The sequence below is a fragment of the Crotalus tigris genome, unplaced genomic scaffold, assembly GCF_016545835.1.
Source record: "Crotalus tigris isolate CLP2741 ecotype Arizona unplaced genomic scaffold, ASM1654583v1 scf7180000018556.678853, whole genome shotgun sequence".
Classification (NCBI taxonomy): Eukaryota; Metazoa; Chordata; class Lepidosauria; order Squamata; family Viperidae; genus Crotalus; species Crotalus tigris.
The window spans coordinates 194017-335106 of NW_024097075.1; the positions used below are offsets into that span (position 1 = coordinate 194017).

The 141090-nt window shown below is 36.4% G+C and overlaps 2 protein-coding genes and 1 long non-coding RNA gene across 12 annotated transcripts; 2 read left to right on the top strand and 1 right to left on the bottom strand.

Annotated features, from left to right (window-relative positions):
* Positions 1 to 12619: 12619 nt before the first annotated feature.
* RBM20 (RNA binding motif protein 20) lies at positions 12620 to 95827 on the top strand. Of its 5 annotated transcripts, none has more exons than XM_039354519.1 (13): positions 12620 to 13706; positions 65480 to 66599; positions 67325 to 67386; positions 72809 to 72906; positions 74554 to 74642; positions 77620 to 77763; positions 78477 to 78608; positions 80794 to 80873; positions 81892 to 82621; positions 84114 to 84747; positions 86250 to 86369; positions 88229 to 88350; positions 95075 to 95827. In XM_039354519.1, the coding sequence occupies exons 1-13, from the start codon at positions 13339 to 13341 to the stop codon at positions 95183 to 95185; spliced, it is 3810 nt and encodes a 1269-aa protein (XP_039210453.1). In that variant the 5' UTR covers positions 12620 to 13338; the 3' UTR covers positions 95186 to 95827. The 5 variants fall into 5 exon arrangements, with proteins under 5 accessions (XP_039210453.1, XP_039210457.1, XP_039210455.1 ...); XM_039354523.1 differs by having other exon boundaries at positions 12622 to 13706; positions 65480 to 65837; XM_039354521.1 differs by lacking the exon at positions 12620 to 13706 and adding an exon at positions 34958 to 35175.
* LOC120313035 lies at positions 78615 to 102513 on the bottom strand. The gene is made up of 3 exons (XR_005558012.1): positions 102368 to 102513; positions 90402 to 90432; positions 78615 to 79136 (listed from the first exon to the last, which is right to left on the bottom strand). It is a non-coding gene; the product is annotated as an uncharacterized LOC120313035 (long non-coding RNA).
* A 9537-nt stretch (positions 102514 to 112050) lies between these two features.
* On the top strand, positions 112051 to 140819 carry PDCD4 (programmed cell death 4). 6 transcript variants are annotated; one of them, XM_039354531.1, is made up of 14 exons: positions 112051 to 112180; positions 124918 to 125084; positions 125180 to 125272; positions 126186 to 126290; positions 127476 to 127775; positions 128180 to 128274; positions 130843 to 130956; positions 132145 to 132366; positions 133751 to 133848; positions 134783 to 134897; positions 137673 to 137780; positions 138408 to 138518; positions 138917 to 139056; positions 140036 to 140819. In XM_039354531.1, exons 4-14 carry the CDS (start codon positions 126248 to 126250, stop codon positions 140094 to 140096), a joined length of 1407 nt encoding a protein of 468 aa, XP_039210465.1. In that variant the 5' UTR covers positions 112051 to 112180; positions 124918 to 125084; positions 125180 to 125272; positions 126186 to 126247; the 3' UTR covers positions 140097 to 140819. The 6 variants fall into 6 exon arrangements, with proteins under 6 accessions (XP_039210465.1, XP_039210464.1, XP_039210463.1 ...); XM_039354530.1 differs by lacking the exon at positions 125180 to 125272 and having other exon boundaries at positions 124918 to 125112; XM_039354529.1 differs by lacking the exon at positions 125180 to 125272.
* The last annotated feature ends 271 nt before the right edge of the window (positions 140820 to 141090 follow it).

The window sequence follows — 141090 nt, forward strand, 5'->3', positions numbered from 1 at the left end:
TTCTTCAGCCTTATTCTATCAGCGGAATATCACCTAGCAGCTGTTATCGGCCTGATCAGTCAGTTTCTTAATTGGAGGAGTAGCTTGACAGATTCTGAAGTTGCTGTTCAGGAACTAGCAGACTGTCAGACATTTGCAGATGAGGCTCAGAAAGAGGAAGACTGGTTGGAAGATGAACCTGAAGATCTAGAGAAGTCAGCTAATTAGCCACTTGTTGCAGAAGTGTAGCAGCAGGTTGAGTCACTGACCTACACCTCTGAACAGAAAAAGATCTTCAGCTCTTGGACATACAAAAAGATCAAGTAAGTGGAAAAGAGTTAGTCAGTGGGGATTCACAAAAGAAAGAGGCCTTGCTCAGGAAAATAGGCATGGGATAAAAGAAGAGTTTAAGAGTCAAGACAATAGTTGGCAAACAACTTTCTAACCTTAGTCCTGATTTCCTGAACTCTTGCTACTTATGATTCTGAGACTGTTGGATGGATACAATAATAGGCTTAGTTTTGATTCCTGGACTTGTCTGCATGGAACTTTGGCTTCTACACTAAAATTGTTTGTTTTTCCTGAGATTGGTATCAAGCACTGAGAACAAGATAGCAGATGGTCAGTCCAGAAATCAGAATATCAGGAAGATATTCTGAAGATGCCTTTCTGAGCTCTCTCTCATTCCTGCACAGTAGTGAAATTTATAGCTACAATGTCATAAAGACTGACTTCCTTCATTTGTCATTGCTGTACAGGACAGCAATCTTGCTTAAAGTTGATTGACATGCCATTGGGCAATCACAGATTGATAAATCTTCCTTTGGATGCTTATGACAAGTTTACAAGATATTTCGCTGAGAAAATTGTTTGCATCAGAGTTTCATACACATCAGCAAAATCAAAGAAGATAACGAAGAACATATGCCAATATTGGGATTTTTTTTCAGGATATGGACAGGATTCTTGGCTGTTTGAGTTGTCCCAGTTACAGTATTTGTGGGAACCTTATCCTTCCTGTAGTAGTCAAGGTAGGGTGGACAAGAAGGTTTGGAAGTACCTGCTGCTTTGTACAGCTCATCTGTCACTCACAGTGTTGGATAATTCCTAAGTAGGCTCCAGTCTTAGGGAAAGATTTTGGAGTTGATGAAGCTATGGATCATGGATGAAACTAACTATCTGGATCTCCTTCACTCAGGATTCAGATCTCTACGTGATGGAAATGGTATTGCTTAGTTTTGTGGATGACTCGTCCCTGATGAATTGTGTGGATGGTAACAATGCAGTTTTTGTCCATTAGATTTGGCAGTTTCTACTACCATGATGCATAGTATATTTTTGAACTATACACAGAGGTTTCCCCTTATGCAGGAAGATAAGAGGAACAGCATTTGAAATTGAGGGAACAAGAGAGAAGCACTACCTACATTTCCCCATAATGCACCTCTTCTAATTCTGTGATGCTGTGGAGATCCTTTGACACTCTTAATTTTGGGACAGTTACATATTGGGAGATGCATTCACTCAAGAATTTAGGTTCTACACTCTTATAAGGTTTAAAAGTCATTACTATGCAAATAGAGGCCAGACTAAAGAGGAATTACTATAGCAAAATAAAACTACATTTTTTAAAAATTCACTCATTTTGTACAACAATCATTATTATTTGCAGAAACTAGCAATACCTTTTAAGACCCCAATATTTGATTTTATTCTTTTGTTAAATTACTGTTTAATCTGGAATCCTTTGCATATACTGTACAATTAGAATTGGACATGGCATTTTATCAGTATGAGATTCTTAATGCATAAATAAGAAAACAATATTTATTGGGATAATTAATATTTCTTCTTTCATCTCTTCATCGCTGAATTCTTGTTGATCAATCATAATGCTACTTAAACCAAATAGTAAAACAAATAAATGAAGAAATAGGATTATTTTTTCCTTTTGGTTATAATTTCTGAGAAAAGCTTTCTTTTCTCTCTATTTTTCTGCCTACATAGAAGTTTTAGAGCTTATCAATTGTCATTTAGGTTTTTATATATCTAAATAAAATTCATTTCTTATATCAACTTTAAAAAATTGTGTAAAATCTTTCTGAAAACTTACAAGCTTAGCAGGATAAAAATAATTTTTGCTGATGTTTTTATTATGGAGTTGTTTGTTGCTATACATTTCCATCTTTGATCATTTCTAAGGAAGGGCTTTAATTAATTTCTTTAGAGTTATTTTGGGAGCCCTGCCCTATGTAAAAATATTCACCAGGCTATGTTGTGTATATTAGTTAAGATCTTTGAGAATTTTAGGATGCAATATGATAGTTGATCTCATCACATGCTAGGTTCCCTAGATGTAATAGTTTATAAGGTAATAGTTACATTTGAAAAAACGCCTCCAAAATACATTGTTGTTGTTGTTAATTGCGAAGTCGTGTCCGACCCATCGCGACCCCATGGACAACGTTCCTCCAGGTCTTCCTGTCCTCTACCATCTTCTGGAGTCCATTTAAGTTCACACCTACTGCTTCAGTGACTCCATCCAGCCATCTCATTCTCTGTCGTCCCCTTCTTCTATTGCCCTCAATCTTTCCCAGCATTAGGCCCTTTTCCAGTGAGTCCTTCCTTCTCATTAGGTGGCCAAAGTACTTGAGTTTCAACTTCAGGATCTGGCCTTCTAAAGAGCAGTCAGGGTTGATCTCTTCTAGGACTGACCGGTTTGAACGCCTTGCAGTCCAAGGGACTCGCAGGAGTCTTCTCCAGCACCATAATTCAAAGGCCTCAATTCTTTTGCGCTCAGCCTTTCTTATTTCTTAATTCTAATTTTTTAATCAATTCATCTGCCCTGATCATACAGTGTCCATTACTGGAATTCATTTCTTACAATTCAAAAGGAATCAAAATTATTTTAAGCTTAATTCCTACTAAAAAAAGAATGATAATTATAAATGCTGATGTTTATTTGTATGTAAACCTAAGTATGATATCAATTGCACTAGGGATATAGACCTGTGTTCAAAATAAATATAACCACTAGATGACAGCAAAAAATATGGTCAAACCTTTTTGCCATTTAGTAATGATCTAGATTTCTTCAATCTTGCTGTGGTCGCCCCAAATTTCACTGTACATTTTTTACCTCTTTAGTAATTTGTAAAAATAATACAGGTGGGATAAAATAAATAATCGAGCATTTAAAATAGTGAATCATGTGCCAGTCGAAAAGCATTGTTCTATCTTTAGTTATTCTGGATCTCCAGAAAAAAATGTTGAAGCTTTGATATTGCATCTTTTTCAATCCTTCTCTGTTACTGTATTTGATTTATTTGTTATTTATTGATTTATGGAACTGTTGGCAACCTAAAGCATGGGAAAGTTTGTGCTAGCTATGCTAGTTTGTGCTACTTGTAAGCATTGGGAAGTTATGACTCACATTCTTTTTTGTAAACATTAGGTGTGAGGATTATCAGACTTAGGTTTTATTAATTTTTCACAGTTCTAGGCTTCTGTTGGCATACTAACAGTCTGAGTTTCTTATTCATTTTTTTAAGCATCAGCACTTAGTACTGGGAATGAACATAAGGAACGTTCCTACAGACTGTCTATGCTGAATGACTGTGATGTTTACAGCAATGCTTCCCATATTTTTCTTTTATATAGATTATTATATCATACTGAGACTCATCATGTAAGATAGGTATCAATATAAAGACTTTTGGGCACCTTGACAAATATGATCAACCCCTTTCATCATTCAAATCAAAATTATTTTCAATGGGCCAAATATTACGAGATCACAATAGGAAGTGTTGCAATATTTTAGCATCATTGCCAAAATTGCAAGATAATATCAATATCTTATGAAATTTGACAGTTTGAATGTGTGCAATTATATATATGTATACAATTATCTATTCCAGGGGCCATCTTCAATCCCCTCACATTATGGCTGTTTTCCTAGACTGTAGTTTAGGAACTACTTATTACAGAAACATTTCATGTATGTCTCACACTTGAATCTGATCCTTGGTGCATAATTCCAAGGGATCTTCAGCTATAAATGGAGCCAAGACACAGGAGCAGATAGGCCTGAATTTCAAAGCTTAGATTCATAGCAGAATTTTGCACTTATAATTTGAAAACACCAGATTTACCTGCAGCAGAATATGTAGGAAATTAGAATTGGTCGTCAGTGTACATTTGTTATTTTGAAATGCTGGAAAATGAAAAGGTTATGCTGATGCATATTCTCTAAGGCCCCCTTTCCTAGAATAGGTTTCAAGGAGTATCAAGAATGAAAGAGCAGAAACATCTCTCATCTCAAACTACAGAATTGCAGTCAGTGAAAAAATGGTATGAAAACATTTGCTAAAGAAAAATACCACCATGATGATGCTAACTGAGTTTATATATGATGCTAACTGGGTTTATATATGAGTACACTTTTTTTCTCAATTTGAGAGTTGGTTTCCCTAAAAAAATAGAACATTATTCCTTCCATTTTAGGCTAACATTTCAAGAATCTAATGAAACAATTAAATCCACTGAGACTGGTAACAGGAAGACTAAGACTAACACTTGTTTACACATTTTTACACTATTAAGCCACAATATAGCTTGCCCTACAAGCCTGACAGCTTGGATTCTTATTGAGAATATTGCTTCATCATGGTCAAAAATTGGAACTTCTTGGATTTTCATTAACTTCTGCACACTTGGATCTGAGCATACAATAGCAGTTTTCAGGTGGCTTAAGGACATTGACATTCAGTTAGATCTGGCATCTTTTTCCAAGGTATATATTCATAACTAGCTCTTTCACCCTCCTACATTTCTAATACTGCCTGCAGTATTAGAAATTCTGTTCTAATTATCAAAAGAAAGTTATGGCAAAGATAATGCATGCCATGTATATCATGTTTTCCTTCTGCTCAGCAAAACAAAAATAAAAAAGGATTGTCATTTGGTCTCAATTTGTTGTTTAATTATACAGAAAGAGGGGAAGATTCGTATTCTGAGCCTGACCCATCACAAGACCCTCACTTGACACACCCACACCGGAAGCCCTTATAAACAGAAGAACGCTGACAATGACCTCTCCTAAACTCTGCTGAAGATGTTACCTAGCCTGGTAACAAAACATTCAGAAACCAACCCACAAGCTCAGAGAACGAACCTTCACCCTCATCCTACACCAGAGCCACAGATATTTGCCATTATTGCAAATATATACAAAGACTATAAAATCCATAGCAGGAATGTTGTATGTGTATTAAAGTAACAATAATATTTAATGCCACTTCTGTAAGGAATGTTGCAGTAGTTTATGCTAGTTTTTAGTTGTCCTTCCTTTTTGGTTTTTTTCTCTGTAATCTTTCTGAAATTTAAACATCAAATTTAAATGTAATTATTATGTAAAACTGAATTTACATAAGGATGCTGTTATAAATATGGTATACAGTATTAATTTATGAAAAATGTTTTAAAAATTATTAACCAAACTATATGAATTAGCATATAAAATAGATGCTGACAAAATTAGGGGGAACTGAAATTCTGTTTTCCAAATCCTTTCCCAATACAAAATTATTTTTGCTTATTATTAATAAGTTTATTTGCTTCTTGCAATGAGCTGGTGAAACTGTATTATGAATAAAAGTTTATTTTGGATATCACCAAGCAGATATAAATTAGCTATGTTTATGCTAAATGTGGTTTGCTCTAAACATGATTTGTTATATTATTTGCAATTGGCTGGATTCACACATATTAAACCATAAGTGACTTTACAGATGGTTTAGTGAAATGTTAATCTAAGCATGTTCTTTCAGCTGATCTAAAATGTAAAGAGCAAAAACAGTCATCTGATTTTTGGTATAAAAATTATGCACATTTTAAGCAATGTGGAAAGTTGTTTACCAATTTTGACTGTTTAATATTGTGAATAATAGTCTCTTATATTTTATTCAGTTTCTTTTTTCTTGGTTTTATATTTAGCCATGATACTGAACATTTGGTGTTTCTGAATTAAGAAAGGAATAGGAAACTAACCATTCATGACATATGACTGTATTTTGGGATCCAGGAGCATGTGTAAACACTTAGAGTATGACCACTTGCACTCTCCACTAAACTATCAGAATGTAGACCATGGATTATCCTATCATCAGCTTTAGGTAGGAGGAAAGAGAGTAAATTCCTGTTAATGATAAATATAAAAGAGAGTATGACTTTAGTGAATGCTGTCCTGAATGAGGAGACTATTACAGAATGTTCCTTTCATCAGTTGACTAAGTTCTTGGGAAATTTCAGCTCTCACTTGATAACCTATGCAAATATCAAATGCTTGATAACTCTGTGTTCATGAAATATCCCTATCCTGTGCATGCTTGCACATCCTGAGCAGACTGAATTCTTACTGCCTTTTCTTTGATTAGGTTTCTGTAATTTTTACCAGATGCTGTATCTGATTTATTGTATCTGAATTTTTTTTTACATGCTGTGCTGACTATATGACAGCAGACAAGGGTTAAATAAATAATATATTAATTCCCATCATTGTCAGTACTTTTGTGACTTCAGCAAATAAATATTGTCAATCTTATTGCGTATCCAATGGCATATATATATGAACTGAATTTTTCTAAACAGATTGTGTTCATTCAGGTTACCATGAAGAAATGAATAGAGTTGGCAAAATGCAAATAATTTTTATTATTTTTTCTACCTATAACTGTGTATATTTTGGATATCATGTTTTTAATTTAAAATATTTGATTTTCAAGCTTTGCAAGGAATCTTACACATCTTCTGGAAGAATCAAATCTACCTTGGTAAAATATTTTGCTTTGCCTTCACATATAACATTTCCAGTTTTGCTTTCTGGATTAACTGACTGACTGAATAAAATCAACCCAATTCTGTTTATTCAGAGGTAAGGCTAATTATATTTGTAGTATTTATTGTTGGGTTTAGAACTGACTTTGTATACAATATTTACAATAGCAACTCTATATATAGTCACGAAAAGGGTGTGTAAAAGACTTCACTGCAAACTGCCACAATGATATTGGTAGGATAGCAATAAATGCACAGTACAAGAAAATTATTTTGATTCAGACCATTTCCATTGACTGCATTTTTCCAGTTAATAACAATGGTCTTTTTAATGTGCTCCTGAATAAATTAAAGTGCAGGGGACAACGATATTTAAGTGATTAGGTTCTTAAATAAAATATTTTTAAAAAGACAGGCATGGCAGTATATTAATTGGAATAGCGAACAATATGAGCTCTATTACAAAAGAATATGCAAAATAGTATAAATAAAACAGCCAAATGTGGGTGTATTGGGGATGAATGACTTCTTATTTTGGTAATTTGGTTCCTTAGTCAGTCCTGATTCTGGGAATGTGTATGGATGGAAAGGGGGAAAGAGGAATGATTGTAGTTTGTAAGAATTCATTCCCTGTCCCATTTATTTTTTTTCACCTTTTCAGTTCTACCCACATTTTAAACATAAATGGACTGGGCTGCTATCCTGTGAAATATGGAGCTGAGTATTAAGATGTACTAGAGATAAGAAAATTTTTAAAAAACCACTATGATAATATAATAGATTTGTCAGTTTTTAAATTTAATTTTAAAATTGAGACAATTACTTTCTGTTCTAATCAGAAGTTTTGTACTTAGGTTTTGTAGGTGCTAATTTAAAAGTCGATTGTTTTGCAAAAATCAATGAAGTATGCATTTTTACAAATTATTTTGAAACTGCAAGATAGTTTTTTTGTATTTTTCAGAATAAAATACACTATTGCAAATTACTATTTGTTTAGAACAGTTAGTTCTAAGCATTTGTCTTATTGCAGAATATGTGAATAAAAATTTGCTATGGTTTTGCATATAGCAAAATAATCTTTCCCTCCATTATATTTTTCATTATTCTGAATGATTATCTATCTGTTTCTGGTACGCATGCAAACATGTAACAGATGCATGACAATTGGAATACCACACTTCAGAAAAGAATAGGTATTTTAAATATGAGAACGAATAAAATTCAATCCTCAAATATATAATTACAATGACACTAAAATTAGAGGTCTCTAAAACTTTCGTTAGAGGTTTGAGTCGTTGATATTCCTTTCCCAATTTCTTTGTGTAGGACCCTTGCATCTATTATTCCTTCCCCTCCTTATGATACCAAGCTAAGATTTACAGACTTCAGAATCTGAGGATTTGGATAACACAGCTTTTCCTCTGCTCATATCAATGATACATTTCAAAAACAGAACAGGGAGTAAGCTGATATATTGATTGCTTCTACAGTACCTTTAAATACTGTAGTTGTTAGACATATCCAAACTTCACATTTAACAATAATTTAATTCTAACTACATTATTAAAAGTGATGCTTTTCTTTTTTAAAAATAGAGAAATAATTTATATCATAATATATGGGCTGCATTATATTTATTACTTTTATTGATACAATCCTTGGCACTAGGTTTTTAATTGGTTGTTTTGTTACATAAATACATTTTATAAGGACATTATTTATAGAGTTCTAATATGTATGCTTTTATATCCATGGATATACCTTAGATAAATTAACTATAAGCAGCATTTGAGTTTGTTAAATAGCAATGGAAGCAAAATAAAACATGATACTGATTTGTAAATAGGAGGAACTCACTGCCTTGTAATTTGTTATTCATTAGCTCCAATCTATATAGATTTTTACTTCCTCTAAATATTATTTTTCTATTGTATTTGGTTTTACCTATTATAGGTTGCTGAAATTTACCTGTGCTTTCCTATATTATTTTAAAAATATATCTCCCAAAATTGTATTTCGTAAGTATTGTAAGTAGCAAAATATTATTAGTCTGTTAACATCTTATGAATTTTTTTTAATATTTTTAAAGGTGATATACATTTTTAAAAATGTTTTATTGTGTTCTGCTCATGATTGAGAGTAATATTAAATAGGAATAGCAACAATATAATGTATACAGCTTTAATATGTGAATGGAAAAATTTCACCCTCACATCCAGTATATGATTGGAAAAATTTCCTCCTGAAGAAATTTTAATGTTTAAAGATCTATGCTACCCAAATAGAGAAAAAGTGAGATGATCTTAGCAGTTTTTTTTATTCTTTGGTACTGTATCCATTTTCTATTCTTTCAATTTCCTTTCTGGTTATCAAACATGTCTACATATTGTAGAAACCCAAAGCAATATACAATAACTTCACATTAAAAAGAGTAAGAAAATAAAAACATAACACACTTAGAATAAAATCAAAATGGTAATTAACCTGGAATCAAAGCAATCACCAAATTAATAATTCCAGAAAATTACTGTAGATTCTTTTCCCCAGTATTTACAGATAAAAATTCACTAAGCCCTCTGGTAATTTCTTTGGAAGCAAAAATCTGCAAAAAGGAAAATAATAAGTTTTTTCAGCGAGCTGATTAAAATATTATGTCAGAGAGCCAGGATTGGTACATAGAAGGACACAATAAAATATAAGAATCTCATCTAATTTTTCTGAAGTATTCATATAAACCGCTATTATTATACCTCCCTTTAAGTACCAAGAGGGCAATACATTAAATGTAGTCAATGAAAATGTCTCCAATGAGGAATATACATTATTAATAAAATAGTTGGCTAGCATCAAAGATTCACATTATATTGATCACTATTGGGGTAGATTAAATTTTCTATAATATTTAATTAAAAAAAATATTTTTCTAATTTAAAAAAATTATGTTTTCTACCTAAAAAAGTTGTATTCCAAAAATGCTGGTTTAATCTCTGAAGTTGCTTCATTGTATCCTTTGAGCAAGAACTGAGCTTAAGGACCACAATAACTTCAACTTCCTTCTTATAGGAATAACCAAATCTATCAACAATTAAAAAGGACAACAATCTTTTGAATAATTTAGTTTCAGCCAGTACTTCAGCTGGCATATTCTCATGCAGACCAGATTCCAGACATAAATGTGTGTTAGGCACAAAAGAGCAACTATAAAGCACTGTTCTTATATTTCTAGTTTGTGTTATTTTTAAAGCTTTTAAATCCTTCGATACACAATGCTGTGTGTAACAGAGTAAAAGGCTCAGTGCCTTGGCCTTAAGTAATTCAACTCCAGCAGGACAAAATTACTGCCTCTTCAGCTAACAAATTAGATTACAGAAGTCTTTGTGTGCTCCATGCAGTGGGTGACTGAAAGACTCTGTTTTATTTGAAGTCTGGGTGAACAAGTTGGATTTCAATTACATGCCGGCTAATGACAGAGCTGAGGGCTCCTCAGTTGACCATTTGAGTTGGGACTTATGTACATATACTTCAGCTGAAGTCTGAAGACACCTTGCTATTTTCTCTTTAAGGACATGTCCTTAAAACTCAGCTTTGCCTTACCTCAGGTTGCCTAACTTCAAATGTATTGATCTAATGTTAAAATGATCTGTGTTGATCAAATCTTTACTGCGCTTCTAATTAGGAGCTGTAGGCTTTTCTGTTTGTGATATAGGCAGAGGCTTTATTTTGCTGGGTGAAACTTCAACTATTACTTAGCTAGAAAAAAGGGGAGGAGTAACTATTACTTGCAGATGCTTGTAATGTTCGGCTATCCAAAAGGATAATTTCACGTGGGATGTTTGCATCAGTTCAGAATTAGCTCTGGATCTGGCCGTTTCAGTGTTTGGAAGCAGTGTTCACTTATTTCTCGTCTGCAGCTCTGCAGTTCTGCAAATGCTGAAGGGCATTTATCCTTTGACAGGAATTCTTGACTAATCTTTCCTTCCACCTCGTGAAAGCAAGCCACATATTACAGTGCTCTGTCTCCCTCAATCTACAGACTGAGTATTCTGTGTAATCAGTCTGAGTTAGTTGAATCAGGGTGTTTTCAGTGACTGAGATTTGTAGCAGTGACAATAATTTCAGGTAAAACCTTAAACTGATTTTTGAAGGATTAGACACAATGTGCAGTAGACATGCTCTTAGCTGAGCAAGTACTCAGAAGCTGCAAGCAAATGCTGCGTGCTTTTTTAAAAAAAGTTTATTATACGGTAAATACAAATGGAAACAAAAAATAAAAAAATAAAGAGAGAAAAGTACAGAAAGAAATACAAAAGGAAGAAAAAAAGTAGTGACTTCCTTTGATCTTTTCTAGTTGTTTTAAAATCATTACTACACTTTGTAATAAATGTTCTATAATTGAGTTATTCAGCATGTGAATAACCTTTCCTTTTGTATGTCCAAAACCATCTAGCAGTCAATTTTAGTGGATAATTATGTTCTATGAAATACTTCTTTACTGCATGCCTAATTTTATATACCAACCAATCCCATTTATTTTATTTTTTTTCCTTTAAAGTGTATCTAATTTTATCTATAGGCAGTCTTTGTTTAATAATCGCCCTGTTTATCACTGTTATGACAGTGCTGAAAAAGTAATTTTACAACTGGTGGAGTTTCAGATAGAAGTTAACAGTGATAGAATTTGGAGAAATAGAGATGCATTGGAATTTTGTTATTTGCTAAATCTAGCTTTCCCTAAACTGAGAATCACAATCTTTAAATCTAGATATAACATTATTCCATCTGTAGTTCTTCAAGGCGGTATGGTAAAATCCCTGAGGCTTAGTGTATTTGCCGACGTGGTGATGAGCAAACAGAAACCATCTCACATATATTATTATGTTGTAAATTTTAGAGTCAATCCACACTGTGCCTCTAATATATAAATTCCCCATAGGGTCAGATAAATTTTACATGAACCTCCTTCAGGATATGGAACCATACATTACGTGTGTAGTCACTACATATACAAGTGCTACAATGAAAGTAAGATATAATTGGCTAAATACATAATTACTTCAGTTTTAAATATTATTCTTGCCTTGATAGATCTCAACTAATAAATTGTTGGAGGATATATACCGTTATTTTTATTTTATATCTATTAATGTTTTAGATTTATTTTCTGGATAACAGCTACAGTAACTTAGTAATAGAGGAGTGAATGTTATAGTGTATGAATTATTTTTCTAGTTTTTGGTATATTATTGTAGTTATTTGCTTCATTTTAGTTTTGTTCTTTTAAATTTTGCTGGCATTGACCGAATAAAAATTATTAATTCATTGACATTCCTCACATTTACAAGACTCTGCAGTCATATGATTGACATTTGGGAGATTCATAAGCAGCTGTTATTTATGACCATAACAGTGTCTTGTAGTCATGTGATTGACATTTGTGGCTTCATAGCTGACTTCTGACAAGCAGTGGGAAGAAGAGAAACTGGCAATAAAATTGCAAGTTGCGGTTATGTGATGTCTCACTTAATGACATGTGTAATTTGTTTAATGACCACAGCAGAAGTAGTGTAAATCTAGCATGGTCACATGATGTTTTGCTTAATAACCACACGGCTTAGCAATGGAGTTGCTGGTCCAACTGTGGTCATTAACACATAACCATTTGTACTGTGTAACATTTGAATATTGTGCACTATGAAACCATATGCATCTGCAACTGTTGTTTGAGGCAACCAATGCATAAGTTTCAAGATCACTTATAGCTTTCTTTATTTATTTAGATTTTCCATTTCAGAAACATCTAGTACAGGTATCATCTAGTACAAGTAGTACAAAAGCATCTCCTGAAACCATTAAAGCAGCCATCTTCTTTATGTTTGTGAGACTGCTTCAAAAGCTGTTTCAGGTGTCTCTACAAGTATGTGCAAACACATATCATTTCACTGCATAGCACTATACAATAAAATGGGAATAGTTCCCAAAATAGTTGCACCTATGGCTATTTTCATGCGTCTTTTGGAGATGGTGGGGTGGAGGCAGTGCTTTTACAATTTTGCATGTCGCATGATATCTTTTTTAGTGTTTCACAGCCTTAATCTGCGAGCCTCTTCAATCCACGATGCCAGAAGGGCAATGATTCTCATTTATAGAGCAGGCATTCACAGTGTGCAATCTGACAGGTCACAGGTAGAGACAAGCTCAGTCTTGGCGTGACAGAGACAGAAAGGAAAACATGAAGAAAGCAGGACACCAGAAAGGGAGCAGGGAGAGGCTGGGGAAGATTCCCGGTGACCCTAGTTCCTCATTCTCTCATTCCTTGAGCAGAAACTTGGAGAGATACTTATCCCCAGCCTCAGTGAAACAGTATCTAAGCACCATATAGTACGGATTCCCATCGTCTCCTCGCAACTTCGCTTGCCCAATCAAAAAAACGGCCCGAAATGACCGAGTCTCCAAAAATTTCTTAGTACGGGGAGGTGGCACCTCCTCCTTCCATTGGCTCCGCTGTCCCTGGCGTCGCCATAAATGCCTTTCCCTAGAGTTCCCCGGCCTCCTCAGCAGAGATACCTTTCAGGCGGGCGGGAGCGCGCTAGTGGCATTTGCCGTCGCCTGTTCCGGGCTCCCGGGCGACGCGCACTTCAGCCAGGCTCGTGTGTGGCGCTGCTGTCTGCCTCCCCCCGCTTTGGCTGTTTCCGAGGGAGATTCGGGTATCTCCGGCTGAACCTGCATCTATTGAATGGTCCCAGGGTAGTCATGAACCAGGCCCCGGACCCCAGTGGCCCCGAGCAGCCTGAGAGAGATGCCCGAGGCTCGGCTCATTTCCCGCCGACTGCCGACAGCGGTCTCGTCAGGGGGATGCCTCAGACGCCCAACCTGCCCCAACTCGTGCAAAAGTAAGAGCCGAAAGTGCATGGAGCTGGGGGAGGGGAGGGGAGGGGAGGGGAAGGCAGCAAAGGAGCGAGCGAGGCTAATGCTCGCCTGACCTTTCCCGCCGCTGTGCCGCCTCGCTTTCCGGACAGAGGCAATGGAGCGACGGGGAACCCTCTGGCCTTGGTGTCGAATAGCTTCGGAACTTGGGCGGGTGGCCCTTTTTTCTCCACGGTGTGCCTTCCCGCGGCCACGTGTAAACGGGTTCCCAAAGCCAGAAATTTGGTCGCTTGTCACTGTCCAAAAAGTAATTTGGCGGAATGGAACTGTACCTTCCGTAAGATCATGTTGCATATTGTTTCTTTTTCCACTTGCTGACTTGTCACATAAGCAAAAATAAATAAATAAATAAATAAATAAATAAAGAACAAGGAAATCATACAAATGCAAATTTTAAGACCTTCTAGTATCTGTACTAAGCCCATTAGTTTACTCATTTAGCGTTTATTTTTATTGGTCCCGGTTTTGGGCTCAAGTGTAGAGGTTCATATTGTGCAACGTAACGGAAGTATAAACGTGTCAATGATCAAAACATCATATAAGAAAATGAACTTGAACAAAGACTTTGTAACGGTTATAGCGCTAATAAGGATATCGATCTACGGAAGACGAATAGTATAGATTTCCCTGTCGATTTTTCTGATTGTAGTATTGGAATATACTAATCTGTGTATATACTATGCAACATTTATAAAAGATATCATTGAATTTCTGATGTAAAATAATTACGTGACAATATTTTGTCATCTGGTTATAGCGTGTTAGAATAAAATAAATCAGATTACTGTTTGGTCAATAATTCTAATATTAAATTGTTTTACAAGTTACCTGCCATCTCTACACTCTTCAGTTTGCTTTTATCTAGAAGAAAAATCACATTCTTTTAGTTATACTATAGGGAAAAGCTTAATTTTCATATTGTTAAGGAGAAATGGTACTAAGGAAATATATGTATGAATGTATTGAAAAAAGAAAATCATTATGCTTTAGCAAAGCAAAAGATTCTTATTTTGCTACATTTTTATTAAATGTCATTGCAAATTGAACTTGAAGTGAACCTGAATTGTTTAAGTTGTTTGTTTCTATGATGAGAATGAAAAAGAGTAATTTCATATTCCTTAATAGTCAGAGGAGCTTAGAGCAGTAGATGCTAATTTCTACTTTGTAATGTAGGCAATAATTTGATTTGGGTTTTTTACTTAAATATAAAGGAGTGAAAATTAATTAGAATTATGAAGTGGATATTTTTTTTATTGATATGTGGCTAATATTGAGATCTAACTGTTTCCATGGTAATATATTCCATTGGAAGGTACTGTTAGATTTGTGGAGAAGGCTGAATTTGGCCCTCAAGATAAAGAATAGATTTTTTAAATCATTTATCAGTTTTTGTTTTGGACATACAGTGAAAAATACTGATGAAATTATATATTATTATTTTGTGATAATTCTCCATGTACTAAGTTGTTGTTTTTTTTCAAAACCACTCTATTACATTTAGAATAATTTTCTCCTTAGTAAATATAGCCTGCATTGTCTAAATCAAACATAAATTATAAAGTTTAAAGTACTGTATTTATGAGAAATTTCTGCCAGCCTTCAGTGCCCGCCTTCAAAAATTGAAGAAATGAGTGTAATATATGCAGCCATTCACTATCGTAGTGGCTTGGTGTAAAATAGCAAATGTCAAAACTTCTGTCTGGGTGTGGAATATGATCACTGTATTTGTAACTATACTGCATAATTTAATCCCTACATGCTGACATACTATAATTAATGCATTGGATAACTACACTAAACAGAAAACCACTAGTTGTATGTTGCCTTTTTGATCATGATTTGAATGTTTTAGTAAAACAAAATAGAAAGGTGGTTGACATATAGATTTTTAAATTTTATGTGAAAATTTAATTATGAAGAATGTATTTTAAATTATTATGAGTATCATGATGTTTTCCTACTTTTGTGACTACATTGACAGAAATTATATAACTATATATATAGTAGATGGCAATTAATCTGCAAAGTTCTTGTGGGAAAAAAGACAACAAAAAAGGATACTTTTCTAAAAGAAATAAAAGATTTAAGACCTTGTTTAGATTTCTTAGGATTATATATTTTTCATGTTTTACTTTTATCTATTGATTTTTTTTAAAGGAAATACTCAAGCTGAGTTTATCACATGGGTAGTAGGAACCAATTAAATTCTGTTCCCTAACAGGAAATAAAATGACTTTTCCAATTTTATTAACAGAATATAAAGTTATATAGTATTTGAATAGATATTTGCTGTAGATCGTTTATCCTAAGATATAATTTGGAAGACTTGCCAGAAATTAGCATGGCCACACTAATATAATACTCAGCTACTCAGTCCCCTTGAACATGGGATGGTGGCTTATAAATGAAACAAACAAACAGTTAAATAAAATGGTGTCTTGAACTAGAACTACCTTCCTTTTAAAACTTGTAGAATCTCAGACTATGGAGATATGGCAACTAATCTATATTTTATTCTTCATTTCAACTGGTATTCAATTTGAATTAGCTTTGCATAATGTAAAGTTAATGCAAATGCATTAATCTTCTCTATAATATTAACGGTACATATGAGTTGTGAAGACTGGAAATTTAATACTTCTGTTCCCATGGGCAGATATACGTGAAAATCATCGTGAATGTATGTATTGATATTCTAAGAATATGAGATTAATACATTGATATGAGTTCACTAATACTATCAATGAACCTTTACTTTAAAGAGGAACAAGTTAGAGAAGCATCCTGCGCTGCTGCTTTGATTGAAAAATTGATTGAATTTTAACTGATAACATTAATAAATGGTAAGGGTTTAAGAGTCAAATGTACAGAAAACAATCTATTTCTTTGATTAATTTTTAAGGAGTTTGTAAGTAAACAGTTCGATATGAATATGGTTTATTTTTTATGGCTTTTGTCACAAGTTGCTATAAAGATGTAATGCATCTGTTGCTTTATATAAATTATGTATCACTTGCAATTTGTTGATTTATATCTTGATTAAGACACATTACATTTGTGTTCTTGCATGTTGAAATACTTTAATTGTTTTGGAACTTGTTCATAGCATCTCATAACTGGTAAGAACACATAAAATGTGTTAAGTATTACTAGTCATTATATCAATTGCCCATTAAAGTTTTAGTTTACAGTTAATTAAGAGTCTTCTGAGTACTTGATTGTGTTATTTGAATATCATTCTAATTCACATAATTGGAAATTCTTGAAAAAAACTCTGAAAATCAATAGGACTTAATCAGGACTAACTTGTCACATTGATTTCAGCAAGCATATTCTAAACTTGTATGAGTGACAACGTATCTTAAAATATTTGATTAAATAAATATAGACTATTTTCTGTCATGGACATATTAATTGTATTTATTTCATTGAATCTATATTTTACTGATAATTAAATGTGCCACACTAAATGTAATGGAATTACTTTCGAATAAGTGCATAATAGTATAATTGTGAAGCTGCAGTAATGAAAAAAGTTATGAAACATGCATCATGACTTGATACAACCATGGCATTTTATACTTGTGTCCTGGTGTCTGACACAACTACATAACGTATGTGGCTTCTATCACAACCTCGTAACATGTATCATCATTTGCTCTGCGCTGTCCGGTGGATTCCATTTTTGTCCTGGACTAAAGCAAGTAAAAGAGTTAGGTTTGTGGGCTATATTTAAATTATCTGAGGGCTGCATAACAGTTTGTATGACAAACTAGGACTTTAGGTTGTTATACCCTTGTTTAAATGCTCACTAAAAACACATGATTATTTTGATCTGAACACATTTAGAGTAAAACCATATATTTTTCCTGTCACCATTGGATCTGTTCAGTAGTTTGAAGTGGTGAAAAATTCATTAAATCCTAATTTGACATATAAGGGGCAGTGTGTCAGTATTTTTCTATGGTTGTTCTGCTTAATGTTTCTTGAGAGAGAGAAGGTAAATTGCTTACATCTAGTCTGACTGGAATATATTGTTCTAATAGAAATGTTGGTCTTGTTACATTGATCAAGCAAAGTTCTTTGCTTTCTGAGGATGCCCCCAAGTTTTTGCAAGAATATTTTTGCAAAAAATATTTTTATGTGACTGTAATTATTTTGACTTGGCAAGAAAAGTCATAAGAAAACTAATTTTATTTTAGTGAGGACTACTATCAGTACATCTTTGACTGACATGATGTCCCTGATGTTGAAAGTATCAATCACCCTTTCTTGCTAAAATAAACAATTGTTATATAAAAGTTTCTGATAAAGTTTCAGACAAGCTAATTTAGTACTGTAATTTAAAGAATTGCTATGTTCTTTAGAGTATTCATTTGGCTGCCCTGGTCTCCAACAACTATCTACTGATGAATGAAAGAACTTTTTAGTAATAAGTATTTAGTGGAATGTTCTTAAAGAGAAGCTTGTCTGGTATCTAATAATGACATTTCAATTGACAATGTAGAGTTTCCCCTCTCTTCAAGCTTTCTAGTCTGTTCAAAATTTTAATTTAAATATCTAGCTTTGTAACGTATAATATGATTTTATTTTGATAGGTAAATAGTGTGAATTATTTTTGGTGGATAGGATATAAAAATAGCAGCTTTCCTCCTTCTCCTCTATACTTCATTTCATTATTATCTAGTCTTAAATTATCAAAATTAATATCTAACTAGAGGTGTCTTGTCAGAAAAACATGGAACCCCTGTGCCTCTAGAACTATATGAAATGATATTGGTTGGTGGTCTTTTTTGCGGGGATGGGGATAGGAATGGGGAACAGACTGAAGCAATGTGTCCATGTTAGTTTTACTAGACCTCCCAGCAGTCTTTAACACAATAATTTATCAGGATTTTTTTCACATAGCTTATAGCTGTCTTGTCCAAACTAATCACTTACAGATGTATAAAAATTCAATTTTCATTACCATCCAGCATTGTGGAGAAGCCAGTAATTCAGAAGAATATCCATTTGGGGAAAGTTGGTTCAAAGATTTGGCAATTGTTGCCTGATTGCTTATCTATCTGAAATATTATTTTGTTCATTAAATCCTGTCCAAAATATATGATGTTATTCTTGATATTTTTCTAGAATTCTAAATACTCTGCATAGGATATGTATGTTTTAGGGAAAAGAACTATGCAATAGGCCAGAAGGGAATCTTTAGATTATCTGTGCATAACCTTCCTGCAAAATCCCACAAATTTTAGGAGCAGTATATTTGGTAAATGTTGGTTCTATCCATTTAATTCAGGAGAAAAGACCTTTCTGCACTGGTTTTCTTAGGAAGAGGAAATCATTAATTGTTTTTCGTCAACAGTTCATCTGGTGATTGGAATTTGTGACAAAAGCATGTCCCAAAAGCATATATAGAATGAACACATTGTTTCAGTAAAAAATGCAAGTATTTATTATTATACATCAAGTTAAAGAAATTAAAAAAGAGTCTTAATCTCAATCTAATCCTGCTGCCAGGTATAACACACATAAATATACTGGGAAAAATACAGGCAGAACAAAATCAAACCACAGTTCAGATCATTTTCCATAACCATAAATTTCTAATTTGCATCTACAGTAGCTTCTAGCATACAATAAAACCACCAATTGAAACATTCTATATTCTTTAGAAAAATTCTTGTCTTGGAATCTCTTACAATGAGATATTAATCCCCAAATCCTACAAACCATTACTAAATTGGATATATTTCATTTAATTCATTTTTTTCACTTTGGCAAAATATTCAGAATGTCTAATTCATAAAGCTACATTGCTAAAGATATTTTTAATAATGGGGAACTGGGAACAGAAGTGAACAACTGGGCATCATTGATATATTAGTGATACTTTAATGGGGTTACATGCAGACATTAAAACAGAAAGGGGAGAGAAAAGCCCTGTGTAACCATGCAAAGCAAGGGCTTTTAGAACCTGACTGCTATCTTCTTTCAATATTAACTGGACCCAGATTTGGAGGAAGGAGAATCACCACAAAATGATGCCCCTCTCCAGTCCAAAAGGATAGCATACTAACGATATCAAAGACCACCAAAAGATCAAGGTGATCCAGGCTGAATGTACCACTCTCAAAATGAATTTGTCATCAGTAATCAAGAGGATTGACCCAAATCATCTCAGTACTATACAGTGGTCTAATCCTGTCCTGATGCCTGCCCTCTGCCTTCAGCTATATCTCCTATTGTCCATTACCACTGTAATATTCTCTCTTGTGTGTCTAAACACTTCCAGACACCTTTTCATCCCATGTCCCACCCTTTCCTTTAGCCATCAAGGGTCCCACTCATAATCCAGCCACAGTTCATCTCTATTCAGCCAGGATGCTGCTGACCTTGCACTCAGCAGCTCTGAGCTAACTCGGTGCCTCCTCAGCCTCAAAATCCAAGCATTACCTCCCTTTCTGCTTTCAGCAGGAAAAGAAGACTCGCCAAGCTAAGGCAAACTACTATTCTTCATTTGGTCTTTTACCGGGGAGGGTGGAATAGAGAGCTGAAGCCTGAACCCTTCAGAACCGTATTCTACCCTGCAAACTGCCTTTACCCTCATTGTCACCCCTCTCTCCCTCCTCAGTGTCAGTTCCAGGTTTTTTTCTAAAGGCAGAGTGGTATGCATCCAGAGTACTTCTTACATTTTTTCTTAGGAATAGAAATTTAATTTCTACATTAGTGAATTCTTCTTTTACGGTTTTAAGCAACAGAACAGAAGCAAACATTTTCTGAAAACAAAATACCAGTCATATCCTTTCTGTTGTAAGGCCTAGAGGAGATTCTACGAGAAAAGCACTAGCTGTAGGAAGAATGCCAAGACTTTCTGTTCTATTTAAAATTAAAATAGAAATGTATTTGCCTTTTTATTTTTTTATTAAACTATCTACGAATTTGGAAAATGTACTTTTAATTTATGGATTTCTAAAATCTTACAGTAAGCTGTTATGGTAAGTTCCTTCCCTTAGGTATTTCCCTTCCCAGCATAATACTTTTGATTAATATCTAAACAGTGAATTTTATATCCACCCATAACCATGAAATCCTGTCATTCTAGGCAAAGAGAATTAACTTTTATTGGCTGTATCTGAACTCAAAATCCCCGCACAAAGTAAAAATAAAGCTGTTTCATAAATCCTTAAGCCAATTTCTGTATTCCATAAGAGATGAAGTCATGAAAGATGATACCTTAAACCATATATTAAGTGAAAGAAAGAAGAAAGGAAAATTGGTTATCACTGAGATTTAAAATTCAATCTTTAAAATATTGTTTAACTCACTAGAAGGGGATTCCAGAAATAGAAGATCATTATATAGATGAATACACATGTTCTCCTCGTGTTCCATGGAAAAGTTTAATTTGTTTAGAATTTATTTGCAACATTTTTATATTTTTCATTTTATATTCATTCATTCATTCATTCTCCTTTTGCACACATTTGTTCATTCTATCATGCCAGTCTACGATCATAATATACTTTAAGTATATTTACAAGACTATTTTTTAAAATAACATTTCTATAATTTATTTCATACTAAACCGATGGAGATATTAAAAGAGAATGAAATACAAAATGTAAAGGAGAAACAAGTTTTCCCTTAGTGAAATTTTAAAGATAAACTTAATTTATAGAAAATGTAGTGTAAAATCAGAAGAATCTATTACTGTTACAAGTTTCATATACAAATGGTTTTGCTTGGCTTTATTGCTTGGAAGGATAATTTAAGCAAAGGTCACCACACCCATAGCAGAAGGCATGTCTAAACCATAGAAGGTAATTTATTTGAAACTGAGGCTGAAAAAAGAGGATTTAAAAAAAAATATGATCACTGATACAGTATCGGCTTTGGGTAAAAAATAACTAGAATATAACCACAAACAAATTAAAACTAGAATCAGTTAAATAGAATTTAGTAACATTTAAAGACAGTAGTGAAACAGCAAATACATAGGGCAGATGTAATGTATATGTCTGGTCACTCTTCAACTCTATATTTTGCTGACATCTTCTTTTCATAGGCATCTGTTACAAGCCATAATAATAGCAAAATGACAACAGTATGAATCATGATGTCATAAAACAATTGATATGATTTATATATTCACAGTACATCATAATATCTGGTGCAATTATATTAGTCAAGTCATTCCTATAATTTCCTGATACATCTTCATTATTTATTTATTTATTTTATTTTATTTATTTTATTTTTAAAATTTATAAGCTGCCCCACTCCCAGAGGACTCTGGGCGGCTAACAATAAAAAACACCATAAAACATAACAAAACAAACAGTACAATAACAGTCATCCAGGGGTCAGATTTTATAAACCCCAGGCCTGCCGGAAAAGCCAGGTCTTAAGCAGCTTACGGAAAACCAACAGGGTGGGAGCAGTCCTAATCTCCGGGGGGAGCTGGTTCCAAGACGGAGCCATCACAGAGAAAGCCCTCCTCCGCGGCCCCGCCAAATGGCACTGCTTGGCCGACGGGAGCTGAAGGAGGCCCAGCCTGTGGGATCTAACCGGACGAAGGGAACTATGAGGTAGTAGGCGGTCTCGCAAATAGCCTGGCCCTGAACCATATAGGGCTTTAAAGGTAATCACCAACACCTTGAATTAGACCTGGAGACCAATAGGCAACCAGTGCAGCTCACGGAGGATAGGTGTAACGTGGGTGTATTGAGGAGCACCCACTATCACTTGCGCGGCTGCATTCTGGACCAACTGTAGTCTCCGAATACTTTTCAAGGGTAGCCCCATGTAGAGCGCGTTGCAGTAGTCCAGACGTGAGGTGACAAGGGCATGAGTGACTGTAAGGAGAGCCTCCCGGTCCAGGTAGGGTCGCAACTGGTGCAACAGATGAACTTGTGCAAAGGTCTTCCCAGCCACAGCCGTCAAATGATGTTCCAAATTCAGCTGTGGATCAAGGAGGACACCCAAGTTGTGAACCCGCTCCGAAGGGGATATATTTTCCCCCGCAAGAGTCAACACTGGACAGTCGACATGATCCTTGGGAGGCAACATCCAAAGCCACTTGGTCTTGTCAGGATTGAGCCTGAGTCTGTTAACCCCCATCCAGACCCTCACGGCTTCAAGGCAACGGCCCATCACATTGGCCGCTTCACTGAGAGAGCTTGGGGACGAGATATATAGCTAGGTATCATCAGCATACTGATGAAACCTCACCCCGTGCTGTCTGATGATCTCACCCAGCGGCTTCATATAAATGTTAAATAGGAGGGGGAGAGGACTGACCCCTGTGGCACACCGCATTCAAAGGGCCTCTGGGTTGACCTCTGCCCTCCCACCAATACCGATTGCGACCGGCCAGAGAGGTAGGAGGAGAACCACCATAAAACGGTGCCTCCCACTCCCACCCCTTCAAGTCGTCGCAAAAGGATACCATGATCGATGGTATCAAAAGCTGCTGAGAGGTCAAGTAGCACCAAGACAGAGGAATAACCCCTGTCTCGGACCCGCCAAAGATCATCCATCAGCACAACCAAAGCGGTTTCTGTGCTGAAGCCGGGCCTAAAGCCAGATTGAAAAGGGTCTAGATAATCCGCTTCATCCAGAGACCGTCGGAGCTGGAGCGCCACCACTTTCTCTACAACCTTCCCCAAAAAGGGAAGATTGGAGACTGGACGGAAGTTATTTAAGTCAGCCAGGTCCAGGGTAGGCTTCTTGAGAAGGGGCCTCATAACTGCCTCCTTCAAGGATTGCGGGAAAGACCCCTCCCTCAACGAAGCATTGATCAACGCCTGGAGCCAGCCTCGTGTCACCTCCTTGGCAGCCGAGACCAACCAGGAAGGACACAGGTCCAATAAACAAGTGGAGGCGCTCATTGCTCCCACCACTCTGTCAACATCCTCAGCAGTCACAGACACAAATTCATCCCATAAAACTGGGCTAAGACCTGCCCCAGTCATCTCAGAAGGCCCTGCCCAATCAGAGTCTAGGTCTGTCTGAATCCGAGCGATTTTGTCTGATAGGAACTGCACAAATTCCTCCGCTCTACCCTGTAAGGGCTCCCCAGTTTCCCGAACGTTAAGTAGGGAACAGGTCACCCTAAACAGGGTGGCGGGGCAAGATTCTGCAGACGCAATAAGTGCGGAAAAATGCGAACATTTTGCCGCTTGTATCGCCACTAAATAAGTCCTAATATAGGCTCTTAAAAGTGTCCAGTCGGATTCGGAGTTACTAGCCCTCCAGCGTCGCTCTAGATGTCTCTTCTGATGTTTCATCTCCCGTAGCTTCTCGGTAAACCAAGGTGCCCTCCGGGATCCACAATCACAGAGAGGTCGCAAAGGCGTGATCCGGTCTAACGCCCCTGATGCCGCCTTATTCCAAGCAGCGACCAAGGACTCAGCCAGTTCGTGGAGGAGGGAATCAGGAAAACCCCCAAGCGCTATTTGGAACCCCTCTGGGTCCATTAAACGCCTGGGGCGGAACCACCTAATCGGTTCCGCCTCCCTGCGGTGGCGGAGTAGGACCGAGAAATCTAACCTCAACAGGAAGTGATCCGACCATGACAAGGGAGAAGTAACTATACCCCTTAAATCAAAATCACCACTGCCCCGAGAGGAATACCAAGTCGAGCGTGTGTCCTCCCCTATGGGTCGGACCCTGAATTATCTGGGTCAGGTCCATGGTTGTCATGGAAGCCATGAACTCCTGAGCCACACCAGAGGATTCGCTGAGTGACGGCAGATTGAAATCCCCCAGCACCATAAGCCTGGGGAATTCCACCGCCAACCCAGCTACCCCCTCCAGCAGCTCGGGCAAATTTCCAAACCCCCCCATCCCACTGCAAACACATAGTTAATTGGTTGGATTAGTAATTAAGTTAGCATCTCTATTCAATGGGCACTTAAGTCAACTTAAGTGTGGCCTTACCAAGGCATTGTAAAGTGGTATTAACACTTAATGTGATCTTCATGTGATTGATGGAGGAAAATTAGGAGTTACCTATATTTTATTAAATTCCTATTTTAGATTAGACATGTTTTGTTTTACTGTTTATTGTCTCTAAATAGCTGAAAAATGCCATCAATTTTCTGTAAGTAGGATTGAAAGGAGGGGCTTATATCAAAGGGGCTCGGGGTGTGATGAAGTTCTTGAGCCTCATGCTGCCCATCCAGCTGTAAGATAGTGAGATGTTATGAGATCCAACTTCTATCCAAAAACATATTTCCCTTCAGTTCCTCCTACTCTATAAATCTGAACACTAGAAGTTAAAGCGTAGATTCAAATTAGTGAAAGATTTAATACTAATTCAAATTATTATGTTGTTTGCTTAAGATCTTGTAAGGGCTAGAAGACAATAAAAATACATTCTGGTTTAATAATAGAATATATAATAATATACTTATATGTGGGAAAATGACAGAATTAAAAACATTCCTGTCTTCAGTTGGTATTCTAGGAATTATTTATGCTCCTGTTTGTGCTTATTCAATGATTCTTCCTTTTAAAAACAACAACCCCTATTTCTTCCATGATAAGCTGGTCTTGAAGTATCCTTCCTGTCTTAAGAATTTTGCTATGCAGCTGTTGCTGAAAAAAAAACAATTCTAAATTTATAAACCCTTCTATGAGGTCAGAAGCCAGTGATCTGCTTTTAATACAATAGTACATTGCCAAAACTGTCTCTCAATTTTTAGCAGCATCGTTCTCTGTCTATGAAAGGGGAAGTGGATATTTTTTTAAATGAAATGGTATATAAATTTGAGTGGTGATGGACTTTTAAGCTAGCAGGAACAGCTTTTAAGCATTCTTTTCATTTTCCTTTGTTTTTTGCTTCCTTTCTATTGTTGTTGTTGCAGCTGTTGTTGTGAAAAATGATAGAAGAATCACTCTGCCAGACCTTGTTATTATTACAGAGAAAATACTCAGGATTACCACCTACAGATTGATGCCTTGTTTAATTCTTCAAAGAGATTCTGTTCATTATGTCTAATTTTTAAGTCTGGTTTTGGTGCTGACCATGTAGCTATTTTTTACAACTTAGCAAATGTAAATATCTTAGACAATATTAGTCTGTGGTTGCAATATTTAATTTCTATATAGAATGCCTAAATAACTAAACAAATTGAAAATAAACCTAAAAATGTTTCAGACGCTCCCAATAATAAGAAAGATTTGTATGTCTCCAACTCAAGGCCAGTTTAGCCTCTGTTTGCAATATCTGGCATTTTGATTGTCAAGCTGGGAATATACAGATGTCTCTGTCTTGTTTAGCAAAACAACCCAATGATTCAGTGATTACTGGAAGAATTAATTAAGAACCCTTAATTCAAGAATTAAAGATTCTTGAAGGGATTTGCCCATAGTCTTTAGTAGAGACTGAAAGACCTATTCTCTGTACTCTTGAGAGTTTCTATCAGGGTTGTATATTATTGTGTTGTTCACCCACATAATATGCTGGTATTTCCCTAAATATTCCATTTTTCTCATGAAGTAGTCTGATATTGTTCTAGGGACAGTTTGTCATCAGTTCAGAAATAATCCAGTCCCTAAAGAAGGTTTCTTTTCTTTCAAGAGATTAGAATTACTACCTCCCTTCATATCATGACATGGATTTTCAATTACATTATTCTTTTCCTCATAATTATTGGCCCCAGAGCCATTCCTAGTCTAGGAAATTTGTTGTAAAAAATTATCTGCTGACACAATCTTTTTTATCCCAACTCTTTCATCAATATCATTCCTTAGTCGCATCCATTCAGGGTAAGCTGTGACAGACATTTTGGGAGCAACAGTACTTTTAATAGAATCGGTGTCAATGTCAAATGCTTTTTCTATTGATGATATGGTGAAATAACATCTAATGGGTCTGTTTACTTATTAACAGTGTTACCCTCTTCAATGGATAACTTCTACAGTGGGTTAAGAACCCAGGTTCCATGTTCCTGATTCTATTTCTGCAATAGCTATTCTTCTCTGTCAGTATTACTGTCAGATGCATGGTTGAAATATTTTTTATGCTTCTGATTATACTCTGTTTAAGTAAACTCTATGTGGAACAGAAAAAGAAATGTTGGTTTATGTTTTTTCCATCCATTTTTTTTATCCCCCTGGTAATTGAGGCAGCTTAAACCAAATTCAGATTTGAATGCAATCAACTCATGTGGAATATGAAATTAAAAATGTGGATGTTATAAACAGATGTACCTGTTTCATCATATGCTATCTTTTAAGATTGATGACCATCAGTCTTATATCATCCAATGTCATCTCTTTGCTATTACATATTAAAAGTAAGTAATAAAAATATTTTTAAAATATAGGATGTATACTTTTAGATTTTTTTACTTTACTTTCTGATACATATTTAAAAACTGAAAAAAGCATTTTCCTGATGATAATAATAAAATGTTTAAATAGTTTGTGATTTTGAAAAATTCTGCAACTACATTTGCTCTAAAGTACAGAATAAAACCGTACTTCTATTATACAGAGAATAACATTTAGCCATGGCTATAGGACTTATTAACAGAATATGCTGCATTTCTTTAATAAACATAAGATAAGCACTTTGCTAAGAGGAAAAAAAACTTGCTGTGTCTTTCAATATTTAAAGTCAGTTCATCATCCAGCTAAAATTAAAGAGTGAAGTCAGACAGTTCTTGCATTCTATTTTTAATTCATTTAGCATGTGAACATGACATCTTTCTTTAGGATTCTATAATTCAATTATCTGGTTATTCAAGACATTCTCATCTCATATTGCTGAATTTAAAGTGTAAATTTAAAAGATGGACATACTAACAAGTTTTCATTTGACTAGACAATCTAATATCTTTGCAGTAATATGACAATTTGCAGCTGGTGAGTTTGAAGAATGTGAAAGAGGCAACTGATCAGAGATGGGGCTTAGTTAATTTGATATTTGCACCAATAATTAACTGCACATGCATTAATGTTAAGTCAAGGCATGCTTTCTGCATAACCCATTCTTTAAATAAAAGAGCTCAGCTTGGCTTGTATATAGAATGAACCAATAGAGGGGAATAGATGGAAGATGATTTTCTTTTCATTATCTCTTTTGCAAAAGCATTTCAATTGGTAATATTTTGTGACAGAAAGTTAAAGCACAGGGACTATTACAAGAAAGCATGCAGTTACACTTTCTGTCTGCAGATTTCACTTATGGAAGCCTTTTTACTCAGTATCCACTTTCTAGGATTTTCTAATATATTGTAGAATTTTTGGTCTCTGTCTAACAACATGTTAGTAATTTAGAACAGAGAATATCCATTCTCAGTTAATAGAACAAAATGCTTTAAGAATAGAACACTTCTAGAGAAAAGGTTCACAGGGATTTATAGCCAATTACGAAAACATCCATATGAGAAATAATTAACCATTTTGCTATATGTTAAAAAAATCTTGGTGGATTCAGTCTTTCTAGGATAAAATATGTAATGTTATTAAATTTTTGAAAATATTTTTTCCTTGAGCCTTAAACTATGTGTATGCCGTACTTTTACTGTATATGAACTAGTAAGATCAAATTTACAGTATATAATTTCATACATATGAAGAAGAGCTAAGTGCGCATGTGGGTGTATATACACTTACACACACACACACACACACACACACACACACACACACACACAGTATATTATTATTAGAAGCTTCTTGGTGTTGACTAACTAGCCTTATTAAGAACAGTTAAATTGTGTTTCATGGTGCTGATTAAGAACTAAGAAGCCATTTGCTTCTAATTCTTGACCTGCAGACACTAATAGTAAAATATTAGAAACATATGACTTAGCTTCAGAATAATAAGCAGGGTAGTTAAATCAGTATTACAGCTATCAAATTGCTAGTTCTTCTGGTATGCAATTTATTATAATTAAATGGTTATTACAAAACATTATGTTGAATATTATCACTGGTTTTAGAGAGTTTTATTGGTAGATAGAGATTGATTGTTAGGCACAAATTTTAACTTGGTTGCTATCAAGTTTAACTGACTTCAATTAAAACAAAGATCTCCCAGAAATTTCTCACAAGATTTATAAACCGGAATAGCATAAAAGTTACAGAAGTCTCAGTAATTGGATTACTTATATGTAAATACCAGTTAGTCTTTCAGTTGCTTAAGGCAGAGACCTTTTGGCTTTTTAAAAAAAATAATAGCCACTTTGTGAATAATAAGGTGATGTGCTAGTGTTTTTCTATTGAATCTGGATGTCTCTCAAGAGCTGAATATTCTTTTGCAATTCCTAGAATATAAATTACAATTTGATTTCATGACAGTTCAAGATAAGAATGTTGTTAGACACTTAAAAAATCTGGAGCACACATCATAGCCACAAATTAATATATATTTTTCACATACTAATTTGTAGGTGAAATTAGGCAGGGATAGAAGAACAAAGCCTGGTTTTTGCTGTTAAAGATATAAAAAATACCTTTAAGGCAATGTATGTGGATGGATAGGGAAGAGAAAATATATACATAAAAGGTCTTAGTTGGGTAACAACAAGAAGTTTGTCGCTAGGAATCCTTTGCAGTTCTGCATATACCTTACTCTTGAAAAAATAACTATGAGAAGCTACTTAATATGTATCTACAAAATACCTGCATTCTACCAATCATTCTAAATCAAGGCCTGGGGAAAGAGCCAGTTTTATATATATATATTTTTAAATAAGGCCAGAATGGGCCAAACAAATTTCAGGGTTCCCCTACCCTGACTATGTTTAAATGAGACTTGAAAACTTGTATTCTAGAGGGTAAATATTGTGAGAGAAAAGGTACCCTTCATCTGCTAGCATTGTTTAGTGGATGGAATTTGGAGCACGTTTCCTTTGTCCAATTGTACAGGCCACACAGAAGCCATGGAAAATAAATGGTCCTGTAGATAATCAGACCCTGTCTCATTATACATTAAAATCAACGCTGTTACTTGTATCTGGAAGCTTACTGGCAACCATTGCAGCTTATGGAGTAATGGGTTACATGGGCCTGACAAGGCACACCCATCATTGCCTGTGCCTTTTGGATCAGTTACAGCTTCTGAGTGGTTTTTAAGGGCAGCTCCATGAAGAGGGCGTTGCCATATTCAGAATGATAAGGAATGCTTTAAATCTCCTAGTCATCTTGTTAAAATATATTAGGGCAAGTATTCAGTTGGCAGTCTTTGCCCATGAACTCAGCGATTGCCAACATGCTTCCAAAATATAAGGCTTCTTCTTGAGTTCTTGTTCTGTCTCTGTCATAATCTAGTGCTCCTGAGTTGACCCCCTCCTCCGCAATAGACCCTTGAGGTTTTTAAAAATGTTTTAGAGGGTTTTGGTGGAGATAAAGGCCTAGTATGCATATTTAGTGTTATTATCTCTCTTGTGCTCTTTCCTATGCAACTTTTTGGCAATCTGTTCATCAGTCATGCAGCTGTTTAGTACCTTAGTATTTCTCTTCCTAGAACAAGCTCTTGTGCTGCCTGTGATAAAGTGAGTAGGTTAGGGAAAGGATTCCTTGTGTCTTTTCCTGCTACAAAAATATGTAGTGATATTATTCTGTACAGTATATTTTCACCTATCTCCCAGTTTTATCAAATATTCTTTTATGGCACTTTGAAAATCTACCATAAGACATTGGGTGAGTTATTGTTGGGTGAGCACTATGATATTACTGGTGATATCATTTCCATATCAATCAGAAAATTATTTTCTGACTACTAAATGACTATTTGAGTCATATTTTATAGCAGATTATTTTAATTATGTCAATTTTTGTATATCTACTTTTAGTTAATAGAAGCATAGAATTGAATAAAAGTGTGATTTGCAAACACTTTAAGTGCAATGAAATTACGGTATAACAACAGTTTACTGTTAAGAATATTTGCAACATTTGATATATTTTGAATACAACACTGATTCTTTTTATCATTAGTTTCACAGTAGCATACCAGGCATTGGTTATACATACTTTTCTTGTATGTGGGAGTGCAGTGGATCATTTGCTGACACTGTGCTTATTTCTTTTCTGCATGAATAATGAATTAATGAAACATGTTTGGAAACATTTCCAGGCAGAACCGGAACACTAAAGATTGTAGAAGAATGAAGCATAAAATACATGCATTACATTGCATTCCAGCAATAATAATTCATATTTTGTTGCAGAAGTTACCACATTCGCTACTTAAATATCTTTTGTTCAGTATGATTACTGCATTGCTTTCACATCAGTTTTACTATATTTTGAAATTATGGTAGCTTCTATCAGCCACCTGTTCTTCATTTTTCTTTTTCATCTCACAGTGATTATTCAATTATTTTGATATTAAAATAATAGCATATGGTAACCTTATGACTAAAACCACTACATTGTGTTTTGCTTTGCTCTATACAGAAGAACAGACTATTTGGAATCAATTGCAGTTCAGACAGTGTGAAATTAACACACTGTAACTTTACTTTCTTTGTATGTGTGTTTGCCTTCAAGTTAGTTTTTTTTTTTTTTTTTTAAATATTCCTGGCAACTGAACTAGTCCTTGCAGTTTTCTTGGCAAGCTCTTTCGGAAGTTGTTTGCTATTGTCTTCTTCCTATGGCTGAGAAAGTGACTGGACCAAGGTCACCCAGCTGGCTTTGGAATTAGATTTCATGGTCTGTTGATTTCTAACCTGTTGTTCAACCTCTGCACCAAATTGGCTCTCAACTTTACTATATTTCTAGAAATATAACTTTCTTAATCTCATTCTGACCCAGCTGTGTGTGCCTATGGCATGTCTAAGCTTATTTCCTAATATAATAACACCAGGGTATAGGGATTTATTGCTTTTTATTTTTATATATATTGTGTTTCCTGGATTCACTGAGAGTGAGTTGGGCAGCAATATAATTTTTTTTATAAATAAATAAATATTTCATATATGCTGCATTTTCTTTTTGTTAAAACAAAGTTTAGTTCTTCAGAATTGTAAAGCTTGAGTTTGTTAGTACTATGTTAACTATGCATGTTATTTGTATATTTTTTGAGGAAGGAGAATAGTGAGGTTATGAAATTTTCCATGATGAAAGGAAGAAAAAGAGTTATACAAGACATAGCTAGACATGTTGCTTTACTTCACATAAAAAAACAGGCATATTTATGCAACAGATCCACTTCAGAACACAGAAATCAAAACTTATTTGTATGTGCATGTATACATGTATATAGCTACGGTCCATGTATGTCCATGTGCTTTTAGGGCTTTTCCTTCTACATCAGACGTGTCAAACTGGCGGCCCATGGGCTGGATTTGTCACGTGCAGGCCACGCCCACCCAGGCTCCACAAAAGTAAAAAACATCACGATACATCACGTGATGCGATCGAGTTTCAAACCCGTGTTCTACATTAATGACAGACTTCTTGCTATTTTTTTTCTTGCCTTAATTTTTGTTCCATGTTTACATAACTTTTCTTTCTGCCATGCAAATCATTGGTTCCATCTCACCAGCTTCTGCCTTTAGACTTTTGCATTACCACTTATATGTTTCCAACTTGGTTTATAAGGGTATGGTGAATTATTTTATGGCAATATGCTGATATTATAAACTGCCCAGAAAGTGCTGTATGTAAGTTTGACTGCTATTGCTATTGACAGCAATCACTGACTTCATTAATTCTTTTTTGCAAATATTATTCTCTGCCACTTGAGAGTAAATTTGTGCTAAAAAAATTCATCACTTGCACATGACTGATTTGAACAACTATAGGCAGGTATTCCCAAATCCACATTTCACTAAAGTAGTGGAGAAAGTGATGGCACTACCGTTTAAGGACCTCTTAGATGAAATGAATTATCTTAATCCTTTCCAGGCTATATTTAGATCCAAATATAGTATAGATTTAGTTTCTGATGGATGATTTGTACTGGCTGAGCCAGAACCTCTTGGGGACATTTAAAATTGCTGACCTTTATCTTTTGACACCTTTTGATCCCATTGGTATCTTAGATAAGCCAAGGATGAAAGCATTATGGTGTTTTCTATCTTTCTAAAGCTATAAGAAAGTTATATTAGGAGTTTTCTGATTATTTTACGTCTAAATGGAGCCAAGATGGACTTTGTTGTTGACAGTATGTGGGAGATGGAGATAGACTGGGATTGGACACTTTCAGTTAGAAGATCATACTCAAATTATTACTCAGGACATGAAAAACAGAGAAGGAACAGTGTTGCTTTTATAGTTAGGAAAGTTATAGAAAAAACAGTTCTTGGCTACAATGCAATCACTGAATCATATTAATTAGACTTTGTTGACAACCCTTTAATATGACGATTATTCAAGTTTATGGTTCAGCTAGAAGAAGAGGTTTATAATCAAATTCAATGTGAAATTGACAAAATAAGCAAACAAGATTTGCTGCTTGTGACTGGAGATTGGATGCTTAGGAGACTGAAATAAAGCAAGATATAAAGTTAGCAATTTCTGTCCCAATAATTATTTCTTCATACCTAACCATGTCTTTAAGCAACCAAAACAACACCTCTATACATGGATGTCACTAGATAGACTGCACAAAAATCAAATTAATTATATATCATTGGTAAATGGGAGTGGAAGAGCTCAGTTATAGACATGGCCAGATGCTGACTGTAGAAGACTGAATATTAATGAGAAGAAGAGGACTAGGAGGAACTTCATGATATGATCTTGTGCATCTACCCACCATTTTCAAGAACATCAAGAAACTTTTTGAAATCCTGAATCTTATTGATAAAGAACCAAAGGAACTGTGGAAAGAACCTAAATAAACCATTAAATGTGAATTTAATGGCAAAGAGGAAGAAACAGAAGAGAGCAAACAGGATGCTGGAGAAAAAAATAACGTGGAAATAGAGAAGAGGGGCTAAAATTAAGAAAAATAAAAATTTCAGGAAGGAACTTAACAAAGAATTTCAGAGAATTATTAGAAGAGACAAGAAGCAGTATTATGATATCTGTAAAAACATTGAAGATGGAAATAGACATGAGAAAATTATTTCAAAAGATTTCTTAACTCAAAAGGAAGTACCAACTTAGTTTTGTATGCTAAAGAACTCCAGTGGATAGATAGTAATCAAGTCAAAGGAGATCAAACGAAGTTAGAAGGAATATACTGAAATACTTTACAGAAGAGATGTCAACATTCTAGATACCTTTGAAGATATTTGCTACTTAAAAGAACTTTTAGTACTAGAATATGAAATTAGATCAATACAGAAGGTGGTGCTAACACTTCACATGAACTTGATTCTGTCCCTCTGTTGATGCAACCTATGATTACATTGGCTTTTTTGGCTGCTGCTGCAAACTACTGGCTCATATTTAAGTGATTGTCCACTAGGACTCCAAGATCCTTCTCACAGTTATTGCTGTTGAGCCAGATTTCACCTAATCTGTACCTGTGCATTTGATTTTTCATGCATAGGTGTATTTAGTTTTCTCATCACTGAATTTCATTTTGTTAGATAGGGCCAAATGTTCAAGTCTGTCGAGATCTTTCTGATCTTGAGCCTATCTTCTGGGGTGTTGGCTAATCCCATCAGCTTGGTATCATCTGCAAATTGATGAGGTCCCCTTCTAATCTAAATCATTTATGTACACGTTGAAAAATACTGGCTCTAAGACAGAACCTTGAGGTACCCCACTGCATGCTTCCTTCCCTCCATATAGATATAGTTCATTACAAGTTGAGTGCAATTTGCAAACAGTTACACTTCCATCTGGTTTTTCCATCTCAGAAAAAAAATGTTTTGAAATATAACATATTATTAAAATAATTATAATAATAATAATAAAATAAAAATAAAGTTAAATGCAGTAAAGTTTTGCATTCTGCAATTTGTTTTAATTTAGGATAAGACTTTGAAAAATGTTAAAATCTGTTAAGTCCAATCATGCTGATAAAAGTATTTATTATAATTATTACTTATCATTAAAAGCAGCCATTTTAAAGTTGAAGCTTCAAGGTAGAATGCCCTTACTGGTGTGGAATCCTTAATTTTGAATCTACAGATTCATACTGCAGAATAATATTAGCTTGGCTTTGCTCAGTTTTTAATGTTTTTGTTATCCTAGCAATTCATGTAGATAAACTATTTGAGTATCTATATTACTGGTTTTCTTCCAGTACTTTCCAGAGAAATGCTAATCTTTTAGAGAGGTAATAGCATTACCAGATTCCTTTATGTCAAGTCCTTAAAGGATTCCAGAGCACTGACTATGGCTAAGATAAATAACTATGAAAACGTATGCAGCTGCTTTGCCAGTGGCGTATCTATTTTTGACACTGTAACCATTAACAAGCTCTGGCTTTTCTCAGGTCAAGTAGCGACAACGGAGAACATTAGCACTTTTTCTTTGTTGACAACTTATCGTTATCATGGCAGGTCACAGGGGGTGAGTAGATAGTTATGGTATTTAGACACCCAGATAGTGTTGTAAGTTTTGGATTTCTATTTTAAATTTTGCTTAGCTATAGCTGCTATCAGGTCCAAAGTCTTATTAGAGAAGTGGCTGGGAAAGTATGAAAATATGATTAAAGGTTACATGAAGGTATATTTTAGTTTATTCTTAAATAGCATTTTCAAAGGAAAACCTGCTAAATATATATCTCTGGTATGAGAAAGCATTGTTGGTAGAAACTGACAGCTTATTATCTTAAAATATCCTCCCTTTTTTATCTTGGTAGTTCCTTTGGGAGAGAAATGTTTGCTATAGAAATGCACTAGAATCAGTATAATCTTTCTGATCTGCAAACTTAAATGTTTTACTGGGATAAACTTCATTAAATTCCATGGGTGAGTTTTGAATAGACACTTGTAAAATTAACAACGGTTGATAGACAAAAATGTCATTATAGATGATATGTTTTGTATTCATCAAAAAGTGCCAGCAGTAAGCTTATAATTTAAACAATAAATTGTTTACTTTATATACTGAAGAAGTCAGATGAAGTGAATTATATCTCTCAGAAGGAACATATCTCATTAAATAATGTGCATATATAAAAATTAATTCCAGAAACCAGATATTTGTGATGCTCAGTATTTGAATCAGAGTAAAATATTTCTGCTATATTTGAAATTTGAAATGGAAAGTTAGCTTTTGTAGAGTTAGGTATTAATAAATTATTACATTGGAGAGCTGTATAAATCTGCTTAGTGTGTGTGCGTATGTGGTGTGTACACACACATACATTTCACAAAATTGTTTTCAAATGCTACCTGTAATGCTTAAGCATTAATGAGAAATAATTGCACTCTAAAATGAATTGAAATAGTAATTGCCCTAAAGAAATATACTGCTAGTGGAATTAGAAAGCTATAGCAGAATAATTAAATTCCTTGAACTGTAAATAGGGGATTTTTAATGTTGCATGTTGCTCAGACTTACTGTGCACGAACTAGATAGCCATATAAATACATAAATAATGAAAGATAAACAGTGCAATATATATAGATTATTTGTCCTCTTTATTCATAGAGATGATTACTTGAAAAAGTATTTGAATCATTCTGGGGAAAAAAGAAAAAAGGTCTTATTATTTTTTTGCCATCAGGAGATGCTGCTTATCTGAGAAAATATATATTGTAAATTTCAAACACATATTAAATGTATAATAGAATCTAACCAACTTAAATTTAATTGTAAAGGCTTCAGGAATAACAGGAATCTTGTTTCTAGTTTGATTTGATTCCTTGTACTGAAGACTTGTTGAGCTCAATGGTTTTTGTCTCTATAGTTATGTCCTTATAGTTAGAGACCTCCTCTTCTGGAAAATTTATATTTTAGTGTTATAGCCCAATTCAGGATACCATTACTTTCAATAAAGTTTTGATTTCAAAAAGATTTAATTTCCAATAAGACTGCTAATGTGCAATGTAATTATTGGGTGTGGTATAAATGTTCTGTAGCTGAATTTAAGAAGACAGCCTTTAATCTAAAAATGAGTAGCACACATTCATAAATGTAGGTGCTCAAAAGTACGTATGGGGTTAAAAATGTGATAAATAAATAAATAAATAAATAAATATGGATTTAGACATTGTTATATTAATTTGTATAGGCAATAATGTTAAGGTTTCACTTATCTTGAATAAAAACATTATCTTTGAAAATTAACATTTGAACCCAGTTCAGTTAACTTGATTAACATGTGTGTAATAGAAGAGAAACTGTGAAAAATGTTTTACTCTAGTCTAAATATAGTCTCTGTTTATGAAGGTAGAATGTTTCATGATTATCATTTATTAGATCAAAAAGCATCTAATTGCATTACCTACAATGCTCCATATGTTTACAAGCAGTTGTTTTTGTGATATTATAAGCTATGAAAATAAAAGAATTACTAGCATCTTTTAAATGATCAATGGCAATAATTTTTAAGAATATGTTTTTTTAATTCTCCACTCCCTATCTATCGAAATCATTATTAAGGTTTCACTTGTCTTGAATAAAAACATTATCTTTGAAAATTAACATTTGAACCCAGTTCAGTTAACTTGATAAATATGTGTGTAATAGAAGAGAAACTGTGAAAAATGTTTTGCTTTGGTCTAAATCTCTGTTTATGTAGGTGGAGTTTTTCATGATTATCACTTATTAGATCAAAAAGCATCTAATTGCATTAGCTACTGTGCTCCATATGTCACTGTCTATAATGCACAGACATTTAAATTATACAGTATGTTTATTCAAAGACTGAAATGCCTATTTTAATAAATATATATATCACATCATTTACTTAACATAAATTTGATGGAACTGTAGATGTCAGTGAATTGGGAAATACTCTCCATGGCTATAGCCATTGAATTATAAATCTCTGACTTCTTGCTGTTAATAGAAGATATCAGTTAGTTTTGTTTGAAGGTTTATTTAGGCTAGAGGTGTCAAACTGCCGGCCTGCAGGCCGGATATGTCATATGGAAGCCACGCCCACCCCAGCTGTGGCAAGGGAAAAAAAGTTGCAATATGTCGTGACAAGTCATGCAATGTGGCAAGTTTGACACCCTGATTTAGGCATAGTGCAATACTTTAAATATTACACTTCACTTGCATGTCAGACATAGTTATATGACTGAACAAAATCTACTTATGTATAATAGTTGTTTTGAAACAGGATGATTCTAACAAATAACAGTGAATTATTTATTAATATTGTGTAACAATTATAACTTCCAATTAATTTATTGGAATGTATTAATGCCTGTGAGCTGACTTTAATACTGCTGTGTTAATGGAAATATAGGTAAATACAATGCAGTATAAATAAGATTGTATATGTGCTACTGATTTGATATAATGAATTGATTTATTATACAGCTCCTAAGCTTGTAATCATGAATATCTAAACTTGTTCATGATTATATATGATACTGAGTGAACATTTAATGATAGTCCTTAATGAGTTTATCATTTCACCTGTCTGATTCTCTTTCCCCAAAACATTTTCCCTCAGGGCATGCCAAAGCGGTACTCTAGTTGGTGCTTCAGTGATAGCTTATATTTTCATTTAAAAATAAATTGTTCCTTTTTTTTGGTCAGGGCCTAGATATAATGAGGTATTAGATAAATAAATATGCTGCTTTTCTTTAAAATACTTCCTTTATCCTTAAGTAGTCACCTTCTATAGTCATCATTCTGACAAGTCACCATAACCGAAGCTTCCACATTTAGAGAATGGTTATAGGTGAAATAGAAAATATATTTTCTTTCAAACACTGAAAAACCATGTAATGTTTTGACTGTTTCAGATTTCAGATCAAACTTCCAGAGAGTTTGTCCTCCCCAAATCTTTCTATCATTTTCTCTTTTCCCTCTGTTGCCACTGCTGCTCACTTATCAGCATGGCAAATTCTCTTGGCTGCTTATCGCCAGTATATTCCTTCCTTCCTTCCTTCCTTCCTTCCTTCCTTCCTTCCTTCCTTCCTTCCTTCCTTCCTTCCTTCCTTCCTTCCATCCATCATAAAATATGAGTAATGCCATAATTAGTGTGTTAATTATAAAAAATATGGTGATCAAAGAATCACCTTGCAGAAGCTGGAATAATTATGGGAAAGTGCATAAGGGATTTAAATACAGTAGGTGCTTTTGAAAAGATACAGAGATCATATATATTAATGTATTAATTTAATGCCTAAGACAGCTGACTTCCCAACAATTCTGGGCAATTTATGTTTGTAGATGGGGGAGCGCTGAGGGAACACTCAATGAATGAAAGGAATATAATACAGTATAGAGATGCAAGAAAGCATCATATGAATGAGATGGGTAGGAATTATATGACTGAGTATGAGAATAATGATTTCAAATATCATTAAGTTATGGCGAGAAAGAAAGGAATGTGAAAAATTTGGGTTTCTTTGGCTCTAACAATGGCTGGCATTTGTCTCCTGAGAGAACCCTTTGGCAAGGATATAGTCTATGATTGAACCAAATTTGCCTGGAGTTTATTTAAACTGCTTTATATGCTTATTCCTGTTGATGATTTATAACATTCTCCAATGGCAAATTTGGTGGCGGTTGCCAAACAAAATGGGAGGCTAAGAAATGAATGGGAAAGAATCCATAGGATCATTTTGTTTCAAATGCCTTTTATAAATAATGCCTCAAGAAACATACCTAGTATTTTGGCACTTTCCGTCCCCCTTTTTGTGCAAAAAAACTTTTGATTATCTCTACTTAAAGCACGTTGGTACAGTATAAGGCTGAAATACAGGTGGTCCTCACTTAATGATCCTAATCCCATGTGCATGCCTAGTCTATATACCAGACTCAAGTTGCTGCCTCCTCCTGGCTGCTGCCTTGCAAAGCAGCTGCTCATGCCACAGGGGATGAGCAAAAATAAGATGTGCATAGTCTGCAGATCATGACCCAGAGCAGCTGTGGCCTGGCTGCTGCTTTTCCTGTTCGGTGGGTCTCGTGGGCATCTTGAAGCTGAGTTCGGCACTGTCTTGGAATGGAGGTTCTTAGTTCAGCTGTTTCTTCCAAGGCAGGAAAGCTGCAAGTGGCTGTTTGCCTGAGGTGAATGGTGTGGATCTCTCAGTAGTGTTGCTTGAAGTGGTGGGGAAGAGGGGAAGGAAGGAAGGTTAAAGTTTTGCCCCTTGCCTCTTTGGACATCCTGCTTGGTTTGTGATAGGGCTGAGGTGCTCCCACCCTGCCGTTGTCTCTCCCTTTTCCACCTAGATACAGCCAGTCAGATTTGAGAGGGTTTGTGTTTGTTTATTAAGAAATGTGGAACAGGAAACATGTTATTTCATTAAGCAGAGCTCTCTGCTGCAGCCTACCAGGAACCTGGTGGACTGGGAGGTCATGGCAGTGGCAAGGGGCAGAGACAAGCATGCATGCACAATGCTGGGTTGGCTGTGGACTGAGATTACTGAAGTGGGACCTTGCAGTGGATTTGGCAGGAGGGTCCAAAAGGTGAGAGTACAACCTTCCTTCCTTCTTGCCCTCCCTCCCTACTTCCTTGTCATTCTCAAGGGAGCCTAGTAGCATGCTACGAGCTCAGCACTGACAGAACCCCTGTAGTGAGGAAAGGGAAGAACAAAATGAAGATCAGCTGGGGGCAGCAGCAGTGGTGGAATACAGTGGCCTCATCCTCTCTGCCATGCTGTGAAGGGCTGCCAAAAGAGCAGAGATGGGAAGAGATAAATGGGTGGGAGGACTGGAAGCAGTGGCAGTTTGTGTAGGATGAGAGAACGTGAGTGGAATGTTCAAATATAATAATCATTTTTAATATGCTTATAAAAGCATATAAAAGTCATAAGTCCATTTTCTCAGGTCTGATGAATGATCATTGAAAGAATGATCATAAGTGATGACTAAAGGTAAAGGTTTCCCCTGCCCAGTCATGTCTGACTAGTGGAAGGTGCCTATCTCTATTTCTTAGCCGAGGGATCCAGCATTGTCTAAAAACACTTCCATGGTCATGTAGCCAGCATGACTATACATGCTGAGGCACACGGAACGCCGTTACCTTATTCAAGGCCTATACTATACTTTTCATAATTTCTTGCTATGTGTTGGCTGAGGCTGATGGGAGCTGAAGTCCGCAATACGGTTTGGGACCATTGGCTTACCTCCAGTTGAAACTGGACCTTGTCCATGCCATCAGTGATTATGACAAAGAATACAATAAGCAATATTTCTGAAAGTTAAAATTATCTTTTTATTTTAAAATATAATCCAGTTCATTTAGAAAGTTTGTGATAAATAATGGTTCCTTAAAACAGACTAGTATTAGGTAAAATTAAGCAACTGTAGCGAAACTATACTGTTTCAAAATATGATACAAAGAGATCTGGAATAATGCTCCATTACAATTTTAAAATTTAATTTATTTATAATCACCATTTTAATTTTTGGTTAAGCAGATTTTGGAGTATAATTTGTTTTCTTTTTAATTCTTCAATATTAGAATTGACTAGACAAAGCATTGCGTTACACTTCTTTCTACATATATTACAGGCTGGCACCATTTTGACCCAATGACTCTCAGCAGAGCTCTGATGGAGCATCCCTCCTCCTCTCCTCACTGCTTCCTTTCCTCACTTTGCTGGGGAAAGGGGAAAAAAGGGAGCCATGGACCACAAGGAAGGTTTCACCCCCACTTGTCAATCCTGCATGTTCCCAAGGGCCCCCTTCCTCACTGTTGACTGCAATCATCCCACAGACAGCCCTACCTCACTAGCAGGCCTATGAACCTCTCCCTAGTCCTCCCTTTGCTGCATACCATTGTTAAGTGATTTCAGTTTTCGAACTTGGTTGCAAGTAGCCAATTGCTGCTCACCCATCAAGCCTTAATGCCGAGCTGATTGGGCTGGGTGGCCAGAGGGAAATGGGAAAGAAAGCAGGGCTACATCTCTCCCATCTTCTCTTGTACCACATAACCCTCAGATTTTTGGGAAGTATGGTCAAAAACCACAAGCACTGTGGCAACACCCAGCAGCCACAACTTTGTGAATAGATATAGTGTGAAGCTCCTTGAAATTTCAATTACACAGAAGTAATGTGTCTCAGATTTTTTACACATTATTTAAGTTAGCACATCTGAGGTGCTTAGACTTTAGGCTAATTGAAGATTACAAACAGAGGAGAGATTTAGTAGTATGTAGATATCCTATCAACAGGTTGTTAAGGAAAGATGAATGCAACTAATATTCACCCATCATTGGCCGCATAGCTTTTAATCTGGAGAAAAGATATAAATAATAAATAAATAAAAGTTGTTATAAAAATTGTACATTCATTGCAGTTAAAATGGGAACTTTGTAGCTATCTTTGGCTTATCTGATAGATTTGAAAACCAAGTAGTATTCCAAAAAAGGACACTGAAAACCTATGACTGAAAGAATACTGAGTCTGCTAAAGTCCAGCCAACCATGTCAGTAATTTCATATGCTCTGAGGAGCTGCTCCACCTTTATTTGGAAGTATGATACATTGTCAGGACATAAGTTGGCCTTCTACATGTATTCCCAAGCCAAGTCACGCACAGAGATCTCTATAAACAAGATAATGTTGCATTTCTTCTCCATGTGCCTCGTCCATTCCTGCCCTTGGATTGCATCTTAACTTTTGTCTATGTCTGTTACTAGCCAATATTAAAATATGCTTGTAAATATATTTATTAATATTTTAAAGATATAGAGGACATTTCTATTGAAACTGGGTTTCATGTCATTTAAATTTTAAGACTCTTTCCTGATTAAGGTTTCAGAATCTTCTGTTTCCCCCCTTTTTTGGAATCTATTCCATTTTTATAAGTCCTCAACTTACCATAATTGAGCCCAAAATTTTCATTGCTAAGCAAGAGAGGTGTTAAGCGAGTATTGCCCCATTTTATGACTTTTTTGCCACAGTTGTTAAATGAATCATAGCAGCTGTTAATCATGTCGTTGTTAAACAAATCTGTTTTCCCCCATTAACTTTGTCGGAAGCCAGCTGGGAAGGTTACATATGGTGATCACATGATCCCAGGAGAGTGCATAAATATACATGCCAGTGCTGAGTGTCTGAATTTTGATCATGTGACCATGGGCCTACTGCAACAGTCACAAGTGTGAAAGCCTGTCATAAGTCACTTTTTCAATGAATGGTCACTAAATGAATGGTTGTACGTTGAGGACTACCTGTATTCAATAAGAAATATAGAAATATATGAAAATGTTGTGCACTGTTGTGTGCAATTTCTTGTAATATATATATTTTGCAAAAATATCTTCATTTTTTTAAAATGAGCTTTTTTGCAATTTTTCTTAATATACATCAGTGGTTCTCAACCTTTTTAATGCTGTGACCCCCAACCGGTTGTAAATTGAGGACTACCCAACTGTTCATAAGTCGAGGACTTTCCCTGCCCGCGAGCGCTGCGCATGCAAGGTGCCGCTCCTTGCGCCGGCCAAGTGTAGCTGGCAAGCGGCAGAGACGGCGCAGGCTGACCACCGGCTGGGCCACCAGCTGGCCCAGCCCAAGGGAGGTAAGGCACCCGCCGGGCCCCACGTGCGCCAGCAAGCCTGCCAGCCTCCCACCTCCCACCCCTGGCCCGCTTTTACTTACATTTTTAGTAGTTGCTCAGCAGGGAGGGGTGGAAGCTTCCAGACAGCTCGCCTTCGCTGCAGACAACTTGCAGCACCGTTTGCAGAATGGGACTTTTGGCGGGCTCAGCAGCGCAGAGACAGCCTGGACAATTCCTATTGGCTTTTGAAAGCCAATAGAATTAGACTCTATTCAAGAGAGTCTATTCTATTGGCTTTCAAAAGCCAATAGAATAAAAGGGAGTAGCATAGCTAAGGAAAAGGGGAAAAAATGGCGGACTGCATTGTTTGGCGACCCCCGTGAAATGGTCGTTCGACCTCAAATGGGGTCCCGACCCACAGGTTGAGAACCACTGATATACATTGTAATTGTTTTTAATTGGAAAACAATAAAAAAATTTGGGAAACTGCAAAATTTCAAAGTTCCTATTTACATATTGAACTTCAATTTAAAAAAGGCCATATTATTATCAAATATCCATATAGTAAAATTCATCCATTTTGGTGCCTGTTTACCTGCTTATTAATTTTTTCATTTCTTTAGCTTCCAACTTTTTATCTGAGGTTTGCTGGTATGAACTTTTTACATAGCTCCCGTCTTTCAGTTTCTTCCTCAGAAACTTGTTCCTTTTCACAGACTTAGTGAATTGCCTCCAGGCAGTCTCATTCTGAAGGTTATGAATGGTGTTCAGAGAACAGTTAGTAGTAAATAGTAAATAGTAAAAATTAAGTTGTAAAATTTAAATTCCTATCAGTGGAAAGGAGGTTTCAAGTGAAGGGGCCAAATAAAAATTACACTGTCTTTGGAGAGAGTATCAGTAACAAACAGAAGGTAACAGCTTTTCTGTTTGATGCCCTACAACCAGGATAATGTTCTATATTTATTGGATAATGGTTGCATATATCTGTGTGCATACATGTGTTTGGCATGATGTTATGGATGTAAGAGCATGTGTAGAAGGATTTAATACAGCTGACTTTTCTTTAATATATATGCCTAAAAAAGGTTTTGTTCTTAGTGCTTTATTAGCCTAATGATTCTCTTGGTGATTGATTTATACCAGGTTCATTCCAACGTTCCCAGCTATAGTATATTATATCTGAAGTGAAAAATCATGTGATCAGATGAAGTCAGTACTGTAGTTGTTGTTGACAGATACGTACGTGGGTCAGTGTTCTGACTGAATATCACATAAGTGTCCAGAGGGGAGCTTGTGCTGCTCTCTGATCATTTGAGAACAGAATGAAACTGGACAGATGTTTCTTTGTTGTAAAGGCTGTTTGGGTTATTGCTCATTTGCAGCACTTAAATTCTCTAGAAGATTTGTGCTTTATATGAAGAAAAAATATAAGGTATTAATTTTTGAAAGATCATTATATCTGGTTCTGTAAGCTTTACAATCTACATACTAACCATGCAAAGAAAAGCACAGGAGAAATAAATTAGTTAAGACAGAAACATTAAGAAAGGTTTTGAAGATAACAATGAAAATACTTTCATCTGCAGATGGCAATGTGGATTTTGACACAAACAAAGAATTGGCTATAATTAAATTTTTATAGTAATATAATTTTAATCTAAACTGAAGGTCTTGGACTTCATTCTGAGGCCTGTGTGATATCCCTCAGGCTTTTAGTACTGGGGGTTTTCAGTCGTGCTCTGGAGATTGGGTGTTGGTGGGGGGGGGGATTGAAATTTATAGCCTCTTTGGTGACCATGGGTTTATTTCAGATAATTTCAGCTCTGATGCACATAGGTGAGTATGCAGTAGTTCTGCTTTTTCAGAGCAAATGGCATGTAATCTGAAGATATCACCATCAGTTTTGTCATGTTCAGGAGGTGATAGTAGCATAAGCTCCACCATCTTTTAATTATACCCATATCCAACCTGAATTCTTTGGATGAATGGTTTTGTCCTGTCAGGTCATTTTGAGCAGACCTTTTCAAGGTACTGATCTCTCAGTGGGTAGGTGAGAGGAGGTTCATGTACTAGAAGACTACACTTCCCTGTGGTAGCAATATGCCTTAAACTCTGCAGCCACTGAGGTGTGTCTTTCCCTCTCATAACTAACATTTCCCAAGATTAAAGAAACAGTTTATTCAGGATGACTTCTAAGCTTCATCAGAGCTGCTGAAGTTTTTTGCTTTATATGTTTCTAATGTTTTGGGAAGGTTAGTTTACTCCATTTGGGTGGGAACTTTGTGATGTTTTATTATATAAGTTAAATTTTATTTCAGTGGATTTTGGTAATACAGTATTACAAATATAAAAATATGGTTAATAAATCAATGTAGAGATATAATTATTGCATCTGCACTTTTTAAAATATACTGTACTAGCAGCTGACCTTCTGATATTTTTTTCCCTGCTGAGAAATAAGTACTTTTTTTATTGAAGACCATAAAAAAGTCTTACCATAGGAAGTGCTACAGATTAATAAACATATTTCCTATTCCTTTGCTCACATTAAAGAATGTTGGGAATGGAAACATGTTATTTATGCCTGTACATTGAGAGCCTTGCATAAAGTATCAAATAATCTTTACAGTAATTTAACATCTCATGAATATAGGAATAATTTTCAGTTATTTCTTGTTCAGAACTGTTTTGAAAGTCTATTTTTGAATTAATTTGTTCTTCAGATATTGGTGGCTCAGTCTTCAGAATAACAGCCCTGTAGATTTGATATATCAGCTATTCAGAAACAAATTATTTGCCTTTTGCATCTGTTTTCTGTGAATAGTTTGTATTCCACATTATTTTTATCCTGTAATATTTGCCAAAACATGATGTAATCTCCTAACTTGTAGTTTTGTAATTAATTTCAAGTAGTATTATGTTTCAGCTATAGTATGAATGAAATATAAATTTTATGGATTGAAAAGCTGTCGAAGGTGGTTTTGTATTTACTTCACTTCTAAAATCAATGTCTAAATTATCCAAACGCTAGTAGGACAGTGATAAATTTTGGGCACCTAAGGGTTTTTTGTGCAAATCCAGGATAACAAACTTAAGCTGTTACAATGATAGTAATGCTGTGGTATATTGTGCCATGTGTACAGTAGGCTAAACTGACTGGTAACACTAGTATTTCTTGGGAAGTGCTTGGATTGACAGTCACAGCTTTGTAATGATGACAGACAGAAATCTGCTGTGTCCGCAAGTTTATCACACCCAACAATTTTTAATGTGAAAACCATTCAGAAAGCATAGCCAAATATTCACTTCTTGGATTAGTTAAGATCCAAGGAAATTAGTAGTTAATAATAACTTGTTGATAGAGTTATTACATCATTTAGATTTATTTGCTTCTGGAAGTCTTTCAGTTTTTGCTCTTTGATTAAATGTGCTTCTTTTATGTAGGAATTATCTTCGTTGATCCTATGTCTTTTTAAATACATAGTTTGTAATACATTTCATATCGATGACAACTTCCTAGGGCTAATAATCCTTGATTTTACATAAGATGAGTGACTATGTAAATATTTTAAATAAATTGAAAAAAATAAATTTTCAAAGGAATTTGTTTTCATTTTTGATGTTATATATAATTATTATTTTTTAATTATGTTTTACAAATTACAATATAAACCCCTCCCACCCAATCCTGCCTCCCCCACTTCCCAGAGCTGATTACAGGGTAACAAATAAACAAACATAATCTAACTAACATTAACCAACTATACTATCAATCAAAACCATAACACACTTTAACTCCTTTTCAAAGCAAATATTAATAAATTAAAAACAAAAATAATAATATAATTAAAACTATTGTTGTTGTTGTTGTTAATTGCGAAGTTGTGTCCGACCTATTGCGACCCCATGGACAACGTTCCTCCAGGTCTTCCTGTCCTCTACCATCTTCTCGAGTCCATTTAAGTTCACACCTACTGCTTCAGTGACCCCATCCAGCCACCTCATTCTGTCGTCCCTTTCTTCTATTGCCCTCAATCTTTCCCAGCATTAGGCCCTTCTCCAGTGAATCCTTCCTTCTCATTAGGTGGCCAAAGTATTTGAGTTTCAACTTCAGGATCTGGCCTTCTAAAGAGCAGTCGGGGTTGATCTCTTCTAGGGCTGACCGGTTTGAATGCCTTGCAGTCCAAGGGACTCGCAGGAGTCTTCTCCAGCACCAGAGTTCAAAGGCCTCAATTCTTTGTCGCTCAGCCTTTCTTATGGTTCAACTTTCACAGCCATACATTGCAACTGGGAAAACCATGGCCTGGACTATACAATTAAAACTATTAATAATTACCTAAAATTATTATATAATTTTATAATTATAAAATAATATAATAAATATAATAAAATAATATAAAAGTATTATTTTGCATATGAGTAGATTTTAGGTAATAATTAAAACTATTAATAATTACCTAAAATCTACTCATATGCAAAATAATACTTTTCAGTTTCATATTTCTTTTGAATATAATCAATCCATCTTCTCCAGACCATAATATATTTTTCTTGTAAATGATCCTTCAGGTAGGCGGAGATTTTCGTCATTTCTGCTAAATTAGACACCTTAAGGATCCATTCTTCCATAGTAGGCAATGAGTTTTTCTTCCAATATTGCCCCACCAATAATCTTGCAGCTGTTATCAGATTCAACATCAAATTAGTTTCTTTAACATCAAAATCTACAATAATACCTAACAAAAATAACTGTGGAGTAAACTTTATCTTTCTCTTAAAAAATCTTTTGAATATTCCACCATATCTTAATCCAAAAAGCTTTTATATCTCTACAAGTCCACCAAATGTGAAAATAGGTTGCATCTATTTGTTTTCATTTTTGATGTTATATATAATTCTTCATATATTTCATTTGCAGAAACTTAATTATTTTAATTCACTCATTTAATTTATGAAATGAAGGTAAATGTATCTAAAAATCTTATAGATTTAAAATCTTCAGTTTTAAAATCTTCCATGGGGAATAATTTAATATGATAAGGCAACACTGAATATCAAATTTTGCAGATAAAACCAAGTGGGTGAAATAACTTATACTGTATTTTTAAAGAGAAATATAAAATTCAGAAATCTTCATCAATGAAAGAAAGAGCCTGGAAATTATAGAAGAAGATTCAATAAATAAATTTCATGTAAGAATAAGAGTTAAATGCTATAAATTTAGGATGGATAATAGTAGACTCGGCAATAATAGATACGTAGTTAATGAAAATGAATCAGTGCTAAAGGGAGGGTGCATAAATAAAAGTATACAGTAATTTCCAAATGTCAAACAATAATAGTTCCATTTTATTTGTAATAATTACAGAGAATGATGTTCTGTTATGGGCCCCATTCTTTTAAGAAGCATCCAATGTGATATTGTAATTAAAGTGATGAACAATGACTGGGGAGATCCAAGGTCAGGTCTATCTTCTGCCATGGAAACTTCATGGCCAGTGACTTTTATTCAGCCTATCCTACACTCCTGAGCTGCTATGATGATTTATTTATATGTGTTATAATAAATCAAAGGTAAAATAAATTTACCAAAAAATCATAAATCTATTTATGGGAAAGACTAGTCACAATCTGTTAAAGACTGAATTGGGTTTGGATATATACTGGATATATACTCTATAGTGTCTACATTATTCCAGGTACTGTGTCTTTTCCTTTAGTAATAAGAGAGGCAAAAAATATAGAATACAGGTAGTCCTCAACTTATGACCTTTAATGATCATTCATAGTAACAACAGCCTTGGAAAGGATGCTTTTTGGTCCATAGAGCACTTTCAACTGTCATAAAAGGTCATATCAACCCACCCTGGTCATATGAGTATGTTTCAGGTGCTCCCCAATCTGCTCATACTTATGATTGTTTGCCAAGGGCCTCGTGATCATATGATCACCATTTGCAATCTTCTCTGCTGTTTTTCCCATAAAGTCAATGGAGAAACCATTAGAGAAAGTTTGAAGTAGAGGGACAGAAAGAAGTGCCCTGTCCAGCCATGTGTGAGAATCCTTCATCTGGCTCCAGGGCTCAGCAGTATGAAACTTACCTTTCCATTTTTGTGTAGCTGCTTTTTTTTTTTGCTTTTAATTTGTTTGCAAAACTTTATTGAGTTTCAAAAGAAGTTAAAATACAAAAGAACACAGAAAAAAATCGGAAGGAAAAATGTGGAGGGGACAGGGAAAAGGAAAATTGGGGGTACAGATAAAAAGGGAAAAAAATGTAGAAAAGAGTAACTTCTAACTTTCTTCAGTATAGAAACAAGCCTAAGATGCAATGACCCTTTGAACTAAAAGTAAACCATAGCATATGGCACTTCTGTAACCATAAACAGTTCTTGCACCCAACCAATTAGAAGCACAGCCTTCCTACAGAGGTCACTTTATGCCATTAGGCAGGTGGGTGCTATTCTCTCAGTCCTTCCCATTTGAATTATTTTCCAAAGTTCTAAGACTAGTGTCTTATAAACATAGCTGTTGATAGCTATTAGTAGCCATAAATGTTCTAAAAAGAATTAGTTGTCCTTACTCCATGAAATATTGTTCCCTCTTGATCGTTCTCTAGTTTGTTAAATTGCATTATACAGTATTTTAACAATACTTACTGTCTTTGTCAGGTCTTTGTGATTTGTTTCTTCCAGTCTGATACTTCCATGTGATACAATCACAAATGTGTAATTGCTGTTCAGTGGCAATAACTTTGAACCACATTTGAATATGTCCTGAATTATTGAGCACAAGTTTGCTTCTTCTTGCCTTACCCTTGAATATTTTTTTCTCTTTAATATGGGGATTCAACATCTCAAACCTTGACTTTTTACTTTTCCATAATAATATAAACTAGACATTTCTATAACAACAAATCAATCTAATCACTACAATCCAAAATCAAAGTTTCACTTTTTTCCACTTCAAGCACAAAATCCAGAAGCAGTCTCCAAGTAGAAACAAAAGTACTTATATTCTTTTCTTTATTCAAAATGGTCAATTTATCCATCTCTGCCAACTCCAGCTTCTGTAGCCATTCATCCATAGTGGGAATTGAAATGTCCTTCCATTTTTGTGCATACAATAATCTTGTGGCGGTCAACATATATAAGATCAGAATTCCAAATTTTTTTCCAAGTCTTCTTCCATTAAGCCCAAAAGAACAGTTTCTGGTTTCATCTTTATTCTTTACTTTAAGAATTTTCTGTATTAGGATATGAATCCTACTCCAATATTTCTTTGCTTTATCACGTCCACCATAAATGATAAAAGGTCCCTTCTTTACACTTACATTTCCAACATTCATTTGAAATACCTTTATACATTCTAGATAACCTATCTGGTGTTATACCAGCGGTACATCATCTTATAAAAATTTTCTTTTAAATTATAATTTAATGTGAATTTCAAGCTTTTCGTCCACATACTCTGCCATTGTTGTAGCATCACATTATATCCAAAGTTCCTTGCCTACTGAATCATACAATGTTTTACATGTTCACTTTCCAAATTCAGTTTCAATAACATTTTATAAACCTTAGCAATAATATCTTCATCACTACCACACAATAAAATTTCCAATTCATTTTTAACAAAATCAAACCCATGACTCTTTTCATCTAGTTTAAATCTTTCTTTTAGTTGTTGATATGTAAACCAATGACAAACATAGCCCTCTGATTCTAACTCTTCCTTCAACTTGAGGATAGGGTCACCGAAATTAAAAAGTATTATTTTACCAGAAATCCATCAGTCTGGCTTCGCCACCATTTCTTTTCTAAAAAAAGCTTCCTGGGAGTACACCCAAAGAGGCAATTTTGTGGAAAATCTTGTTTTATATTTATTCCAAACTCTTAGTATAGTATGTTTAGCAAAGTGATTGTTAAAATCAACATTAACTTTAACTTTATCATACCATAAATAACCGTGTCATCCAAACCTTAATTCATGACTCTCTAAATCAAGTAGCCTCTTGTTCTGGAGGTTCACCCACTCTTTTAGTCAGGTCAGACAGCATGCCTCAAAGTACAATTTCAAATCTGGTAAATCCAAACCCCTTCTTTCCTTAGCATGTTTCAATAGCTTATATCTAATTCTTGTTTTTTTTCCCTTGCCATATGAACTTAGAAATATCCCTTTGCCATTGTTTAAATGGAGTATCAGTTGCAAGTATTGGTAATGTTTGGAACAGAAAAAGCAATTTTGGTAAAAGAATCAACTTAATTACAGAGATTCTATCCAATAGTGATAAGTGCAGTTTGTCCCATCTTTATAAGTCCTTTTTAATATCATTCCAAAGAGGCACATAGTTATTTTGAAACAATTTGTGTTTGTCCACATAACCCCCAAATATTTCACCTTTTTCTCAACCTTAAAATCTGATTTTTTAATCAATGTATCATTATCTTGAGATGGCATATTCTTAAGTCAGCATTGTTGTTTTCTGTTTATTTATTTTAAAACCTGCTAGAGCCCCAAACTCATTTAATTTCATCATCAAATATTCTATATTATTTTTTTGATCTTGCAGGAATATAACCAGATCATCAGCAAATGCCCTCAATTTATAAGCTTCTTTCTTGATGTTTATACCCATTATTTTCTCATCTTGCCTAATATTTCAATTCAAAACTTCCAACACCAAGGCAAACAGCAGAGGAGACAAGGGACATCCTTATCTCGTGCCCTTTTGAATTTCACATGACTTAGTTAAGTCACCATTAATGACATTTTTGCTTGCTATGATGTATAAATAGCTTTAACGCCTTCAATAAAATTCTCTCCAAAAATCCATTTCTTCCAACACTTTAAATATAAAAGCCCAATTTAGTCAAATACCTTCTCTGCATCTAAAACAATTAGAGCTGCCTGTTTCTCATTATGATATTGTAAATATTCAATAATGTTCAAGACAGTCCCCACATTATTCCTTAGCTGTCTTTTTGGCAGAAAGCCAGATTAGTCTTCATGTATATATTCTTGTAAGATCTTCTTTAGTCTTTCTGCCAAAACTGCAGCAAAAAAGTTTATAGTCTTTATTTAATAATGAAATTGGTCTGTAAGTCTTTGTCTTTGTGGTATCTTGACCCTCCTTTGGTAACAACACAACATTTGCTTCCTTCCACATTTGGCGTACCTTTCCCCCCTGAAATATTTCATTCATTATACTCTTTAGTGGCCAAAATTCATCCTCAAAACACTTATAATATTGGTTTGCAAGGCCACCTGGACCTGGAGCTTTACCTGATTTCATTTTTTTAATAGCTTCTGATATACTACTGCAACAGAGGAAATCAGAAGTCAATGCCTTTTCTTTTCTTTTTCCTTTCTCCCCATCACTCTTCTTTCCCTTTTCCCTCTACACTGTGTCCTACTATTTGATTTTGTATTTTTGTATTTTATTCTATAATCCAATAAAATGTTACAAATCAGAAAAAAAATATATTGGGATTCAACATCTATCTAGGGAGCTCTTTACCATGACTACCAATGCCTTCTGATGAGGTAAACCGTATACTCAGAATGTTAATATATCCCTTAGTGCAGGGCTTTTCAACCGGTGGTACGCATACCACCAGTGGTACGCGAGCACCTGACTGGTGGTATGCGTAGGACGTGTTGAAAAAAAATATTAAAAAAGTGTAAAAGTGGATGAGGTGAAGCAGCAGCACCGCCGCACAGGCTTGTGGCAAAGTCAGCTGGAACTGCACATTGTCTGGGTCCTACTGAGAGCCCAGGAACAAAGCACGCAGCTCCAGCTGATTGGCAGCAACCTTGGGGGTAGCAGGCAGCCTCAAGCAGTTTTCAGTGGAGATTCCACTGGAGCTGTGCGACACATTGCCTGGGTCCCCCCCTGCCCCACCCAGATGCCCTCACCTCCCCCAAGCAGTTTTTTACTCACCTGCTTTCAGCAGCATTCCCTTTCTCCTGTCCTTCTCAGCCTTCACATGTTTGTGAAACAAAAAAAAAAGTTCCATGAGACTTTCTAGCTTCTCGCGAGAAGTTAGAAAGTCTCATGGAACTTTTTTTCTTTTTTACCCACAAACACATTGCGAAGGCAGAGAAGCAAAAGGAGAAAGGGAATGCAGCTGAAAGCAAGGGAGTAAAAAAATGCTTGGGGGAGGCGAGGGTATCTGGGTGGGGGCAGTAGCACTGACCTTACCCTGCATGGTGGCGGGAGGATTAACGGCGGGTGCAGGGGGCCCAGGAGGAGCTGCGCAAAGCAGGGAGAGGGGAGGCCGGGCAGATTGTGGGTGCTGGCAAGTGAGCAAGATGGGCAGGGGCGCGAATCGGTGTGTGCTTAGAAATGCCGCTCTCATGCTCCTGCTCATCTTGCTTGCAGAAAGCTATAAAGTTTACAGCACTGCCTTTTGGGAAGTGGGAATAAGAATGGGCAAGCTGAGCAGGGCGGGATTGGCAGCTGACCGCTGCTAGAGAGTGTGGGGTAGCCCTCCCCAGCAAGGCCCTGCCCGCTTTTCCTGCTGCTCTCATGGCTGCCCTCCGGTTGCTGGGCTCAGCTCTCGTCTAGAGAGCAAGGCCTGTTTTCGCCCGCAGGTCAGTGCAGCGATGGGACTGGAGCCCGAAAAGTGCCCCTTTGCATCTGGGGAGGGGCTGCAGCTGCTGCAGCTGCAGCTGCATTTCGGTTCGGTGCTGAGGAGCCTCCCGGGGTCCAGCCTGGTGCTGAGGTTCCACCGTGCCCGTAAAAGAAATACCCAGGGATGCGCGTGGCTCTGGGCTATGGCTGCAGCAATGAATGAGCCGCTTTTCTGCTCGCTGCTTTTCTCTGGCTGCGGCCGCGTGCAACGCACCAGATGGAGTCCAGCAGCTGTGGCTCTTTCCCTGTCCCTGTGTGCTCCTCCACTGCCTGCACTCTCCTCCCTCTGCAGAAGAACAGCGGCTATGCCAGGCTCCCAGCTGCACCGAGTGTGACCGCCGCTCCTTTTCAGAGGAAGCAGCAAAGGAGAAGCAGCAGCTGCTGTCGTGCAGCCATCTGGGTCAGCAACAGCGGTGGTGGCGGCAGCGGCGTCCAAACTCCAATTGCTTCCTCCAGGCTCTTTTATGCCCTCCCTGCTCCCATAGCCCTGGACAATGGGAGAGAGGGAGGGAAGGAAGGGACAAAGAGAGGAGGAAGGAAAGGAAGGAAGGGACAATGAAAAGGAGGGAGGGAAGGAGGAAGGGACAAAGAGGGAAGGAAGAAAGGAATGAAAGAAGGGACAATGGGAGGGAGAGAGGGAGAAAAGGAAGGTGCCCATACCTGTCCGCCCCCCCTCCACCACAGATCCCCCCACATCCCTGCCCGCACCCCCACAGGCATTCCGTAACCTGAGTGATGAGCTGGCCACGCCACCCTGGCCATTGACTTCGCTTGTCAAAAAGTTGCAAAAGGTGATCACATGACCCTGGGACACTGTGACCGTCATAAGTATGAATCAGTTGCCAAGCATCCGAATGTAAATCACATGACTCTGAGGATGCTGCAATAGCATTAAGTATGAAAAATGGTCATAATTTGCTTTTTTCAGTGCCATTGTAACTTCGAACAGTCACTAAGCGAATTGTTGTAAGTCGAGGACTACCTGTACTTTATCATTTTTTCCTCTTTCTTTGGGTCCAGTTTTTGACACCTTGATGGGCGACTGGTGGTACTCGGATATTGCCTTATCCTAAAAGTGGTACAATGGGTGAAAAAGTTGAGAAGCCCTGCCTTAGTGCACCTGTTAACTGATCTCCCAGACTTGGTACCAATCTGATCTAAATCAGATTGATGCTTTTGGATGTATCTTTAGCATGTGCCTTTTTGCATATGTAGCGTTACCTCCTTGGAGGCCACCAAAGGCCAGCCCCTCCCAGCCCCACTCCCCTCCATTGCGCTCAGCAGCTGCGCTCTTGAGGTGTTAATAAAGTGTCTTTTCCAGCAGGAGCTCGTGAGAAGTGAGGAGGTGGCTTTCAGGAACGAAGATGACCAAAGAGGGGGGGCTTTCAGGAACGAAGATGACCAAAGGGGGGGGGCTTTCAGGAACGAAGATGACCAACCCCTAGCCCCGATAGTCAATGCGTGGAGGTATTTAACAGCTCCCGGCAGTTGTAGCAGCAATAGTCACTGATTTTATAGCAACTGTTCGGAAACAAGGGGGTGGGGAAAACCCAGCCCCAGGCAACACTGGGAACAAGTACGAAGGTGATCAGCGTTCTGCAGTAACAGCTCGCCCTGCGAGGGCAATTCCCCACAATGTCTACAACTTGCACAAGTAACAGTAATCATAGTTCGGATGGCTGCCAGTCTCCAAAGCAGTAACGACCAGCCTCTCCTTCTCTTCTGTCGTCGCTCACAGTCCCAGATCTCGTTGGTGTCAAAAACCCCTCCTCCTTTCCTTTATTGTTAAAATCTGAATTTAGCAACCCCAGCAATTTTCTCTCTCCTCTCTTTCTCTCCTGCCTCCACTCAGGATATTCCCCCCTGTGAAAGAAAGCAATAAAATTCCACCTTCTCACTCTCTCTTTCTCCTTCCCTCTCCTTCAAAGAGAGGGATCAGCTAAAACCTCAAATCCCTCTGCAATTTCACCTGGTCTCTCCCCGACAACAGAAACCGCGACCACCACCACCTTTCTTTCCTCCTTTTCTTTCCTTCCGCCTGATCCGTGCCCGCCACGCCCCAAACTGGCGGCAGCTGTCCGAGCTTCCCTCTCCCTGGGCAGGCTCCCACAAAGCCTTTCAGCCAGCCCCGCTACACATACATAATTCAAGATGCTTGGCCTTTGTGAAAGATCAATTTAAAATGAACACGCTTGTATATCAATACCCTAGGAGATGTCCCTGTTAAGTACCCAATAGAAAATATGCTATCTCACTTCCAGGTGAAGTATTAATTATACAATCGACTTTGTTATTTAATGTGGTAAAATAAATTTAGCCCTGATATGGTAAAATAAAATGTAGCCCCAATTTTAGAAACTCTGATTTAAAATTTTGCTATTGTTTTAGTGCTGTTTACAATCATAGGAAAAGCTCATTATTCTGCTATTTAGTTTGCATGGAGATTAGGCAGTAAGATGCTTTCCTTCTGTTTCAAAATGCTCTTCTCGAGTGTGACTGTGGGATACTTTACTCAGAGAGTTACTGTCATTACCATCATTCTGAGCCACGAGTCTTCATAATTTGGGGTGCTGCATCTGTCCCATTTATTCTAATAGAGCCTTGAAGTTTTTTTCTTCTTGACTTTTCATGCTGAATATGGTGAATGGCAACATAGAAGCAGTTCCCCCCCCCAGTAGTATTTCGTTTGTTTAAGAATGCTTTCTCCCAAGAGAACTGCCTGAGTCTTCTTTTATTATCTTTTTGATACTTTTGATAGTATCTTTTTGATACTGGACAGGTCTCTCTGAGTATTTTGGTCCCTGTATTTTCATGTTGTGCCTTTGAATTGCTATATTTTTGTGCTACTTTAGAGTCTTACTGAGATACCTGTTATTTCAGTATTTGATGCTTTTCAATTATTTATTCAGTTGCTTTTGACTGAATTGGCATGGATTCTTACCATATTTGAATGTTATTAGTAGTAGTTCTCAAAGCTGTAACCTAAAGGATCTATTGACACAATCAGCCCAGACTAGCTGGGGTATGGCAGGCACCTCTTCTGCTTATGCACCCCTAACTACATGGGAATGTTGATACATTCCCACTGGGCAAGTCACTTGCCACTTCTACTCCACAGTTGCAGCCTCTTAAGAGAAAGCCAATACATCCCAGGTATGGGGAAGCTGACATTTTTGGAATATTTTTTTTTCAGAGAGAAGACGCAGCTGCTCTCTAGTATATAGGAGCTTAAACCTATTAGCTAGTCTGGCTGCTTTTTCTAAGTTTAGATAAATTTAGTCTAACTTTAATTATGGAGCCTCCAAACAACCTGTTCGCTTTCTTCTCCTGGATTGTAATTGTGAAATACATTAACCTGAGTGTTACTGTCATTAGCATTACTCCAATGAGGTGTTACTGCATGTGAGAGAAGAGAGAAGACTGTTACAATTTCCCTACAGTCACATGATCACGTGAGGTGGCGGTCTCTAAATTTGATAAATAACATTTCAGTGCTCGGCAGCCTACTCACACTTACTATTGTAGTGGGTCTTCAGCTACCCCAACTCACCTGTCTCGTCCACCGTTTTGGCTGCCGTGAGCTCCTCTGGCCTTGCCACCAGGACTCCACTTGTTTTGCCACCCTGACTTTTGCTTACCCTGCCAGCCTGCTGCCTCCAGCTGATCTTCGCTGTCTTTTTCCTGCTTCTGATGAGGCACATCCAGCTTGGCCCTTCACAAGGTAGCTGCATGCAGATTTGTCCAAATTGTGTGTGGCTTTCTCACCAGGGTGTGAGGTAGCAAAGTGAGTGGAGCTCTGGGTCAGTGAAGCACGTGGCGGGCAGAGGCAGCAGAGCACAGGGTGGCCAAAAGAGCAGAGATGGAAGGAGATAGGTTGGTGGGGGGAGTTGCAGAGAAGGCAGCCCCTTACCTTACCTAGGCTCAGGAATAGAGAGATCGAGCCAGGAATGACTTGAATCAGGAAGGGTCATCACTTAACAACCAGTGGGGAATGCCAGGGTTTAGCAATGAAAATTCTGGTGCCAATTATCATCCTAACTTGAGGACTGCCTTATACATTTTTAACTTGAGATTGGGTAATATATTAGATAGCACTTGATGCACATATCTCATTTTTAAGAAAAGATTTTATGACATCAAAACCATTCATCCCCATAAGCTCTACAAATATCAAGTGGGCACAGATTGGCTTATATTTTAAACCAGGCATGATATATAGATTTTAAAAAGTCCTGAACTTCTGGTACTGTGTAGATCTGCCTCTCCTAACTGCTGCTGCTGAAGAATTCTTGGAATGCAGTTATACTTATTCGATAAATAGCTAATGAGTGTTTTGAACATTCTGTGCAATAGTAGAGAATTGAAACTCTGATTTATTTTAGAAAATACTGATGTTTATAGTTCTTTCTTGATGTTACAGAAACCACAGTAATTAGCATTGGCATGTGATAGACAAAACATTCCTTTATATTAGGCAAATTTTACTGTTCTTTTTATTCTGTTGGTATGCAGGATTTGTTGTTGTTGTTGTAAATGGCTTTCTTTGTGCATCAAGAGAAGGAATTTAATCATTTAATTAATAATGTGAATCATAACATCTTCACTTATTTTCCTTGAACTGGGCAGTATACACTAAAGTGCTCTGGAAACTCATGAAATAGTTGTTTTCAGAGTTAAATCATATATAGATATAAAATATTTAGTACTAATATATAACATTCTTTCTATCTCTCAATAAAAAATCATCTACTTTGAGTGAGCTAAAATTTGAATTATTACTGCTTCTGAAATAGTCTTTTTTTACTTTCTCTTTGGGTTTTGGGTATTGAGGGACATACAGGTTGCTTTTCTGTTGGCCTCAACCATTGTTAATTGATGCTGTTGTCGTGTGTCTTTGATGTTGTCTCTCCATCTTCTTCTGCGTCTGCCTTGTGTTCTTTGACCTTCTCCTTTTTTTGCACATGCCTTATACAGTATGGAATCCCATGACATCCTCTCCAGGTAAGCAAACCACTTTATTTGTTGTTTTTATTTGTTGTTTAAGATTGGTTCTATGTCAATTCTTTCTCTTATGATCTCATTTCTGATTTTATCTCTTATGGTCACTCCAGCAGCTTTCCTCAAACATCTCATTTCCGTGATGACTACCTTTTTTATGTTTTATTGTAAGTGTCCATGTTTGACACCAGTAACTTAGAGTGTGGATGAATATATTTTGCATGACGTGCTTTTTTGTGCTGATCAGTAGGTACTGCCTTATGTTGTAGGAGAGGAGCAAGCTATCCCAATACTTGGTTTATCTTACTGCATCTTCCATGAATATTTTTCCTAGATATTTGAACTTTGATACTTGTTTTATGCTTGTTCCTTCTATTATTATGTTTAGTAGAAGATCAAATATGACAGTTGAACAGACACTGAAAAATGAGAATAACTTTAAATCAGAAAATGTGTTGCAGACAATTAAGTAGGAAATCTGTTATTCTTATTTCACTTATTAATTGCAAAGCTAAATGAGATGGGATTATTTCAATATTTAACAGGCATGTTCCCTCTTGAAGAGCAATTATACAATCCATTGAGTATTGTCTCAGTCAGGCATCTCCCTCTAGTGGTGGACCTCGACTAAATTTACTCTTTTGTGGCCATTGCCAAAGCCTTGTCTACTTCAATCTTCAACTAAGTATATAAGTCAGAGTAAAAATTATAAACAAGTAAAAGGAAAAGGAAAATAATTGTTAAAGTATTCATCTACAGCCAAAGGCTTGCTGAAAAAATGTTCTTAAGTACCTTCTAAATATCAGAATTGTAGGAACTGACTGTGCCAAAATAATAATGAATTTATAATAAATCAGACATTTAATTTAAATCTCTAAAATTAAAAAAGGTGCTGAGATTATGTTTCCAGAAGGAAGCTATTTAAGTCATTCATCTTGTGATTGCATTATAGTAAAATCTAAATAAGGAAACTTTGTCAGGCATAATTTGGTGAAAGTTTCTTAGAAAACATTTAAGCCCTTTAAACTTCAATATTTTTCCCATTTCACTCATATTTGGTATCAAAGGTTTTTGGGAAGAGAGCTACATACTTTACTGTCTGTTTAAACAACAGTGAGAAAACCCAAGTTCTGCCATTTTTATAGCCATCCTAGCATCGGTCATAAAGAATAAGGCTCTAATTATAGAAGAAGAAATTCCACTTCCAACTTCCAACAATGTTAGTTCCTTTTAACCAAAGCAGATAGTAGCATCTGGTTAAGCTTGGCTAATCTTGAAAAAGCTAAGTATAGATAAACCTGATTAATATTAGAATTGAAGACTAATTTCAAGGTTATAGCCCAGCCTGGGAAGCTGAAAAAAAAAAAAAGAATCCTGAAATAAGGTGGCAGCCAAGCACTTGCATATTGCGTGATTTGTCATCAAGTTATGGAACACAAATTTAATACTCCAGCATTTGCTTTTAAAAATCTATAATTTTATTTGTTCTTGTACTGAAATCACATATTGCCTTTTAAATTGGAATTCGTTCTTTAGGATTTTTTAAATTATTTCTGTGCTGTAGTGTTAATACTGAACATATGTTATAAATATCAAGTGATATTACTTGCTATTTACATTCAGTGAGTCTAACATAGTAGGAATGGTATGCAGAAACATGTGATCTGTCTTCTAGTGTACATTTAGCTTGGTGTCTGAGTGTCAGTTTTTTGTTCAATCGGGAATATTGTAAATAGCATGCAGAGAGCAGTTATAACATCAATGGAATTTTATAGGAAAATATCGGCATTATACAAAGTATATCATCACTGTTGTTTTCTCTTGTGGCCAACAAGATATTCCAGCTATTGTATATTGCAAAATACAGTTTTTGATTATATCATCTAATCTCTTGTAAGTTCTAGAACTGACATAGAAGAGAATAGAATTCTTTATTGACCAAGTGTGATTGGACACACAAGGAATTGGTCCCCAGTGCATAAGCTCTCAGTGTACATACAAGCAACAAGTGATAACTGTGTTGTCTAGTATTGTAAGAGGTGTAGAATAGGAGGACGTAACCTAAAATCTACTATCATCTCTACAGTTTTGAGTGTGTTCAGTTCAAGATTGTTCCAGCTACACCACAGGGCCAATTGTTCAATCTATCTGTTAGAAAGCTTAATATCCATATACAACAGATTCTAGTATTATTTATAATATGAGAGCCAGTTTGATGTACTGGTTAAGGCATCAGGCTAGAACCCAGGAGACATGAGTTCTGTATTTTAGTTAATAATTTACATTTAGGAAATAAACTGCTTGAAAATCTGTCATCAATTATATTAAAAGTTATGTTGTAATACTCAGATTGTTTGACTGTGATTATATAATCGTTAAAAAAACACAGAGGCTGCTTCACTGATTTTATGCATTTGAACTTTTGTTATATATAAATAAAGCATACTGTTTAGTAATATTAATATACTAGCAAGTTATATCAATACATTAAGAATATATTTGAATAATAGCCCTATTTTTTTGAAAAATAAAATTTACAAAGAAATAGTGCTTTTAAAAAAATAATTCCTATAAATATATATATATATATACGTAGGTCTTTGGTTGTTCGGGTTTTCTCCCACATAAAATTGGAAGTGTCTTGGCGACGTTTCGACGAAGTCCCATTCGTCATCTTCAGGCTGGTGTTTTCAGCATCGTGCTTCGAGGAGCATGAAGCTGAAAACACCAGCCTGAAGATGACGAATGAGACTTCGTCGAAACGTCGCCAAGACACTTCCAATTTTACGCGGGAGAAAACCCGAACAACCAAAGACCTACATACAAACACCCGCGAAAACCTCAGAATATAAGGTGGAAGAAGCGACCCCTCCGCTCCGCAATGCCAGCTGAGTTAAGAACATATGGAGTGCGGGATGACGCCAGGTATGGCAGGACGTTCCGGAGAGTAAGGAGAGGAGTGAACCCGGATGGAGAACTGCGTGAGAGGGTGGAGCTTGTGAGACCAGCTTGCCGCGCCTCGCACCGGCAGCACCCATAGACTCCAAAGACTCCTGTCGCACGCGCGCAGGAGCGAGAAGTGTCGGAGCGAAGAGGAGAGCAGAAGAGGAGCGTTACCACGCTCAGGAAGATCGCAACTTCACCCCCCCAGACCAAGGCCCCAGATTACAGCACACGTGAAAAGAGTGCAGAGGACAAAAAGGGGGGGAGGAGTATGATGGCTAAAGATAACCACAATTACGAGACTACCCCCATAGATAAACATCCTATCGAACCACCCCAGCCAATCTGGAATATTACGTATGACCACCTTGACAACAGTTGGGTACAAGGGGGAGGCACCAAGGATGAAAGGAAAGACATTCACAGAGAGAATGACTGTGTGGAGGGTGATTGGGAAAAAGAAAAGGAGAAATGCAAACCACCACTCAAACCCGAGGGGGAGAATGGATTAAAAAGATAGAGACAATCAGAGAGGTAGGGAGCTTACCCCACCTACCTTGGAATCCAAAGAAAAGAAGATAGATGAAGATATACACGTAGCTAAGAAGGACAGGAAGAAACGAATCACCGGAGCACAATTTAACCAATTGGGTCCAGTGACGAGATTGAGGAGCCGGGTGCAGACTTCGGCTTGCTTATAAAAGACTCTCTCACTCCCTGGCGTCCCAGCCCTGATGATGCCGGCAGGTGACGGCGAAAGCTTGGCGTTTTTAAATTAAACTTTTATAGTTTTAATTAATACCTTGGTGTTCATTAAATTTTCGATATGAATATTCCCAGGATTCATATTTTTAGTGTTATTAACCATATATATATATATATATATATATATATATATATATATATATATATATATATATATATATATTTACCTTGAATGAGCACCCTGTCAGCCCAAATATGGGAGAAAGAAATCTTCTTTCTTTTCTTTTCTTTTGCCTGTATCAGCTCAATCTAGAGCCATCCACAAGCAGCAGTCGCCAACTGCAACATCATTTTACATTTTTAGGTTGCTAACAAAGAATAAAGAGAGAATGGTATAGCTGTTTCGAGTTCCTTTAACTCTCTTCAGCCAAACTTAATCTTCTGAGATTCGAACCTGGGCTATCTGCATGTTAGGCAGTTGTTATAACCTCTAAAAAATCTCCTCCCCCTGTCTCTCTCCTGATACAGCCGGCAAAGTGAGGAGAGCCTGTGGCTTAGAGGTTATAACAACTGCCTAACATGCAGATAGCCCAGGTTCGAATCTCAGAAGAGTAAGTTTGGCTAAAGAGAGTTAAAGGAACTCGAAATAGCTATACCATTCTCTCTTTATTCTTTGTTAGCAACCTATATATATATGTGTGTGTGTGTGTGTGTGTGTGTGTGTGTTTTCTGAGGTTTTCGCGGGTGTTTGTATGTAGGTCTTTGGTTATTCGGGTTTTCTCCCACGTAAAATTGGAAGTGTCTTGGCGACGTTTCGACGAAGTCCCATTCGTCATCTTCAGGCTGGTGTTTTCAGCTTCGTGCTTCGAGGAGCAATGTGTGGTCTTAGCTGTTTCTTCCTTTTAACTGCCAAAACTGAACATTTTAATAACAGAATAATCAGAGAAGCCACCGAGATAGAAAAACGCCCACACAGCATGAACAAACGAGATGATACCTCCCGCCTACCAGCCATTTGGAAACCCGCCCTGATTGACAAACGACTCCCTAACACAAAAAATGACACCAGACCCACACTCACAAAAACCACACAGGATGTCACCACCACACATTCACGCAAAAAGCAAACCCAAAGCCACACCGATGATGAGGCACGACCACAAACCAGAAGCCAGACCACAGCTGCATCATTAGCCACTTTAAACCCCTCCAATCCATACATGAAGCAAACTGACACCTCCATGAAGATGAGGCACGACCACGAACGTGAAGCCAAAAAATATCAATGCAGCCCAAAATCTTAAACCCCCTTGCAACTCAGACTAACCGGAGCACAACCAAACAGAACACTCCCCCAGCCAATCAGAGCACAGCCAACCCCCCAGCCAATCAGAGCACAGCCAAGCCCCCAGCCAATCAGAGCACAGCCAAGCCCCTAACCAATCAGAACACACCTCCACCCAATCAGAACACAGCCAAGCTCCCACCCAATCAGTTCATACCCCCACTGGCAGTTAAAAGGAAGAAACAGCTAAGACCAACATTGCTCCTCGAAGCACGAAGCTGAAAGCACCAGCCTGAAGATGACGAATGGGACTTCGTCGAAACGTCGCCAAGACACTTCCAATTTTACGTGGGAGAAAACACGAATAACCAAAGACCTACACATATATATAATATAATATAATATAATATAATATAATATAATATAATATAATATAATATAATATAATATAATATAATTGTTACAGTGTATAGAGTAATTTCCTTTTTGGAGGATAATCTAGAAATGCTATAAAATGCATATATATGATAAGTATCCAGAGCATGATACTAATACATTATTAAGAGTGTCTGGTCACAAATCTGTGTTCTGTTAAATGGATGTTGTTTTCTTGTTCCTCTCTATCTTTCATAGTACTGCACATTATGAGGCATGAGTGTGCTTGTTTACTTATAGAAATAATAATTCTGCTTCATTGGCACATTGTACTTTATTTGAATTTATTTAATGTAAAAAGATAGAAAGGAAATAAAAGTATAAAAGCAATGAGAACATGTATTTCCTCATATAATCTATTATTCATGGTTTATTAATTTAATTAAATTTATAAAATATAAGATAGGTTTTGAGACCCCCTGGGGCTGGACAACAAAGTAAAATGAATTAAGTATATAAACAGCATGAGAACTTTATAGAGAAGTTCCTGTTTCCCCCCCCCCCTCGTGCTTTCAAACTTTTTTTGTGAAGATACATTTGGACTTCTGAAATTGATTGTGTATTCTGTACCAGCTTCTGCCCAGTCTAACACCACTGAAATAACCTCCAGGGCATTATAATTATTCTGTAGATTAGAAATCAACAGTACCACTGTAAAAGGAAATGATCATAGTGCCACAACTCTGATGAACTCACATAAAAGCATTGTATGCCAGTGAAAACCATTTGTGAGACAGCTGTTCAAATACTGAAAAATCATATATTTAACAATACAATTTGGGCTTCAGTTTAGTTGTTAATGAAGACCCTTAACTGCAATGCGTACCTTATATGGGTTTATAATTTTATACAAAAATTAATAATGACAACTATGATTGAATGACACTTTGTTTCCTGTACTAAAAAATAAATTTTTCATTTGTATGATTCACAAAGAATATTCAGTAGAACATATTAAGCCTAAATCCAGCAGATTTATTATTCTTTAGCTATACCTCTCATACTGTAGTATTTTGGCTTGCAAGCTTCTTTTCGATCTGCCATTCGTCTTCATAAATGAAATGACTGGTTGTAAATACTTTGTAAGATGACAATTACATGTCATAAATCACTTTCTTCGCTTTCAAGTATTTAGTAAGGATGTCAGGAATAATATATTACCTCTTAGTCATAATTTGGTGAAAAATACCTACAGTTGACATTGATCAAACTTGGTTAAAATTATTGCTATTACTTTACAGTGCTGCCAAACTTCTGGACAAGAATATATTTACTGTCAACACCGCAAATCCACTGCTTCCTTCTTCTGCAAGTCTTCAGCTGGCTCAGCTTCAAGCACAGCTTACACTACATAGATTAAAATTGGCTCAGACAGCAGTCAACAACAACACAGCAGCTGCAACTGTCCTGAACCAGGTTCTTTCTAAAGTGGCCATGTCTCAGCCACTTTTCAACCAATTAAGACACCCTTCCATGTTTAATACCCTTCCAGGGCATGCTGGTGGTCCTGGGGCCACCAATACTAGATTTCCATCTGGTGGAATACATTTTCCAACACAGAACCCACCTTTGGCAGCCCAAGGTGGAACCCTGGCATCAGTAAGTAACCTTTCAAATCAAAATGTTAGTACTGTAGTACTAAACCCTTTTGGGGGTGTAATTTCTCAAACTGCTGGACAACAAGCTGTATCTATGGGTCTAAATAAAACTAGTGCCTCCTCTACTACAGGTGGATTTTATGATTACAATAAACAGATATTCCCCTCTGATGCTGGTCAATGCGGTCAACAGAGCCTTATAACCAGTGGTTCTCATCCAGTCCCAGTGTCATCTGGAAATGGAATGTCTGAAGGCCAACTGGGATTTCAGAAAGAGTTTTATGGAACTGTGTCTAAAGGCCAGCATACAACCTGTACACAGTCTTTGACATTTGCTGCTGACTCTCAAAATTCTCATCAGAATCAAAAAGGAAAGATGGGTTCTATAGTACATGAAAGAGAAACAAATAATCAATGGGAAAATCCTTCTACTTTCTCTAGCCAAAATAAAATTGACATGCCCAGTGCAAATATGTGGCCATCAACAAATGTCCCCTATGAAGTAAGGAGCGATCTCTATAACCCCGAGGAACCAACACCAGACACAAAATTTAGTGCTGGTACTCCACGTTTTTTCAGCAAAACTAAAAATGGTAAACAGAATTATAGTAATTCACAAACAAGACAGAAGCAGGAACCTGTTACCTCTGGATTGCCAGTGAGGCCTCTTCAGTCCAATGAATTAAACGACTTTCATAGTATTGTACCTCTTTGCTTCCCTCACATTTGTACCTTATGCAGTAAGAAGGTATTTGATCTTAAGGTAAGCTTGCTTCAGATCTGGGCCTTCTTAGTAAATTGTCTCTTTCCAGGTAGTAACTGCTTCACTGCTTAAGAACTACCATATCTGGGTTGCTTTATCAATAGAATCATTGCATCATAGTTTCCTGACACAATATATGTATCTTTAATTTTAAAAATAATGAAATAAATTTCTATCCAAAATCACAAAGTTTGCTGCTCCTTATCTTGCCTTGGTATATTGTAATTATTATTGTAGTTACTAGTTTCTGATACTATTCTACATACATATGCATTTGATGTCTCACTAACATTTCTAAATGAAAAGATGAAAGGTCATTAGAATTCCCTAGATAATTTTAATTTGGGTAGAATAACCACCACCAGATAAAATTTGTTCTACACCATTGATGTAGATGTGCATATGTGTAATGTACAGTTTTGTTCACGTGTGTCCAGTGACATTTCTCTAGATGGGATTAACATAAATTGAAATTGTTTTCTTATTAATAGCGGCATCACCCAATTGTACAGAGTAATGGGATTGAATAACTTCTGGACCTATTTGACTGAATGATTTAAAGTCTTCATTTGGGCTACCTATTTTTCAAAATATAACATCTTTTCTTTTATCATAATTTGATGAATGCTAGAGAAATTTTTCATAAACAATAACTACTATGGATATAGCACACAAGATGTATCTCTTCTGGTATTTCATTCTATCTTTCTTGTTTTTTAATTGAGGACTGGGATCAACACATTAAAGGAAATCTTCATGTTCAGAATTGCTTGACTTTCTCAGAGAAGTGAGTAATTGAAATATATTGATGCCTCTAATTATTTCATAATCATCTTTAGTTTCTTATATTTGTATGTGTGTGTGAATATATATCTATATACATATATACTCATACTCAGAAAACAATATAACAAATATATTTTTTTTTCAAAAGAAAAAGAAACAAATGTATCATTGTGACTGGCAATCCGTGACAAATGTAATATTAAAATGTAGCTTTGAGTAATGAGATTTCTACTTGTCTAAACTGTCCTCCATATCAATGGATGATCTCCCCTAATCATTTTGTGTAGATGTTAAAGAGGAGAGGTGAAAGGCTTGAACCCGGAAGCACCCCACATTGCAAAGACCTAGGGCACCCCACCCACCCTGTCTGGAATAACTGCAGAAGAAGGAATACCACCTGTGGGTTTTCTCGCGCCCAGCGGTCTCCCATGGGTGTTGAAGAACAGACACGTACACGTGGTTTCCTCGGGATGGGAGCCTCGAACAAAGCCGAAGCATCCCTTTTATTGTGTTATCAGAAGGCGGGTTTATAAGCACCTGGTGACCACCTTACACCAACCACATTTGTTATGACACAGCATATTAGCATATTACACGTGCTAACTTTGTTTTGCACACGCTACTATACAGCTGTTGCACATGGCACTAACAAACACCAAAACAACATTCCCTTGCACCGCATGGCACAAACTTGTTTTTTCACTTTTGACTTCCGCATACCTTGGCCTACTGCAGCTGATGACTCAGCCTAACAGGCCAGATAATCCAGATAATTCCAACATCTCCTACTTTTCTGTTTTATTTAAAATAAGGAGGTTGCGCTTTATAGGAAGTCATCCTCAGTGTCGCTTGGCAAAGTGAAGGCTGGTTTGGTTAGCAGGGGTTGCTGAACTGCAGTGATAGGTGTAGTTACTAAATTGACCTGTTGGTGGGTGAGTTCCTGAAGATTACAGTTTATTGCAGAAAGATGGTTCTTCAGGAAATTGCATTATCATATCCTGCTTCCCAGGTGATGGGGCTGACTCCTAGAGTTTGGGTGGGGTATGCAGATCTTCTCTTTTGTCTTCTTGATTGCTCTGGCTTCAACTTTCTGATGGTGTTACATTTGCATTTGTATGGGCCTAGCTCTTGCCTGGGGCAGAGAGATAGATTTGGGGCCAGGTTTGGTTTTAAAAAGCCCTTTTGAGGAAAAATATATTTTTCTGCCCTTTTTAATATTTCCTTCTGGGGGGGCTAACTTCCATCAATGGAGGCAGCAGAAAAAGATCCCTTTAGTGGCTCCCAAAAGGGGAGCTTGCACCCATAAAGTTCTAAAAGTCAGGGCAAAATTTTGTTAGGTGGAAAAGAAATTTATAGTATCCAATATTCTGTGCCAATCATTTTCAAATGTTGGATGTCACCTTTAGCTTCCAGTCAGGTTTGCATACCTCCCAAAATTCTTCACAGCCATGGTTTTCCTTAGTACATGACCACTGGCTGCCCAATTTCAAGGGTTGTTTCCTGCCTTAGCTCTTAATTCAGTGCATCCAGGTTTGTAATGTCCAATATGCCAGTCTATTAAATTTTCTTTAAATTGCACATAATGAGTTCTAGGAATCCCAATCTGAGCTCAATAGTGCAAAATATTCAGGGCATAAGTTTGGGATTTTTCCTGTTGCTTCCTTAGTCAGGGCATATGAATTGCAAATCACCTGAGGGGGCCTAGTTCCCTCCCCCTTGGAATCTGTTGGAAGTTGGTCCCACAAAGCTTTGGTGCAATAGAGCAAAAATCAGCCTGGGGAACTTTACTAAAGGTAAGTGGAGGGGATAGACTCTGAATGGTGTGAATGGTGTATGTGTGCATATGCAGCTATTTCTACAAAACAGGCAATACAAACATTCTGGAAAAGTTTTCCCTCCCACCAGATAGAAGTCCAAGGTGTTCAGTACTTGTTCTGCCACATATTCCCAAGTGTCATCTCTCCATTAATACATTCAACTGGCTTGTTACAATACAAATGGGGCAAGAAAGAAAAGTTTACAATGAGTTTCCACCCTCCCCCCACAGTCTTAATTTTCTCTTCTGAGGCTTCACGTGGCACCACCTTCCTTCTGCAGCTCTCACAGGCATCTGGGGAAATGGTAGGACTTGGGAAGATGCATGGTGGCTTTTTAGTGGATGGCTGGATTCAAACTCAATCCCATGGCTCAAATGGATGGAGGCAGCATCTGGGTCTGTGTGTTCTGCTTCCAAAGGCTTGGGAGAGGGTTTCAGGGCTGAAAGATACAAGAACAAGGTCTCCCCCCCCCTTTCTGGACGGACTCTACCAGGAGAGGCAGACAAAAGGTATGGAGAACAAAGGACAGAAATAGAATTGGAAGGGGGGTAGCTTGCAGGCAGTTTGAAAATGCTGAAAACTCCAAATAATTTTAAAAGCCTAATATTTTAAGGTGTGCAACTTGCCAAGGGTAGGAGAACATTTATTCTAAAATAGACCACATCGTTTTAGAGATTGGAAAATGCTTATTTGTTTCAGAAAAGTTTCATAGTAGCATCACCAATAAGTGATAGGATACGAAAAGTAACTTTAAAAAGTTATTTCCCCACACAAGCAGACTTGAGTTTCAAAAGGCTCTTGTAGATAGACACACAGAGAGAAGGAGGAATACAAACAAACAAACACAATTCTTTTTCTTCACTCTGTTGGCCAGACAAACAGAGTGAGGTTTTTCCTTTTTGTGGCTTATTTTAAGCAGAATTTCTAGCAGACTTTAAAATTCTTTTTCCTTTGGATTTGAAACAGTTAACAGTCACAGTTTTACACATCCTGGTCATTCATGAAAATACTTTCCTAATTTAACCCACACAGACATTTTTAGGGATCCTCCTTCGGGCTATGCAAGGCAATTTAGATATACATATTTTAAGAGAAGGATCAAATCCCTTTTAGTGGGAAGCAGCAAATCTTTCCCATTGTTTTTCAAAACAATTATTGATGATTTGGTCAATTCCCTAAGTTCTGGGAGGTCGCAACCTGAGGCTTAGAGAATCCTGTCCCCATACTCACGGTAATGTTTTGGGAGGGTGCTTCGTCTAGCTCTGACGACCGGCCCTGAGTTGCAGTAACTCTTCCGCTGAGTGAGTAAGAGGGTACCAAGAGACGTAATATTTTGGGAGGGTGCTTCGTCTATCCTGACGACCGGCCCTGAGTTGCAGTGCCCAGAGACCTGCTCAGAAATTTGAATCACGTCGGGGTCACCATTTGTGGGTTTTCTCGCGCCCAGCGGTCTCCCATGGGTGTTGAAGAACAGACACGTACACGTGGTTTCCTCGGGATGGGAGCCTCGAACAAAGCCGAAGCATCCCTTTTATTGTGTTATCAGAAGGCGGGTTTATAAGCACCTGGTGACCACCTTACACCAACCACATTTGTTATGACACAGCATATTAGCATATTACACGTGCTAACTTTGTTTTGCACACGCTACTATACAGCTGTTGCACACGGCACTAACAAACACCAAAACAACATTCCCTTGCACCGCATGGCACAAACTTGTTTTTTCACTTTTGACTCCCGCATACCTTGGCCTACTGCAGCTGATGACTCAGCCTAACAGGCCAGATAATCCAGATAATTCCAACAACCACCATAACACATTGCTTTCCACTCCCAAACCTGAAGTTGGTCAAAAAAGAGTACCATGGTCAGTGATATCAAAAGCCATGGAAAGATTCAGTAGGGCCAGAATGGTTGTGCCACCTCCATTCCAAGCCTTTGAAAAATTATTAACAAATGCAACCAGTGCCAGTTCAGTATCGTGCCCTGGTTTTAACCCAGATTGAAAAGATTTTAGATGATCTGCCTCATTTAGGATCCACTGTAGTTGTGTACCAACCCCCTCAGTAACCTTCCATAAAAAGGAAAGGTTGAAGACCGAGTCATAGTTGTTTAATACTGTTGAGTCCAAACATGGACTCTTGAGAAGAGGGCACAATACCTGCCTCCTTCAAAAAGTTGCTTTCAGTGGTGAAATGGGTGGAAAATTTAATAAATAAAGCAGGTGGTACCATCCCTTCCTGAAAAGAGACATTGATCACCGCTTGGACCCAACAACATGCCACCTTAATTGACCTTTATCAACTAAAGGGGTATGGGCCATGTCCACTTCCTCAAGAACAACTAGCCTGAACTCCTCCCAGATAACAAGACTCAGATATAACTCTGTAACATCCAAAATATTTACCTAGCCAGAGCCTGGCTCCAGGTGAAGTTGAGCAACTTTATCTGACAGATATTTAGAATAATCCTCACAGCAACCCTCCATGGGTTCACTGTATTCCTTACCTAGGAGGGATCTGAATGCAATAAGAGCAGAGAAGTAGTTACACTAAACAACTTTTATTGCCACAAGGTAAGTCTTAATATAGGGTATTTACCTGTGCTCAGTCAGTATTATTCTTTGTTTTCCTCCAGCAGTGCTTGAGGTGTCTCATGTCACTTCATTTCTTAGAACTCCTCTGTAAGCCATGGTGCTCTATGAGACCCATGTAGACAGAGACAGTCTGGTCCATGGAGCCCATCATCTGCTCATTCCAAGCTATGACCAGGCTTCTGCCTTTAAGCAAAATTCCAGGAAGAATCTCACATTCTCTTTGAAAAGGCACTGGGTCCATCAGGTGCCTTGGTGGGCCACTTGAATAGGTTCCATCTGCCTGAGATAGGAGGTAGCTGTGGAGAATTCTAGGGCCAAGAGAGCATGGTCCCTCCATGGCAGGGACTGATATTAATGTTCTGCAAAGCCAGATCATAACATCACTGTCATGGCAAACACAAGATCTAATATGCAACCTCCCCCCATGTGAGTAAGACCATGGATAAGTTGGACCAGGTCCATGGTGACCATGAATTCCTGCACTACCTTACACCTCTGGCCTAGAGAAGCAGATTGAAATCCCCCCATACTATAAGTCTAAGGAACCTCGCTGGCAGCTCAGACACAGAGTCCAAGAGTGTAGACAGGCCTGCTGCTGCCCTGCAGGGTGGAAGATAAGTGAGCAGCAGTCCCTATTGCTCCCTATGGTCTAACCTCATAAAAGTGATGTTTGTGGCAGGACAGATTGCAGGTGTTCTACTACAGATATTTTGGTGAACAGTCTCAGCTACACTGTTAACAAAAACAGAAGGAATGTTCACTGAATTCAGATACAATTCTCACTTGAAAATTCTCTATTGGTTGAATTTTTTTAAAGGCTTCAAAAATACCCAGGAGTACTAACTTAATGTTAAGCTTGATGCTTAGAATTTCATAATTTCTGTTACTGAGGTGGTATTATTATTAGATTTATTCAATATAAAAAAATCTGGTAACTAAACACATTAAGATCTGACCCATGTATTCTTATTCTATAGCTGAATTTCTACTTTTGTTTCTTTTTTTAGCACTGATATTCATTGTATGTTGCATTCAGCAGCAGAAGGAGTATTGCATTCTTCCTCCCCAAATAATAAAACTGTGTTTAATCTGTCTAGTACTGAAGGTAATTATCCAAGTAATATATATAAACATATATGTATATATATTTAATTGGAATATAGTTGACACAAGGACACATTTCATTGAATATTTAAGGAGTGTAATCATAATAGCTAAATTAATCTCTGTTTGAAGTTTTTATTTTTTTCCCCAAGAATGGAAATATACAATGTGTTTTTCAGAATATTTATGAATATACAGTAAGTATATTGGTAAAATGAAAAGGATGTAATATAATATAACTGTTGTGATCAAATTATCTTTCCTGATTATTTTGATATGTTTTGAAGCAATGACTTAGCTTAGCCTTTCTGCAAATTCCTCAACGACTCACATCATTCATTCATTCATTCATTCATTCATTCATTCGTTCATTCATTCAATTTCTATAGTTGCCCAACTCAACAAAGTAACTAAGGGAAACTTATAATTCTAAAATTATAAAAACAAAACAATTTAAAAAACAATAAAACAATAAAAACATACACAAAATAAACAGTACAAAGGTACAAACAGGTACAAACAGAAGCTGTGACTAGAAAAGTTACTATCAAGTTATAGTAAAGTCAAGTAATGCATTCCCTTAATGTATTCCAAGCCCCAGGCCTGGGTACCTAGCCAAGTTCTTAAAGCTTTGTGAAAGCTAACAGGGTTGGGGCCATTCTAATCTCCAATATTGCATAAGGCAGGGGTACAGCAGAACACCCCCCCCCTGTCTTCTAGTTCCCACTCATCCCAGTCAGCACTCTGCCTTACAGGATCTGCAGCAAGCCCAATCTGTTGGATCAGATTAGAGGGGTCGAAGCTCTTAGAAAAAGATGATTCTTCGGGTAACCTGATCCCAAGCCATTTAAATCTCATAATCATGTATCTTATGTCACATATTATTTCCATACTATTCTTTAAAACACCTTTTTGTTTTCCTAATGCATTTAAATAAACTTATCATGCACTTTAGCAGAGTACAACTACATTCATCACATCCTGGGTTTATCCCAACAGTTGCTTTAATGGAGGGTGTGTTTAAAATAAGCTCATAGAAAATAAATACCTGTAGATACTAGGTTATATATTACTTTCAGTGGTGCCAGAGCAAACCTTATTTTCTTCAAAGTACCAACACATATACAATTACATCACAATGCAGATAATAATCTTATCTGCTTACCCTCACATATGAGGGAGAGATGAGCTGTAGTTTTTACATGTATCTTCAGGATATATATTTCATAATTTGCCCCTCCCCCTTGTTGATACTATGACTGAGGATTAGAAATAACATGACTCATTTACCAGTTAATGGAAAAGAAGAATGAAAGAAAACCATATTTTAGGGATATAGAGTCACTTCTTATGAGATAGGTGGCATATAAGTTGAATAATAAATGCATTTCCTTAGGTACCTTTAATTTGATCAAACTTGATTCCCTCTATGTTTTATCAATCAAGAACAAATTCTCATTGTGATGTATTACGGTTTTTATATGTCTACTATCTCGAGAATCATAGACCATTGTTGGTTTTAATTAGCAATGGGATTCTTTATAGGAAAAATATAAATAAATGTGAAAGAATTTTGTCAAAATCTATGTTTAAAGAAATGACTTATTTTTTTGCATATATTTTCATGGAATATGTGTCATTTCTTTAGATTATCCTTTAAATGCTGAGTCTTATAATTCTGCATCTTCATTTGGCCAGTCAAGTTCGTCATTCTCTTACGTACCACTTGGTGGAAATGTGAGTATTTTTATTATGTTGGTTGCACAGTCAACCACATGTTTAGACTGGATTTGGAATTTTTATCCACCTATGGAATTCTTTCCAAGAACCTGAGATATGCAGATGTTGTTGTTTGATGGTATTAAAGATATTGTTGCAGGTGTAAGTGTCAACAGCTCGAGAATCCAAATAAGACTCCAGAATAATTCCATTTCTGAAAAACTTACTGTTTATTGAATACACTGCATGGTTATATCAAAGCAAAACTAATTCTGAGGTTCCCACACCAATTCATAGACTTAAACAATAGTTTTCCCAGCCAACCCCCAACGTAATCCATATCAACAAGTCTACTTTGTTATGGGAACCGTCTGCTTCAAATCCACACCTGTTCTGGTGTCTTGACAAGGCTTCAAGCTCCCACAGTCTGCAGCTGAAGTGAAGAAGTTTCATTTCTCCACATGAAAGTAATCCCTCCCCCCCTTTATCTAAAGGCAAGTTGAAATGCAGAGGTATGTAGCTGCCAAAGGGTCATTCTTGACAGTAAGCTGTTTCAAGTAAAGCTGCCTTTTGCAATTGACTGATGGTGGTTTTGTCAATGCCAAAGGCATTCAAGTGGTGCTATAGATGTTTTGGGATTGCAGCCAAGATGCCTGTTACAATGGGTTGCTGTGTCTTTGCTGCAACCATTCTATTTCTATTTACAGACCTTTGTATTTTGTGATTTTCTCCAGTTCTTTCTCTTCTCTTCTGCTGTATTCAGGCTTTCAGTGTCCACTATCTTATTGACTTTCTTATTGATAATTGTTAAGCCTGGAGTGTTATGTGGCAGGTGCTTGTCTGTTCGTCTGTCTGTCTGTTTAAAGTCCCCTCTAGCTTTTCATTTTCTATTCCTTTTTGATTCCATCAATTATTGCTTGCAGGCAAATTGTATTTCCTATAGTTTTTCCAATGCACCATTGTTGCTACTTTGTCATGCCATTGTTTGTCATGCCATTGTCAAGTCAGTCTGTCTGATCTTGCAGCAGCTAATTAAGTGGTCCACTGTTTTTTTGGCTTCTTTGCAGAAATGGCATTTTCTGTCTTTTCAATTCTCGCTTTGAATGCATTTGTTCTTAAGGCTTGGTCTTGTCTTCTGTCTCTTCCTTCTCTTCTCTTAGCCATTACTAGCTCTTGTTGTTATCTGCTTTGCCTGCTAGTTTTTTTTTAAGGTACTGGTCATATAACACTTTGCCTTGCCACCTCTCTTTTCTATTCTTCATTTGGTCTTTCTTCGAGACCAGATTGGTCTTTCCAGTAAGCCTTCAAGTTATACTAACTTCCATGCATTTTCCCTGTCCTTCAGTGAAGATGCGCTGATGGACATTCTTCCAGTGGCCTTTTTTGTTCCTCATTATAGTCCACTACACAGTCAGCCAGATATTTAGAATGGATTTGGCATTTTTATCCACTTACCAAGTTCTTCCTGGAGACCTGGAATTCCACTCGAGTCATTTTCTGTTCCATATTAAAATTGCCCCTGGACACTGGATTTCATGACAGAGATAGCTAGGTCTATTACCAAAGGAACAAGGATAAAAATATGGGTTAAACCAGTGGTGGGATTCAGCCAACTTGTACCACTTCAGCAGAACTGGTAGCTAATTTTTTGTTGCCCAGGCCCAGAATGGATTTCCAGAAGCAGCATCCACACAGAGAACAGGTTGTTCACATATTTGAATCCCACCACTGAGTTAAACCCAAAATAAAAATGGCATGTACAAAAATTCACCTCATGGGGGAAATAAATCACAGTCCATCTTGCAGGAGTCTGTTACTATAGCCAATATTAATAAACACAGCTTTAACTATCACATGGAATATCTTACTTGCCATATTGAGTCAGTCAGTGGGTTCTGTACTGGGCCAAAATTATCAAGACGACAGAGGGAGATTGCAACTCAAATGTCATCTCTTTAAATACCACTAGCTGCACCGTATATCTATTTAACAGAAAAAAAAGTTCTTTATAGGAATCTGTGGTAAAGTGAATACAATTAACAATAAATGAAAGAAAATGATAGTACTTTTATAATATACATATTCTTTGTATAATAGTGGAGTTACCCTGTTAATAAATAGATATCCACTATTTGACAGAGTACAAAGGAAAGCCAACAATCCAAAGTATCTTCCATCTTCCTTTTTTTGAGGAATACAGATTCTTAAAAAAGAGTTTACTAGGAAATATGTTGGTTATCAGGTGCATTGCTTCCTTTTAGAGTAATCAAGCACCAGAAAGTTAACTGGCAGAATCTTAAGTCAGCATTTAAAGTTCTTTAGTTGCAAAGATGTGATCAAGTCATTCTCCTTAGTCTCAAATTTCAGTTGCTACTCAAGGGTAAGGGTAAGGCACTAATGAAGTGTGAAGCTGTGTTGCCTTTTCAGCACAGATATCAAGCATCACTCTTCCAGAATATTTATAATATTCATAGTTATCCATGGGGGCCAGAGAGTGGGAGCAAATGACAAAACAGGAGTCACAACAACGTGATGCAAACCATGTGATTTATCTACTTGCCCCTGATGTTTCATTATTATTTTTTAATCATTGTGATGTGTACTAAGACATTGATGGTACAGTTATCTATTGAGTATTAGAGAAATGGGATGTGTTTTTAGATATAGATGATATATATGCATAGTGATTAGTAGAACTGTGGATTTATAGATTTCTCTAAAGTATTTGTAGTCTATATCTTACATGAAAATGTTATTTATATATAGGCAATCTTTCAATATGTTATGTTACACAATTAAATGACAGTATTAATTTTTAACAGACTCTTGGGCTACAATAAAAGGGAGATTATATGGACAAGTATTTGAGATTTTGAAAATATCAGCTCTGTACAAACTCAGCGAAGGATAAGAAGTGTGACTTCAAATGTGTATGTTTACCTGGCGGTTGTTTTACAATTGTTTCTGCTTCTAAATTTATTTTTAATAATTTCAGGTTCTACAAAGGAAATGTGTCCCAGGTCGTGTAGTACACATCTGTAATCTTCCCGAAGGAAGTTGTACAGAGAATGATGTAATCAACCTTGGACTTCCCTTCGGAAAAGTCACTAATTATATTCTCATGAAATCTACCAATCAGGTATTTTTTTTTTTACTTAAAGAAAAGTAAATACGTGAACATTTTGCTTAACTTTTGCACATTCTATAAAAAATGGTTAGGAACTCTGATGACTTATCTTGGAGTTGACAGGATTTGGAGTTGTAGAGGAAACAAGGTCTCTTTCTGCTTAGGAAAGTATACCATGAACATCCTTTTGTGTGTTATGTTCAGTATACTTGAAGAGATCCAACAAGGTTCCTTTGCTAGGACTGTTGCGACTCTCTGTGTGTAATAGAGAAACAGAGACAAGTAAGGTAGCTAGTAAACACTAACAAAGCCTCAATCTTTTCCCTTCCTCCCTCTTTCTTTTCATTCAACTGTTTTCCTGGTTTGCAGAATATCTGTCAACCTACCTACTTACCTTCTGCAACTGATTATTTATCGTGATATCTTCTTTTCCTCTAGAATTGAAGATATTAGCCTCCTGTAATTTTCTGCAACTAAAATTATACCAGACTATTCCATTCGGAATAGTATACTGTATATACTGTATTATATATATATATATTTATGTATGCATGTATGTATGTATATATGTGTAAATATGTGTGTGTGTTTATGAATATGTTGAAATAATTTAGAAAAATTACATTTTAAAAATATAAACTTAATATACTATTGTAGTTTTTGGATTTGTCTTCTGTGTACATACTAAATAGCTAAACTCTAAACAATTTTTTGAATGATCACAGGCTTTTTTAGAGATGGCCTATACCGAAGCAGCTCAGGCTATGGTAGAATATTATAAAGAGAAACCTGCAATGATAAATGATGATAAGTTACTCATAAGAATGTCTAAAAGATACAAAGAACTTCAACTAAAGGTAATATCATTGTTTGTCATGTCATTCTGTTAATCTGGCTGCTCAGAAATGGTCTTCAACTGCACATTTTGGTTTACAGATAAAATTTAAACATTTATCTTCTTTTTCTGAAACCATCTACTGTAGTGATTGATATGTATATGCATTGTTCATTGATGGGGCCTATTTCCTGTTCAATTTGTTTAAATAAACCAAATGATGCAAACAAAATTTGTAAATCATGACTTCTTTTAATGTTTCTTTTCATTTGGTCTTTGACTTATTATGTGATTGACCAAGCAATTACATATTCCCCATAATTCAGAATACAAAACCCACCAAGTTTCCTTACTAACCTATGAAATATTTTTTTAAAAAAAATAAAAAAAAATTGGAGCCTTTTTTCTTAAAGGACCATTTCTACAGAACAGTTTATTGAATTGGCTTTGTAGAGTGGGGGATTCACTGTGGAATAGATTTCTGATGCCTTCTTCATCTTCCTCTCTTCTTCTGTGATCCTTCCCATAGATTGTCTTATTGCAATCGCTTCTAGAGAAAAGAGCACACAGCACATTGTTGAGATAGATTTTTCATGCTTTCCTTTTCTTCTCTTCCATATCTCTGTACTAAAGATAAGTAATTCCATACCCATCCCTACATGGAGACAAGGCGATGTTGTGTCCTGATACCTTGTCTCTTCCAAAAATAATCACAAGTATATTTTATTATTTTCCCCCTTCAAATATTCCTCGTTGTTTGGTAGATTTGGATAGTCAGTGATACGTTATATGCTCAGAGCTGAGAAGTTCAGATGACGTCTTTGACTAAGAACTTTAAGAAAGGATATCAGTATTTTATTTTAATTCTGGTGACTCTCTCTTTTAATTAGGAACAAAATTAGGAACATAGTCTGGAATTAAATACACTGTCTATATATATATATATGTATGTATGTATGTATATGTATATATACATATGTATGTATGTATATGTATATATATTTTAACAAAAAACTGTAATGAGACCCCAGAGAGCCCCTCCCACTGGCAAGCTGGAGCAATTTTTTAGTAATAGTTCCTGTGATTTTTTGCAAAGTTGCTTACACATGTGTCATCCAGTCATTAGTTTTATTATAGTTCATGCCACAATGTATATTGAGAATTGCAGCAGCATTTCCATTCATAAGAAAAATTAAACTGAAGAGTATTCTATATGCAATATGAAAAAAATTATAAGAAAATGAAATTTATTATAAAGGATTAATTGATGAGTGCCATATTTACCAAGGGGAAGGCAGATAATCTACTAGCAGTAAGAGATTGGTTATTAAGAAAAAGTTGCTTACTTAAAAATGAAAAGAAAACCTAGAGGAGAGAAGAATGGATGAATAGTAAAACAAAAAGAGCAGTCATAATAATTTGAATGAAGCTAATTGATTTTATGGAATGGAGTTGATGAATACTAAACGGAAGTGAAGATGCAGAACGGAAGTGAAGGTGCGTGCCAAGAAGCCTCTTTGTGCCTCATTGCTGGGCCAGGCTGAGGGTGGGTTTCATACTATGAAGGGCTTTGCCCTGCCCCTCATGTGTCATTGCACTTTACATCTCTTACCAATGGACATTCCATACCCAGCCGTAGTTGTAAATTGAGGAATACCTGTACACATCAACAAGGAATTAACTGAAAAGTACAACCAATTTGATTGTTTACGATGAAAACTGGAAAGAATTCATGAAGGATGCAGTGGTGAGGATAGGCCAGTGATGGCAAACCTTTTAGAGACCGAGTGCCCAAAAACCACTCTGTCCCCCGTCCTGCCCCGCTGCTCCACCCCCGGCCTGCCCACCCCATCTTGTAGGACCACCCACCGCCTTCACGGCCTGTCACAGATCGCCCAGTGGCCCTGCAGTGCCATGGCAGCCACACCTTCCACCCGCACCCTGCAGCATCATCTGCAGGGTGCGGCCCATGCCTGGGGGTGACTCTCCTCTGGGGGGGCTGCTGGTGAGGGGGCCACGAGGGGAGGTGGGGCTGGGACGACAGTGCACATGCCCACAGAAAGGGCTCCGAGTGCCGTCTCTGGCACGCGTGTCATAGGTTCGCCACCACTGGGATAGGCCATTAACTACATATGCTAGCCAACGTTATTTTTAAGAATGTTAAAATATACATTTATTTACAGTTGCATTATGTTTATTTTGCTTAGAAACCAGGAAAGAATGTGGCAACAATAATCCAAAATATTCATTCTCAAAGAGAAAGAGATATGTTGAGAGAAGGAGACAGGTATTTTTTCATATTGATATTGTTCTAATTTTTGTGTTGTATGGAAAAATAATGTGATTTCAGTAGAGGAGAAACTATTACTGGTCCTTCCAAATAATTTGGAAACAAGCTACAAATTTTAGAAAAAAAAATTCATGCAAGACAGACTTTCAAATATAAGACTAATAGTTCCTTACAGTTTGAGGTTTTCTCCCATCTGAATAATAATGATATGTTATAAATACTGTTTGCTTTGTTTAAAAAATATCACTTTTATTCTGCATGGATTGCTTATATCTACCTAATAAAAGCAGTCCATGTAGGATAAAGGAAGAAGCAGTTTTCCCCAACTTTTCTTGCAAAAAGTCACTTTGTTACTCCTTGTCTTTCCTGCTTCTGGAAAGTGTGGAACAGCTGAGCTATTCTTGCAGATGCTCCAGTAGTGAAGATCTTGGCCAGCCTTTTTGCAAAGGGGGAAGATATCAGCAGCCAAGACACGGATAGCGATGGCCAGAAATGGAGGGGTGTAGCATAGAGAGGCAGAGATGGGAAAATAGCTTTGCTTCAGGATCAGAGGCCTTGGGATCATCCCATCTTTGCCTTAGGAATCAAGATAGATAAGAGATCTAAATATCCTTTTCCTGAATAAATATCTAATATTCACCACCAGAGCTGTTTAATTATATAAACCCAATTTATATTATTACTGTTAGCACTAGTATTGAGTTTCATCTTGACAGTGCTGTAATAGTTTTAGCATTTATTCAATTCTTAGACATATGGTGAATTTTTCCTGACCTAATAATATATTAACATTTTACGCTGGTTTCTGCTCCTCTAACTACATATACAGTTTATGATACAAACCACATGCCAAATATTATTATTCTAAGGCAAGCTTGATATTCAATATTATTGACAATTTGAAATGTATATACTACTTCTGAAAATAGATAACCATAAAATAGCTGTAGACCTTAAGTAGCACCTGATTTATTTATGCTTATATGCAACATGCCACTCTTTTCCTGTGCTGTAGATATGGACTGGAAAGGCCTCGTTCCCGCAGCCCGATAAACTGCTCACTTTCCCCAAGATCACGGACTCCAAGCTTCACTTCCTGTAGTTCCCCCCGTAGCCCATTAAGCACAAACCGAACAGAGTGGGGAAATGGAAGAGAGCCATGGGATCAGTTTCCTTATTCTCAGAGAGAGGAAGATAAAGAATTATTGCCTTGGAGAGAGAATGTGGAAGAGAAAAGAGATAGGAATGACATGTGGACTCATGAAAGAAAACATTATTTACGGCACCTGGACTTGGAAGAGCATGTTGAAGCAACCCGAGGGCACAAAGAAAAATATTTAAGAGGGGGTTCACCCAGTGGAAAAGGGGCTTATCTTTCGCCTGTGTATAAGATGAGAGAAGAAGATTGTTACAGAAAATCATCTAAGCAAAAGTCTGATAAATATCAAAATCAAACACTGGATGTTGCTTTGAAGGGCAAAAGAAAGGAAGAGACAAGATCGAGAGAACATAAACATTCTCATTGTGAAGCCACAGCTAAGGAGGAAATGTCAGAACAAAAATCCATCATGATGCCTGACACTATCAGGCAAAAGCAAAGCGATAAAGACAAATTAAAAGACAATGCTAAAAAGGCAGAGAACATGACACCTGGTATAGCTGAAAGAAATAATGTAAAGAAAGGAAAAGGTATAGCCGAAAGAAATAATGTAAAGAAAGGAAAAGAAAATGGAAATGAAAATGAGGTAATAAGTACTATAAACTATCATGAATATAAAAATAATTATTTTAATTCATTATTATTAACATTAATTATGAAAGAACTTCAGTTGTTTTATAGACAAAACAACCACAAAAATCTTGCTAACAACATTTATTTTGTTTAATTAGGCTACATTTATTTCTGCAAGCTCAGTAAGTACTCAAGCTAAACAACAACAAAAATAACAAAAATGTTGTGGTATATTATAACTATATACTACTAAACTCTCTGTCTATAACCTTTAACTAGATGAAATGGTACATGATAGGGCAAAATCTTTTGAATCAAGGTAACTCAAATGGGCCGACTTACAAACACATCCAAAATCCAGAATTATGGCTCTTATGGAATTGAAATTGGCAGATTTTATATAAAATGGTTCAGGAATTCAGTTGTTACTGCTTAGCACAACTTGCATACAGAGAAGAGTACTAAATGAGAATTTTTAGGAAGGTACAGGAAGTACAGGCAGACAAGACCATCTATAAGAAATTCTTTACAAGTATTATTTTTTTTTCTCAAATAATCTGTTATTTAAGATTAGGCCAAATTCTCCCTTAAGCCGTTCTCTTATCATTTCACAAAAAAGAACTTGAGGGAAAAATTCTTTCTTTCTTAAAAGATTTCTCAGTTTGTAAATAGACATAAAATGCTCCCTATATAGCTTGAGACCTTTCCCCAGGATGGAAGGTGGTACCTGAGTAAATAGCTTTTTTTTGAACTTACGTATTGAATACCTTCTCCTCCAAATTTGGTCTACTCTTTACATTAATATCATTTAAATACCTGTAAAGTTTATTTAATGCTGTTTACATTTTAAGACGTGTTTTGATGCACTATATACTCATTATTATTACTTTTGTATTCTATTTTATGATATGGTTTGAAAATTTTGTTAAACAAAATGTAAGTATTATTACTACATAAATCCATAATTATTTATTTATTAGCAAATATAAATAAATATTATTTATCATGGCATTTGAGTCAATGTAGATAAATATTAATATTATTTCTTATGGTTATTCATGCAAGTTAATATATGAAGGCCATAGTAGGTGGCATTGAACCAGATTTTTTTTTAAGTCTAGTATAGTTATCCCAAAGATGCTTTTTTACGAGGCAACTGGACTTTCTTGTTTTTCTTTGAAGATGTTTTGCTTCTCGAAATGTCTTCAAAGAAAAACAAAAAAGTCCAGTTGCCTCATGAAAAAGCATCTTTGGGATAACTATGACTTGGATGACTGAGAATCTGCATAGACATTTATCTAGTATAGGAACTAATCTGGGTCCAGATAGTGACATGCGTGTGCCTTCTTGAGGTCCTGAATGAAGCACAGGATATAAATCTAATAAATAAGTAATAAAGTAATAAAGACAGCGATCATGATTTATTCTTAAAAACAATTTGTAATAAGCAGTCTGTATGTTTATTTATTGTAATGTTCTTAATAAAATTTGCCTTTTCGTTGAAGGACTGGGAGAGCGGAAGTGACATGGAAGCGGAAACTTGGTATCCAACCAATATGGAAGAGCTTGTAACTGTTGATGAGGTAGGAGAGGATGATCTTATTATGGAACCCGATATAACTGAACTTGAAGAAATAGTAACTGTAGGTCAGGAAGAGGAAGAATGTTCCCTAAGGAGTACCTTAGTTGCTGGATTGGAAGTAAAGAATGAACACAGTTTATTAAGTACAAAGGAAGACAAATCTGATATATTGGAAGCCACCATAGAATCAGAGAAAGAAAATGCAGATGTAAGTGGCTCTGAAGGTAATAATACAGTGACTAAAGTAACCCATCTAAACTCTGATACTGAAGATAAACCAGATGAATTGCATGAAATTAGATCTGAAGAGCATTCAGATCATCATGATAATGACAGAAAAATAGATGAAAGTTCTAATTTTCAGTTAAAACTGGAGACGCAGTACATATCTTCAGATCCTTCAAAGGAACAATCCTTCCAGCAGAGTGACAAACTTGTAGATGATTATAAAGAGATAGAAACTCTGGAAATCAGGAATAATGAAGATAAGGATATCCTAGCAAAAAAATCTCAAGAAGAAAGAAACAATGGAAGTGAGGAAAAGCCAAAGACTCAAGGTATGTTGTACCTTTTTCCTTATTTTTACATAAGCAATACATTTAAGTTTACTGTATTTCAATACAAATGTGTGTTACTCAAAGATTTTAACTTTCCGGGCAATGAGTTAGATTGATGAACTGATTGTCAACATTAAATCACATCAAATATTATCAAGGATATTATGTAAACGTTTAGCAAATACTCTTGAAGAGTTATCTTGTTATGACCTCTTCTAGGTTCCTACAATTTGAAACATTAGAATGCTATCTTAGATTACTTAGAATTGTCAATGTGAAGAATAATTATTCTTCATTTATGACGTTGATTTTTTTTAGGGATCTCATGAAGCAGGTTGCTGTGAAATGGATTTCTGGATTCTCACATTTCATTTTAAACAGGATATCTGGGGAGATAAGAGCCTCTACCTGTTTGCTTGGTCCTTACTCAATCTAGCTAATTAAGTCAACCAATTTGCAACTGAATCCATGGTTCCTGGAGGTGATTAATGACTTTGTGAGTGAGGGAATTGCTTTCTTGAAGGCAGTTACTTAACTTTTACTGAAAAAACCCTTCATAAATCAGCAAGAATGGTTTAATTATATCCTCTCATCATTTAGCGATCACAATTCATTTCTTAAATTAGAAGTGAAATGGTCACTAAGCAAACAAGTGACTGAAAGAGAGATCCAACAAGGATTACTGGTTGTTGCTATCTCATTTAGATAAAGTTTTCAAGTACAACTACATCAGTGTTACTCTTACTTTGGCGTGCATTGTTGTCAGGTTCATGAAACTGGATTGGAAGTGTGCCCATTGGTTGCAAAATTATTATTTAAAAAAATACTGTCATATTTATAGTCACTAAACAAAGTAGCCATTAAATGAGGCTATATATACACCACTATCAAATATTCCATTATTTGCTAATGTGATAGAGAATTAGAAGTAATTGGATTTAAATGATTATCTGGCTCAATTTCAGTCAGGCTTTCACCAGTTTGTGTTATTGATATTGCTTTGATCATACTATTCAATACCATTGATTATAGAAACCTTCTAAGTAATCTATCTGGACAAGGAATTGTGAGAACAATTTTAATGTAGTTCCAGTGTATTTGTTGTGACAGTTCTACAGTTGTTCAGTTTTGCCTTTATATTTTAAGGATATTTTTGTTTGCTAGAAAATAATTTGATAGAAGTGTCCTATGGGAACTTTTTATTTAATAGGATAATATTCCAGAATATTTTATCACTAGGGTGTAACTGCACTTTGTGCTTTAGGATCATTGTGCTTTAAGATATTTGCAATATTACAATTTCCAAAATACTGGAATGTAACAATTTAACAATTTCACCTAAATTCTTAAGAAAAAGTAGATGGAACAATGCATAGTAATTTTGGAGAATATCACATGAAAGAATCCCTGAGTGATCTAGAAAATATTTTGTAGGTAGTGTTCTAGGCTTAGGTGTATGTTAAGAAACTACTTTTATTCAAAATGTTCCTCTGTTTTTAAAGCAAATTGTAGGTATACAGAAATAAAAACTCCTGATCTCCCAGAAGTTGAATCAAAAAAGTTGTATTTTTCACCATCGTGGGAACAAGATGATGTATTTACGGAGCTCAACATTCCACTAGGTTTGTCTGATTAGAAGTGATTCACATACAATGTTACTTTTTACAGTATCTTTATCTTACAGAACAATGTATCTTGAGTTTATTCAGAGACGTTTTCTACCTTAAGAACAATATTTAAAACTCCAGATTCAAAAAAATACTGTGGTTAGACAGAATCTGAAAAATCACAGCTGTCCAGATGTTCAATATGTAGTGTCATGTATCTGATTCTGAACAGACTTAGGTTTCATTAATCAAGATGAGTGATGTCAACAGCATGAATCAATTTCCTTTAATGAAACCAAGAGAAATCAGTTGATTTTTGCTAATTAAATTCAGGGAGGCAGCCTGCTGCAAGTGAGTGAATAAACAAAATATAAACAATTATTTTTGCTTAGATGTTAGGATGGATAAAAATGATAATGAAGATAATGATACATATATGGAAATTGTGATAATCAAGGAGAGGAAAGATGAGAACTTCAACTTTCTGCATATTATATATTTAAACTGAAATGTTAAAAACTGAATTGGAATCACCAATCATGGTAAAGTAAATAGGATTAAATGTATGGATGAATGGTACTGACTGGATTTTATTATTAGCTGCAGACATCATACTAGGAGCCCAAAACAAGAGCAAACTTTTAAGGAATCTCAACAAAAAAAACCAAAAGGAGAGAAAAATATTGAAAGAACTGAACGCTCACTTTAAAATGTTAAGTCACCATGTGTTTGATTGATTATTTAACTGCTGCCGTTTCCATCTGTTTCCCCAAGTCAGAGCTATAAAAGAGAAAGAATTCCAGAATGAAAGGAAATGGAAATTCTCACTTCTTTTTTCCCTTCCATTCTTTAGAAACAGAGGATATTATTTATTTATTTATTTTCAACTGTAAGTCTTCCTTCTAATATTTGGATTTAAAACCCTTTTTTCTCTAAAAGGAACAAAAATAGACAAGGAATGAAAATGAGTAATATGCTTTGTCCAGATCTTTTTTTAAGAAATGCAGGTCTGGCATGTGGAATCTTCTTCCTCTAATCTTATAAATTGATCAAATAAAAAATAACATCAAATATTTACATATTTCTATAGTTCTTTTATTGATGCAAATGGCTCAAATGTTCTATGTTGAATTTAAACATGTAATAATTGGAAGATGAAAATAATTAGATAGTATGTTTACTCACTGAATAATTAGACATGGAAACATGAAAAAAGTTACTATTAGGTTTTCTGTGAAATGGTATCGGCTATGCTATATAGATAGTCCTCGAACTGTGACCACAATTGAGCCCAAAATTTCTGTTGTTAAGTGAGTTTTGTCCCATTTTATGACATTTCTTGCTTCAGTTGTTAAGTGAATCACTATGATTGGTAAGTGAATCTGACAAGCAAAATCAATGGGGAAGCCAGACAGTCATAAAAGGGGATCCCATGACCTTGGGACACAGCAATGGTCATAAATATGAGTCAGTTGCCAATCATCTGAATTTTGATCACATGATCATGGGGTGCTGCAAAGATTGTAACTGTGAAAAACAGTCATAAGTCACATTTTTCAGTACTGTTGTAACTTTGAACGGTCACTAAATGAACTGTTGTAAGTTGAGGACTACCTGTAGTTCATTAGGATCCAATGGATAATAATGAACTAGAGAAAAGCTCCCTGCAAATGGGCTGTAGCACAACTCTGAAAGCTCGGAAGACGAAACCTCTGGTCTCGGTGATTGTCCAGACTGGATCTTACAATATTATCCTAGGACACATATTCATAACAATTCATTATTCAAATTGACAACATGCATTCAGCATTTTTTTCTCCTATGCATGTTTTTTAAATTTTTTCCTAATTATTATAATTCATTTTTTTTTATAGGTGTGGAATTTGTTGTTCCCAGAACTGGCTACTACTGCAAACTTTGTGGACTTTTCTACACAAATGAAGATGCAGCAAAAATTCATCATTGTAGAAGTACTGTTCACTATAAAAATCTGCAGGTAATAAAATAAAATTATTATTTTATTCAGATTATTAAATTATCCAAACTACTGATAGTATATGGAAGATCTTTAGCCTGAAAATGTATTCTACTGTGGTACATGCATCATCATTGTTCTTCATTGCAGCGTTGTGTCTCCCCGCCCAGTTCAGTTTTATCATAGTAGTGGTGGACTAGGACAGTGGTTCTCAACCTTTTTAATGCGCCGACCCCCAACCGGTCGTAAGTCGAGGACTACTCAACCGGTCGTAAGTCGAGGACTACTCAACGGGTGCAGCACCGTTTGCAGAATAAAAGGGAGTAGCACAGCTAAGGAAAAGGGAAAAAATGGCGGACTGCGTTGTTTGGCGACCCCCGTGAAATGGTTGTTCGACCCCAAATGGGGTCCCGACCCACAGGTTGAGAACCATTGGACTAGGAAGAGTATTTTAGAAAGCACATAGTAGAACAGAAAACTGCATGAACTTGGGTGTAAATTATATTACTTTAGTAACATACAATCTCTTTAGGTTTGTAGAGGTTAGGTAGTTAAATACCAAAGTCATTATCAAATCTCTTGAGGAAGAAAATGATAACTATGCTGAATCATTTACCAAATAAAATAAAAGTAGAAGCCCCAAAGAAATTCCCAGAGAAGGCAATATGACTGGTAGCCAGCAGATTAATACCACGAGGCACCAAATTGGTTGCAGCTTCTGAACCATAAAAAATACTGTTTGGTCTCAGGGCATGATCTGAATTGTCTGAATTGGTTAGGAGACAACATCAGACTGAACTGTCACTGTTTCATTTAGTAACAGACAGTGAAGTAAAACTGTCTGTCACTAAATGAAACAGTGTCAGTGAAGTAAAACTTAGATTTTCACAGTGAAGTACAACAGCTTTTTTATGTAATACTTTCTTGCAACAAGAAGCTTCGTATGATACTTAAAACCAATCATCCCATCAATTCCTCTCTATATATAATAGTTCTAGCAATAGAAGCAGCCGACTTTGCATTTTCTAATTCAGTTTCAGAAAACCAAACATTACTTTCACTTGAATTCATGGTTCACAACTGTAGCAGTAAAGTTCGTAGATTGCCTTCACTTTTTTTTCTTAAATGGGCATTAAAAAATACTAATAATAGGTTTTTATTACAATAAGCAGAGCTATGTATGCCTTCAAGTTCCAGGGGTCTTCACAATACTATGCTGTAGTTATTTCTCCCCTCTCTTATCTTGCAAACCAGAGTAACCACTCTGCTGTGCAAAGGAACAATAGATATCCTGCCTCTATTAAAGGTAGAATGGGAAGTTTACTCCTGTAATTTCACAACTTGAAGCAAAACAGTATCTTCAGACTGATTCTTCATCCCATTGATTTCAAGTGTTCTCACCTCTAATAGCTATTAGTTTACGTGACTGATGTGAAGGACATATACATGAATCTGGACAAACTATCACCAGTGCCTTCATTTATTAATGGAGAGTATCTGTTTCAGTTCAAGATGCTTCTCTTTGATCTTTCAACTCCAGCAAAAGAGTATTAAAATGCAACAGGGTTGTGTAAGTCCACTTAATACTTTCAAGTGAGATAAGTTTTTCATTACTTTAGTAATTACCTTCTGGCAGCTCCTTCAAAGGAAGTAGTTGCTAATGCCAGAGCTATATTAGATCTAGCCTGCTTGCACTTTTGTGTCAACCAATTTGTTCCCACTTCCTGAGATTTTTGGAACTTATGGTGGATTCTGCAGTATTTTTTTTCCAGCAGGCAAGATTACCTCACACTCTGTCTTGGCATTTTAGTCTACAGCAATAGTATCTGCTTGCATCCTCCAGAGTCTGCTGGGTTATGTGGCCACTTTAAACTTGCAGTAGATCACATTGAAGTTTTCCCAAGCGAATTAGCACCTCTTCACTTCAACCCTCTATTTATAACATCCACAAACACAAGGTAGTATTACGTCCTGATATCCAGTTTCTTCCTCAGGTTGTTCCTTTTTCTTCATTTTATGAAGAAAAAATACTAATTTACCAGGTTTTTTTCAAGTCATATACTGCTACTTACCCTCAGAGCTTTGAAGAATGTTGTCCTTCATCTACATGTCCATCATGTAATAAAATAAAATAAAACAAATTTAGGAAGGTATACAAAACAGGGACTTGAAAATACCAAGAATACTAGACAACTGTAACCTATCAGGACATCATTTCAGAGTTATTTCTTTTGCTACTAGTACACTCCCATGTGCTTTTCCTGACTCTTGCCCTGCCTCCTTCACATTCCTGCACACTCTCCCTGACTCATACCCTCATGCACATTCCCTAATCTATGCTCCATCCTCACAGACCCTTCCTGGCTCTTGTCACACCTCTTGGACATCCTCCCCAACCTACACCATCGGGCATCTTCCTGGACCTGTGCCATGCCTCTCATGCACTTCTGTTTACTCTCCTGAACCTTGCCATGTCTCTTGCTATCAACTCACTCACTCCCCCAACTGGCAGCACATCCACTTATTTGTCTACTGACCACGGACTAGCAATTTCCTGCCAGCTTCTCCACTGACTTGTGGGAAGTTGGCAGGGAATGTTGGAAATGACAATCAAGTGATTGTGGGAGTGCACATCACTGAAGCAGACACAATTTTTCCAAATTTCAATCCCACAGGTGTCATGGCTTCCAATTTTTGAGGCAATATTTAAGTTAGTTCATTTGAGATATGTTGATTCAAAGATTGTTGCCTTATGATGCACTATTTTGCGCGGCTGAATGTTACAAACAATTAGATACAAGAGTTTTAGTAATATATAGACATCATTATTCAGTGTTGTGTTTTTCTGTTTTGAATGACTTGCGTCCAGAAGTTGTGGGTGCTCCAACAGGGAGGATTTTAAGAAGAGATTGGACAAGCATTTGTGTGAAATGGTATAGGGTTTCCTGCCTCAGCAAGGGGTTGGACTAGAAGACCTTCAAGGTCCCTTCCAACTCTGTTATTCTGTTGTTCTGAACAAATTGTGTTTTGTATAAAAGAAGTTGTAAAATTTAAAAAAGTGAAGCTAGTAGAAAGAAGGCAAAAATGCTTTTTTTTTTGCACTTTCAAATGTACTTTTCCATGGCATATTGAAGCTCATATTATCATTTTCATATGTTATGAGAATGGTGGACATGCCATAGTTCTCAGTTAAATCTAAAATGAACTAATTAGAATACTGTTTCTTAAACTTTGCAAGTCCACCAAGCAATTTGGATCACAAACAGCCCCTTATAAGGAATACCTGTCTGTTTCAATCAATTGGTCAATGAAAGGAAGATCGAAATGAAACATGCTTTAATAATACACTTTTCCCCTTTAACCTCTCAACTTTAAAAATATAATGGGATGTATAAGAATGCAATCTGGAATATCATTTATGAATTTTAGAATCAGTCTGACAATGAGTCTGTTTCAATATTTGGTCTCCATTGTAGTGAGTGCTGAAAACCCTCTTTTACAATGCTAAAGAAAAAGATAGTAGGATTTCCGGTGCCTTCTCACTTAAAAACATACACTCTTTTTAAACAATGATTTTTCCCAGTTATTTCAGAATGTTTGATGCGGGCCTCAAAAATGTTCTTGACAAGATAAAAGCAATAAGGCACACATAGGTTAGGAAGCACAAAGCTAAATGCTAAAATACTTCAGTTCTCTAGTTGCAAATCTGAAGAATTTTTACATATTGTATCATTAGAGATCAAAAGAAGATTGTCACCCCACCTTGGCTTCTCTTTAGAGCAAGAAGTGAGATGATGTACACAGCATGGTGTAATAAGCCATGCATAAGCTTAAATGAAAAAGGAGATGGGAACAGGTGAAAAGCTTGCCTTTAAGATTCTTGGTGTTCCTTTAGCATAGCCACTAAATCTAAGACCAAAGCAGTTTTACATAGCTGGTTAAATGTGGCATGTGCTTATTAAGATCTGGACATATTAATGGTTTTAGTAAACCTAAGCAACAGATGAATCTGTTTTTAAGAGTGTGAAGTAAATGGCATTGCTTTGGCCGGGCTTCTTTACAAGAAGGACTAAGAGTATCAGTTTCTTGTAGGTGTGTTGTACATGTATGCACATCTACTGAATTTAACTTCTCACTAAGTACACAGCTGTTCCAAAGGCTCTACTTTACACCAGTAGTATTGCCTTGCCATTTGCCCCTCACCCAGATCTTGCTTTAAAGAGTCTTCAAAACCTGGCTCTGCTCCCAGGCCTTAGACTAGGATGAGCTGCAAGTCCCTTGGGTGTTATATGGCCCTGTTTAGAGGCTGACATATGCATTCAACAAACAAATAAATAAATAAGGAAGCAAGCACCAGGACTGAGTAGTTCCTGAAGGGTGAAGAGGGATCATACTAAAAAATAAGAGAGATGACACTACGTAAAGGCCCATTCATGGCTGTTGCTTTTCTTTTGATCAGCAATTTTATATAAGTGAGTTGAGAACTTTCCCAAAAAATCAGATGAAACACTTTCTGTTCACTATAGATTTGGAGCTGTTTTCAGCACAGGTTACAGGTAGTCCTCAATTTATAACAATTGGGACTGCAAAATTTGTCATTAGGGGTACAGTTGTTAAGTGAGGCATCATGTGACTGCACCCAATTTTTACAATCTTTTTTGCCATAGTTGTTAAGTGAAACATCACATGACTGTCATTTGCCCTCTTCCCAGCAGGTTTCCCTATTGACTTTGCTTGTTGGAGGCCAGGGAAAGTTTCCAATAGTGATTAGGTGACTGCAGGACATTGCAACTATCATAAGTACAAGCTGTTTGCCAAAGGTTTAGATCATGATCATGCAACCATGGTGTCACTGAGATAGTCGTAAGGCTGAGGATCAGTTGTAAGTCACTTTTTTCAGTGCTATTGTAACTTCAAATAATTACTAATGAATGGTTGTAAGTTGAGAATTACTTGTATAGACATTACTTGTCCTCCCTTCCTATTAATTTTCTTTAAATATTGTAAATTTATTATTTTGATTAAGTCTTGCTTATATTTTTCTTTCATATTTTGCATTGTGAGTAGAGAAAAATCCTAGGTATATATAAAAGTGAAACTAAATCTGCACTTAATATATAATTTTAAAGCATTCCTAAGTACTCTTTCAACAATACTGATTCAAAAGAGGTTTAAGAATTACATGAAACAACCACCAACTTTTTAGTAGATAGATTCAAATCATTCTTCTCCAGGGAATATTTTACATTATTTAGCCTAAGAGAAGTTCATTACAGGTCGACCTCGAGATACAACTGGCTGTTGTATACAACTTAATAGCTTTCTGAAGTTATGACAGACCTCCCCTCAAAGTTACATATAACCTTTTTTTCAAACTAATGGCAGCTGCAGCACTCCATCGTCATTCGCCCTTACACTGACCACAGGGACACTGCAGTGCCCCTTGCTGCTCTCCCCAACATCCTGCTCTAATGGGACCCTCCAGTGCTTGAGTCTCCTCCCCATGCCTCCTGGAAACAGCCACCGTTTTCAGCACTGGCACACACAATTCCTGGCAGAAATGGTGGCAGCTGCTTTCAGAGCTTTCTGCTCTGATCAGCTGGCCATTGTGAGACTGCAAACTCTCCTAAGCTTTGGGGAAGCCAGCCGCCTACATGCAAAGGTGACAATTTCAGGATGAGCTTCCCCAAAACTTTCCCTTGCTTTGATCCCATCTCTCCTGCAAAAAGCTACATTTCTTCAATAAAGAAAATACAAAAAGCTGTGAAGGACAGAATTGTTGATCTTTCTCCTCCTCCCCATTAAGGTGCTGAAACTAAACTCTCTGGCCTCTGCCCTCCAAGCTCAATCCCTTTTAACCATTTAATTTGCTAAATTTGCTGGATGCCAGGAAAAAGGGCGACAAAATCTATGTATTATTTACCTCGGTCAGTCACTGCCAGACTGAACAGTAGAGGAAAGGAAGGAAGCAAACAAATAAAACCTTTCTATAGCTTGTTTGCCTTGAAGAGCTCAAGAAAAAGTTCAGCTCTAAAGAAAAAGCGGTTAAAGCACAAATGTGCACCAAACAGCTATGGCAGAAGCTGGATCCTCAAGGAAATTAGACAGGTAGTAAAAAACTTTCCAAAGTTTTCCATGCTGGATGGCAGGCCTCCCCGAGCCTACCCCATCCATGAGATATCCCATGTTTGTTTAATGATCCATTCATTCATTTAATGGTGGCATCAAGGAGATTGGGTGTGTGTATGTGTTAAAGAAGGCTGTCACACATGATTGCCACTACTTGCAACCGTAATGAGCAGGCTCTATTACAGTCATTATGTCAAGGACTACCTGTGATCCTACTATTAAGCAATTTTAGCGCAAATTGTAACTTTTTCATCATTGCAAAGCACATTATCAAAATTATATTGCACAAGGATTTCTTAGTAACTCATGCTAGTAATTGGAAGCATTTTGAATTTTTGCTTTGAGTTTGGAAAAAAAGTGCTAAGTTGTGTTAAACATATCCGCACATGCTCACCATAACATCACTAGTTAAAGAGTAAACCGAGCAAGACTGGCAAAGAAGAGAAGCTGAGGTGAGTTGATATATGTATAGTCATGCTGTCACTGGGACTAATTATTAGGTTTGTACTTCTTTTTTGATCCCCTGGCATTATAAACGCTTATATGGAAATACATCATGTATTTAAGGCAATTTAAATGTTAATTATTGTAAAAGCAGTTTCTTTGTCCCACATAGAAATACCTATCACAGCTTGCAGAAGAGAATCTGAAGATGAATGAAAAAGAAAACAGCTCAGCCCAAGATGATACTGGAATTGTCCCTCACTTCGAGGAGAAAAGGCTATGATTTTTTTTTTATCAGGTTTGTAACTTGCTGATTTGTTTGCTGTTCTCAATGATGCACCTTTAGTTTGCACTTTAGCGAAGAAAGGAAATCATTATTAGCTTTTTCTGGCAGCGACACTGAGAGCACCATTAAAAATATAATCCCTGCAATATAATAAAGCACAAGTGACCTATCTATAAGTAGTAGCATCCATTTTTCCATAATGGATACTGTTCTTTCTAAATCAGAATTCTCAGGGATTTTTCTCCATGTTACTTGTGTTACAACCTCAGCTGGTCCATGAATGAGGATTATTTGGAAAAAGAAACGATCTGAATGAAAACTTTGCATTAGTACTTTTGTTCAATGACCATGCTCAGTAATATGCTACAGCTTACATTACATAGCGGATGGTCCTTGACCTACAACCATTTGTTTGTGACTGTTCAAAGTCACTGAATGGCACTGAAAAAAGTGACTTGACTGGTCTTCAGACTTACGACCATCATAGCATCACATGGTTATGTAACAAACTTCAAGTACTTGGCAACTGGCATGTATTTATGACAGTTGTAGCATCCTTGATCATGTGTTCACCATTTGTGACCTTTCTAGCCAGCTTCCAACAAACAGTCAGTGGGGAAGCTAGATTCACTTAATGACCACATGATTCACTTAACTGCAGTGATTTGATTAACAGCTGTGACCAAAAAGATTGTAAAATTGGGCATGAATCACTTAATAACTACCTTGCTTAACAATGGCAATTCTGGTCCAAACTGTAGTTGTAAGTCAAGGACTTTATGTACAGTAAGATATTATGTTATTGCTGATAATACTGTTTCTTTTGGGACAGCACTGTCCTTGTCTGGTATAAGGTAGTTCGTGATATATATTTTCAAAGAGAGTTTTCATTTGTACTGAAATGGACAGAATTAGAGAAATCCTTTTATTTTCAATTCGTGAACATATGTAGCACTCTAAATTTTTCTAAGGAAAAGTCTAGCATACTATGACTCATGTTTTCCCTGCTAGTCTTATTTTCTATTTTCTTCCATGTTTCTTAAAGCTAATTTCTTTTAAAGCCATTGTTTGCTAAATCCTAATATATTTGCACAGGAATACAATAATACTTCTAGATGAGAAGCTGTTCAAAAGCCTATCTATGCTGCTGTAAGGGCCATGATGGGACTGGCACATACAAAACACACATTTTTAATTACTTCAGTAAATCAATCATATTTTAACAAATCAAGTGTTCTGATATGAATCAACTAAATATTACAGCCTCATTAGAACTGTCTTAAAATTTAATATTCATAAATTTTACATTAATTATATAACTGCCCAACACATTGTTTGTGTGTGAAAACTTCATACAGATTTCACCACATAAAGCATGTATTTATTTGCTTAAGTGGATACAATAACTGCTGGTAACTGCCATCATAAAAAGATACTATAAAATACACTAGATAACAGTTCCTGAACCATGCTGAAAGAGCAAGTATAATTGTTCTAGAGCCTTGTTTAGATAGTTTAAAAAATACAGAAAATATGTAATGGAGTTATTCCACCATTTGCTACTTTTAAAATTGTCTAATTATCCCATGAAATCTTATTTTTTTATTATAATTTAAAAAATCTGTAGTTTCAAGATCTCCCAGTCAAAATCTGATTTTATTATCTGTTTCATTATCATTTTTTTCTTAGTTGCAAGGCAGAGGAACCAATATTTTCATTTCTTTTATTTTTAATAAGTCTGTGCCATTAAAGAATTAATTAAATATCCACATTCCTGTCTCAACTTTAATATAATAACAGACACAACACATTTCAGAATCATAAACTAACGACACTTGAGATCCTAGCCTTTGGCTTGACATTGTAAAATAAAAGCATGCATATTCTTAAAGCACATGCCACATTTCTTCTATTTCAGTAATACTGGTTAGTTAAAACATTTTATCCAAAGTTTAAAACTATCTAAGGCAGCTGACAAAATATTAAAATAAGGAATAATAACAAGGAGAACTAATATATCTCTATTTCTGGTATTACAGAAAAGGCACAGTTGGTCTGTAGGGGGAACATAACTATATTTATGTTGTTTTAACGTAAATCTTAGAGAAAACAATCTCACAGACAGGGAAGAATGCATAGTCCAGCACAAGGTAAAAAGATGAGGGAATGCTTATGCAACCAAAATGGCAATCTTGCTTTGGAATTGTTACACTAGAAACCTGAAATTTAAAAAGACTTGCTTTCCCCCCTGCTTTATTCTGTACAATTGTATTTATGAGAGAGAGGGAGGGGGACGGGGACGGGGGGAGGCACGCACAGGGTAGCTTGAAGAGAATCCAAAGACTTTATTATAAGTATGTAAAAAGTTTCCTAATTTATAAACAATTGCAAAATATTTGAAATATTTTAAAATCTTTAGGTCTTGCAACACCTTGTCTCAGCCTATTACTTTTTATGGTTTCATATCACATACCTTTCATTTTAAAGCTAAGGAATCTAAGCCCTGAGGCATAAAACTTGACAATTTTTTTACTGACTGCAACTCATATTTAGCATTAGGCTTTCAGGGTTTCTATGTCAAGTCTGGTGTATTGAAAGATACTTGAACTGGACCAGATGTTATTATTTATTAATCATATAGTCTTGTTTAATTACTGGCTTGTAAACATTTGAGATGTGTCAGAGGTTTAACCAGGAAGCAGCACACATTTTTATTGTCTATGTATCTTGATCTATTGATGCAATTGATTTCAAATTGCATTTGTAAAAATAAATGAATGATTGTAATAAAGATAATTTTTAATGACTGGTGAGCTTTGGTATCCACAACAACCTTCTTCTGGTCTCCTGTTCATGTGCAGCCTTTATTAAGCTTTCAATAACTCTGACAAATGCTTGGATTGGCTGTGTCCAGACTACATGCGCAAAAGAACTCTGGACTGGCGTTTAAACTTCAACATGAAATCATAATCAACTATAATTAAATGCTAGCTTTTGTGTGTCAGCTGGAGTGATGATAGTTGTGATTTATGTAGAAATGGTCTGATGTGGTATAATTTTTCTCTTGATTTTAGACTGGAGGTAGGCATCTGGATGATTTCATGTTCTGTTTCAACCTTCCTGTATTTACACCAATTCTAAATAAGGAAAAACAATTTACTGGCAGAATGTTTTACTAATAGCTGGTGCTTTTTTTCTTAAAAAAAAAAAGTGCGGGAACTCTCATCTTGTTAATATTTTATTTATATAATTTTATTTATATATTTATTTATATAATTAAACGTATATATTAAATTCTTAACATAAATTATATTTTAATGACAGAAAGAAAATGGATTGAAAAAAGTAGATGCAAAAGTAACATTAGATAAACAGCACTGGAGCTGTCACCAAAAGCACCCTAAAAATTACTTGTAGGAGGAGGAAAACCAAATCTCAGTAATATTGTTAATTGTTTTTGTAGAAAGCTTGAATCACGCTGTTGTTACTTCCAAATAAATTCACCATTTAAATTATGTTCTTGTCCCAAAGGTTAAAGGCTTAGTTTAAAGCATTACTAGAAGACAATTCCATTTTTCTGTTTTAAATTTAGCATTTCTGAAGGGTCCTTGGTGCTCTCTGAGCTTGTTTGTTTTCTTGCAGACCTTTCATTACCCAAACTAGGTAACATCATCAGCATATCTGTTGTGAATGGTCTGCCCCCTACTGATTAGTTCATTTATTACAGGAACAGTATACACATTTTAATTTTTCTTTGAACATATATAAAAAAATATCAGTAATGTATTGTTTTACACAGCCCAGTAATTAAATTACCATTTTAAATAATTCAGTCAGTGCCAATTTATAATAAATGGCTATGTATTCAGTAAAGGATTACTGATTTAGAGACTGATGCTCATTATATGCAGGTATGCGTTAAATTGTGTACAGTCAAACATTTAATATTTCTGTATTCTGGGTTTTAGATTTGTGGAAATCGTTTGTTCCCCTTTTGCATCTTTTTTAAAGATAAACATTTTGAAATTATTGTGCATATTGTAAGCATTTCAAACTTTTGTATAGTTTTAAATTTTAACACCACATTGCTACCCAAACCACCTTTATATTAAACCAGTTGTACTGTTACATATAGTTAATGTGGATATTCTTAAGTCATACCTTTTATCATTTCCCTCTTTTATCACATTAAAAAACACACTTTGTCCAAAATATTTGGGGACTTCTGTAATTGCCCCAAAAGCTTTTGTGGGCTGTATATGGCCTTGGGCTCCAGATTTTTACATCTGCTCTAGAATCTCTGCCTAACAGCGTATATGTGAGTTCTGGTAGTATCTTTATTTATTCAGCGGCTATTTTTTCTGCTCACAAAAAGTCTCTCTCTCTCTCCAACAAAGTTACTAACTTATCAACTGCAGTGATTTACTTAACAACTGAGGCAAGAAAGGTCATAAATTGGGCAAAAAACTCATTTAACAAAGCCTCAACAACATAAATGTTGGGCTCAATTGTGGTTGTGATAAAGGAATACAGGACTGCCTGTATTCCTTTCAGAGCAAGCAGCATTTTTAACAACACATAAAAAGAATAACATATATGAAGCCAGAAAAATAAAACACATCAATAAGAAAAAAGAATATTGCTACACCAAAACCACTCCCTCTACTTTTCCATACCCTTCTTTCTTTGTGAAGCATCCTTGTTTCTACCACATCCAGGAAGTAATTTATTCCCTTTCTCATTTTTTTCCTTTTCCTTTTTTGAGACTCTTTGTTAACTCCATCTAACTTTTTGTCAGTCTTCCTCTTCCTTTTAAAGCCATGCACTCTTTTTTATATATTTAGTGTGTGATTTATATTCATTCATTATATAACCAAACCATCTCACATATTTTTCATGCTGGTCATTCAATTTTGTATTCAATACACATTCATTCAGTAACCAGTCATTCTTCACCCCATTTTTCTTCTTTTATTACATTCTTATACTGTATATCCCAGTCCAAGATTTAGTTTACTTGTAAATTTTTCCTTACATATCCAACTCTCATTTTCAGAATAGAAGGAAGCACATATACACAGCCATTTTTTGCTTCTTTAACAAACATTAATTCTTCACAATAAATCACATATTACTAGTATATCCCCAAATAGCTCTAAGGACAGCCCATGTGTTTCTTATACGTTTATCCATAGACAACCAAAGAGATGTTGCCTTATTCTCTAAGCCAGCATTTCTTAACCTTAGCAACTTAAGATGTCAGATCCTCAACTCCCAGAATTTCCCTACCAGCAAGCTGATACTCCATTTATTCTTACACACGCTTTACTATTATCACAGACTGCTATTACTGTATTTAGCAGTCAACCTTGCATTTCCTATTTGTGCAAAAGGTTCCATAATTCAGGCCGATTCGCTTTTTCCCTTTTTCTGAATCTGTAGTCATATAGTCACCTTTCTTTCTTATATCCATGCACTTCTCAAATGTTCAGAGACAAAAATCTGCTCTGCTCTGAAGCCTCTGCTTCAGGTTGGGGAAAAGAAATTGACATGATTTCAGCTATAGTTGGCAACACTACATTGAGAAGAGATGGAAATGGTCCACTGCACATAATTATTGGGCATATTTCTAATTTTATCTAGTCCTTTGGGGGGGAAATTGTTTTAAATGGATCTGATTTTCAGGAAAATGTGAGGATCTCCATAATCCCTGCTGGGCATTCTAACTGTTGCTTATTTTCATCTCTTGCACCCTTACTGTCATAACTCAGCCAAACACAGTTAACAAAGCATTCTCTTTACATTTTGCATTCACATTTGCTCTCTTTCTCTTTGTATAGAACAGGGGTATCAAACTGCTGGCCCGTGGGCTGGATGCGTCAGGCCGAAACCACGCCCACCCTATTGCCAGCAATGGAAAAAAAGTCGTGATACATTGTGACACGTCATGTGATGTTGCGAATTTGACACCCCTGGTATAGAAGAACAATAATGACATTTTTCCATTAGTCAATCTTTGATGCAATCTTCACACATAAGTTACACATCTACATTTCTTTAGTGTTTTCATTAAGTTATGCTTTTCTTATTTATTTCATTATTATCATCACCAGCAAATAGGACCATAGATAATGCTTTAACTACCCATCATGGCTTTGTTAATCCAGACTTTAGCCTAGATTACCCATGCCACATACATGAGTGCAATACTTGTCAACTCTGATACATTTTGATCTTGTGGCTATTATACCACAAGCACAAAGTTCAGTTTTACCCCAAACATGTTCACATATCACCAGAAACTAGTTTAGACCTCATCCTACCAGCTTTGTAGGAGAAGCAATGGCAGAATCTGGGGACAGGGTTAAAAGAGGGATTATCCTAGAATCCCTATATAGCCACAAGCAAACTAAGTCCAACCCCTCCCCTTTGAATTCCATTGACCCTTATCTAACTCCAAGCAGGTCTGTTAATTGATAAGATTCCTATACAAAGGCATAAGTAGTAATAAATCTGTTTAAACAAGATCTTCACATGTGGACCTGATCTTTCATGCTTGACAAATTTAGAGGTAAGTCACGAATGTGTGCATACACACAAAAATTATTTATATACTTATTAATAGAAAAAATTGGGGCTGGTATCCTTAGGTTTAGCTGGTAATAAACAGTGCATTGCACAGGGTGTATTTGTAATTTCTTTCTGCCTTTTAGGGGAAGATAGTTTAAAATTTAAGAATATCTGTTTTCAGGAAAATATAGCAAAATACACAACGAAAAGAAGGGAAAAAAGGATTGGGAAGAAGTAAATGAGCAAATTTAGTGTGGAGCCACTCATGCTGCTGCATAAAGAAGCTACATAAAATAGAGAGACAGTTTGGTCTAATGGTTAAGGCACCGGGCTAGAAACCAGGAAATGGTGAATTTTGGTCTCAACTCAAATTGCCTCATACGGTTGTTGTTGTGGGGACAATAGGAAGAGAAAGGAATATTTGGTATATTCACTATGTTGAGTTATTTGTATATTAAAAAATGATAATAATTTTAAAATCTATAAAATACACAATTCATACCTCTGTGCCAGAGTGAGAATGAAGTTTTAAAATACATATTCTGAAAAAATATACAGTATTAATGAGCTGATCATGAAGAGCCCATTTCCTCTAAATTCTAAACTTACCTGACTTGCTGGATGAGCCCAAGAGATTTTACTGCCTGAGGCAGAGAACAGAATGCTCTCCTGCTCTGTTTTACTTTGGCTGCATTACACACCCATAGTTAACAATCATGTTGACTTAATTAATCCAATTTTCTTGGTTCACATAACTTCTTCACACGATTCATACATATTGATTCTGTTGTACAGGTTGGAATATTCCAGAGTTTTAAACGTTTGGTGGGAAAACTGTACGGACAGTAGCATTTCCTACGTAACAACAGCCTCAGGAAACCACCTCAGTTCTTTTCTAATTGCCACAGCAATAATATTTAATATTTCAGAATTATTCCATCCAACTTTATTGGTTTTTTGGCCTCCCAGCCCCCTTAGAAAGTGTTAATGTATCAGATTAACTACAATAAGCTTTTATTTAATTTAGGACGGTGTTCAAAACTTTCAGTAGGCTTAGTATTAGTTAGCTATCTTTTTAAAAAACAATTGGCAAAACCCTATGGTGGGCCAATCTGTGACTGAGCCACTGCAAACAGGATAGTTTTTTCCCCACCCTTTTTGCCCCTGTACATTCTAATAGAGAGTGAAAAGGAAAACCACTTTCAAAAGGAGGTGCAATTGTAGTAGATTGATTCTTTAGTGTACTCTTAAGTTCTTTATTTTCAAGGAACAAGAAAGGATAGACTTCAGGTTTGGACAGCATGAGAATTTCTGGGTATGGTTTGTTAATTTATTATTACGTTGGGTACTCTTTGTTTACTCAGTTATCATGACTCAGAAATTACTGAGTTACAAGGTTCACATATCATGCTGATCTTAACAAACTGGTTAAACATATTAAGTGAATACAGGAATTTACAAAAAGTAATGTCTAGATAGAAAAGTCTTTGATCTAAACTTTAGAAAGAAGTGAAATTAAAAGTCTGACTATATAGGTGAACCTTTTAGAGACTGAGTGCCCAAACTGCAACCCAAAACCCACTTATGCATCGTCAAGTGCTGGGTGGGTGTGGCCCATTGGTTGGGTGTGGCCAATTGGGTGGGCATGGCCCATTGGCTGGGCGTGGCTGCGGTGGTAACGGCAGACTGGGTGAGAAAGTTCAATCAATCAATTCCAACTTTGTAAGATTTTTTTTCCTGCGAAAAGTTGAAATTGGCTGATTGAACCTCTTTTTTTTTGCACATGACGGCAGAGGCCTAAAGCGAAAAGGTTTTATAAAACTCAGCTGAAGGCCTAGGACTGGGTCGACGGCGGGCGTGCCCACAGAGAAGGCTCTGAGTGCTACCTCTGGCACCCGTGCCATAGGTTCGCCACCACTGATATAGGTAGTCCTCCACGACCATATCTGAGCCCAAAATTCCTGTTGCTAAGCGAGACATTTGTTAATTGAGTTTTGCCTCATTTTACAACCTTTCTTCCCACAGTTAAGTGAATCATTGCAGTTGTTAAATTAGTTACACAGTTGTTAAGTGAAATTGGCTTCCCCATTTACTTTGCTTCTCAGAAGGCCACAAAAAGTGATCACATGACTCTGGGACACTGCAACCCTCTTAAATATGAATCAGTTGCCAAGCATCTAATTTTTGATCGTGTGACCATGTGGATGCTGCAACAGTCATAAGTATGCAAAACAGTCATAAGTCACTGTTGCCATTGCAACTTCGAACAGTTACTAAACAAACTATTGCAAGTTGAGGGTTATCTGTATTAAATCCTGTAGCTTATGTGTAGTTAAGTGAATTATAGTGTACTCAATCTAGTTTTCTATAGCTGCTTAACCACTGAACAATAAACCAGTCTGACTGAATTTCAGTGGCATGCTATGTTAAAATGAGATGGCTAATGTTAGTTTTATACCCTACCTTTCCTTCAAGAGCTCAAGGCAGCATCCATAGTACACTTTGCTCCTACTGTGAAGTAGGTTGGGTTGAGAGTGACCAACTGGCCCGAAGTCACCAAGTGAGCTTTATAGGACTCAGAGTTTCCCAGGGCCAATATCTTCAATACTACACCACAATGGTTCTCACTTGATTCAATATATTATGTAAATACTCTTGATGTGAAAGTCATTAACATTTCTCATAACAAAAGCAGAATTTGCTTCCCAAAAAAAGCTTCCTCTTTTAGGATAAAGTAACGTGAACCTCAAATCATAATCAGAATTTTGGAACTATTGAAATGCAACATTGGACATACGTATAGCAATCTTCAGCAGTATGTGTGTCTATGTGTATAAATACTATTGATACTTTTTATGTGATGGTAAGCATTTAGCATTATTCTGAGAATGAGAAGCCAAGATATTACAAAGGCTGTCTAATATGGTCTTCTTTCCCTGAGAAGTTAATTTGTTTAGGGACTTATAAGTTAAAAATTATTACATTTTTATGAGGTCTTTCAATTCACTTGGTTGAACATCTGTCATTTTGCTTCTCTATAGATAAGAGACAATGGTGTCATTATGAGATGAGAAATTAGTAAAGCCAATGTTTAAGCACTGGATAGCTAAAGTGATCGTAGTCAAATGCAAAATGTGCATTTGCTTTCTGAACTCTTTAAAATAACATACAATGAGTAATGGTGATTATTATAAATTCAATTTTTTTTTACAATCAGAGATTAGCAATAGATATCACCAGATAAACAGTTAAAAGAAAAGGGAAATATAAAAGATTGTCAGGATATCTTTGATGTTAGTGTTGACTTGTTTTACCTGCTGCAACAATATAATTGGCTACTCTCTGGATGTGGTTAATACTTATTCCAACATCTAATTACCAACTAGTTCAATATTTAGAAAATACCCTTTTCTTTTCTTTCTTTTTCTTGTTCCTGTCCTGAACTTGGTAATATGAAATTATTGTTTGAAGTTTGCAGTTATAAATAACATTCCTTGCCCGGGTCAAAGGTGATATTGATAATTAATCAGGTGATGTTCATTTGGCACAGACATGAGATCACATGCAACTTCTTTCAATGGCATTAAATCTTTTCCAAACAGAGGGATCGGGTTTCCTTTTAAGTTTAACTCTTCATTTGTAATTTGCAAGATGGACCAGGACATATAACAAAGACTGTTCTGTGCAATAACATGGAAAAAATTGTCTTACATCCTGGTACATGATGTTACCTGAATATCTAATACTTCTTGTAGCCTGATAATTTTGGCAGCCCAGCAAAAGACAAACATGATGGACAAAATTATTGCAAATGGGACGAACATGACTAAGTTCTTTATAGACAAAGGATGTCTGAAGCAGAGATGCTGGTTTATGCAGAGATGCTGGCTTATGCAAATCTTAAAATTAGTCCAGCTATACTAAATTCAGTTACAACCTTCATCAGTTACGTCTTGCAGAAAAGCCCTGTGAAATTCAAATTTATTTTGGCATAAGAAAGTTTTATAATGTAAAGCTCAAAGGTTTTATTACTGCTTTAACAAGTTTAAAATGTGTGCCATTGTTGTTATATTTAATTGACTAACCAAGAAGTCTTAGAAGATGAAGAAATGGAAGATTATAGCAAATAGTTTTTTTTCCTACCAACATTCTCAATGCATCTACATTTTTGGGATTTTCATGGCACGTTATATGGACTTTATAGAAGTCCAGCTGGTTCCTCATGCAATACTGAGGACAAAATAGTTTAAGGCCACACTGAATACGTTCTATCCATCTGCCAATATTCACATACATGTGTTCTATGCAAATATTTTATTAACAATCCCAGTCATGATAAGCCTATATTTGATTAAGAAATACATGATAAACTAGTTACGCTTTACTGTATGTCAAATGGTGTGCCTGGATGTGGAACTGTTGTGAGGATTGAACTCACACTTAAAGTGATGCAGCACATGGACTGAACAATTTGGTTGCTTTCCAAATAGATACCTTACAGATGAGTGGTATCACAATTCCATCCTTACTTAGACAATATATTGTTAGAGCTGAAGGTTTTAGGTTGGAAAAGGTTAGAATAGAATTCCAATACTTAGTTAGATCCACATACAGTACATTTTTGGATTTTTTTTCCAGATAATACACTGAACTATCATACTGCAAACATAAGTAACACACTACACAGCCATAAATGAACATAGTTTAATTATAACTCCTCCCATATTATAACAACATAAACCATAAATGGGGCAGAGAAAATAAAAAGGTATTTGAGTCAGTGCATATCTCACTGATGGCTGACACTGGCTAGTCTCAAAAGCTAAGCAGGGTTGGTTATGGTTGGCATTTAGAGGAATCTTTTGAGAATAACAAGGCTCTAAACTGGATTGCTAAACTGAAAATATATCCTGAAAGAAGGTAATGGAACACTATTTTTGTTGCATTCTAGAAAACTAGCTGAAATCAGCAAGAGCTGAGATCAATGCAAGGGATTATTTATCTCATTGATGATTACATGCCATCAAGTTGTTTTCAACTCCTATGACCACACAGATTCTCTGCATGAAGATCTGTCCCTAACCTGTTCGTTTAGGCTTCCAATGGTGCACTCATTGCCACTTAACTGAGTTCATCCATCTTGCCACTGCCTCTTTTTTTCTTTCCTTTTATCTTTCCCAACATTAAATCCTTTGCAGAAAGCTAGATCTTTGTATAATGTATGTCCAAAATAGGATAATTTGAAACTCTCACATTGAGTGAGAGTTTTGGGTTGATTTATTCAATGATCCACTGGTTTGTTTTCTTGGCTGTCCAAGGTATTCTCAGGAGTTTTCTTCAACACCAAAGTTTAAAGGCATAAATACTCTTCCTATCCTGTTTCAAGTCCAACTATCTCTGAGGTCCATAGAGTCAAAGGTAATACCAGGCTTGCAGATCCTTTGCATTTTCAGTATCAGGATAGTATCTTCATCATAGCACAGGTTATTGAAGTAATTACAATTAATCCTCCTATTTTAAAACAATACTGATATTCTTCCAATACTTTCCCTTCATATTTATAAATGAGCCATGGTGGTGCAATGGTTAGAATGCAATATTGCAAGCTACCTTTGCTGACAGGTGTGAGCTTAAATGGACTCCAGAAGATGGTAGAGGACAGGAAGACCTGGAGGAACATTGTCCATGGTGTCACGATGGGTCGGACACAACTTCGCAACTAACATCAACAAATACAACCTTTGCTGACTGCCAGCCGCCTCTAGTTCAGCAATTTGATTCTCATTGACTCGAGGTTGACTCAGCTTTCCATCCTTCTGAGGTGGTAAAATGAGGACCCAGACTGCTGGAGGCAATATACTAACTCTGGAAACTGTTTAGAGAGGGCTGTGAAGTGGTATATAAGTCTAAGTGCTAAGTGCTGTTGCTATAAAACATATCAGATAAATAAGTCAAGGGAGAGTTGCCAACCTTCAGCTACTCTTTTTTTGCCATATTCTATCCATACTGTGGCTTCCTGACCTATATATAGGCTTTTCCCTGAGGACAAAGATTGGGATTCCTATTTTTCTGAGCACTTTCCCCAGCTTGATGTGATTAATACAAAGATCTTTCTTTGTACTAACTTCTTCTGCATACAAGTAGGCTATACTTCCCATTATTGCTTCTGAATGTGTAATTCATCTTTAAAGAGAGAACACATCTGCCTAACATAAAGCCCACTGGATTAACTCTTATCTGGCTTCTGCTCCAACCTTGTTTTAATTTACTGCTTGCCTCTTAAAATGTATTGTTGATTCCATTTGAATCCTTAATTTCCAATATATGAGAGTCAATGTAAAAAGAAACCAGGCCTTCAAAGAACATGGTAGGTGGACCATCAAAGCTGACACCAGCCAGAGCATAGAAAAACTCAAAAGAAGTAGTCAAGATTGAAAGATGTAGAGACATGGCCCACATATTCGCCAAGAGTTGGACATGACTGAATGGATATCATCATCATCATCTTCTTCATCATCATCATCATTAGTCAAGACATATCTGAATCCAAAAAAGATCTGCTTATATAAGTCCACATTCTGTTACAACCAATGCCTTCATGTGATATACAAATCCATTTCAACATGGGAACAGAAAACTAATTTTTACAAACTACAGTGGAGATATCTATATCTTTATCTCTACCATTCAAAGTAGTTTATTTATTTAGTCTATGGCATCTACAGAGGTCATGCAAACACCGATATACAAATTTAGTTTAAATAAAGTCTCAACAAATACAAATACAATGGTGCAATGGTTAGAATGCAGTACTACAGGCTACTTCTGCTGATTGCTGGCTGCCAGCAGTTTGGCAGTTCAATTATCACCAGCTCAAGGTTGACTCAGCCTTCCATCCTTCAAAGGTCAGTAAAATGAGGACCCAGATGGTTGGGGGCAATATGCTGATTCTGTAAACCACTTAGAGAGGGCTGTAAAGCAGTGTATAAGACCAAATGAATGACAACAGCTAGAACAACCAAGCTTAGGAATGACAATGAAGATACTGGTCGATAGCTTCTGTCTTTTAGATTAGGACTTTTCAACCTTTTCACCCATTGTACCACTTTTAGGATATGGCAATATCCAAGTACCACCAGTTGCTTAGCAAGGTGTGAAAAATTTAATGACCCCCCCCCCAAAAAAGGAAAAAAGTGATGAAGTACAGGCAGTCCTCGACTTACAACAGTTCACTTAATGACTGTTCGAAGTTACAATGGCACTGAAAAAAGTGCCCCCCAAGCCACAGCTGAGCAAGACACCTGCCTGTCCACCCAGTGGCGCTCTTCCTCCTGTCTGAGGTTTTCATTGTTGTGAGCATTTCTGTTGAGGATTGGCAGTGGGGTGGGGTGGGGGGTGTTTGGTTCTAATTCTCCCTGTCTGCTGGGTGGTTGCAGCAGGTTTTGGTCACTTCACATGACCTTGGGACACTGTGACCGTCATAAATATGAATCAGTTGCCAAGCATCTGAATGTAAATCACAAGACCCTGGAGAGACTGCAACATTCCAGCTGATCGGCGCTTCTTCTGGACTCAGCAAAAGTGCCAGGATCAGCGCTGAGCTCCAGGTGGAGCCTGGCGCTGATCCTGGTGCTTCCGCAGAGCCCTGACAGACCCGAAGTGCTGATTCTGGCGCTTCCGAGGAACTCTGACAGCCCTGCAGCTCCAGCCATCTCTTGCTCAGGTTTATGCAGTGTTGTCACTGGTTCAGCTCATTCCCCTTCCCCTCTACCATTTTTCTAGGATGGTCGTATACCACCTGCCAGGTGCCAATGTACCACAGGTGGTACCCGTACCACTGGTTGAGAAGTCTTGTTTTAGATCTATGCAAATGTTACTACATTACTCCATTGTAGCCTAACAGTTAGCTGTGATAATACATAACAAAAAATCCAATTTTCAAACCTATATCTGACCTTGGGAAATCATATCATTGTATCCTTCTAAATTTGGTATCCTCCATGTATGTTGTGATTGCAAGTCCCAGAAATATCAGGCAGTATGGCTAATTCTGGAGGATGCAAGATTGAAGAGGTTTAAATAATTACATGTGATTTATTTTTTTGTGGTTTAAAATTTTCTGCATTGGTTGTATTTTGCTAGCATTTATCAGATCATTGTAGGATTCTTCCTGTATATTTTAAGCTAGGTGGCACCTTTGTTAGTGTAAGATGAACAGAAAAACACAATGCATACAATCCTCAAGAACCTGTCTGGACCTGTAGATAATACAGAAGTACAAAATACTTCTGAGATTTTAAAAAAATAACTTATGAATGTATTTTAATTTTTTCTGAACTGAAAATATGACTGTCAAGCAAATATATTCAAAGACTAAATCTTAAATAAATTGCAATTTCAATAGTTAAGATAGAGACATTATTTCACACAATTTCAGTTATTTTTCAAAAATTAGTTTCTGTGAGTTGTATCAGGGTCACTTTAAGTTCTTTCAGAGTGAGTTTTGTTTCCCATGTTCTGAGCTTACGAACAAAGAGTGGGAGATCAATCAAATAAAAAAATAAGTATTTATAGAAAACCACTGGAACTGTGGGGGCAGGGTGCGTGCTATGTGTTCTGTCATCAGATGATACTACATACAGTAGTTCCTTTTACTCTAATACAAGGGATTGCTGCAATTCTGAACCATATCAAATTGGTTCAGAAAGCAGCAGTGGGCTGGAGGAAGCTTAATTTTTTTCCTGGCAGGAAAAAAATGGTATATTCAGCTTTGGAAAGGATAAAACTCCTTTTAAAGAAACAGGTTTGCACTATGTGGATGCTCTTGGATCCTTAATAGTTAAAAAGGCAGCATCCTTTAGTTAGGTCTTTAAGGCAGGAGTCCCCAACCTTCAGTCCATGGATTGGCACCAGGCTGTGGCATGCCAGAAACTGGGCCGGGCAAATAAATCAAGCCCCATCTGTGGGATGTAAGCAGCACACAAAACTATGCTCCCTCCTGTCTGCGGGAAAAACCTCTCCAAGGAATGTGTCCCTGGTGCCCAAAAAGTTGGGGCCACTATTTTAAGACACTGATCTGTGCATTGATTTTATTCTTATTCAAACGATTGCTTTATTATGGCTTATTTGGCACTGATAAATCTTCACACCTTAAAAAAAGACAAGTGATAATTTTTGAATAAATAACAAAAATACAGCTTGATGAAAAAAACCAAAAGGCAATATTTTGTACTAAACTGCATAGGACAGTGATGGAAACCTTTTAGAGACCGAGTGCCCAACTGCAACCCAAAACCCACTTATGTATCTTGGGCGCTGGTTGGACGCGGCCAATTGGGTGGGTGTGGCCCATTGAGTGGGTGTGACTTCGGTAGTAATGGCAGACTGGGTAAGACTAAAAAGTTCAATCAATTCCAACTTTGTGAGATTTTTTTTTCCCATGAGTTTAAATTGATTGATTGAACCTTTTTTTTTTTTTGCACACTACGGAGGCCTAAAGCAAAAAGATTTTATAAAACCCAGCTGAAGACCTAGGACTGGGATGACCGCACGTGTGCCCACAGAAAGGGCTCTGCGTGCCATAAAGTGGCCACCACAGGCATAGGACAATGAAATTATCTGTAACTTTTAGAAATGTTTTAATTATCATGCAGGAATCTTTTTTTTCAGGTTATCTACACTTCTAGTACCCTTCCTTAAATCTGCAATTTTGTAATTCAAAAGGCACTTCCAATGCTCAAACCAATCATTTGCTTCCATCAAACCTACTCAATAATAATCTGCACATGAACTCTGATACAGTCCCTTAAAAGGTGTGATGGAACCGTAATTTATTATTACTGTTACTAGTAGTATTAGTTTGGTGCAGCAGAAAAAAACCCCTTTGCATAGAAAACAAAGCACAGTATCTTTGCTGATTTCATAGCTCTCAAGCCTCACTTATGAGACACCGCGTTATGCGGTCTTTTTTAATGATTGCAATCCTCTGCCTACCTAGAAATAATTTCCACTCAACATAATCGGACTTTACTTCTTAGTAAATAACGGAGAACTGTGTGGAAGAGAGAGCCGCGACCACTTCCAGCGTACACAGGACAGCAACCTAAATCGAATAATCGGCCCTCGAATTCCTTACAAAATTAAGTACGCAAAAGAAAATGGCAGTTGATGCAGTTTCAAAAAAACTTAGAAAAATGACTTACACACGCTCCACCCTGGAGGAAGAACTTATGGAAATTTTAAGGGCCGCCTCGCCCAATAATTGCTTTTCTTGAGCCGTGTAGGCGGACCTACATGTGGCCAAACGTGGGGAGAAACCCAAGACCTGTTTGAAAACAACCGCAAATGAGTGGAAGGAACTGAAACTGGTTGGCCGAGGAGAAAGAACTAGAAATCAGCGATCAGGGACTTCTGAGGAAAAGGGTGACTTTTCAGCATCTTAACTTTTAAGTTACTTAAGTTCTTTAACGTTCTTCCTGTCTCCTCGTTGTTTCGCCGAAGAAATTAGAAGGATGAAATCGCTCGAGCGCAAGGGGCCGTCTTACTATAGGAGGTGCAAAAATGTTGCTTTCCTCCATTTAAACAAACCCGAGCACGGTTCGCTCCGATTTTTAAAAAAAAGTGCACGGGGACACATTTTGCCTGCCCGTGGTTGAAGAAACTTCTAGAAAGGGAAGGTGGTTGACTTTTCTAGTGGTTCAGTTGCACGAAACCAGATAATTCTAGTTACCAAATCAGCTTTGACCAATCTGACCAGCGTGTGTTTTCGGAAGTAAGTTCCGCTGCATTGGGTAGACCTTGCTCTCAAGCGGCTGTGAAAGGTTGCAGGCTCAGACACACAGCTGCGGGACGCGGCGAACAATATTGAGTTCCATTATGTTCGCTAGAGCTTTTCGCTACGGAACCCTGCATAAGTCTCAGATCTATAACACGTGCGCAGCATTGCAGCTTAAAATCGAGGTGTTTTTTTTTCTTAAATAAGCCTTTCTAAACGCAATAGGACATACTTTGAAGAAATACGTTTTTACTAAGAAGTTTTACAGATCAACCTTACTCGTATTTTATACTCTTAATCAGCCTAGTTGATTTACTGGTTATGAGAAACGGGGCGAGTGCTGTTACATAACGGTCTTACTTTATACGGAGCGGACCTTGTGCATGCCGTGGCTGCAGTTCTTTGACGTGAATCTAAGGCTTGCCAGTGATAAGCTGTGGAAGTATAGGGCTTCCATACCTGGGCTGCAGATATTCCGGGAGAACGCTAGAAGGCAACAAAAACATACAGAAAACTAGTAAATCCTAGATTTCGGGGCCCTATGGAAGATACCGTATGTTAAATTCTTCTCGATTTTTCATTTATGGCCCTCTGAAGTTAGAAAGCAACAGACTGTCCCCATCCAAAACATTGTGGATATCTTTCCTAGCATGGATTAACCTCCCTAATTTTTCCCTCCCTCCCTCCAATTATTTGTATGTTAGAATCGGTAAAAAAGGTTGGTAAGCAGTATCATGGATAATTTTGCTCATATTTATCTGACTGGAAAATAATGTTTCTAGCTAGTTTGAATAGTTAATGCCATTGGATATGGGTTTTTTCTATTTTCTAGATTTATATCCTGATATACTTGAAGATGTGGGTAATCATTGCTTAACTGGAATGTTTATATGTGAATGGTAGATATATTTATTTGGGTTTTTTATATCTTTCAATTCTCACAGGCAGTGAACAGGTTATCATATAACATAGGATTATAACTGGAAAAAAATAATAGAGTATAACTATTGAAAAACATCAAGCGCACAGTTTTTGGGCTAGAATAATACTCATTTGTCCCTAGTCTTCCCTGGAACAGCCATGTTTTCAAGGCTCTTTAGAAACAAATGAAGAAGGGGATAGTCCAGATATCTGAATATAGGGGCTCATGTCAAGTATGCTCAGTTGCATACTTTTGCACTCAACCCTTTTGCACTCAACCCTTTTGCACTCAATTCTGAGGAAGCTTTCTTTTCCTTATCTTGTTGAGCAGACAGATTGAAACATAGAGAAGATATTTCTGAGATATCCAGACCCTGAATCTTAAGGCTTTCACAATAACAAGCAGCACCTTCAATTGTACCTGGGTGCTATCCAGTAACAATTTATTACTTAGCAGGGGTGTTACTTGAAAGAACCCCTTGTTGAACGGTTGCGGCCTCCGAGTAGCCTTCAAGAACTACTTACATGCAGTAGTCCAGGCTTAAGTCACCAGGGTGTGAATAATTGTGCAAAGCCTCTAATTGAAAAAAAATCCACAGCTTAAAAGCGGGGGTGTACAAAGAAAATCTATACAAAATGTTCTACAGATGGCATTTAACACCGGTGAAGTTAACAAAAATGTTTAAAAACATATCTACTAACTGTTGGTAATGTAAGCAAAAACCAGGCACTTATTACCATCTTTGGTAGACATGCCTCAAAGCCAAAAGATTCTGGTCAAGAATACTCTATGGTTAGAATACTCTATGGAAGAATACTCAAGAATACTCTATGGAATTTCTCTATGGTTAGAGAAAATGACTAAAATCATAGATTTTAAGCCAGAATTATTTTTGTTAGGCATAACTGTAGGAAATTATGAGGAGTGTACATATCTAATTTTATATGTATTAACTGCAGCGAGAATTGTATTTGCTCAACAAAATGAAATGGATAGATTGACATTGAAAATGAAAGAGAAAGAAGATTCAGTATACTTTAGAACAGGGGATGCCTTTTATCAGTGGTTAGAAAAATGAGGTAGATAGAAAGGTATTTAACATGTATTAGTAAGTTAAATGTTAGAACCTAGACAATGTGTTGCTGATAAAATACACACACACACACACACACACACACACAGACATAATACAAAAAACAAATAAACATGAACACCAGGAAAAATTTAAACTAAAAACGTTTAATCCAATGCCAAGCTTTCGTCGGTCAGCACTACCGACATCATCCGGGCTTAAAGCAGGTCGATGGGCATAACATCAAGAAAACAGCCAATATACACCTCTCAGAGTTTAAACAATTAAGACCATTGAGTGGACCAATGACGAGCTCCAGGAGTTGTGCGCAAAAAGTGGCCAGTACTATAAAGGAGACTCTCATCGACCTGCTTTAAGCCCTGATGATGTTGGTAGTGCTGACCGATGAAATCTTGGCATTGGATTAAACGTTTTTAGTTTAAATTTTTCCTGGTGTTCGTGTTTATTTGTTTTTTATATAATATGGCTTTACCCAGGATTCGAGTTTTTAATGAAATTAGAAACACACACACACACACACACACACACACAAAACACAGTAAATTTTTGGATTGCTAACTAATTAAGGGGGACTGGGATAGCTATTGTGAGCTAATTAGCTCTCATCAGCCAGATGTACCCTTCTGAGATTCGAACCTGGACTGCTTGCACGTTAGGCAGCTTTGTTGACCTTAAGCTACAGCAGTGATTCTCAACCTTTCTAATGCCGTGACCCCATAATACAGTTCCCCATGTTGTGGTGACCCCCAAGTGGGTGTGGCCACCAATAAGAGGGAGTAGGACAGCTAGGGAAAAGGGAAAAAAATGGCGGACAGCATGGTTTGGCGACCCCCATGAAATGGTCATTCGATCCCAAATGGGGTCCCGACCCACAGGTTGAGAACCACTGAGCTACAGGTTCTTTCTCACTTTGTCACCTGTACAGTGCTTTTTTTCTAAAAAAAAAAAAAAAAAAAGGTGCCGGAACTCACACATGTCATACAACCCGCCTTGCCTACCCTACTAGGTTTCATCCAAAAAAGGTGCCGGAACTCCGTTCTGGGCGTTCTATGAGAAAAAAAGCCCTGTATATGTGTGTGTGTGTGTGTGTATATATATATATATATATATATATATATATATATATATATATGAATGAAAAAAAGCCCTGTGTGTGTGTGTGTGTGTGTGTGTGTGTATATATATATATATATATATATATATATATATATATATAAGCCACAGCTTGAACAGAGGACCTCTTAGCTACAGCCTCACCTAATGCTCAGCAAGAACTACCGTATGAGTAAAAAAAGACCCCCAAACTGCACAGTTCTGTTTGGGAAGAGCAATTCTGGCCAGATGATAGACTCTTTCATCTTGCTTAGATTTAGCCTAAGCCTATTTAATTTATCCAGACCCTGATACTGTAGAATATCCACCACATCTTTTGCCCAGCCCAGAATAGAGATACACAGTTCTCTCTGTAGCTCACTCTGTACCAAAAGATGAATTCTTCCAGCAGATTTGTATAGATGTTGAAAATAGGTAAGATATAGACCAAAGCTGCAACAGTCTGCAATTCAGTACTCAGATGTGATTGCTGCTCCACTGAAAGTAGCCTCTCAGAAAGGAAGATCACTGAAAAACAGTGCCCACTTTCAACTAGCCTAGAAGAATGCCATAGTTGGTAGTATCAAAGGTCCAGCAGAATGAGGAAGCTTGCATTCTCCTCATTCCACTCCCAATAAAGATAATAAGAACAATTAATATAGTTTCAGCCTCTTATGCAAATCTGAATCCAACTGAAAAGGGTCCAGCTAATCAATTTTTTTAATAAAATATGAAGATTGGAGGCTGATAATTATTGAGGCTAGGTACCTCCTTGGCAGCATTCACAAAACAAAGTCAGGGATCTAGTCTTCAAGTTGCAGACCTTATAGCACATAGAACCCTACCCAATTCCTCAAGATGCACAGATTCAAACTGATCCCAAATAATCTTGGAAGACAAGACATTTATCTCAACTGGACCTACTCAGCTAATGTCCAGCTCACAGCAAATACAGTTTAATCCTCCACATACTTAATAACCCTTCTTCCAGCCTGGATTTATCCAACAGGGATAGATAAACAATGCAGCCATCTGCACGCATGTTGCTATTCTTACCACCATGGTAAGTATATTGAACTAAGGTTTTTCAGAAGTGATTTGCTATTCCTTCCTTCCCAGGACTGAGAGAAAATGACTGGTCTAAGGTCACCCCGCTCATAGTGTCTTGGTATGTAGCCTGATGTCTTAATCAGTACATCACTACAACAATGAAGCAATGAAATTACAGTTCAACACATAGGGCATTAGCTAGCAGAAGCATGGACTAGATCACCATTGTTTCTTCAAGCAGGTTTTATGTTTTTTTAAAGAAATAGCTCTCATTTTAGCCTTTTATGATTGAAATGTATTCTACTAAATTATAGCCCTCAGTCTTTTTGCAGTTTTATGCACTGCTTTTAAGAAAAACATGGAAACTAGAAATGAAATGTTAAGGCACTTCTGATGGGGTTTAAAATATGTTCTTCCTATATTATAACCAGGATATTTCTTCAGTCTAATTTCTCTTAGAAAGGAAGATTTCAATTAGTGATAGAAAGTAAAAGCATGCCTCATTTTTTAAATTTTTGGGTATAAATAGAATTAGGAATGTGCAGCTCATTTTGCTTGCAATTATAAAGGAACAGTGATAATAGTTGTCCATATAGGTTATTGCAAAAATGAAGCTGGGAAGAACTTTGCTTAGCTTTTCAGTGATTTGTTTTTCAGACCATTTGACAGATGTTTATGCAGAATCCTGTAGAATAAACAATTTCCATCATTTGCTACCAAAATAAATCTTTATTAAACAAATTTATATGGCTGCCCTACTCACATGTGATGACTCATCCTTTGTTTGCAATTATTTTCTGATAAAGATTACTTTGATGCTGCAATGGCAAAGGTGCTAATTTGAACTCTTTTGAAGAGAGTGTTTTTGAGGAGGAATAAGTAAGATCAGTCTTAGATTCTAAGTGATTTGCTTCAGCTATTTCCTAATAGGAGAAGTGACATGCTGGAGGAGTAAGTAAAGTTTATTAGTTTGACTTTTGGTAAAGCAGCAATAATGGGGATACTTGATTGAATTTTTAGCATTGCTATTTTAAACTAAGATCAGCTGCCAGCTATTCCAAAGTTATGTTATGTAATTAAGGGGGAGGCTCAGTATACTCCACTAAAGCAGGCTAATTGGAAGGTCAGGGAGAGTCTTTTAAAGGGTGGAGTGAGGTTAATCATAAGCTGTAAGTGCACATTCTTGTGTAATGGAAGAGTGAACCCAAATAACATGCCAGCCATTTCAGAGGTGCAGTTTAATGCGGTCTTAGATACATTTACTTTGAAGTTTTTTTTTAAAGATTGCATTTTACTGTATTTTTGACTGTTACTGGGTTCTCAAGTGCACCTACTTTGGTTACTGAATAATTTAATGAACTGCAAAGATGATCTAATACTTTTTGAAAGTGCAAATACTCTAGCAGGAGTGCAACCATAGTTTTCTGTTGGTTGTAAAATGTCATCTATTTACCATATACATGTTGAGGTTCAAAAGGCAGCTTATCGCTATTCTTGAAACAATCCACTAAGTTTACTTTAACGACATAATCCTGTGTGTTTTCATTTAGAAGTCCCATTAAGGAATCTATTCAGGAAATAAATGAGTGTTTTGAATCCTGGGATGGGAATAAGAATTACTGCTGACAAGCTGTTTTGAGGCCATACATTCACCAGTAATTCAGCCACAGCCTGCCTTATCACTTGTTTTTTTTTTCTGAAAAAAGTGGGTTGAATTTACCCTTATAGGTCATCCATTGATAATGATCTTTTCTTTTGATCTTTTACCTTCGAACCTTAGCCTGTTTGACCCTTTTATCTACTATTACTCTCATCGCTGATATCTCCCCTCCTTTTTACTTGACTCTCATCGCTGATATCTCCCCTCCTTTTTACTTGAGATAGTTTCGTCAACTTTTGTCAGGGCGTCACACAGCCTCCCCCAGTTTTTGTTTAAGCACTTCTCCGTAGAATCACCTGGCTTTTCTCCTTTTACATTGGCTGCCTTGGCCAGGGCCAAACTGTCCAATCAGATTCGGGCGCTCGTGTTGGTGTTGCTGGGCAGAAGAAAAACAAACAGAAACCAAGGGAAAGCGAGCACCGGTGGTGGCGACTTAAGGGGAGGGGGGAGCTCCGAGGCCGCCGCCTACGGTAATTCGAGTGCCTCGCTGTTGTCGGGGAACGTGACGTTAAAAGCGGAGGACTAGCCGTACACGTTTTTCTATGTCTGAAGTCGGGAGAGAGTATTATTTTTTATTATTTTTCACATTTCGGAACCATCCATCTCCCTCTCCCGCTTCTCGAACTGGGTGGGGAGGGGGGGGGACTCCTGTGCCGTTTCTTCTGGCACCGTTTGCTCCTTTCTGAGGTGGAGGTTAAGGCAAATCACAGATCTTGTGCGGTTTCCGCTTTCGATTTGTTTTCCTACTCTTGATCCCATTTCACACTAATGACCATTCTGATAGTAACCCTAACTCTGATAGTAATATTGAGGCGGCTGGGGCTCTCCTCCCACAAAAGAGCGTGGAGTGCGCAATGGGAGCCGGCTCTCTTTTAAGCGCTGAGATCCGAGTAAAGATCACTTAAAGTGGAGCGCCTATCCATTCTTTGCTAACCGCGGCTGCTTTGAAAAGGAGACGGTGCTAAGGAAGAGTAGGAAATAATGGGGTAGGTTAGTCATCCAGCTTGCAGAAGCAGAATCTTGCCTCTTTAAAGGAGATTAAAGCACTTGTTCAAGCAACTGCAGCTCTTTATTGCTGTGGCCATCTTCCTCTCATTGTCGGAGTAGCCTTAGACTTTACATTCTATCTTTGGTTTTCACATAGAGACTCCCAAGACACAACTTTAGGGACGGCAATCAAGTTTACCAGAAAAGGGTTCTGGGTAGTTGTACTTATAATTATATAACTGAGGTACATTTGGTAGGTTGTACTTGACTTGCCCCTGTTGCTGAACTGTAATGTTGTAAAGTCAATTGTAATTGTTGACTTCTATTTCAACCACGTTACTGTGATTTGTAAGTCTGGATTTCTGGCTTAGCATTTTGGATGGTCCCTAGCAGTTGTGTAATTTGTATACTTTCCAAAACTGTTCTGTTATTTAAAGTTACCCAAAACATTGTTTTAGTGAAAGTTAGCACTTCAGAATTTCTACTCTGGAAATGTTGGTCTTAGAGTTATTCCCTTTGCTGAAATTAAGATAAATGGTGGGGTTCCTGTGGAAAGACAGATTTCTGTGAGATTCCAGTGTAACAAGAGATGGTTACTGGGTTTACATATCACAGTAAACCATGTTTTACTTAGCATAGGCTCTTAAATTTTATTCAGTTTATTGAGAGCCAGTTTGGTGTAATGGTTTAAACCTCGGCTATAAATGGGAGACTCTGAGTTCTGTCTTAAGCACAAAACCAACTGGGTGATCTTGAGCCAGTCATTCCCTGTCAACCCTGGAAAGAAGGCAATGGCAAATTACTTTTGAACATCTTCTGAAGATAACTGCAGGGGCTAATCCAGGTAGTCAACACTGACTTAAAGACAGACACATGCAAACAAAATCAGTTTATTGCTGAGCTTATCACATGTCATGGATTTTAGTACAGAATGGTAAGCTTCATGCTGAGCCACCCTTCTCCAACCTGGAATGTATCAGATCAATAGATTTTTAACTCCCAGAATTCCCCAGCTAGGACGGTCATTGCTGAGAATTACAACTTGAAGTACATACATCAACTGATAGCCAAATTAGGGAAGGCCACAATCAAATAAAGTATCATATTTGTATAGCCACCCATTCATTAACTCAAATTACAAATCTGAATATAGTGACTCAAATAAATGAAGTTCTGTAAATGGCCTACCTTTGCATTACAAACTACAGTAGTCAGATTCAGACATAATAGAACATCAGTGTTCAACAAGAGTATGCTGCAGTGATCTTCCTGTTTACCAGAGAAGAAACTGATACTTTTTGTATTTATTTCATACATGCTAATTCAGCCCCAGATTATTATATTGTAGGTTTTTTAAACAAGAAAAAGTAAGATTTTAAAGTTGTTCAAATCTTTCTTTTCACATGTTTGACTAGTGCTGAAAAAAATTGATGCTTTTCTTACATGAGGAAACAAAGTTGCTATATTATAAACAGGGATATTTTCTTAGGTAAAAAATAAATAAAACATTAAACGCCAAGTAATAAAATGATTTTAAGTACAGTATTACATTTAATTTGAATTGTGTTTTTATTATTTGATAATGAAGTTAATTTTCTATTCAGTATAACAAACTCATTAAATACAAGATGCGTGGCATATAATTTAATTTCTTTGGCCTTCCTCTTTTTCTCTGAACATCTGCTGGTATCCAGTTGGTTGTGGCCTTTGCTGAACATTGCTCATTCATGTGGAGCACCTGTTCACCAAAGCACTTTTGTCACTATTTCAGAGACTTCGGGAATTATTTCTTTGTAGAATTTCCTTATTTGTGACATAGTTCTGATACATGTGAAGAATCCTTCTGAGACAACGTTGTTGGAAGATCTTGATCTTATGAATAATTCTTGTTGTAGATTTCCAGGTCTCACTGACATAGATAGCAGTTGGTATCACAATGACATTAAATAATCTGATTTTGGTTGCTGGGTTTATAACAGATGTGGTCCAATTGAGCGCATTTGTTGGAAGACAGCAGTTGCTTTACCTATTTGGCATTTCACATCTCCTTCCCCCATCTGTATCCATGATGCTATCAAGGTAGTTAAATTGTTTCACAAAGTTTAAGGCCTGTCCTCCTAATGTTTTGGAGTGATGTTTTGAACATTGCCAACGTGCATCATCTTAGTATGACTTCACTAATTTTTAAGCCCACTTTATTTGCCTCTGAATCAAGTGCCAGTGTCATTTTTCAGCTGTGTCTTAGTGTTTTCAAGTAAACTATGCTATCAGCAAAATCTAGGTCAGCCTTGTTTATTCCATGGAATGTCAAACTCCAACTTATTCATTGCCTTTTTCATGGTATAGTCTATGATAATCAGTAATAAAAATGGAGATAGAATACAATCTGCTGTATACCAGTATTAATTGCAAATAAGTCAGTACTGCCATTTTCAGTTTTTACACAGCACTTAGTGTTGTTGTAAAGCGTTCTGAAGATATTGACATATGTTTGTAAATAAAATAACCAAGATACTAAACTTTTTCAGCACTTTTCAGAGCTATAGACACGCTATATTTGTTATTGCTAAAAAGAGTGACAATATATTCTGTGTGCTGTTCAAAGCACTGTAGATGGGAAAATAAAAACTTTGTTAAACAAGGTTTAATTTATGCTTAAAAGAGCAAAAGGTATGTAATGGCTCAGTGGTAAAGATGCTGAGTTAGACTGTTAAAGGTCTACAACTCTGTAGTTCGAGACCCAAGTGCCGTGAGAATGGAATGAGCTCCTGTTGCTAGTCCCAGCTCCTGCCAACCTAGCAGTTTGAAAGAATACACATTCAAGTACCATATTTTCCGGCGTATAAGACAACTTTCTAAAGCATGCAAATCGGCTCCGATGTCGGGGGTCATCTTATACACCGAGTTGTCTTATACACCGGAAATTACGGTAGTTTCCGGCTTATAAGATGACTTTCTAAGCATGCAAATTGGCTCCGAAGTCGGGGGTCATCTTATATGCTGAGTCGTCTAATACGCCGGAAAATATGGTAGATAAATAGATACCACATATAAACATGTGGGAAGGTAACAATGTTCCGTGTTTCACCTTATGCTTTGTGCTGTGGCATGATGTCATGTAAGCCACATGACCACAGAAATGTCTCTAGACAGCGCTGTCTCTTTGGCTTAAGAAACGGAGTTGAGCACTTCCCCCTAAAGTCTGTCATGAGTAGCAGGGTAAAACCTGCAGGGACACTTTTACCTTTACCCTTTAAAAGAGCAAATTCAAAATGTACTATAAGCCATAGTTTTCTTAATATTTAAAGATCTAGCAGGAGATATGACTTGATTTTAAAATGTCAACTAATTATATTTTCTTTTTTATTTTATTTTTAAATGTATTTAGCAGGTGGCAGACTTCCCCTATTGGTCTATAATTCTTAACAGAAGTTGAGTCTTGTTGTTCTTTTGGTAATAATATATTGGTCTCTCTTCACAATTCTGGCATTGGAGTGCCCTGTAAAATAGAATTCACCACTGTCTAAAATGGTTGCAAAAATTGATCTTCAAAACATTTGTAATAAGAACCTGGCAATACATTTGCCTCCTGGTGTCTTTCCTATTTTATTTTATTTTTTTACAGTTTCTGATATCTGCTAATAGTTATAGGGATATTCATAATTAGTCTCTAAGATTGTGAGAATTTAGGTAGGTTCTATTTTTAAAATACTCAGTTATGCGTTTCAAGGAACTAGTGTATATGCTATACAAATTGGAATAAAAGTCATGAAATTTTTATGTATATATGCATCATCCAATAATACAGTGCTGGCATCCTGAATTTTCAATATCCTTTTTCCTTTCTTGATTGATAAGTAAACCATTTCCTTGATTTATTTGCAAACTCAAATTCTTCTGTTTTGCATAGTTCAATTTAGTTTGTTTTTCTTATATTTAACATAGGTAATTGTCATGAAATGTTGATCTGATATACAACAATTGAATTTGTCCGTGTTTTTTATAAACCATCTTTTAAAAAAAAACCATCCAAAATAGCCTGCAATTTTTCTTTGGATTTCTTTTTCAAATCCCATTATATTGAATAAAGTAAGAACTCTCTCATAAAAGTTTTACTTGTATCCCAACCAAACTTTAAATCAGTGGTTCTCAACCTTTCTAATGCCGCGACCCCATAATACAGTTCCCCATGTTGTGGTGACCCCCAACCACTTATACATCACCGGGTGCCAGGGGCGTGGCCAAAGAAAAGGGGGAAAAATGGCGGACAGCCTTGTTTGGCGACCCCTGTGAAATGGTCGTTCGACCCCAAATGGGGTCCCGACCCACAGGTTGAGAACCACTGCTTTAAATCAATATCTATTTAAATAGTTATCAAAAATAATTTCTTTTTACAGTCATCTACTACTAATTCTTTCTGTAATAGCCCTTCATTTTATATCTACAAAAATTTGTAGATTTTATCTTAAATATTAAACTGAGTTATGGTTAGAAAGTTTAGGTAAAATATCCACCTTAGAAATCTTATTTGCTAAGTTCTTAAGAATCCATATCATGTCATTTCTTGAAAACCATCTGTGTCTTTCTGAAAAATAAGCATATATTTTAGCAGTACTATTAATCTGTCTCTAAGTCTCTACCAAAGCCAGATTATTTATTAAATAATTAAAAAAGTAATTTTAACTTTTGTCCTTTCTTTTGACACTTTAGTTTTACTGAACTATTTTTTATGCCAAACTCAAATTGAGAAATAAAGTGTTACCTCAATTTAGCTGAGCCCAGTGGATTTCATGTGCAACACTCAAACAGATTCAGTGACTAATACAAATGAGGCAATACTCCATTTGGATCAGTGTAGGTAATGAAATGATTTAAATAATCAAAGTACCGTATTTTCCGGCGTATAAGACGACCCCCGACTTCGGAGAAGATTTGCATGGTTAGAAAGTCGTATAAGACGACCCCCGACTTCGGAGAAGATTTGCATGGTTTAGAAAGTCGTCTTATACGCCGGAAAATACGGTAACATTTTCTATATTTAAGTAATATTTGTGAAAAATGATCAACCCTCTGATGAATACATAAACCATTCTTTTAGGTGCTGTGACATTTAACTATGGGTTTATTGGATAACCCTATGTATGCTTATACACTATTTGCCCCTCAGAAGTAAGTTTCTTCAAGTTCAAGGCTTTTAGATGAGTACTTATAAGATCAGTCACAAGTATAAACAGCTTAGAAATATGTTATTTTTCAGTTTTCAACTCTAAGCTAGTGGATGTTTTTCCTTCCTGGGAGGGAGGTGTGTTCATCCCTTATTTAAATAAATAATGTGAACAAGATGTTATTTTTCTATATAGGTTGTTGTGATTATATTTGGATGCAAAGTCTTACTGTCAAGAAAGCTTGATAGTCCCACACCATAGCCTGAGTTTGATTTAACTACTATAATAATTGTATACTTTGTATAATGTACATCTAGTTGATAAAATTCAACAGTTTATAAAAGTCATACTGGGTTCATAAAGCACTATTCTGTTACTGATTTTGCTACTTAATTATTTTTTCTTTTGCTTTCAAGGAGACTGACTTTATGTAATGGAAGACATTATCAAGACAGAAGGAATTAATTTTACAAATTAATCAGTTACTTGAACATCTTGAGTTCTTGAGAAAGATCTAAGTGAACTTTTCTAGCAAAAAGAAAATACATCAGCAACCTGTATAACTTGTGAATGATTGGCTGAGGTAATGCAGAAAAACCCCTTGCTGTGAGGTATGAAGTAAGATACCTGATGTCATAATATGAGCCCTTAGCAATGCATGGTATTTGCTTGTTAAAGGTGGAAGAAGAATGTGGAGAAAGAAGTTATATGGGTCAGATATTGACTGAGAACTTTACTGGGATTTCTTAATATTTAATAAAAGGCTCCCAGGTAAATTTTAATATTCTGTTAGAATGGTTGTCTGCTTTTTTTCTGATATATGTATTGTTACCATGCTACCTAAACTCAGTGTGATTAGAAATAAAACTTGTCAATGGTGCTAACTTATTTCAAAGTACTATGTTAAAAATGTCGTAAAACTTAACAATTCAGGGTTGACAAGTGAACATAGAGTAATAGAAATTCCTGAAATTGATTATCTACTTTTAGGGTAAAATAATGCACACAAACAAAATGGTAAGATATGTATAATGCTTTGTGAACTACAAAAGAGCCCCATATAGACAAATTAGGCAACCAGTATTGGTAATCAATTTCTATTAAAATAATGGTAATAAGATTCTATTTAGGACATACAGTTTTTTATGTATGCTAAAGGGTACATATGTGAGGTGCAGAGTCTATAATTGCTCTTACTTGTATTGAAGTGTACAAGTATGCAGATATTTTGATTTGTTAAAAGGTTGCTCAATTGGTGAAATAAGAATATTATCAATCGAAGTTTTAAAGAGATAACAAGTAGCAAAATGAAATGTTTTTAAATCATGAGAATATGTTCCTTTTGCTAACTCACTGTTAAGTAACACTATAGTTACATTATTTTAATATTCACCAAGTAGCTGTTGTCAATTTGTCAGGAAATATAGTTCTCGTTAGCAGTCACAATTGGGATCAGCTAATTGGGACCAGTCATTAGGCAAAGCGGTCACTAAGTGAAACCGTGACTGTGCTTGTGATCTTACTTAAGCTTTTTGTTTATAGACTTGTGAAGGCTGTAAATGTGAGGATTGAAGGCGTTACTTTTTCAGCCCTAAATGATGTCTATGTGTACAGGATTTTCACAAGTTACTAAAACTGACGTAATTATGCTAAAATTTTCTTAATTCCCCTTTCCCTTAACTAGGTCAGAAACAAAAATAAAAACTTCATTTATATTCAGTGTAGTTGAAATACTATTGAACAAGTATGGAAGTAGAAAATGAACAGACAGAGATCATCAATACAACAGGTAAGAAAAAATATATATTCAGGAAAGGAAAAACTTAAAAAAGGTGAAAGAGTAGGAAAAGTAAAAAAGGGATTCACAAGTACAAAGAAATTAAAGCTTTTCAATATTTCATTAATTGATTGTAAGTAACTAAACATATTTTATCATTTAAAAACCTGAAAATTGTTCTTAAACTCTATATAGAGTATAAATATCAGGAACAGTAGTCAATACAGTGTGAGTCATACAATGAAATTGTAAACTATGATAAATCCTGTCCCTGCTACTAGGTTCATTTTAATATAAGAAATTCTATAAAACTGAATTCTATAAAACATATAAAGAGGACCTCATATTTTGGATGTGATACAAATTCATGTATAAATTGTAATTTAGGAATGGTCTCTAAATTGAATTAGGTTTTTCTCCACATAATATTGACAGGACACATTTTCTATAGGATTATTTAATCTAACATTTTTTCCCCACAATGGCATGCCAGTTGTGTGTGAGAAGCTCACAAACGTCCAAAAAAACTTTCCAAGCATTAAAAAAAAAGATATTTTGATGACCTCCCTAGCATAATATATGATTTATACCTGAAAGTAATAGGTACATGAATGCATGCAGTAGGAATATTTAATTTTTTTGGAAATTTCATGTATGAAATGCCAGATTTTGAATTCAAAGCAATTGCTTTAAATTTGGAACAGGCTGTTTGAAATATACACACACATTTGCACACACATGCATACGCACACACAATCTTAAGTATAATTGGCCACCAATTTTTTGAAGAACACAACTAATAGATCCAGAGCAGTTGGGATTTATCAGTGGACCATTCTAACTAGTCCTCTATCATTGTGTGGATCAAGGGGATTTGTGATTTATAGTTTGATGAGGAAGCAATTTATTTGTGGCCAAATATTGATGTTAATGTCCATGTTCAGGTCATGCCTCATCTCAGTAGCAATGGTCCACGTATTTAATTTTTTTCAGCTATAATGTGAAGTTAAAACCATCAAGAAAATCTAATTTTGCATCATAGGTTATTTTAAATGCATCATGCTGAATTGTGTGCTCCATTATGACTATGTACTCCCCAGAACATTTGTATGTGCTTTCAGATTTATGTTCTTTTCATAGGAATAATTTACGTTGACAACTAATTGTGTGTGTGTGTGTGTTTGTTTCTTTTTTTAGAACTGGATAATCTTAGTGATACTCCTTTTTCTGGTGATGAGGAAAATGGTGGACCTGATGAAATAAAAGCTGAAATCAATGGCAACTGGAACCCCGTAACATCTATTAATGAAGCTAAAATCAACGCCAAAGCAAAGAGACGATTGAGAAAAAATTCCTCCAGAGACTCTGGAAGAGGTGACTCAGTGAGTGATACTGGTGAAGCCCTGAAAAGTGGAGTCATTGTGCCAACAAGTCCAAAGGGAAAATATCTGGATAGGCGGTCTCGTTCTGGAAAAGGAAGGGGCCTACCGAAGAAAGGTGAGTGCTCTGGGTTATTTTAGCAAATAGCAATAAGAGGGTGGTTTTTACTTTGCTTTTTTCTCCCTGCCAGTCCTTTGTTGCTTTTATTTATTTTAAGCAATAAGATGAGCAGCAAAGAGATTTAAAAATCTAAAACTCTTTAAGTTTAATATTTGTCTTAGAATTCTTTGAAAAAAAGTTAAGATTCCTAACTTTAATGTTGACAAATATTGATACAGTTAATTAAATGAAGTGGTGATTTAAAACAAGCATATTTAATGTATTAAAGATTGTGGCATGTCATCTTGTCCAAATTGAGAAAACACTGACGAATTGTGCACATGACTTTTGAAGCTTTTATATATATCATTGCAGTCTTGTTTTTACATTTGGTCTTAAACTCACTCCACCCCTTTGACCAGGTGGTGCAGGAGGCAAAGGTGTTTGGGGAACACCAGGGCAAGTATATGATTTGGAGGAAGTGGATATTAAAGATCCCAACTATGATGACGATCAGGTAAAAATGTTTAGTTTGTTCCTTGATTGTTCAAAATGAGTCCATATAGTCTGCTTCCCTATTACGTGCAATGCTACTGTGGCTACTAATTTATACTTATACAGCTCTTCTGTAATTATTATATGTATAATTGGCTGTGCAGGACTTCGGATCTGATTTTAAAGAGATTTTTGGAATGTGCAGAAATATGAATGCATTGTGTTTTTTACTTTTTGCTTTGACCATGCTCCCTTCCTTAGCCCTACTTTTAAAAGCTAAAGTCGTTTTTGAGTCAGTTCTACTCCTGGTGACTTCATGGAAATATCTCTGTACTTGTAGTCCTCAGTTTACAACCATTTGTTTATTGACTACTAAAAATTACAATGGTACTAGATGAAGGGACTTATGACAAAGGCCTGAAGTTCTGACCATTGCAGCATCTCCACAGTCATCTGATCAAAATTCGGGCACTTGGCAGTGTGCTTACCCTTAACGTGCATTGGAATGCTGCAACTCCGTCCTTCTCATCATTGGCCAGGAGGCTGTGGTTGACTAGATCCACTGATGTGCAGAAATCTGACTAGATCCACTGATGTGCTGGGCCTAACCGGCTTAGGCTGGAAAGCTTTAGTCGGTTAGACCCAGCAATGTGCAGGCCTTCTCCCTCACCCCTGGCACTGCTTAGAAGTCTAGTCTTTTCCCTGCTCCACCACTCCTGGAAGGCCCAGTGGTGCACAGGGCTCTTCCTTGCCTCCTAGGTTACCTTCCTATGCCTGGAAGGCCTCAGTGGGTAGGCCCAGTAGTACATGGGCCTCCTCCCTCCCCCCAACTCCTGTTCTGAGCCAACCTTGAGAAATGTTACTTCTCTAACTTTGAGGAAGATTGCCTCTCTCTTGAGGAAGAATGCCTTCACTAGCTTTCTAGCTGAGCCTCACATTGGCTGGCCCCACCTATCAGCACCTGCAGGAAAGGGAAAGGTAAGTAGACCCGTGTATGGTGGGGCAGGAATAAGGCCAGGCATTTTGGGAGTGGAGGGCAGGGATGAAGCCAAGGTGTTGCTTTGTCTAGCTGGCCTAAGTCAGATTTCTATATGCTGGTGGGTGCCGGTCCTCCAAAGACATCCCTGACCTGTTCAGTCGCTTAATGATTGCAACAGGGAGAGCTGAGATTGTTTGTTGAGCAAAGCAGTTGTGGGTGTTTCGCTTAACAACTACAATAACTTACAACTAAAATTATGGATTCAGCTGTGACCATAAGTTGAGGACTAACTATAGTTTTGGGGACAAACATATGAAAATGGTTTTCCACTCCCTTTTTCCTAGATGTTTCTTTGATTTGCCAGTTTAATTGCTATCACTGATATTTGTTGGTTATCTTCTATTTGGGTAATATTCTGTTCAAGTCTGTTTGATTTTTGAGATCAGCTAAGCAAAACTGTGTGCAATGCTAAACACATTTTAAAAGTTTGTACAAATCCTTGACTCTAAAATAATTAAATACCTTTGTTTTAAAATTTGTGTATGTAGCTGGAGAGGTATTCAGCACACTTAAGTTTTTAAAAGCCTTTGTTCTGGCCCCAGAATTGTGATAATGTTCAGATATATTAGGTATTCTACCTTCAAGATTTTAACTGTACATTTTGTTAATTTGCCATAAGAGATTAAGATAGAAGAGAGGCAACGTGGTGACAGAAACAGTTAAGTAGTAGCAAACTATAGGATTTCAAAGTCATATTTGTTTTCTCCTGACAAGTCTGGGATTTGCAATATAGGTGAAGATCACATTGACTGGGTTTATATACTAAGCCAGTGGTGGTGAACCTATGGCACGGCTGCCACAGGTGGCACGCAGAGCCCTTTCTGTGGGCACGCGCGCCGTTGCCCCAGTCCAAGGCCTTCAGCTGGGTTTTATAAAACCTTTTCGTTTTAGGCTTCTGCCGCCGTGTGCAAAAAAAAAAAAAAAAGGTTCAACCAATTTCAACTTCTCGCAGGAAAAGAAAATATGTTGCAAAGTTGGAATTGATTAATTGAACTTTTTAGTCCCACCCAGTGTGCTGTTACCACCACAGCCATGCCCACTCAATGGGCCACACCCACCCAGTGGGCCACACCCACCCAATGTGCCATGCCCACCCGGCACCCAACAATACATAAGTGGGTTTTGGTTTGCAATTTGGGCACTCGGTTTCTAAAAGGTTCACCATCAGTGTACTAAGCTATAGCATAATTCTGCATGTTTTTGACTGGTTTATTTTTGAATCCTATGTGAATTAGCACAATATTAAGTACGTTGTTTTTATTTTATTTATGTAGTTTAAAAATCCTGTTTTACACTTATATATACACTTACATTGAGATTTGTGTAACCTAAAATGTTATTAGTGAAATACATGCAAATTAATGTAACTATATTATTGTACCTATTTACAGAAATGACTTTACTGTACAAAGCTTAATTAGCTTTTACTGAACAAAGTATTAAATAGAGAATGATTTGGAAAGCCTATAAACTTTTACATTCAGCAGATAAATATTCTTAATATCCACAATATATTTGTTTAGTAAAGCATTTTGTCTTTGTTTGAAATAGGATAACTGTGTCTATGAAACTGTAGTTCTACCTTTGGATGAAAAAGCATGTGAAAAAACATTAACTCCAATAATTCAGGAATATTTTGAACATGGTGATACTAATGAAGTTGCGGTATGTCTAATTACTTTTCAAAGGCAGATAATGAAGTTTAGAATGTCTAAAGAATGGAGTCTTTCAACCCTTTAGATTTTACTGTATAATTTTAGTATATGTAATAAGTACTTGTATAAATAAGATTTTTTAAAAGAGTTTTGTCATGCTATTACTATACCCTTTATGCTTTAGAATATAGGCATATGTTTGTTACTGTTAGATTTGAAATAGTTTATACCTGAAGTTGCAAGTTTGAAGCAGTCCACTTCAAGTTCAGGACAATTAACTTGTATTACTAGAGATGGACCAGTGCCATTCTGGTATTCCAAAAGTGTTCTGAACTCTTTTGATTTTAAATCACCTTCTGTTTGTTCCCATCTAAAAAATTCTATAAATTTTGAAGCAAACATATTTTCTGTCCACCAAATAAATTGACTCACCCAAAAAGTTTCCCTAGCACAGCGGTTCTCAACGTTTGTATGACGGCGACCCCCGTCACACGGACGTGCCGTGCATGCGCGCATGCGCGGTGCGCATGCGTGGCGTGCCCCCCATGCACGGTGCGCATCCGCAGCGGCGCCCCCATGCGTGGCGCCGCCCCCCATGCACGGCGCCGCCCCCTGAGGGGTAAAAATGGCAGATCGCGTTGTTTGGCGACCCCCGTAAAATGGTCATTCGACCCCAAATGGGGTCGCGACCCATAGGTTGAGAACCGCTGCTCTAGCAAAATGGGCTTGTAAAAGAACTAATTTATTCCTTTGTGTTTATTATGTAGATCAGTGGTGGCGAACCTATGTCACAGATGCCAGAGGCGGCACTCAGAGTCCTCTCTGTGGGCACACACGCCGACGCCCCAGTCCTAGGCCTTCAGTTGGGTTTTATAAAATGTTTTCGCTTTAGGCCTCCGCCACCGTGTGCACAAAAAAAAAAGGTTCAGTCAATTTCAACTTCTCGTGAGGGAAAAAAAGATCTGGAATTGATTGAACTTTTTAGTCCCACCCAGTCTGCTGTTACCACCGTAACCACGCCCACCCAATGGGCCACGCCCACCCAATGGGCCACACCCACCCAGAACTCGACGATGCGTAAGTGGGTTTTGGGTTGCAGTTTGGGCACTCAGTCTCTAAAAGGTTCGCCATCACTGATGTAGACTATCAAATTATAACACTCAAAAATAAAATGACAGTTTACTTTCTACTGTTCTAGGAAATTTTGAAAGATCTCAATCTTGGTGAAATGAAATATGGTGTTGCAGTGTTGGCTGTGTCATTGGCATTGGAGGGAAAGGCTAGTCATAGAGAAATGACTTCAAAACTTCTTGCTGACTTATGTGGGACAGTTATTTCCAAACATGATGTGGAAAAGTCATTTGACAGGCTTTTAAAAGATTTACCAGAATTAGTACTGGACACACCTAGAGCTCCACAGGTTGGTTTAGTACATCTGTTTCTAATAACTGCTTCAGTCCTAATCTGCATTGATACTTGAAGTAAAGTATTTTAGATGTAAGTATGAACGGTAGAATCTTTTTCAATTAAAGGTTTTATTTCTGAAATGGATAGATCAGCCAAATCTGTCCAGTTTCAGAAGGTAAACTCTAGTGTAGGAGCATGGTTTATATCTCAAATTTGTATTTGTTTATATAAATTATATTGAATATTTGTTTCATTCTTACATAGTCCACCTGCATATGTAACATTTTGAATACTCTTGCTACTAATCTCTTTGTCTCAGTATATTCGGGTTGATGATGTATTAGTTTGGGTTTACCAAAGTTTACTGACAATTTACATTCTAACTACTCAGAACCATATTTTAGTATTGTAAATATACACATATCACTTTTAAAAAAATCATTAGAAAAATTACTGGTAACAGAATAAAATGAAATATATTTACTTGCAAACGTTTCCTAAATGAAGTGCTAATGATACTTTTAAGTGAGAAATGTTTTTGCATGAGTTAATTTTAAATGAAAATGTTTTCATTTGGTTACTTAGTTCTTGTCTTACATTGAATTCCCTGTATACATATTTCCTTCTGTTTTGTCCTATACATTTGAATTGGGGGGGAAAACCCACACTGGAATATGATCTGGAGTTAAGAGGTGGGAGTAAAAGTAAACATATCTTTTTTTTCTCTAGCCTGAGCATTTCCAAATGTACGTTAAGTAATATTTTATATACACCTTTTATACTTTTGATATATACCTTTTATTAGCAATCAAATGATTTGTATTTTCGTCATCTCTGTTTGGTAAGTACCTATTGTCCCTAAATTGTAGATGGAGAAGTGGAAAGTTGTTTACATTTAATTGTGGATCTACTGACATATAGTTATTACTCAGCTTGTGCCTCTGTTAAGCTGTGACTTATTTAAGACTATATATATTGATTAAGTCACAGTTGATTAATTGCAGTGATTGAAGTGGTATGCAAGCATGTGTATAAAATAGATGATGGTTTTCAAATTGTAATAGCTGGGTTCAGACAACCTGTTAAGCTCAAACCAAACAAAATCTCATAGTGGCTTAGTTAGATGTTTTATCTAGTCTTAAATAAACTGAAAAGTAATTTACTTAAAATGTATATATTTGCTTTTTGTTTTGAGAGGATAATGGTAAAAATGGAGGGGTTACTTTGAGTGAAAGATGCAAGCTAACATGCTAGCTTTGCCCTGTGTTGCTGCATATGCCCAGCAAGGAAAAATGGTCTCTGTTTATTTCTTTCCCCATTTTATTGGTATATTCTTGTTTGGTACAGTATTGTATTTGTCTCAGCTTTGATCTGAAAAAAATCTTTTTTCTTGGCAGTTGGTAGGTCAATTTATTGCAAGATCTGTTGGAGATGGAATATTATGCAGTGGTTACATAGATGGTTACAAGGGTACTGTGGATTGTGTTCAGGCTCGGTAAGTGGTTTGCCTTGCAAATTTAAATCATGCATTATATCCACTAGCTTTTAAATACTTTATAATTTTTATTACAAAGCAAAAAGTTAGATAATGATTGTTTTGTGATTTTGCAAGAAAGTAAGTATTCCAAAACAGCAATAAAAGGACAAGATGCAGGGAAAGGCAGGGACTTAATGGAAGGGATAGTGATAATGGATTTTAAAATTCATTTATATTAGATTTGTATAAAAATTACTGCAAAAATGCAGTATAAGATATCTTAATATGGAATTGTCAAATGAGAACAGAAAATTCAGACTACAAAATAAAGTTTTAGCCTAGTTCAGACATATCATATACTATGTTAAATGTTTTTATTTTTATCTTGATTAAAGAATACAAGTATAATTTTTATCTTAATTCTCATTACTACAAAACCTAAACTAAGCTATTCAAACTTGTACCACAAAATAGTCACGTTTGGCTTTGTGTTTTCTCAAACAAGCCAAAACTGATTTTCACTTAAGTTTTATGATGGTTAGGATGTTGAATGGTAATGGAAAGATTCAAGTTCAAATTCTTACTTGGACATGAACTTGGAACCAGCTTTTGTGTTTAATTGTATCTTACCTAATAGGATTGTTGTTCTGAAAATAAAGTTGGGGAAAACTCTCATGCGATACCCATATTTGAACTCTGAGAAGAGACAATATTCTGGAAGGCAAATTATACCTAATTTAAAAGCTGAAAAACCCTTTTCTTAATGACTCCTTGCCATGCTTCAGCAATGTGTGATACTGAGAAGATTCATCTGTCAGTGCTAAACTATACTTTAGTACTGTGTCTGACCAAATTGGTAATTTAAGGTTTTCAGATAAAATTGTGACTATATTTATTTGCGATTGCTTGCTCTGCATATTAAGAAACTCATTACAATCCATTTCTTTTATAGGGCTGCTCTGGATCGAGCTACTGTACTGCTGAGCATGAGCAAAGGTGGAAAACGCATAGACAATGTATGGGGCTCAGGTGGTGGGCAGCAGTCTGTGAAACATCTTGTTAAAGAGGTAATTAACACCCAATGGTTTGTAATTGGTTTCATATTTAATTATGGATTCAAGATAATTCTGGCCTGAAGCAACACATTTTTAAGCCCTTCATTTTAGGTCGTCACCTAGGTTTGTACCTGACCATTCAGATAAAGAAAGCAAGTGGACAAATGTCTCCTACAATTTCTCATTTGTCCACTAATTCTTTAGGCAAGATTATTTTGTGCAGTTCTTCCTGCTGCCTCATTCAAAGAAAGTATTAAAAAGCAAAGAAGATAGTTAATTGTTCCACTTCTGTTTTCTCAGAGGTTGGAGCTTATACAGTACTGTCGCAAAAGTAAAAGTACAAGGGTAAAAGAACAAGAAGATGATATTTTAGGAAGTACAGTAGCTGCTGCTTCCTTTTTCTACATTTACTCTCTCTGGGTGTCAATAACTTGGTCCTGCTGCCCAAAGAGACAAGATCAGACAGCAGTTGATGCCTCATTTTTCTTGCATGGCTCTATGAGAAGATCTGTTGAATGTTTTTCTTTTTCTCTTATTAGTTTGCATTACCACAAAACCCAGAGTAAACCCAAACAAATTTTGTTTGAAGTATACTAACTGGCTATAGCAGGGGTAGGCAACCCAAAACACTCAAAGAGCCACTTGGGCCCGTTTCCCACCAAAAACAAAACACTGGGAGCCGCAAAACCCTTTTGATATCTAAAATGAAGATAACACTGCATATATCCTTTTTTACCTTTATTATAGGTGTGTGTATGTGTATGTGTGTGTGTGTGTGTGTATGTGTATATGTGTATACACACACACACACACACACGCACACACAGACACACACACACATATACACATTAAAAATAAAAGTAAAAATATGACTCTTGGGAATATCCATACTATTAAAACAATGATCACCAAGAGAATGCTTTAAGAGAATAAAATTACATACACACACAGGTAAAAAAAGGATATATGCAGTCTTATCTTCATTTTAGATGTCAAAAGGGTGTCTCTCTCCCTCCCTCTCTATCTGCCCTTGATCTGCCACTCCTCTTCCCCCACTCTCTCTCTCTTTCTCTCTCTCTCTTTCTTCCCCCCCCCCTATCTGCTGCTCACCTGGCAAGCTTCAAGCTGTTGTCCAACAACCTCCGGGGTAGGCAACCTCGTCTCTTTTATGACTCATGGACTTCAACTCCCAGAATTCCTGAGTCAGCCTAGCTGGGCTAGCTAGCTCTCTCCTGCCCTTCCTGCTTCCTTCAGAGACGCAGCAAAGGGAGGAGCTCCACCCAGAAAGCTTTTCAGCTCCTCGGAGAACACTGTGAGTGCACTCTCTTTTACACACACACACACACACACAAAACACACACACACACAGAGAGAGAGAGAAGCAGGGAAGTGCAATTGCCTCTCTCTGTCTCTCTCTCTGCAAAGGCAGAGGAGGCTGGGAGCCACAGGGAAAGGCTCAAAGAGCCGCATGCGGCTCCGGAGCCGCAGGTTGCCGACCTGTGGGCTATAGATATGTAGTAATTGTTATTAAGAAAATCAGCTGTAGAATTGTTATAGACTTTTTTTTCTTTGTTAAATTTTACTGTTTCTGCAGCTTTAAGAAGAAAAAAAGTAAGCAGAAGAAGCAGTAATAGTTCTGTGCTGCTTGCTGTGAATTGGGTGGTAGAGAAAGAACACAGCATGTATTTGTGATGTTGCATGAAGTAATCTTATAACTTGTAATGGTGTAACCAATCAAGGACTGGCACGGTGTGTTTGTGCGTAATGGTTCCTACATCTAAAGTTAGATCTGACAATAAAGAAAAAAAAATAGCCCTATGAAACGTACAGGGAGTCCCCCATGAAGAACAAGTTCCATTCTCGTTCTATCTTCAATTTTACATTATATTTAAATCAAAACTCATACTTAAGAATGGACTATCTATTACAAAAAAATGGCAGATGGCATTCTCTTCCTTGAGCTGAGGAACTGCTGAAGCTATGCAATGTGTTTATACACTGCTGAAAACCAGCTTTATAGTAAATGTGTGGCATCTACATATTGTATATTTAATGTTGATTTTTATATTCATTAATTATATTTTTATATATGTATTGTTATTTAATTATCGTACACCACTTGGAATTTGTTCTTGTGAGATGGGCAGCTATGCAAATTTAGTTAATTTAAATTTTATATTTGATATAATTATGCATGCATTTATACAAAATATGTTAATAGCCTATATAAAAATTATCCTCAGACTAGAAAATGATCTTTGTATTTTGCACTTCTAGCACCTCAGCATACTGAGATTTTTAAAAGAATAAAACAATTACAAGCATGTTTTTTTAATTACTTCCTATTAAATATATATGGTATATCAAAAGTCATGATGTACTTATAGGCAATTTATCGTATAAAAATACATTAAATGTTTGAATTGGTTGCTGTTTTCTTCTAAATACTTGATTGTTCACTGATACATGATCTTTGAACATTACAATAACATTTTCTATGAATAATGTTTTTAAAATGTTAATAAAATAATATTAATAAAACATGGGTGACTGTGAGATCTGACTTTTATTGGTATGCCCTTTATATTTATTTGTTTGCAACCTGAAAATGAGAAATTCAAAGAAAATAGAAACATAATTTTAAAAAATCATCATTTTATTGTTCTAGACTGTGTAAAGGTATTTGTATAATAAGTGTATAAATATTACTATGTGCTGTTCGCATTTTGATTGTTTTTTTAACCTTAGTTTTTAGCCTAAATATATGTTAACTTTTTAATTTAATAGATTGATATGCTGCTGAAGGAGTACCTTCTTTCAGGAGATGTTTCTGAAGCGGAACGTTGTCTTCAAGAGTTAGAAGTACCCCATTTTCACCATGAACTTGTATATGAAGTAAGGCAGGAATAAAACAAAAATTGGCACCAGAAATTTAATTGTTTAGTAATCCAAAAATGCAAACATACAGGAAACATTACGACTTCCTGTATGTAGTTTATACAATTATACTATCTATAATGGTTGTCAAGCTGCTTCTTGTAAAGCAACCTAGGCTACACAATACTATTTTAAGAGCTTATTTTAATAAACAGTACATTTTAAATAAGTTCCTTTCTGCAGTAATTGATCCTCTCCAACTCAGTCAAACTCTAAACTGAAACTCTAAGAATGCTGAATATCCTAGATTTAACCTGTAGTATCTGCAAGTAAGATGGAAAGACCTACTACCTGAACTCATGGAGGGCAGCTGACAGTAATAATGATATATTCTAAGTGGATTGGTGAATATGACACAACAGCAATCTTGCCTGAATTCTTTTATATATTTTAAATGTGTATATTTTATATACTTGAAGCAACATTTTGCCAAAAGCAAACCTGAGTAACAAAGTTGTAATTGGGATAGCACCAGCCTCTTGGATTCTTGTCTCTTTTTGACCTTAATGCAATAGATAGGGCCCACTCTGTAGTGCATATTTTTTATCATTGTAATTAAAAATTAATGTTGAGTTTACATTTTAGGCAGTTGTGATGGTTTTGGAATCAACTGGAGAAACAAACTTTAAAATGATGCTCAGTTTGTTGAAATCCCTCTGGAGATCTGCTGTCATCACTATGGACCAAATGAAAAGAGTAAATGTGCATTATACATTCCCAAGTATTACCCATTACTATTTTAATATTAATATTTGATAGTAGATTGCCTTTATTTATATTCACCAAGTGACATTAATAGCTGTGCTCTAAATGAAGATTAGATAACACAAAATGTTGATTTTGTTACATAATTTAAGAGTGTACATTTAAAAAATTAATGGAAACTACTTTGCAGAAGATCAATGTCAGAACATCTAAGTTTATTTTGATTAGGAAGAAATCTTTGCCTTTATTTGCTACTTGATCTATTTATCTGAAAATGCTCTGTTTTAGAACTTTTATTTATTGAAATGAAAATTTAAAGGTAACAAAGATTGACTCTTTATACAGAATCACTCTGAAATAAATATTTCCATCTAATATTGATGTTGCAGGGCTATGAACGTGTTTATCATGAAATCCCAGACATTAATCTTGATGTTCCACATTCATATTCTGTACTTGAGCGATTTGTAGAGGAATGCTTTAGTGCTGGAATAATTTCAAAACCATTAAGGGATCTCTGTCCTTCCAGGTAAACATTTAAGTATATGTGTATTTGTATGTATGTTTATGTTCATGTGTTTCAGAAATAACTAATAGCAAGTAAATTGCATACTCAGTTATTCAGGTGAATGTCTCAAATTTTAATAGCCCCTTTTAAAGCTAATATTTAAATGTCTATAATGTAGCCGTGTCCATATTTTGTTGGTAATGACCAATTTTTATGTCCAAAACTAAGTTGCTTAAAACTGTCTACAAAATCATTTATAAGACTACCTAATGACGTATTGATTCTTTATAAGTATCTAATGACATACTGTTACTAAAATACCAGCACCATACAAATTTCTAAGCACCGTACAAAACTCTTAACTTTTATTACTGTTGTTCAATGACATATAGTTAGCCTGCATTTCCTACAAAATAGAGAGTTTTATTTTCCATATTGAATTTTTCATATTTTGTTTTTATTTGGATTAATACTTTATCTGCACTGCTAGGTTGCAGCTAGGCACAATGTGTAGATAGTTAAAGTCTCATTTATTCAAATCATTAGAGATACTAAATTTTTTACATTTGCATTTAAATTTATTAATTTTTTTTCAAGACTTAGACATATTGCCATATTCTCTTTTGAGCTCAGCCACATTTTTTTGCCATTTCTGAAATATTTTGTAATTAAATTAAGGATAAATTCAATTTTTATTTATTAAAACTATTCTGATTTTCATTTGGTTATGAAGAAAAGTGCTTCTTCTGGAATCTCTGTTTAGCCTTAATCATGTTTGAAAGAGTTTCTTCATAGCTTAATGATGGTGTCAGCTATTTATTTTGTCTCACCAATCTTAAATCTTACAAGCAGAAAATCTGGTAATTAATGTCTGTATGTAGCTGATATACACTTGATCAGATGTTTACTTAATGTATATTTTTCCCAGATTGATAGACAACTCTCTAGCCAATTAAAGGAATAGTGGAGATGCTGAAATGATATCTGTATTTTATTTTAGGGGAAGGAAACGCTTTGTAAGTGAAGGAGATGGAGGACGTCTGAAGTCTGAGAGCTACTGAATATGTGAATGAACTCTTGCAGCTGTAGATGTTTAAAGGGAATATATGTGTATATATTCTATAGTAATAGTTGCTTAACATAGTTCATTTATTTTTAAAAGATGCACTTGTTTGGGGCACTAATAATTTCTGATGGTTATATAAACTTGTGTTCATGCAAGAAATCTTCCAACTCTCATTTCTCTGAACCAATGGTTGGACAGAACAAATAACCACATCTATGAAATTTGCAGAACAAGGCAATCTTTTAAGTGCCATAAATTCAATCCAATCATTCCATGTTTTGCATTAATGCCTGCTTGCCATTCCTTTCTTCTGAGGACAGAATTTTGTGATAAAATCACTGGTTTATTGAAAAGCAATGGGTTATATTAAGCTGCTAGAGCTCTATTTTGCTGCTACAAAGACAGAAAAAAAAGTTATTTGTTTTAAAGGATCTAAGAAGTTTAGTATGATCAAAACATATATTTTTTAGGAGAAGATCTTGGTCTTTAGTTCAGCAAATGGTAGCTGGAACATCTATTCTTTTTCTGTAGAACTGGAAAAAGGGCAGTTATGACAGAATGTATTGTAAAATAAATTTGTGGAGCAGATTCTTAACTTCTAAATCTCACCTTGGTCCTAAAAGGAGCTACATGTTCGTATATTACTTGATTTCATCAGTGAACTAAACTTGGGAATAAACAAGCACAATGCATGTATAAATACATTCTTTTTTACATATCTTTAGTATGTGGGTTTGTGTTGTAAACTAGGTTTCATTGAGACTAATTCTATGCCCGTCGGCTGATATTCCTGTTTTTTTTTTCATAAACATTGTTAGGAGCAACTTTCCCTTTGCCTGAGGCTGCAATTTACTAATCTGAGCAGTTGTAGAGCCATAAAAATTCTTCTAGTAACATGCCAGAAGGGTTGGGGTTGAAAGTTCAGAGGTTTAAGACTGGATTTGGGAAGAGAACGCCTCTGGAAAGCATACTACTCCCTTTTCCACTAA

Excerpts from the sequence above, each read along its gene's own strand:
- RBM20 (XM_039354519.1), top strand. The coding sequence starts at position 13,339 with ATGCCTTTCCCTAGAGTTCCCCGGCCTCCTCAGCAGAGATACCTTTCA. Across the intron at positions 72,907-74,553 it reads TAATCTGTCTAGTACTGAAG|ATTATCCTTTAAATGCTGAG; the intron begins GTAATTATCCAA and ends TCATTTCTTTAG. Across the intron at positions 84,748-86,249 it reads GGAAAAGCCAAAGACTCAAG|CAAATTGTAGGTATACAGAA; the intron begins GTATGTTGTACC and ends CTGTTTTTAAAG.
- PDCD4 (XM_039354530.1), top strand. The coding sequence starts at position 126,248 with ATGGAAGTAGAAAATGAACAGACAGAGATCATCAATACAACAG. Across the intron at positions 127,776-128,179 it reads AAGGGGCCTACCGAAGAAAG|GTGGTGCAGGAGGCAAAGGT; the intron begins GTGAGTGCTCTG and ends CCCTTTGACCAG. Across the intron at positions 137,781-138,407 it reads ACCATGAACTTGTATATGAA|GCAGTTGTGATGGTTTTGGA; the intron begins GTAAGGCAGGAA and ends TTTACATTTTAG.